Source organism: Cuculus canorus, chromosome 6 (assembly GCF_017976375.1).
Source record: "Cuculus canorus isolate bCucCan1 chromosome 6, bCucCan1.pri, whole genome shotgun sequence".
In the NCBI taxonomy this organism is placed as follows: domain Eukaryota; kingdom Metazoa; phylum Chordata; class Aves; order Cuculiformes; family Cuculidae; genus Cuculus; species Cuculus canorus.
The window spans coordinates 34,238,771-34,382,949 of NC_071406.1; the positions used below are offsets into that span (position 1 = coordinate 34,238,771).

Below are 144,179 nucleotides of genomic sequence, written 5' to 3' on the forward strand. Positions count from 1 at the left end.
AGGGAGACAGAGGGCATTTGCCCAAAATATTCTCTTTTGAGGCCACTGTGTTATCTCTGAAATATTCTCAGGCTATTTGCCTCACCTTTTATTTGTTAGCTTTTATGTATAACTTGTGGCTTACTCATTTATTAATCTATTCTTTTTTTTACTGATGTAATTTAATTTAATTTTTCCAATACTTTATCAAAACTGGAAATACTATTAAAACATCCTTGCAAATTTCTCTTCTGATTTCTATCTTACCATTCCTGTTCCCAAACAACTGTGTCAACTTTCTTTATCAATCAGTTCAAATCTAAGTGCCTCAAAATGATAAGCTCAAAGGTGACTACCATCTTGGGTTTCTTTGTTTGTTCTATTAAAATTCTCTTTTTTCTTCTGATTTTTTTTTTAAAACTCCTTCTTTGTTAATGAAAACATTCATAGTAAAGTTTTAAAAATGCATAGACATTTCCAGGTTCCAAGATAAAAATTATCCAGAAAAACTCCTAGCTTTTTAGTGCTTTACCCTCACTAAAAGCTTTGGAAGGGATTCATTACTTATTTATACTTAAAAACAGCACCTTGGGAACATTTGAATAAATTTTTAAAAGGTATTTTTCAGTAAAAGACATATTCCATCTTAACCATTTGTGAACAATGTATTTATTGGTGAATTTACATATTCTTTCATCACATGTTACAAGCAACAGCAAATTACTTTTTACCAGTTCTTATAATGGAACACAAATTTTAGGCAGCAAGGTATTGATCTGGTAAGAGATCCTATACAGACCTGTGCCTTCTACAACTACTTTCTTCTCAGCACGGTGATATTCTTATTATTTTACTTTTTCTGTGCATTGTGTGAAGACCACTGACCTTCAGAGAATAGTTCAGAAATCTCTCTGTGACTGCCCACTACACTCGGACAGGATCTCATTTCATGTTAATTGTTACTAGCACGTAATCATATACAATAGTCCCTTTTTTTTTTCGGGTTTTGAATGGATCTCAAGACAAACAGAAGATACAACACAGTTCTTGGTATCTGTTGTTTAGATTAGCTATGGCTAAACTTCAGAACTTCAGCTGAAAAAGAACCAAAGATTGGTTTCATAAATTTCTTTTGACTGTGATTATGAAGGAACTTAGTTAGAACAAAATGTGATTACTCGGTTTTGGCCATGCAGCCTTCAGGAGGCTTTTCCAGATCCGCTCCCACGGACCTGAATTCTGGTTTGGAAGCCAATTGTTCCTTGGCAACATTGCCATGGATCTCACTTGGAGCTTTAGCAACATCTTCTACACCAGCTTACAGCAAACACTGACATCTCCAGTACTTTCACAGCTTGCTTGTACCCTAATTTGTAAATTATCCAAGATCCTGCCCATTACCATAGCAGGAAATGTGAGATGCTGTGTCACCTGAGACTGAGATCTTCTAACCATATCTGATACTGTGTTTTCACAATGAAATGTTGAAGTTCCTTGTAGGGAGAATGTACAATGACAGAGTAGATAGACACATTAGCTAGGCATAATCTACTTGATGCAAAAACAATAGTCAAGATGCAGCAGCAGAAAGTTGGATGTATGCCTGCAGGTCAGCTGTTGAGTCCTGATCACTTGAGCTTCTCTTGCTGGAGCTGATGAGGTTGAATCAGCCTGGGCTGATCTAACACCTCTCCATAAGCCTTGCAATCATTCTTTCTACTAGTCCACAGAGAGAGAAAACTATCCTTGTTGTATAAGGTAAGGCAAGACAATATAGTTAGTGCTTCAGTAGCAAGGAAGGCAGGTCTCGAAAGCCAGCTTCGTGCCCAAGTGTGCCACCACATGCAGACAGGAACCTGACTTCCCTATTGACTGACATAGTTTCTGCATGGTTCTAAAAATGACATCAACCCATACATGGTTTATTTAAAAAAAAAAAAATAAAGTTTCATCTAAACAGTTAAAGACGATTGCATTTGTATGAGGCTTAAATAGCTCTCTTCTGACAGGGAGAAGCAGCCAGAGGGCTGTAAATGCCTCCTTTGCTATCACCAAGCCTCAGCAGCTGGCTGCAAGGTTGCTTGTAGGCAGAACTTTGGTTTCTGTGAAGACGGTCCTTATTTGAGGTTGAGCACTACTGGGAAGAGGTGAGATCTCTCTGACAAAGCAGCCAAAGGCATCTTTGCCATCAGGCTTGCAAAGTAATGAGCAGACTTTTAAACAGGTTATTTGAGGGGTGGAGTCCAAGCCCCTAGTGAGTGTGGGAATGGGGGAAGTATGCATGGATGGAGGGGTGGTACTATCCTCGAACAAGATGCAAAATCATCAGGTCCATCTCCAGTGCACTTACACAACATCATACATAGTGGAAAACATACAGGAGGGATTAAGATTCTCCGAGTATTTGCAGACCCATTGGGATCAAAGAGATGTCTTCTAACAGGGAGACAACATGGTTGTTGTCTGTTACAGAACATCTAGTCAAGAAATGAGGACGCCTCCTTTAAAGAGCTAGGTGAAACTTCACGGTCACAGCTTAATGTGGGGACTCTAACCACCCCAGCACCTGCTGGAAGGGCAACACAGCAATCCTAGAGATTTCTGGAAGATGGTGGAGATGGGTATGAGGTAGACTGCATGAGAGAGACTTTCCTCTGGCTCTGCTACTCACATCTGGATAGGAATGTGATGACTGGGGGCAACCTGTGAGACCCCACCTGGAATCTCCAACATAAGAGGGATGTGGAACTGTTGGAATGGGTGCAGAGGAGGGCTATGAAGATGATCAGAGGACTGGAGCACCTCTGCTATGAGGACAGGCTGAGAGGGTTGGGATTGTTCACAGATCAGCATCTTTGAACGTCTCCTGGCACTGATATTGTCTGTCTACTGTAAATTATGGTATATGCATACAGTGGATTATATCTTCCAAAAGATATCCCTGAAAATACCTTTTTCATCACAAACCATGACAACTTAACTACATTTAAAGAGTAAATTCAAAATAGATATTTTAGATAGTTAAGTCTAACACACAAGTGCCACTTACAAACATCTACCTCTCTGTGTCAGGATCCACAACTGCCTATGTCTCGTAATCCCTAACACCAAATCCATCCAATAAAGGTATAACTACACAACACAAAATTGTTTTGGTCCTTCTTCCCTTTTACCTAACTGTGTTGTGCTGATGGTTTGGGTTTTGTTTTAATGTTTGGTTGACTTTCTTTTGCGCGTGTTTGTGGGTTTGCAGGATTTTTTAAGCACAAGGGGAAGCCTTCTATATTGCGTATTTCTTTACTCCTGGATGAATACACGCTCAAGCTGTGGGGTAATTCTCCTGCTAAAGTACTACTACCTAATGTGGAATAAGTAATTACATATTACTTGGCGTAATGAGAGAATGGTATAACCTCATTCTCGAGATAGGAGTAGGAATATTATTTTCATCCTTCGTGCCAGTTAATTTTCAAGTCTTCTCTCACTATTTGTTGGTCATGAGCCTTACAATAAGCTCCCCACTCTGAGCTGCATGGCTTTCAGACAATAAAGAATGTTTTCTAATTTTTTTTTGAAAAACAAACAAACAAACAGAAACCCAAATCTGTTAAAACTCTCTTCCAGTGAAATTTTTGAAGTCAAATTATGTTTTTCTATGATTTTTTTTTTTTAAATTGAAAAAGTGTTTTCCAATAACACTTTGCCAGAATCAGTAGCTGGAAGAGTTATTGGTATTATTATTTTTTTAAAAAGTTATTAAAAAGAGGGGTTGTTTTTTTTTTTCCTCTGTCCATATGGTCATATTTAATTTAACAGCGAAAGAATGATCAAAACCCCCTTGGACCAATGACTTCCATTTGACTTTGGGTATATAAGTTTTAATCATTGTCAATGTCACCCAGATAGTGGCTGCTCAAAGTTAAATTATCAGTTTGATATTTTAACGTTTTGAGGTTTTTTATATATATCACATATTTGGGATTAAAGAGAAGTTGCACTGTGCGTAAATCTCTAGGTGAGGAAGTGGCTTTAACATGAAGCTTTGACTTCAGCATTATTCCATAGTCTCATTCCTACTTAAGAGTCCACAGAGCAGGCTATAATTTATGCTAAATTACCATTAGAGTACAAAATTCTTTTATTGGTTTACCAGGTTTTACCCTGGTGTTGCTTGATGCAGTAAAGTGAGTTTATTCTGAGACCATTGAACAAGCACCCTCGAGAAGTACAGCAGATTTTTCTCCACTAATGCATGTCCTCCCTCATTTGTGCATACCAGCAGAAAACCAAACCCGTGTTCCTGTTATATTAAGGAGTGCTACACAAATAAAGAAATGAGAAAGACACATCTTACCAATTGAAATACAAATTGCAAGCAAATGGTAGCTTATATTTGTAACTCACAACTCACATTTGCACTAGAGGTAGAATCATGTAGTAGAATGATTACTCCTAATCATAAACATAATTAGTTGCATATTTTTCATGAGATTGTGAGCATGAGTTCCCATTGCCACAAGTTGGATTACACATGCATTTTAACAAAGGAATACCCTGTTATCTCCTGTGCCACAAAATCCCAGACTGTTGTCAGATGCTAAAAGCACACTTTATCATTTGTGCTAACAGTAGTACACAACATAAGATAGAGCGACAAAATGAAAAAGTAATGTAATTTCAAAGAAGTCACAGATGATTTAACAATATTATTCCTTTTACCAGCAATTAATCTAATAATTTCCCTGTTGAGAATTAAAACCAATAGATATCCAGATACTGATTTATACCTAGAATTGCATCCTTTAAAAATGTGTCATGTAAATACAAATATATATCGCCATGACAAGATGGCAAGAATTAGCCTTAATGAAAAATTGAAGTGTAAAAGAGCTTTTGCTTCCAACTGAAGATTTCACAATGAAATTGTGATAATCCAATACCAATGGTATAGTCACTGAAATAATCTCATTGGAGACTTTCCATTCTACTTTTCAGGACACTCTGCCTGAAATGATGAGGTCTGGAAATGCACAGTTGGCTATGGTAGTTGTACTTGACCCTACCAGTAGCATTAAGAAATTAGAAGCAGAATCCTTTACATTGCTCTAATTCACACTTTTCTTCCCAGATAACTTTTAAAACAAAACTATAAAAAAGTCTACCTTCAAGAATAAATCATATAAACATTTGAAACTATCCTATCCATAGAACAGTGAAAGGTAGCTTAGAAGATAATACATGCTCCAGACTTCATCTTTTCAGGTCACTGTGACATTGGTGGAACAGAAACAGCCTCTTCCTATCCTGCAGTTTCTGGTGATACGCTCAATATGTTTCCTGGATTAACTGATCTCCTGTTGCCTTGCCACAGGCAACCAGTAATCACCCCTGAAACTGAAGAAAGTACTTATGTATACAAAAGATTTTATCCTAACTAACTGCATCCTACTACATGAGCCTGCATCATGCACTACATGAGCCAGCAGTGTGCCCAGGTGGCCAAGAAGGCCAACGGTATCTTGCTTGTATCAGAAATGGGGTCACCAGCAGGTCCAGGGAGGTTATTCTCCCTCTGTACTCAGCACTGTGAGACCGCACCTCGAGTACTGTGTTCAGTTCTGGGCCTCTCACCACAAGAAGGATGTTGAGGCTCTGGAGCGTATGTCCAGAGAAGCGCAACAAAGCTGGTGAGGGGGGATGGAGACAAGTCTTATGAAGAGCGGCTGAGAGAGCTGGGGTTCGTTTAGCCTGGAGAAGAGGAGGCTGAGGGAGACCTTATTACTCTCTACAACTACCTGAAAGGAGGTTGGGGAGAGGAGGGAGCTGGCCTCTTCTCCCGAGGTGACAGGGGACAGGACTAGAGGGAATGGCCTGAAGCTCCGTCAGGGGAGGTTCAGGTTGGATATCAGAAAAAAATCTTCACAGTAAGAGTCATTGGGTACTGGAACAGGCTGCCCAGGGAGGTGGTCGAGTCGCCTTCCCTGGAGGTGTTTAAGGAACGGGTGGATGAAGTACTTAGGGACATGGTTTAGGGAGTGTTAGGAATGGTTGGACTCGATGATCCAATGGGTCCTTTCCAACCTTGTGATTCTGTGATTCTGTGATTCTGTGATCCCAAAATATTCCTATTCCTGTTGGTACATGGTAAAATTAAGCAGTAATCCTCCCAGAATCCATTAAAATATTGGTAATAACACCCCCCTGCACCCATCAGGTAGTGCATACAAGTCTTAAAGCCTGTATGACAGTGGATGTATGTGCACACTGCAGAGCAAAGAAAGAAATACAAATGGGTTAGGAATATATCTGCAATACCAAAAGATACGTGATGCAACTTAGTACCACAAAATGTTGAAAACTCTAGAGAAATAAAAAAATTATTTTTCTAACTTCTAACATGTAGTTAGAGCATATTTAAGATTTGCAAGCTTTGGAAAGCACTATACTCCTTGACTAAATCAGGTTCCCTACTGAAGTAGGCATTGCTATAGCAGAAGGATCCTACATCAATGCCTTTGAGAAAAATAGAAAACCCCTATGATAGAACTGAATGAGAAAAACAGAATATCTTAAGCATTTCAGTCTGGGTGCACCAATAATAGAAACACAGTGTTTGCTTTTTGAAGTACTATTCCTGAAGGTCAACTGGCTTTAAGAGCAGGAGGAAACTGCAATACCTTATCTAAAACTTTTCCCTCTACCGAGTTTACAAGCGCATAGCTACCCTATAAGGGCAATGTAGTGTCATGCAATGAAGACCATGTCTGTGGAAGTCCAATTTCAAATCAAGTAACACAAACCAAATCGTGACAAGGGCAAGCCCAATCATTTACCTTAAAAAAGATACACCCACTTTGCACTACCAGAGCAAATATTCCCCCAGGATTTTCACTGTCTCTGAAGCTCCTTTGCAATTTCGATAAAGCCTGCCAGTCTAAGACTGCATAACTCCAAAGGAATTCTGTTGACTACTTAATTGCTCAGCATAGAGCTCCAAAGATTTTACTACTGCCCCCTTTTTCTGAAGCTCTTTGTCACCACATGATCGCTAACTTATGTTTAATTCGAAATTAGTGCTACTTGTCAAGACAGCAAATGACAAAAGCTCATTCAGGATAAACGTTACCGAAGGGCTAGTCCAGAAAAACCTCTGCAGATAGACCATTATGTTTTCAGAACAAAATGCACTTTGATTCTGGAAGAAACTACTCCTTTGACATGTGATGTAACAGAAGAAAGGAGAAAATACGTAGAAAATATGAATAATGTCTTGATGGGACAAGAATGGATACCATATCATCTTCATCATCCCCACGATCTACACAAAGAGGAGACATGCAATGCAAAGGGGTGTTTTCTTTGCACTGTTGCCAGCTTCTTGGCCTTCCTTTAGGACCTTAATACTGTGTTCGGTAATTCTTGCCTTTCCACAAAGATGCCCACAATGTGTTTTATGTTGAGCTGCAATGGACTATCTACAGTGGTATGCTGCTTTTGCTGCTTTTAGCTTTTCTTCATTTAGTACCTATCATGGTTGCTGTGGGAGAGCCATTATTCAAGGACCTCCCCTGTTCCAGGCATTGCAGGTTTGGGAAACTGAGAGATGTCTACAGTTTCCACCACCAGGGCACCACCATTACAATACCTCCCAGGCTTCATGAATGGGAAGGGTATAGGAATTACTTGAATATGGCTAACTTGGAAGAAATACGTGTGATTTTTATCACACCCTGTGCATTAATGAATAGGTGACTGTAAAAATAATAATTAATCTTTATCATCAAAAAGCTGGTGTAAATTACTACAGTCTCCCAAAACAAAATTATTTGAAAGAGACTGCAATTTCATCATGCAAGTACAGAATTCAAGTAAGGATGATTTTGCTCCATCTTGCCAAAAGGTTATTGAAAAAGGAGGTGGAGTAGCAGGAAGCAGAGATTTTTAGGATTCTGCAGGCATCCATGTGTTCCTTTGAATCCTGTTCCTGTAATGGAGAGCCTTCCTGGTGAAAGGAGACACCTGCTTTTCACAGTTGCTCTATGTGCCATGAATAATCTGATACACTTCAGCAGTGGTTTTCATCCCTCTGAATCCAGTCATAGTACAATTTAAAACACAGAATGGATTTTCCAAGGCCATAAATTTTATTTGTTATTGATATAAGATTTTGGGACAATTTTGTCAGTATTTACATTATACTATTCAAGCTGAAATACAACTCAGAAACAAGGCAACATAATATACTGTGTTAAAAACCTATGTTTACATTTGATATGTTCATGTCACTATATGTGAACAAAACATTTAGAAACAGCCAAGAAACTAAAAACATTGGTGGAAAGCTAAACTACAATATATATTTAGTACTGACATATTCATACATTTTCCAAGTTCGAAAATCCAAGGCTATGAGAAATACTTATTATTCAGGACTCTTTCTACATAGAGTTTTAAGCCAAGCCTTATTCAATTTTGTTCATATATGCTATACTGAATTAAAAATAATAACTACAATACGTTATCTAGTGATGGTTTTGCTCTGTTGCTCTCCTTCTAGCTTCAGGAATATTACAATCTCTACTGTGGAGATTTTTGTAAGACGTATAGATGTTAGATGCATAAAATTAGATACTCTGAATAAAAGGCAGTGACAGCAAGAAGGTAAATCAACACCACGACCACATGAAAAGTTAACACGTTTCCAGACACCTGTAGTGTGACCCTAGTGAATCCAAGAAACGAAGTTTGAAAACACATTACTCCTAATGTTTTAATTAGCACAAACCTCGCAACTGTCACTAACTGTCCTAGATCAGGAATTGCTGTTCTGGTGCAAGTTTATGCAGCTTCTACAACAGAGTCCTAATGCTCTAACAGCAATACCGGAAAAAATCTCGCGCTGATACTGGACTGGCCTAGAGAGTGGTCCCTTTTCAAACATCACCTGCCATATCACACAGCAGTAGTAGTAAAAAGTGCAAGGTAAGGCCTTTTATAGCTGTAGCTCAATACTTTAAGTGATATAGGTTCAAAAAAATTACTCATAAACCTCAATTAGAAGTCCAAATCTCTCACAAAGAGTTTCCACAGATGTAAACTCATTTACAAAAACACATTTTGGTAAATTTTTTTGCCAAGTTTATTTGATTAATTTATCTTAGTATAGTTTTATACATGTCTACACCCATTTCAGCAGCACTGAATGGATAATGAAAATCGTTCAATATCATTGCCTTTCCAGCTGTAGCTCTAGCTGAAATATTAAGCTATCGCATAACAGTGGTAGCTTTCCAGGCAGGAGAAAAAAAATGTTTTGCACCTGTTTTCAAGTATAGTTAATCTTTATTCATCATTACCTTGACTATGTATCTGATTGAGTACGTTTGCATCAGACTCGCTTTCCTTTACAGCTACTTTAATGACCTCTTACAGTCAAGCTTAAATCTTTACATTCTAAATTATAGGGAACTCCAAAGGTACTTGCTATTTTATTTTCCTGCATCAGTCCAATCTTCTATGATTTAAAGAAATCCTTACATGTATTCATTCAAAATGTCCTTGAAGATCTTTGAAGCCACTCATCTGCCAGCCTACATCAAACATACATAAACAACCTTCTCTTAATTGCCCCTTTCCAACAGAAACCTCATGACTGAAGATCATCATGTGCTACTGATCTGGCTCCTCAGCTTCGGTAACTTACACAATGATCCTTCCAAGTACAGGCACAAAACAAATGACATTTTTATTTACACAAACACTGACCAGTCCCTCTTCCCATCTTAGTATTTCAGTTGCTGTAAGAGTTTGAATCAGCTTGGATGATTTTGAAAGAGTTACTCATCTTGGGAATTGAAATCAAAAGCACAAACCAAACATGATGACAATATTTAGCCATTTTGGAGTCATAAGATGATATAAGGATCTACAGGGAAAACTTAAAACAAATATAATTCCTTTGCTGAAGTGTGTCCGAGATACTGACATAACTGCTAACACCAAAAAATATAGATCATTTGAGGAGCAAATAGGACCATCATGAAACTGTACGAATTTCACCATACCAAGACTCTGATTAATTCCAGTCACCACCTACCAGCTGCGGTCAATGTATTTTCCCTTAATTTGTCAAAGACAGGTCTCCTATTCTTCTAGAATATGATAATTACACTTATAGAGAGACAGACCTTGAAAATGTTTTACCCACACAGATCTGCATAAGCTGCATATTTGCTATATGCTTGCAATCAGATTTTCTTGGAATAAGTGTTCCTTTAGGTATTATTGTACTTTGTTTGCCCTCCTTATTGCTTTATAAGTGTAGCATAGACTTAAGTGCACTTCAGCAAGGCTTTTTGGTTTTGTTTTTCTTTTAAACTAGACTTTCAAATTTCAAATATATATTTCTCCAGGTAATTGGGATGGGGAGGATGGTGTGTCAGAATGAGGATCGTTGCAACTATACACAAATTTACTTTGCAAGTATACTTATATTTCATCATAAGTGAAATTTATTCTCCAAGTAATTGCCCACACAGACTCTCACCTACGAGTCTCAAATGTATTCTACATTGGCTTCAAGACAGAAAAGTGCTATTTGAAGAGTGAGGAGAGCAGACTACTAATCCTTTCTACAACTCTGCATCAACAGGTAAAGGAAATTAATGCATGAATCTGACTCTAAACAGCAATACCTGAAAAAAACCAAGGAACTGCTGTAGTTCCTAAGGAAGCAGCAGGGATCGTCTGAGCCTCAGAGGAACAGGGCTTTAATATGTTCCTTGTTATTTGACAGCTGGTCTTAAAATAGTCTGAAACAGGTGAAGGTTGGCTTTTTCAAGACAGGATTGATAAAACCTATTACTTTCATGGACCAGGCACAAAGACATGGTGGCTATGGAAAAAGTCTAGGAAATAATGAAAACAACTCATTTTTTCTCTACATGGAACAACAAACGCCTTTTAACATTGAAAGTGTGAAATTTAGTGTAGTTTGGAATGAAACAGTGGCTTGAGAGGAAAAACAGAAGATAGATAATTTGGTTACACTGAAAGTCTAAGTCTACCTTTTACAGAATCTTCTTGCAACACTGGATATGAGAGATTTTCCACAAGATCCTTTACATATCCTCTCTTTTAAATTCCTGGTATTGAGTAAGTGGTTTCTCAATGTGGGTCCAATAACACAACAGACATGAGGCTCCTCTTATGTTACCAGCCTCCAATGGAGCAGTGGCTTCCCAAAGGGCAGCCATTGGGAAAACAGGATAATGTGTTGCCAAAGTGGGTTGGAGGAGGAGTAGATGATGTGGTTGAAGCTACTTATCTTTAGTTCTTCAGTTACAAATGTGAAGAGGGCACTCAGAGAGCAGACGGTGGCAGGATTGTCTGAAATAAACAAACTCTACATCTGTAAGTCACACACAGAGTTATATTAGTACATATCCTAACACAAGAAATTCCTTATTTCTGGAATGAATTGTGCACTACTATACATTTATATACAGGTTCTCTGCATATTTTTTACTTATTTCAAATTACACCTTCAGCTTTTGGTGTCCAAGAGCACCACAACACACTCTTCATTAGTTGCAGAAACTTTCCGGATTGTCCTGGAGCCACATGTAAGCTGGAAGTCCATGCAGATGCAGGGAATAGAGTGCTTTTATATTTTAGGCAAAGACCTCAACAACAAACCACTGTTTGGAACAAAACAGAGAGCACTCAGAAAACCCTTCAGTAACTGAGTGATCTACCACACATCTACAAGCTAAGCTAAAGTAAAATGGACAATTGAGACATCTGAAAGAAGGAAGTGGAGGATAAATTCTGTTTTATTTCTGCCTTAAAAAAAAAAAAAGAAAAAAAAAAAAGCTAAATTTAGATCACTGAGTCATAAGTTAAGGTAAAAGATAAATACTCCAAAGGAGATAGTGGGCTAGAATAACTTTTTAACAAGATGATAAAACAGTAGGCAAACTTTATTCGATATCACCGGGTTTGTGACGAGTTCTGAAGAGTGTGACTTCTATCTAAGATAAGGCAAAGGGTCAGGCTTCTAAGGGAACCAACAAAAGCAGTTTTAGTAAGAGAATATCTTAATACAGTTCACCATCTTTATAAACTACTATAAGGAAGGAAACCCCTCCCAAATCTGACAGCGCTTCATAGTGTGGGAAGGTGATAGGAGAATAGTATGAGGTTACCCTGAAAAGTAACATCTCCAAATCAGCAATTCTCTTTAGATGCCTGTCTCAGTTCAGTAATTCTGCCAAGTCAAACAGGGAAGATGGTACAACATAAAAGAGTCCCAGGTGTTTGGTTTTGCTCCTGGGCACATGCATGCCATAGGCCTGCACCCCTTCCCCAGTCATATGCTTCATATAATGTCACAGATTGACTCCAGGTTGGCAAAGGGGGAAAAAAACCTTCCAAACTCATTCTTTGCTGTGTATCAATCAGCACAAGACCCAGAAGAGCCTTTGGGGCAGAGGTAAATTGTGGACTCGGCAGTGTCAGAAGCCCTGGCCAAGCTGCTGCTCTCACTTCTGCCAGCAAGGGCTCAGCTCATGGCCACTGCTTGCACTCGGTGGAAAGCTAAAACGACAGACTGGGAAGAAACAGGAAGGTTTTGCATTATGCTGTTATTTGCGGTGCCAGCGACAGCAAAAACAGATTAGTCAGTGTCCAAACTCACGAGCACGTGCTTCAGAGCCAGCTTCCCAGTTGTTCATCATTTATCTACCCCACATCTCCTCCTAAGTGAGAGTTAAGTGTTTCAAAACTTGAGTAAAGTCATCCTCAAATTATTTATCTCAATTTCAATTAAACTGAGTAGTCCTGATATGTCTGGTTTCCCCAAGAGCACAACGAAATTTTAGTGTAAATATCTCTACATTTAGTGTAAATGTCTCTACAACCAAGTTAACACAATAGTTACTAAAAAGGGTAATTTCAATCAGCCATTAAAGGCACATCCCGCAATAATGATAAATTTTTGGAGTATGTACAGATACTGCTACAGTTTCACTCCAAGGAATGGCAATAATAATCTACTCTTTTGGGAGGACTACAAGCTGTCCTTAATATGAGGAGTTTGGTCTTCTGAGCAGAATTGTTTTATTGTTTTTATTGAAATTTCTAAAGTATGTTTCTCACATATATTAGGAGAACTGTATTGAAAATTATATTTTAAAAAAAACCCAATCCACTGAACTGAATTCTGTACATATTTTAGAATATTTAATTATCAGACAGTGTCTTTAATTACATGCACCCACAGAAGGGAATTTTTGAGTTTGGATTGCTAAAGAGGCAGGTTGAGAAGAAAAGAAAAATGGTATCAATGAGGAAAGAAAGAAAAATAAATAAGTATGAAACTGTGGAACAGAAAAAAGACTTTCAGTCTCAGATACGAGAGCTTCTCCTGTGCTCTACAAAGTTGAATTTATAGTGTAACAAAAAGGTATTTGTAATTAAATTAAAGCTGTCCGTGACAGCAATGAGTGCTAAGGTAAAAAGAAGCTGCAGATGGAGATTAAAAAAAAGAAAAAAAAGACAGTTGTGGGTAACAAAAAAAAGAGACAAGTGAGAAAGTCATGCCTTGGTAGAGAAAAGAGCACATTCCTCCTTTCCAGAGGGAGAGGATGCAAGAAGCAGCAGCAGGAGAAAAAAATAAAACCAAAAACAATAACAACAACAACAAAAAACAGCAAAGGAGAGAATTAAAGGGAATTCAAAATATAGATAAATCTAATACATTGTTCTTTGATATTAGTTTCTGAAAAATTAAATTTTGTACTTTCATTAAAAACAGACTCTTAAAAGTTGCACCACAGTGTCAGATAATAAAAAGAGACACAAGCCAAGCAAAGCTAGAAAGATTACAGATGCACAAAATTATGGGGTGTAATAATACCTAACTATGAATCACCTGCCATTAGAATAAATCCTTTGCTGCCTTATTCTAACAGATTACTTTTACCTAAATATATTATTCAATAGAAGAAAAGTTCCTGTAGTATTAAAGTACATGAGTTTTTTTCTGCATGAAATTTTCCAGGAATTTGTGGCTCATCCTGGACACAGAAGCTAGTAAGAGGATGATGACTTGACGAAGTTCAAACAAATACAGTAAACAGTTTAAGATGCTTAGAAGATGCAAGTGTACATAAGAGTTGATGGCAAGAGAGAGTGCCTGTTAGGGGGCCATCAGTTTGAATAAGGCTGTTTATATTTACTTACACATAAACTAACAAAAAACCACACATTTTCTTTTGTAACATAATTAAAACTAAGTCAATTATCAAACTGCATTGGTAACATTAACTATAAATGAACTTGGAAGAAACGCTTAATACCACAGCTGTATTTTATGCAAATATTTACTATTATATATTGCAATTAAAAAAGCACATTCTTAAAGGTTGCAGTACTAAAATTATTCAAATAGCTCATTTCAATTCTACATGGAAAAATGTTTTTAAGTAAGAACATAACTGAATGGCTCACAGGCAAGCAAACTAAATTTCCTATTCCAAGTTAAAATCCATTAAAGCTGCACTGAGTGGGATTATAGCGGTACAACTCATTAACATCTAGCTATAGAACTGGTATAGGCTTCTTTCTAAGCAACAAGCAGTAGAGCATACTGAGCTAAATTCAGTGTCGAGTATTTAAGTAAATTTATTTCAGCTTCCAACACAGGTCAAAGATAAAGGTCTCTTTTGTTCACAATAATGTAGTTTTTCATTGAAACACAATGAAAGACCTCACAAGGACATTTTATGCTTCAAGTTTCAAAGTTATTGCATCATAGTACTCAGGTTTTTATTTTTTTTTTACGTGTTTTTTTTCAATTTGTTGTTTGGTTCATTTTGCTTTTTTTAACCTTCCTCGGAAGCACCAGAGAGACTGGTTGATGATGCAGGGATCAAGACGCTTGGAGTTCTGCACTGACTCAGAAACTAACCCTAAGAATCTCCTCAGGACCTCAAGTGTTGCATCAAACTCAGTTGTGTAGGGTCCTATATTGATTTTTGCCATCTGGGGCTGGAAATATATTTCTCATGCTATTGAACAGGGCACTTGCAAAATCTTCAGCTTTTCCCACAGCATGGTGAGTGACATATCTGCTTAGACCACTTTGAAAGGTCTCACTTCATTAGCGAGGACATCATGGCACAGATAAAGAGTGATTTCTTGTTTCTACCAGTAGCCTATGTTCTAGGACAGAAATATCTGACCCAATCAAATATTTAGGCAGGGCACTAATACCAAGTGAAATGCAGTGGCTTGGCATACACAACAGACCAGAGTGAATGATCTCATGAAATACAAGTTTAGGTCACTCAGGTTAGCAACTGTGCAAAGATTTAGTGTATAGTACAGGTCCACGAGTGAAGAGAGAAACCAGTGTTAAACTAAACACAAACATATCCCCCAGAATTATCATATTTGTCTTGCAGATACATGATAAGCAAATCCCATATTTAGAGAACACTGTATTCGCTATTTCTATATTTGGCATATACAGACATTCCCTTACTGTCTTCTTAACATCGAGTACTAACTCCGTATCTTTCCGCTAATAGGCAACCTTTAAATTTATATATAATTTGCCTTCTTCCAATTAGTATGCAACATCTTTAACAAAAGACATGGTGTTTTGGTAATAAAACCCACTTCTAGTATAAGTAGTAGTGGAAAAAAGAAGAGTAACTTCCAAAACAAGAGAGTTTAAAAGCCACTCTTACGGTTACAATGGAATATATAAGCAGCAGGAACTTATCAAATAAATGTGTATGTCTATGTATACTCCTTAATATGCGCTTCATTTGAGGTAAAAATTGCATTTGCCTTACTACATAGATCAGATTCTTCCTATTTTGTAATGAACCCTTAAGAAAACCCTTCCTATATTTTTAGTTTGGTCTGTTACTTCCTCCAGCTAAACCCCCTTGGGAAGAAGTTCCACAAGGGATGAGAACGGCTGCTGATGCTGTCTCAGTCCAGGTCTGTCACAAACAGTTCACACGCATTCAGGGCTCAGATTAAGCTAGTCTGTTTTAAAACTTTAAAAATTAAGCTAGTCTAGTTTTTAAAAAGCAGATAATTAAAAAAAGAAGCATCATAAATTACTTTTCATCCAAAAGGCTCTTGAAATGCTCTATGGTCTCTATACACAGACCACTCCATCAGTCACCAAAAGTACCTCTGGGATGAAATGCAACAACTGTTCCACTGGGCATGGCAGAGGAGAGGAAGTGAGGAATACCAGCACATCGAATTGCAATTGCAGGGAGAATTTAGGTAGGAAGAATGTAATTACCCTGTTTGGAGCCTGGCCAGACCATGGGGGTTAACATCATATAAAAGAGCCCTATGACAATTTTAACAAATCCCTGCTGCTCAGGACTTTTAATTTATATGAGCCCTCAGGAGCAAGGCGAACAGCTCTGCTCAACTGGTTTCACATGCCACCCCAGGAAGCTAGGAAAAATCAACGAGTCTGCATTATCTGATGAAGATGCAGCAGAAGGCAGCATGACTGAACGAGAGCAATTCTTACTGTTCTTTCAAAAACTGTGCAGGAAAAAGATGTCTCCTACTCTGATGAGTCCTAAGTCCTCATAAAGAAAGTGTTCAAGATGGTCTCAGTAAGTATAACAATAAATAAAATACTCTAAAGGTACACAGACAGGAAGATGGCCTCAGAAATACCTCTACAAGAGTAACCTCTGAGAAAGAGCAGGAACCTAAAGCATGCATACATATACTTTCAGATACAAACTAAACAGTTGTCACCAATTACACTTATTAATGTACCTTATGTTAGTAGGCATTTGTGTGTGCATTTTAAATCTCTCCTCTTAAGTAAGGCAACAATGAAAGTAAGAAAGATGAGCAGGTAGGAAGAAATATAAGCATGCAGCTCATCTCACTTTTTTCCGCTGTTACCTTTAAGCAATTTAAAAAAAATAAAAATAAAATGTAGAGCTGTTTCCAAGTTTCCTTCCTCCAGAACAAAATATTGAGTGATGCTATAGTGGAGCATAGCTTTCCAGTCCCATTGAACCAAAAGCATTTGGAGCAAATTCCAAGAGGCTGCCAAACACGCTTTGAAATTGTTTACATTATGGATCCATACCCCACGGAAGTCTCTTATTTCTTCAACTAGGTTACAAACAATTTAGAGCCATTTAACTTCTTTACCACAACCTAATGCAATGTATCACAGATATTTTTATTTCATTGTTTTTGAACTCGCTCATGTCCACAGCAGTGCATTTTATTTGCCTTTGGCTAATTTACTCTATTCACATCAAACATGCCTAATAATAAAATAACAATGGCATTCTATATGATTTTCTCTTAAATCTATATGATTTCTCTTTATTTATTTCATCATATAACCAGAATTACTTGTTAGGATGCAAAAAAAAAATTGAAAAAAGAAGCAATGAGAGGTTTCTCTAATCCAAGAAAAGCAGAGCATTTTGGGTTGTAAATATTCCTTCACCAGAGTGGAGATGCTGTATTTCACATGGACAACAGTACTGCTGCAGGACCTTGGTGATTTATGCTAATGAGAAAAGCCACCTTGATGAACAGAAAACAAAGAGCAGAGAATAGCTCAGTCCTGATGCAGATTTCTAACATTAGGTTCAAGTTTCACAGGAAACACCGAAGATCAGTGGTTACAGGAATCTCACAATACTGGCACATATCTGGGAGTCTTCACTGGAGACACATCAGTCAGAGGCACAAATCACTTACTAGTAGATTATACCATGCAGTTTTATCCCAGGTCTTCACAGCTCTCCCATGTACTCTGGGAAAGAGAGAACAGTCCTTGCTTTCTAAAGAGGATTCACAGAGCAGTACTTCAACCCTGAAAAAGCACATCACTGAGTCTCACATAAGATCATAATGCAAGAGTGCTCCATACTATTAGAGCTATAAGGGTGAACTTGCCTTGCTACAAGTTTATGTTGAAGTAGGTCTCAGCACTGGGTAGATGTGACCCTCTCCCCCTCCCTAGACAGTTCTGGTAAATTTTTCAAGGGCTAGGCAAATGTTTAGGAGGCTGATTTTTCACTGACTTCCAAGATTAAATGAGCTTTTCCAAGTCCCTAAGAGATAGATTTTGAAAAGCACGTGGGCACATACGAAGTTTTCACATGTGCTCATCCCTCATTGATTTCTAACACTTAGGAAAAGCCAGTGCTAGTTTAGGATCTGTATGTCCTTACTACATTCAAAGATGACGAAACCGAAAAGTGCAAGGTCTTTGAAAAGCTATGAAAGTCAGAAATTCATACTTCATGAACTTAGAATTGTCAGAGAAGACACAGACCTCCTCTACTTGACGGTCTGAGTTCACACCATGGAAACTGATCTGCATGGGTAGGTTCCTTTTAGGGAAAATGTGATGGTTTTGATCATATAAAATAATTGATATGCCCAAGAAATAAGTTTGTAACTTATATCTACTATGTGATGACCATGTCAGCTTATTGGCAAATGAGACCTAGCAGCAGGGACCTGAGAAGTGGATTATTCTTTCATAACAATCACATTGTGCAAATTATCATGTCCATAAGGTAATCCCATGCTTTCACTTTTTACTTTACTAAACAGTGTCACAGGCTATGGAGCAAATTCTGTTCATGATATCTGGAGGTGTTCTTCCCTACAACACTTGTTAGGAGACCCGTGCTTGCATGTACTGCTTTCAAGTCACTCATGCCTCACCTTGAATACAGAAAGATACACAAGTAAAGAAAATGCTATGCAGGCAAAGACAAAATACAATCCTCCCTACACACACAACTCCAGGTCAGATTTAGGAGGAATTCCAATCAGGTTCCCATGCAGAAGACAGCTAGTAAGTGTTCCTACGATCACAAAATGAATCATTAAAATAAAGCTGATTACAAAGAAACTCCGTCTGAAGAGGTTTAAACTACTGAAATATCTCTGCTATTGAAACATAAGTAAAATCTTTTTCAAACAAACAAACAAAAAGAGCATTTGTGTGATTTGGAGGGTCAGCACTGTTAATTTATAGCAAGATCATGGGACACTGAGGACTCTTTTTGTATTTCACTATATACATACCATCATACAAATGCAGCACACTGTCACATAAGCCCAATAATTAAAAACATGGACTTCATCTAGTTGTTTGCTATGACATATTAAAAAATAATAAAACCCAACAGTTTCTTGGTTTAATACAAGGTAGGGAAAAACAAGGACTGCATTTCGCTTCATCAGTTAAAGTGAACAAAAGTGGCCATGTATCTTAACACCTGGGAAAAGTCAGGGCATGCACAGCTGGCCACGAGCTGGTCACACATTCCTGAGGTTACAATTACAACCAGTGTTCTCAAACCAGGCTCACTGACAAGCAGTTGCAGATGGCCAAAAAGCTTATGTATGGAAACAGCTTTACTCAGCAAAATCTTAGAAAAATAACATATCAATAGGAACACTTGTAAATGTAGATATAGTACTTTCTCAGTGATGTTTTCTTCAGCTAGCCCACAGGTCATGTCATATAAACTGAAAACAGGAAATCTTTTGTGTTGCACATCATATATATCATTTGGTACCAGTATATCATTTTCTCCAACAAGTAGACTTCCAGTGTAGTTGAAGTGGGGAAACGCTGTCAGCCTGTTAGGTTCTGTTCCCTGATTTGCCAGTTATTTGGCCAGTCCTTTTTTCAATATGCCAGTTTAATGAGGGAACAAATGGGCATAATTGGACTCCAATTTGTGTATACAATTTCACCTTTCTGACACTTGGATGAACAGCAATAGACACCATAAAGTATCATTTTATAATCTCTGTTAAGTAACATGAGAAAACATGCTCATTTAAAAAAAAATACAGTTACATGAATACTTCTGATTTTCACTGAAACAACCAAAATTTAAACATGGTAAAACCTGGAAAATGTCCTGTTTAGGTATGATAATATAAAATGAAGTTTTTAGTTATTTGCAAAACAATATTTGCAAGCTACTTCTTTAATAAGCTGATGGGGCAATCACATGACTGGGTGACATTTTTTGGTGATGCTGAAAGCATGGACTCTTAATACAGAAGAAAGGAAAACCATTGTTAATATGTTAAAATACAAAAGGAAAAATATACTTAAATGTAGAATATAATATACTTCCAATCAATGTTTTCAAACTCCTGTTTGGCAAAATCTATATCAGAAATGATACGGTAAAACTTTTCAGACTTCACAGAAGCATTGCCAGAGCCAGCAGCAGGGGCAGAAATATCAATTAAAATTTAAAATAGGGTACTGATGTCTATTCACACTAAATGAACCTTATTCTCATAGGAAAATAACTATTTTTTCCAAAACCAACACACAAAAATTGCATAAAGCTGTGATTACAAACATTTTAATTTCAATTTTTTTTCAATAAAAAGTACAGTAGAAGAACAAATATACAAGAGTATTTCTCATGCCTGCTATGCCCTGAGCAAGAGCCCTGTTGCTGCACTTAGTACAAACCAACAGATGAACATATTTATGCACACAATCAGAAAGACCAAAAGGTCACTATAGCTTTAATTTACTATTTGCTACAAAATTCATGTCTTTAAAGCACATTTTGCTTAGGTTTTGCAGATATTATGCATACCTTGAAGTAAACAAATCACAAGTTAGACTACAAATTGCTCAATTTAAACTCCTATTAACATTTTGATCCAAATCAGCCCAAAGTAGAAAAGAACTCTTCAGAACTTCTGAATTTCCCTCTTACTGGGCCTTACACTGCACTCCTTGAGACAGAGAAATCCTCCTGAATGAAGACTGGGGAATTCTGCCACTGTAAAGTGTGCAAGGTCATACCTATTGCACAGCAATAATCATAGCATTCTCTTGAAACTATTGAAGCTTGCAACAACAATTAAACCCATGATTAAAAAGATTTGTGTTGTAGGTCAGTAACAGTGAATACATCAAAATCTCTTGAAAGAGAATTAGTTGTGAGGTGAATTTCAACTTGCATGTTCCCTTCTGTATATTCAGCTTTTCAAAGATTATTTTATTCATCTAGTAACTACCAGAACAAATGCTGATTCTAAATATATCTGCTGAACTCTAAATGACTTCTGTTTATAGAAATAGGACACAACAAGCCATTAAATCTTCCTTACAAACTGTGCTATGCCAAAATACTTGCTTCAGATTTTTGAGCTACAGTTAAAAAGACGTAGACTGGCAAGCAGAAGAAAACCAGTAAAACAGTTATTATGGCAACATATTTTATCATTTAAGTCCTTCCTTGGCTGTAATTGGTTTTAATCTTAATCATTCTGCATCCACACAGGTTTAAAAATAATAAAGGAAAAAGAAAAAAAAATCTAGTGGTGCTTAAAACCTTCACTACTTTACGTAGTTTAAGAAATCAACAGAACAGTCTGTTGCTATAGAGCATCCAAATAAACTCAGAAGAAACAGGACACAATAAAGGCCTGCATATCTTTCAATGACTCGAGTAGTAGAGTCAGAAATTACAGCCTCAAGGATTAGGCAAGAATTATCTATACCCACCCATTAATCATTGCTTTCATGCTTATTACAGTAACAGTGAAACAGTGGGAACTGAGTCACAGAGTTTGGGGGTTTGCCCCCTGTAATCTCTGCAGTCAGCTTAAGGCTGGCTGAGCTGTTTCTTCTGTTATAACCTACAAGCAGTTGGTGCACTATGAAGTGTTTTCAGATTCTACATAAAAGCTCACTAACAGTGTAAAACAGTGCAATTCTAAAAAAAAATCAATGTCCATTTTATTGCCGTTACAGTTGATCCATAATCATATTTACTTATTTGCAAACACAGACCAAAACTAAAAGTGTCAAATCCACTCTCCCAAAGGAGTTGGCAGCTCAAAGATTGTTGTAAAAAAGTTATGGCTGTCCCCCACGGCAATGGGATCTCAGGCAAGTAGTTCTGAAAGAGAGGATTTTGAAGCTGAATGTGAAGCTTTAAGTGCAACAATTAAGGAAACATTCTGTAATGGATGTGGCTAACTTGTGGGAGAAGTAACCACCTGAATTCCTCTGACCAGGGAACGTTTTTCCAGAACTACACATATGTAGTTTCATGTCTTAGCAACTATTAACAGGTTCTTGTTGTAAATGATACACACCTAAACTGCCAGGGAACATCAGGCATGTTAACTGACAAACTCTGCCTGGTTTAAGTGAAGAACAATAGAAATCCAACACCATGTTGCTTTAAAACAACCTATTTCTTACAAGTCATTTTGGGCCAACTTTGAGAACCTGCTCCTCACAGCTGAAACCATTTGCCTTTTAACAACTACTTTATAGGAAATCAACTGAAATTATCTCCAAAAGAAGCTTCCATTATCTTGAAGCGAGATGTCAGGACTCTTCCAAAGCTAGAGGGTTCCTCCCTTCACCCTTTTATTAACAGAGAAAGTAAACTCACCTTTCACCAGGAACACTCTCATTTCTCTGACATGAACAGTAGCAGGTTAAAGAGAACAAGGAATGACAAAACCTTTTTCTTTGTTTTATATCAACTTAGATATATCTATTTTACCTGACAAAGTATCTTTAAAGTTCTCCAAAGATAGGCTGTCCTGGCAGTAGAAACAGAACGTTAGTTCTACTAATGCAACTTTATTACTGCAACGACCTGACAAGTGGTCGTATCAACATTGATGACTCACGTATCAACGCTTCATACAGCATTGCTCTGTCAAAACATTTCCTTCTTGTGAATCCTTTAATTTAAACAGGCATTTTAAGTGCCGAAGCAAAAAATATTGGTGATCTAAAATATCTAAAAAATGTAATGATCCAATTAATGCTGAGTTACTCCATGCATGAATGAAAAATTTGACCTGGGCTTGAATGCAGTATTTTAATAATGCAGCTGCCATATTCACTGGTCCCTACATTTCCTGAAAACCAATCTGCCAAACCAGTTATACAGTATCAATCTTTTGTGCTTCCGTTCTTGGAGTGCCAAGTCAGTAATGCTCCACAATCACGTTATTTCATTGAAATACTACCTTTTTTTTTTTTGAACATTTATAGATTATCTAATTTGAAAATTAAGGCAGATAGATTTTCTAGTTGAAGAACTACTAATGCCATCCTTGAGCATCTCAGTGGCAGGCACTGCTTTCTAGGAAACTTCAGGTCAGTTTAGGCACTAATTTTGAAACATTTTGAATTTATTTTCTTTCCCCAGGCACACGTGGTATTGCATCTGCAGTTTCAAGGTATATTTTTTCCAAGAGACTACCAGAACCATAGCTGCTCTTTATTTGAAAGCTTTAGTAGCACAATACATTTGTCATAACATATAGACAAAATACATGAACTAAGATTAAAATTATTTTCACATAAACCAAAAAATTCCATGCCCCGAACCGGAATCTGTCCTGTACCACCTGACTGGTACTATCCTAATACACAGGGCTGGACCTAACAAAGCGTGCTCTAGTAAAGCTTTGCGTGTAATAGCAACCAGCTTCACCTGGAGTTCATAGAAAATGTGTGTGCAAGGCAGAGCTCTCGAGAGCAATTTTTTTTTCTTCCCTTACAAATATAGATTGCTTAATATCAAGGTGAAATTGCAACTACAGAATAACCTTTAAGCAAAACCAAAGCCAAGAGTGCTTCAGCTGAGTAATTCAGCCCAATGAAATCATCAGTAAAACTACTGATGTGCAAAAAGACTTATGATGGGTTGATGAAAGACTACAATAGCTTTGGATAAACATTAAAACTTCAGATGCAAAAGTCACAAATAAAAGAATTCTGTAAATGCAGATGACAGAACTACAGTTAATATTCAATCATAATATTGTGAGAATGTTCAGTAGTGGAAGACAGGATTAACATATTGCTTTAAAACATTCCATTTCTTTCTGCATCTGTTTACTGATAATAAAAGAAACAGCTGTTCTAAATGTAACATTAACAGGTGTAAACTGTTCATTTGAGATTTTGAAACAATAATTCTCCTCCATTTCCCCCTTAGCTGTTTTGAAATGACATTACAAACCCCCTTCCTATTAGCTTACACAATTAACTTGTAATTGTTTAACCTCTTTGCATGTCCGCAAAACATATACATGTGGAGTTAGCTTCCTTCTCATTTTGTGCAAAAGGCTCTGTTCTTCTGCAGTGCACATCCTGAACTAATACACCAGATGTGTCCCATAAAACGGTTGGTCACACCATTCAGCAGCTTTCCTTTAGCAACTGTTCTATATCAAATTTACTGTAAAAAAGCATCATAATTATGAAGTAACACTGTATCAGATTCACAGACCTTGTATCTCACTATGTTCAGTTAAACTATGAATGATAATTGAGCTTGAAATTGTATATTTACTTTAAATAAGTCCTCCAAATCATCTGCAACAATGTGTGCTTAATTCGAAGCCAATAACAAAAGAGTCAACATTTCCACATTTATACTCTCCGTAGTTTCAGATATGGTATCTCCACAGAGAGAGGGGGAGAAGGGCAAAAGAATCAAAAACCTGCGTCTAGTAGCTTTCCATTAGCAAAATTAAATAGATGTACCTTAAGTTTCTCACCATTGCTAACCTAGCCTGTTAAAATGCTGGGTAAAAAGAAATAAAATGTTCATGAATCCTTCAATATTGCTATTGCAGACAAAAAATTAATTCAAATTATGTTTCTTTAACAAAACAAATCAAAACTAAATCAATGCCCCTTACCAAGCCAAAACTAGACCTGCTTTACAGAAGATAAAACAAGCCCTGAAGACCAAATATTAAAACCCTTTCAAAACCCCCCAAAGTTGCTCTTTGATGCTTACTTTCATAAAAGTATTACTAACATGTATTGGGGGGGAATTCAACCACTTGCATAAATTGAGATTTTATAACTATAACAGTGTGATGCTTGGGAGTGCAGGTCCTATTACCAGATATTTTAAATATTCCATATTAGAATACAGAAATACAAACATCACCAGAAGCATCATAAGCAATAACACTTTGACCTACTGATGATGGAATGATAGTCATTCTGGTCAATCACCAACTTTCCTTGGAAACGCACAACTCTCTGCAGCAATCATCTCTCCACAGGGATGGTTAGGGTTTCAGTTAGGGATTTGGGCTCCCCACATAGCATTGTCTCTGCTGAAAGCTGGCCATGGGGAGTTGTCCTAGACCTGACCTGTGTACCCATAATTTTAAATGGTTAAAACTGCACAAAAATAAAATGCCAGCAGAGGGCAGTGCAAATACCGGGAGTCCCTTGAAATGCCTCAACCTGGCCACTCCTGGACACAGCTGCTTGAGACCATTCAGTAGGGTACAATGACGTGGCTGCCTGTTTGCATGCTGCTGGGACATGTGCCCACCAGATCCCACCCCGCTGCTTTTTCCACTAATGTAAGAGGTCAATCACAACAATAACCAAGTCTACTCATCCTTATGCATTTTAAGTTTTCCTCTGACTTCCAAACAGCTGGGGACTTAATCACTGACTGCAAGGACAGGCATGCTCCCCAGAGAGCCTCATGGAGTTCATTGCCTAATGAAACATCTGAGTGGTACCAGGTGCTGATGCAATGGCAACAAGTTGATGTGCCTTCCTTTGTGAACCATTACATCAAGCACACCATTTGACTTCTTTTAAACTTGTAAATCTAGCAGTGGGGTGTTGTTTTTTTTTTTTTTGTTTGAACAAGGAATGTGAAATAGAGGCATCAGAGAGCATATCTCTATAAAAATGAAAGAGCAGCTCTAGAAAGTTAACTTTCCTTCTGTCCACACTAGATAAAGTAAGGAGAGACCCACCCTATCTAAAAAGCCATCTCCATCAGCAGAGTATCAGCGCAATTCACCGTAATTCACCTTTTCAGCTTGCACCCCCAACCATGACTACCACAGTGGGTAGACACCCAGACTTAGAGCTCACACTACCATTAAAAAGAATTCACCTGATGCCCTTCAGCTGTTCCCAATCTGACCCCACACATGTGCATAGTAGAGGTGGGAAAACAGCAAGGGAAGAAAATGCACATGTTCTTGTGCTCCTCCTCCTTTGCAGCAGTGGAGGATGCACGTCCCAAGGCAGTAAAGGGAAGAGAGCACCTGATTCACTACTACGTCTTAGCTCAGGCCTCTGCACCATTCTGCCATGTACAGGAGGGATACTAAACAAAACTTTCCTATTTATTTGCATTCATTGTTCCCTAAGCCTTCCTCTGTGCTTCCTGGGCAAGCATCAGCAAGTGCCTCTGTGTGCCATGGTACAACCAGCTGCTGCTGCAAAGAGCAGCTGGCCAAGTTCAGCCTGCCCTTCACCTATGTGAGGGCACAAGGTGCTCCCAGCATGCTGTCCAGCAAGCATTGCCCCAGGCAGTTCACTCCAAATGCACCAACAGAACTCGACATTGTAGAAGAGCTAAATTATGGCAGACACTCAGCAATTAATATGGGTGGCTACTTAAAATGAGCATTGTTACTTAAAATGACTTCTACAGAGTGCAGTCATGTTTTCTGTACATGTATTTCTCTACTTTCCTTACTCCAGTTTGAAGTTATAAATATGTCCTCTGTTTGAAAAGGTCAAACTTACTTTAACTGCATAAAAACATAATCATGACCTTTCAGTTCATAATTTACAAGTTGCCATGTAGTGCTGTGATATCTTAACTTAGTCCACCAGCTCAGAATTGTCTGAAACAGAGCAACAGATCACTAATTTACATTTTCAGATTGTACATTTGCTAATTTGGTTCGATACTCCTGTCCACAAATGGGCCTGCACTCAGGCCTTTCAGCAACCTCCAGCCCTTCGCCTAGCAGCCACAGACCACTACGAAGCTCAGTCTAACCACCACATTTTCATAACACCAAGATTTGCTATGACAGAACAACTGGGGATAGGCAGGACTTTTCAGGTGGTCTTTCCTGAAACATTTAAAACATGTTCTTTCACAGATAACTGCACTGCTATGCACAGTAGTCATAATTGGGAAGCTTTACGGAAGAAGACTACTCCATGAAATAGATGAGTAAACATTACTCTCTGGTGAAAAGAGAATGAACAAATTAATGAGCATCAGTAGCTGTCTATATAGCAGACTTCGTCCTAGTTGTGCTACACCCTCCCCCAATGAGGCCTGTTTGCGATTCCCACCCCCAAACACTTCCTGTATAGTGGCTGCACCAACACACACACACTGACATCTGCTCTCAGCGCCAACCTGTACTCCTGTGACTCTGCCCCATTCACTTCTCAGGTCACGCTCAGTTTTGTTTGACCTAAGCTCTTAAGAGTGTACTACACTTCTAAGAATCTAGTTTTTTAAGCCAAGGTTAAAAATGTTGAATTACTTGCACAGTTTAGAGAAAAGCTTTTTGGAGACAGGGCATAAGGACTTCAGTACACATTTACAGGAGCTAACAATTTCCAAACAGAACACCATAAGAGTGTAACAATAATAACTGCATATGGCAATGGCACATTTAAATACCCATAGCTACCTGGAATTCCTTTGAAGCTTACCATTCCATGCCCTTAGTACAATAAACTTTGCCAGGCTCTGGTTAAATGAACTTCTAACTTCTTCACACCTAAAACATTTTGACATACTGATATTTTCTAAACCTTCAGCAATAAAGTATCAAATGAGTTGAGAACATGTCTTCAACCAATTCTTTTAAAAAAATAGCGATGAGTTGTTTCTCTACAGTATTTATTTCCAGCTTTCAAGTAGCATTTGAATTTAAATTAAAAAAAAAAAAAGCCTGAGAGATGAACATATGATAATGAAAAGTCATTACACAAAAGCTTTGCACAAAACATACTGCAATAACAGAGTAATGATCAAAATTAAGCAAGAGAAATGTGATCCCAGACAAAATGTTCGTTCCATTTACTGAATAATTTCCATGGAGCTGTGCTTGTCATCTTCTGGAATATCTGTTAAGTGATGAAAAAAAGGTCGACCATGAACACAGGCTTTATTTTCCTCTCCAAGCTGTTGCTTCATCCTGTAAACCGTGTTTTGTACATCATCTTTTGACAAATGTAAGGGCAGCTGCCGAGCTAAACGTACTGCTTCTCCCTGTGGAAAGGAAAAACAAAACCAAAACTTCAACAGTTTTAACGTACCACTTTTTAACACATTAACCTGGGGCGACCAGAAAGCAGGAATTAAGCATTCACTGTTTAAAGGTCACTCTTCTCTTTTCTGCTGATAAATATTTCAAATCCCAGAAAACTAAATGTAATGCTAAACGTATCTTATCGGTCATTTCATGACACTTCTATACCTGAGTCACACACAGTCAATCCCCTGTTCATGTTTACACTCTTTTTTTCTTTTAGTCTACTTCTGCAAGAACTTATGTGTTTCTGAACTTATGTGCTTCCTGTTGGCACCAGTGTCACGTGAAGATGTTTACCAGTTCACAAGACACATTCTACAGCACAAACTTTAGATCTATAAACATAAATGAAGTCAAAGTCGGCTAAATAGCTTTAAAATACTACAGTGAATTTTTAGATTCATGTTATATTGACTATTGCATCCAGTTATCTCACAGTACTAGAAAGCAGAAGTGACTGCTAAACACATTACTGAAACACCCATCCTCAAGGAATTAGGCAGCTTCAAAAAGAAGTTGTCAGTTTTTTTATTTCCTCTTCCAAGATGGGCCTTCTTGCCATTGACTTCTCTTCTGTACTTCAGTAGTGTTGCCTAGACAGGGATGGATGCGGCATACAATCTCCCTTCACTTTGTTCCAAACCTGGAGCAGTGTTCATGTTTATTCTGAATCTTCTCATTTTGTTTGTCTGGATTTTCTCCAACTCTTCCAAGTGGAAAAAAGATCACTGTATCCTATTCCCTGCCTAGGAGGACTGCTTCTTTAACCACTACCTTATTCTTTCTTCTGGGTCTACAAAAAGACTGTAAGGCAGATATGCTGCCTGCTCAAACATGAAATTTATGGTATAAGTTGCATTTCTGAACATAACAGTGAATGGCATTTCAAGTATTAACCCTCCATAATTGTCAAAATCTCAGTGCTTATTTTTAAAATATATTCTTTTTTCATGATGGCAAGCCACATACTTCCTACTTAATACATAGTTTCCAGCTCCCGCTACTGCTGCACATGCATCTTCTTTCTAACAGTTCTTCACAGCATCAATGTTACTCTTAATAAGCCTTCCTTTGATAAGCTCTTAATATTCATCTTTACACATGTGTGTGTATGTTTATCACTCTCTGTATAAACCAACTCCATGTCACTTGATCTGACTGAGCGGTATTTGTAAGCAGAGGAAATAAAGCTTCCACCTCCAAGCCAACTTACAAATAATTCCTGCTTCAACACTTCACTCATCCTTTCTTTAAACTTCTCTCATGAGTGCACTTGAATGGTTCAGCTGGTCCACAACAGAATCACTTGCTCTAAAAGCAGTTGTGAACTTAATGCCCCAAAGAAACATAGACAAAGATTTGTATAATAAACGTTTAAAAGATAACACACATTCTCTGTGTAAATGTCTAGGTCCCATTAGGAGTATCCCAATTCAGGAAACTACACTAGTAACTGCTTTAGTGAGAAGAGACTTAACACATGCTTTGGTAACCTTTTTAAACAGAGCTCTTAAGAACTGGGATTAAAGATAGCATTAGGGAAACATCTAAACGAGAACTGACAGAAAACTACTACTGGTAGTTATTCTAGCTTTAACTAGTACATCAGTACTAGATGTCTCTGAAACTTCATGCCTATTGTTTTCCCTCAACAGACAATTCTACCTATTTGCATATCAAATATTAACAAGAGTTATTCCAGTTCCAGTAACTATTGTAAGAAAATAGATTAAAGATACTGTTAGTCAAGTACCATATTTCTGGCAACTAATAACGCTGGCTGCTTGTGAAGAACACACTACAGAACTTAGTTACTACTGCTCTGAAGAGTACGCACTTACAAGACACTGTTGATTGTCAGTATGTGCTTCCTTTAACTGCAAAAGTTACGGGTGTTAACTAAATACAAGCACTGGCAGAATCATTTGAGTTTCACTGCAAGTGAGGCTTCATTTTTTTTTTCAGTGTCTTAATTCCAGTGATAGCTTGCTTTTTTTGGCAAAAATACTAGTTCCCATTTGTCTCCCTCTGCCCTTTCACATTGAATGAATCATAGGAATTTTTCTTCTTTAAGTGGAAATGGTGCACTTTCTGATTTTCATGGTCTACATCTCATTGGGGTTTACATGAGAAATAAGCTTCAGTTAATGCCTACTTTTCAAAAACTATTACCTTAAATAATTTTATAACTTCTTTATAGATTTCTTTACAACAGAGTTAAATCTCAATGACTGTTCTGGATTCAACTGCCTTCTAAATTTTGTAAGCGATCTAGTGATAGTTCCATGTTCTAACATGGAGAAATGCCATTCTAGTCTGAAAACTGCCTATATAGAAACACTCCGTGAACATCAGCTCTCAGCATGTATTATGTCACATTGGATGACCAGTTTTGGAAAACCTTTATGGGAGTATATTGGTAAGCAATGCAGAGCCCATACACCTCAGAGAGAATATGAAATTCTCCTTTTCAAAAGTAATTTCTGTTTAGAATTAAACAAATTAATTAAATAAATTAATTAAAACAGAAAGCTGAAGAAAGATTGCTCAAGCGGTCTAAGGATTTATTACAAGCTTACCTGGCCAATACTTAAACAAACTTTTATCTTACCTCCAAATAATTTATCACTTTGAGAGGCCTACATGCATATACTTCATTTGCATTTGCATGAACTACTGCAGTCAGAATTTCCTTCAAATCGGAAATACCATAATACGGCAGACAATTAGCTATTCCTTCTATTTCCAGATGACTTTCTGTGGCTGAAGCACCTGAAAATACAAAACCAAGACACTAATTCATACACTGTTTTGATTTCTATTCTGAAGCAATTCAGAGAAAATTAAACTGATGTAGAATCATTTAGTAAATTGGTCTCACAAGTTCAATATAATTAGGAAATGTTTTCTTAATCCTCCCTTGGAGCAAAATGCATCTATTTGTCCAATATTTCATTATGATGATGTGCCCATTCACATCACAAATATCTCAGCTTACTTTAACTCAAATCCTAGCTGGCACAGTTTAAATGCTTAAAACATTTTGCAGCATTCCCAGTCTTGACCATACGTTTAATTGAAGTTTTCTATGTCTTTAATTAAAACACATAAGAAATTGAAGTAGAAGCTAGTGATAAAATACAACTTAGAAAAAAAATAAACCAGAGTGTTGTCACTATTTCCTATATAAATGGTTGAAACATCTGTAGGGTTCAAGTGTTATCATAACAAATTCAGCTTCTACTGAAATAAAAAAGCATTTTTTTCTCCTACCACAGCACATGAAGAACTCAAGCTCATGTAACTGAAGGCTCTGTAACAGACATTGTACTATTATTCATAGGATATCACTGCTGCAGCAGGTACCACTCTGAATAGGAATGGTCACTAAAACATTTAACCTTCCCAACAAAATACCTATCCAGTCTTTGAGGTGTAAGATATTTAACTTCTTCACATTACTTGCAAAAGTTTTTAATGAAATTGCTACTGTACAGCTAACTTTTCTTCCACTGCCACTCAGAAACAAGATCTTTAGATGTCAGGCTCACGTACCCTCAAAGAGTCCTTCAGAGCTCCTCCTCTCATTAATGTTGAGTGCACAGAAATCTCAACCCAACCAACAGCGTTACCTTCCTTTTTCCTCACCTACACATCTAGGAGGTAAAGAGACAGCTTCACAGGGAGAGCATGGAAGAATACAATTCATAATGAAAATAAATCCACTCCTGTGTAACAGCCCTAGTTAGGATAAATTACATTCAGCATAGATCAGCAAATGGTTTTTGCCAACTGCAAAAAGGAGACAAATACCTTGCTACAAAGTGGATTAAACTAATGAAGTGTGATAAAGGATTATTCATGTTCCTAATCCAAACAACAATGTGAAAGATTTCAGAAGGAACAGAAATTTCTGTTCCTAATGAAATTTCATTAGCTGGCTGTTACCTGCAACTCGACACCGTTTATTTGACAGTCATTAAAGAAGAGCACAGGTGAACAACAGGAGGACTGTGCAGGTTGATAGTTTTTCTAAATATGGATGTGTTACTAAGTAAATAAGTCTGCTGAACGTTTTTAAGCTTCAAGGCAAGACATACGTTGCCCAGAGTGAGAATTTGATATCCAGAACAACCCTCCCCCCATCACATAATCCCCTTCCAGCAACTTATTTAACACTGCTTTAATTCTGAAACTTTACTTCCTCTTTCACCCAGCATTGCCTTCCAACTCTTTTTCAAGCTGTCCTTCTCTAACTATGGCCAGCAAAACCAGGCACATTCTTTATGCACTGCTGTAAACCTGTGATCAGATTCAGCTTAAAGCAAAATGTTAAGCTATCCAAAACCTTGCTTGTTATTAGAGGTGAGGAAAGATTATGTACTACACCAATATTTCCCCACAGGAAAGGCTCCCAGAGACAGGAGCAAAAGACAACGTCTGTTTTTAATCTTCCTTATCTCTTTTATTTTTGTTTTTATCCCAATTTTGATTTAATGGAAGATTAGATTTGAGTAACTGTTCCAGGACATTCGATTATGTTGCATTCTCTCTAGAATGAGAACTTAGTCAATTTGACAGCCTTTTAATAATTCAATATGCTAACAAAGACAGAAAAGAAAACTAAGTTTCAAGTGTTAAGATTTTTAAGTTTAAAAATCTGTATCTCCAGTGTTTTCTTTTAAAATTTCATGACAGTGGATTTGCTTCCTAACGAGACTCCTTCTTTGGTATTCGTGTGTTGTTCTTTTCTGCTCACATTCTTTAGACTGAAAAAAGCCCATTGCATGTTGATTAACATATATTTATCCAAGAGTCTTTGCAGGAATTCCAATATTGGCATAAGTCAATGATATAAGCAGACATCTGAGCCTCTGAGTACTTTTAAATTTTAGCCAATATATACGTTAAGATTTTTGAGTATTCAAATAGAAGTCTTCAAGCAGTATCCATGATAGTTTCCACTAAATGCTTTGCAACTTCCAAGGAAAATATTTCTGTGAACAAAGACGCTAGCTTTCATTTGACTAAAAATATCTATTTCTCATTGCCACAAACTTCCCCTTTCTCTTTCCAAACAAAGCATTCACAGTCATCTTTGGATAATTCTTTCTTGATGGTCAGGAAAAGCTGTTCTCTTCCAGCTGCCACCTAGATTAGGTGACTCTATATAAGACAACATATCTTCCAGTCTATGGTCAAAACCAGAGCAAAATTAAGTAGTAGCACAATTTTCCACTAGTTGGTGACAAGAGCTGATGCAGCTTATATTACCAAGGCAGATGGGTTATCTACCTATTACAGCTCTTTGAGGCCTTGCAAACTCATTCTCTGTACATACACATTGGGTACATATACTCTATCAGGCAGACATTTCTACCCTAAATGCCTACCCTTAAGGCCCAATCGTTACAAAACTAGGTAAGACTTGTTCTTTGCTCTTATTCAGCCAAGAATTTACGTGTCTCTCAAGACTCTCACAGAGGTAAAGAGACACGTGCTGTGAAGTTACATATGACAAACACATCTTAAGAAGAACTGGATGGAAAGCAATCCATCTTACTTCTGGAAATGCTTCTCTTTATGCAGGGGTCACTGCAAGCTCTACCCAGCACACAAATGCCTGGCAGATCCCAGAATACTGAGTTAAGTAAAAGCAAACAGATTGTTCTCCCAAAGGTAGCATCACTTGAAGCCTCAGTAAGGCCAGAACATGAGGGGGTGGGAGGGCAGTGAAAGACAGACTTGAGCTCAGCATCATAGCTTTGCAAATCACAACAACTGGCATGTTCCACAAAGAAACCATTGATTCTGCCTAACCACATACTTACAGTAAGAAGCTTTATCTGAGCTATTTCACAATATGTTTTTCACTGTCAGCTATCCAGAGAAAAATCCAGTTGAAAACTCCTTAGGCTGCTGAGCAGTCAATAAGAGGAGAAACAAGGAGACATTACAAAATATCTTAGTCTACAAAAACAAGAAGATAAGGCATGTCCAACATCTAGGATACTTAGAACAACTTTTGCTGCAATCATGCAGAGTCCTTGAACAATACAGAAAAAAAGGAAAATTACATTCCTCTCTCACAACAAGAGAGCATTCAAAGGACAGACAAACAACAGGCAGGTAAGGCCTAAAATTCTTGCACTCTTGTAAAAATAACTATCCAAAGGCTGCATTTGTGAAAAAGGAACAATTGCCAGAAGTTCAGTTTTCTCACCAAAATGACAGAAAAAAAATGAAACTCCATGTGGAACTGAGTGCTTGTTCAGAAGAAAAAGCCTAATCTGATCTTTCAAAAACCTACTAGGATAAAAATGTCTTGAAAATATAAGGCTGACAAATGAAAATTTAACCATTCGAGCAAATAATAAAAAATAGCTGATGGCTGTTATTAAAAAAGATGAAAAAAAAATCTCCCATTGAAACAAAACAGCCTAATTCTAATTCAAAGAGCAGTACAACACCCCAACTCTAAGATGGCAGGAGCTGCCCACGTGCAGTGGCAGGAGATCTGGCAATAAGGGAAGAGCTTGGGGTTTCCAAAGAGAAAGAGAAGACAAAATTCTGAAATTAAAACTGCCTTGACCACTGGTTAACTAACAGCATTGGCAATGCTCAAGCTTAGGTGAAATACATGTGTCCTGCTGTCTGTGGGATCAGAAATGCATCAGAATCAGCAGAACGGGTTCCTCAGTCAGAAAGAGAAGTGTCTGCAACTAAGTGGAGCACAAAGAGGGAGAAGCATGAGAAGGGGTAGAAAATGGCATTACTATACAGGTGTTGTTTAGCACCAGCCGCAGCAAAAAGAACAGAAGACGTGACTTAGGACAGATATCAATTTCCAATTGAATACTGGGAAGACAGTGCAGTCTTCCGCAAACAAGTCAGTTCCTTCCTGCTTGTGTACACAGCTCCATGGAGTTCAGAGTGAGGCATGTCCATGCTATGCCTGTGAGAAAGACTCCTCGTAGTTTATTAGAGTGGCTAAGTTTAGAACCACCTCACTAGCTAAAAGGTCTTGGTCATTTAAGAGTATAGTTATACTTCTGCAAATTCCAAGCATTGTGAGGGAATAAGATTTATCTGACAAGTACTAATGTTAAGACCTGCCAAATTTAGTGCAAAACTAATGATTTATTTTTTATACTATGACAGAAGTTGTCCCCAACAGACAAATAAGGAAAACAATACTACATGCGGTGTTTTTATTTTCCCAAGAAATTATCAGAATCAAAATCTTTACAAAAATTTCCTCAGTGCCAAAGTTTCAAGTTACCAAAAGGTAGGAAAATAAACTGAGAAGGCACACTTTTAACAAAGATCTGTTGAGATGCAAGCCCAATGCAACAAAGGAATTAACAAAGTCACCTTCTGAATTAAGGCAGCTGTTCAGATTTTTTTCAATATCAATATAGTCAGTCAGTCCTGAAACACTGTCACATTGAGAGGAAATAAGGAATCAATCTATGGCCCTACACTTAAGTCATTATATTCACCTAGGAAACAGTCCTAGCAAGTTGCTCGATACCAAAGCAACAAGTCTTGCATTCCAAATAAATGTCTGAGTATTATTAGACTTAATATATGGTAATGGGCAGCCATACTAGGAGTCCTTCTCTTCTCCTTTGGCAGAATGTATGGAGACTTCAACAAATAATCAATGCAACCTACTAAACTGCAAGTTCTCCTCATAGATCACCATGGGTCAAGGAAAGCTGCCTCTTTTGCAGCCAAAACTGCCAAACATCAGATTGGAGCAGTTAAGTTTCCATTGTTCTTTAAGTATCTCAGAACTACTGATAGTGTCACAAACTTATCCGCATGTATCAACACAAAGGTTTGTTATTTTGCAAGAAATTGCCAGAAATACCACTTTCAAAGCTAAATAAATTGAACCTTTGCTTGTAAAATAAGAGGACATTTCTGTCAGAAGAAGGATCTTTTCTACCATAGAAACAAAATCCTTAAGCCAGGATGAAAAAAGAAGCAATGCACTAGTGGCTATCAATAAGAATTCAACCAGCAGTCAGAAAGGGATGTGTAATATAACCATATCGGGTTTGAAATCCTAAACGAAAGTATAGACTTTCAAATAAACTACAGTGGATCTTGACAGCAAGAAAGAGTCAATAGTTCGGTTGAGAAACAGCAAATAAGGGGACTGATCCAATTTACACAAAAAGTTGGAAAAAAATGAGTTATAAAGGTAGGTGCACAAAGAATGGGGTTCTGGTGTGCTCCTATGGATACTGCCAAGATGAAACTACACCTACCATGGGTTAAGTGCTCATCTGCATTCTGTACACCTCTCCACAGCAAGCTGTGACTTTTATTATCTACCATGCAAAGCGGCAACTCCTACATCAGAAAAACTAACAATATATCCTGAAGAAACAAAACTTTTCTGAGGCAACCTCTAGTCCAACAACATCTGAATGCTTCCCTTTCAGGCTGTGTCTGAGTTTCAAACAATCACAAAACCAGACACAATCACAGAATCGTTTAGGTTGGAAAGACCTGAATTCAAAGAGCAAACAAAAAAGAGTGTTTCGGTAAGGATAGTGAAGTTCATTTTATAAAACAAACTTGGTCTCTCAAAGTTGAGAAATCCTGCAGAATACTCAGATACAAGTTGGAAAAATCTATTCTGGTCTGCAGGTCACTTTCTATAATGGTTATACAATACAAACCTATAAATTAAAGAACCTCAAACTGCATGGTGAAATTCCCAGAGAAGGGCACATAATGAGTGTTGATAATACCACTGTTTCTAAAAATCAGCACTAATAAGTATTTGTAGAAGACATTAGCATATTTGTAGAAGATGGCATACTTCACGGATGAGTTTTAGAAAAAAAAGAAAAATGATGAACTGATGAAATATTATGTGAAAATCGTTGCATCAGCTGGAAAAAAGACCAGGAGAAATTCCATTTGTTTGCTGGCACTTCATCTGCAATGGTGTGCTCTTCTAACAACAGAGGCTGTAACCACTATAAAGTCATCAGCAGAAGCTTATAAACATGACTGACAAGCCTCAGATGTTATTAACATTTCATTCAAGTAATTAAAATATAAGACTAGGACAAAGAACTGAATTGCATTCCCATTCTTTATAGGTACTAGTTAATGACCATGGTGCTTCAACACAGAGTGCATATAAAGCACTTTAACTTTAAACCAAATGACAAGTTTCCTCACAAGATTTCATTTCCTTAATTTTACATAATCAGGAATGTAGGATTGGAAGACAATTACTACTTCCCAGTTACTGTATCAAATCCTTTGCTGTTATATTGTACAATTTTGCTCTTAAACTAATCAAGCTATCTTAAAAGTAGCTTCCTATCTCCAGCACCACAAGACCAGCCAACCGAACTCCTCCGTTGCTGCCCAGAAGCTGTATTCAAAATATCACATTCAATTTATTCACATCCAGTTTACATTAATAAGGTTTTGAGCAAACTTAGGATATCAGGAAGTCGAAAAAAAAACCAACAATCTCTTTCTCCCATATTTGTCTAGAGAAGTATCATAGACCTGCTCAGCTTTTCATTTGCTACACTGAGTAGACCTGTTAAGAGCTGCCTTCAATATCTCTAGTTATTCAATCTAAGATTATCACCATGAACACCTCTTTTATAAAGTTTCTGCTGTTTATCTAGGGATTCAGCCAGTCACAAAGAAGCTTCCTTGGTTTTGCTGTGGATGATTCAGTAAAGAAAGCAGCTTAGGCTCCATTCTTTCCAAAAGTCAGTCTCTGAGCAAAGGAGTTGCTCTACATCCCTTTTTTGTACCTACCCTTAAAAGATTCCATATGTTACAGTAGATCTGTCATCACTCTACATATGTGGGGATCTGTAACATGTGAAGCTATAGCATTTCTAACAGCTCTTATAGTGAGTCTTTTTTATTGAGCTGTCAGTAGTTAGCTTTTTTTGGAATTCTGCTAGAGAAATCCTGGTCTGCAGAACCCACCCAGGGTGGGTTGCCCCTGGGTTTCCAACAGCATCCCTATAAATAATTCTTCAGAAAAATGTATAAGCATTTGATCTCTCTTGCTAAGGCAAAAGGATCTTACATGAAACAGATCTATTCAGTGATCAATCCTGAGGCATTGAGAAGTGGGCTGCCTCAAAAAAAATTCACATTGAGCTCTGTCAAAAGGTGTTATGGTCATCTCTTTACTGCTCCCCTTGGGCTCTGTGTTACAACCCTGATATGAAAGTAAATGAATAACCCGATCCAGCTCCCTAATGGAGCTCCTTAACTGCTCAAGACAGAGGAGTAGTCACTAAAGCATGTATTCACAGAAGCTTCTGCAAGTATCACCTAAGAACCTGCCTAGACTAAGAAAGCCTGATCAGTTCAATCTAGTTCTGTCAGAATGCCAATTAAGGATACTGACATCCAGTATTTTGAGAAAAGAAAAAGATAAGAGTCAGGAAAATGCAGACTTCAGAGCATTCTTTGACATTGCATTAAAGTTTTCTGTTCAGCTATCAGTTTCCATAGTTAGAGATTTATGTAGAAGATTACATTGTTAACCAAGTAATAAAATCTGTGTTGCGGAAAGCAGCATGTCAGTGCTTTAAATGATAAAGTTATCTAGAATAACATGATCCACGTTAAAAATCATTAAATCATAGAAAATAAGTTCCAATAAGATTGAAAGATTTTAAAACCATCATACCTTCTATCACTTTTATCTGGAATCCATTTGCCACAAGCCTTGGATCTGACAAATAACCTAATCCACTGAAACACTGGTAATCCTTCTGCATTTTATAAAGAGCAGACATATACAGAGATCCACCAAGAAGACTGGGGGGAAAAAAAAGCCAAAATCCTTAATTTGAAAACTAAAACTGTGAGAAAAATAATAAAAAATAGTTAAGTAATTGAAATAGATCAAGATCCTAAGAAGTACTATGACAAAATAACTTGTTTATAGAAACAAAATAGCAACTATTCATATTTCCTAAAGAGTGATCAAGTTTAGGCCTATAATAATAATTACATAATCCATGAAGTAAAGTTAGCTAAAGTTGCGAAAATGTGAAGATTTTAATTTCGCTTTGGAGGAAGAATTTTTTTCTCCCCACATTACCAAGGAAGCTGGTCAAATTCATACTTACAGAGTATGACCAGGCTGCTCATTACTAAAACATAAAAATCTGTTCTTATAAATGAATCACAGAATTAGCACACAGGGACTTACCAGAGTTTTCTGTAATTAACTAACTATCAAATGATACTTGAAGTAACGCACACCTGTTTGGTCAATTGTACTATACCTGTCTGTTAACACAATTGGCTTCTCCAGTCTCTCTACTGGAAGCTTATGATTCATCAGCAATCTTTTATGTAGCAGGGTTTCTTCCAATCTATATGGATTCAGTAACATCACCTGGTTTTCAGTAGCAAATATCCAGATATCAGGAAAACTGTGGCGACGAATCAGGAAAAGCTCATGTTCACCTGAATAATTTTTCTCATGTCTCTGAAGCTGACGTCTACAGGAACTCAGAGAAAAAGGCACTGTGACAATTTTTGTAGGCTGTTCAGGTTTCCGCTTCTTTTCAATTTGATCATGAAATATCTTCTCAAGCTTCTGCTGGTTGCATGGGGAAGTCCTCAGCTTGGGTTTTTGTTTTTCCACCTCCTTTGCTGGTCGGTGCACTGTCTGTCTCATAGCTTTCTTGACTTCTCTGTTGTACCGTTCCATGTCTTTTGCTGCTTTTATTTCATAACTTAAGAGATAAAACAAAAAAGTAGCATAATCAGATAAAAAGCCCCAAACCCTAGGTCCTAGCGTACTACTAACACAAAAGGCAAGGTAACTATTTGAAGAGACATGAACAAGTCCCACAGCCCACTCAAGTAGCCACATCAATACACTTTCCACTACGATGGAGGCAAAAGGTGATCAGGAACTGTCCTGCTATTACAATACCATGTGAAGATGGTAAGTTGGAAATTTTCCTTCATCATGACAACCAGCAAAAACTGAATGAAGGGGGAGGAGTAGACTGCATCATACAAGGAGCTACAGCAGGCTGGTTTTGACCTCGGTCCCAAAGTCTATGTTTAACCCTAATTCACAATCAGAGATAGTTTTGGAAGAAGTTGTCCCAGACACATCCAGCCCAATTCACAAAGTCATTTAAGCTTCTAGAACTCTACCGACTTCAAAGGAAGTTTGAAACCTAAATAAATCTATATTAAATAAGCCCAAGGGTTATGAAGAAGTACATTTGACTTCAACTGGCCTAAAATTAACCACAAAAAAAGCACATGAGAATACAGCGTAGATATGTTTATCACAGAATTCTGTAATTATAAAAATTAACAGATTCCTACAGAATAGTGAGCTACTGTAAGATGCTTTCTAAGTAGTTAAAAACATTACTACATACAATAGCTCTACAACTTGAATGGATTCTTAATGAGTTTTCAAATGTCAGGAAGATAACTAAAGTTTTATAGACGTCGGGTTTATGCTTGCCTACTACATACAAGTCTTACTTCTTTTGAAGGCAAAAGGAGCGATTTGCTGAATCCTCTCTTTTTCCCCCCTTACTCAATATCCTAAATTCTAGCAGGTAATTCAAAGCAGCCCATTCTTCAATAATAATAATAATAATAATAATAATAATAATAATAATAATAATAATAAAGTTGTACTATCATATGTAAGTATTGGAAATAAGTATTTTGGCTGGTCATATTTATTTATTGCTACTTGCTGGAACAGTTTGATTCAATTATGTGTATGCATGCTGGAAAATTAAGGTCAACAAAAGGGTCACCATTTGCAATTAATTATGATGTGCTAGCATTCACATATGGTACCAATAATTAGCTAACTAAAAAAGTCAGCTGAAGTAGTCTCTTGCAATAAATCATGTCCTAGAAAATACAGAGTAAATGTTAAGATAAAAAATATCTGCTTGTTTTAAAATGAACGGATGAAATCACTTGAACTATATTTTTTTTGTATCACAAATACATTTGTCACTGACCAGATCAATAAATTCTTTGTTTTGAATAGAGTCAACTGTAATGCTCGAGAATATTCAGCTATAATAGACCTGAGCTTTCAGTTATACACTGTTAATCCCAAAAAAAAAGCACTTCCAAAGGAAGCCAAACTTGCCCGCCACTGTAGGCTACCAGAAGAATTCTAGCCTTACAAGCTTCGATTGCGAGGGGTCTGCAAATTCACATGCATCACTATCAGAGACTTGTTCAGAACTGAAGAAAACAGCAGGTTTACAAACTATAAGGGAACACCTTTGCCTTTCCAAAATCCTTCCAGAGGCAAGTAACAACGACTACCAGAACAGTTCCTTCTCTGCTTTGTGAATCCAGGATCCTTTGCTCAAGCTACAAAACCTAAAGCCAAGGAAATTTGCAAAACCGCAAGGAGGGAAGTGGAAGACTAGAATGAAATCTAACTTCAAAGTCAGCTGTGGTTTAACTAGAAAAATGGATCCTATGACTTATCACTTTCCTCCTGCTTCTTAAACCCAAATGAAATACTTAACATATAAAAAAAACTTTCTCATATAAAGTCTCTCAAACCTAATAAGACAAATAATACTGTATGAATTTGACTATTTGGAGTAAAATCTGACTGGAGGTGGCCACTTGCGCGGATTTATAGATGTTCATAATAGAGAAGCAGCCCACTCTGAATGCAACACCTCTCATCATCAGCTTCTTCACATAATGAAACCCAAACAACTCATGAGTAAACATGACGTTCTACTTCTGTGATTCCTTTCTTTGTGAAGAGGAAAATAATAATAATAAAAAAGCTTAATTGTCCATATCAGCTTTTCATAGTAATCTTCTGATATGCATAGGGTTCAGGTATTACCAATGTTTCCTAGGAGTGGAGAATACAAAACTACTATTATAGCTGGACAAGTAACAGACAAATTATTAATACCATTATTCATGATTAGTATCTGGCAGTCCATAAATGGAGCTGATGGAGCTGGCCACAGACAATGAATGGCCAAAGACAAGATGGCACCACCAAATTATCCCCATCCAAAGGAAAGACAAGTTAAAATACAGCAAAAAACAATTTTTATAGGACTGCTAAGCAAGCACATTTGCTGCAATGTAAAAGAGTTGCAAATAATGCATACGTACACATACAAACCATGAGATGCAAGGAAAGTTTATCAGGTATTAAAATGCTATCACACACAAGCTGGTTACTGCCAGCCACTACTAACTGCCTACACACACACTCTTACCTGTCAACAGAGAGCAAAGGCCACACCTGAAGTGACGTTTCTCCAAAGGTACAAATATACTCATGAAGAATTACCGTAGAGCACTGACAACAAGACTGGTCAATCCCATAATAGTGCATGTGTGGCTCTGAACCTTTCCTACATCGTCAGGATAATTTCTGCTGCCAACTTGCAGGAATTCCTCCTGCTCCTATCTGAGCCTGATAGATGAGAAACATTAAGGCCAGAAACACACACAAGCTGAGAGTAGAGGGAGTGCAAGAAATTAAATACTGGCTTTGCAAAACAGGGGGATATACAATATTGCCAACACAGACATGCATGGAAGCTTTCCTCTTCTATTATAACGTAAAGACCGTAACATTTTACATTCCGGTTGAGCAATAAATGCTGAAGGCTTATCCCATGTCACGATGAGACATCTGCTGGCTGTACTGTTCCCAAAGGGGATTTCAACTCATTTAGCTTTGCTGGAGTTGTGTGTGTGTGTGTGTGTGTGAGAGAGAGAGAGAGAGAGAGAGAGAGAGAGAGTGAGATATGCTGATGCCAAGCATATCCATAGTACCAAATACATGACTTTATCACTAAAGGATGGAAGACTAGAGCCCAGGAAAAGTGGTGTCTTCCAGAAAGCCTGGATGAAGTTGGAGGTATAGCACGCTCAGCAGAAATGAGGCACTTTGGTTGCCCCGTTGTATATACATCTGTTGTTACCTCTAGGTGGCCCAATTTATCCAGAGTATCTGGTAGGCAAGACTACATGTTCTCTGCCAGACATACAACAGTTCTTCTGGATTGGTGCCTTGGTGGAAAAGATCTCTTCCCATTTGTCATTTTCTGAGGCAATTTTAAAAGATTCAAAACAGAAAGAGGTACACCAAAGCTGAAACGTATGGATACAGCTATAGGTAAATTTTTCATCCACTTCAACATCCATTGAACCATACTGCATTTGTTCCTACATATAAGGAAAACTTCATTGCCAGAGGGATCTCCTTCCTTAACCAATACAAAGATAATCTGTAGGCACACTCTTAAACATAACAGTTGTACCAGGAAAACAACCATGAAATCTCAAAAGCTAAAGCAGAGCAAATTAAAATTTTCTGAAACAGCTGGCAGAAACTTTTGTTTTGTTTCATTAAAAGCAGAAATATAATTGGAGTAGGTTTCTACTATTACCTTAATATTTCTGCTAGCGCAGAGATGGACAAAACACTTTCTCACATACATAGTTTTGTGATCATGATACTATTTGCTTAGGGAGCTTTAAATTAGGTAAATCAGAAGCACATAAAAAGATAACACTGGTATAGCTGGTATTCAGAACAATGCAGATGTTTTCAAACACAAAAAGTCTAGAAGGGAAAACTAGATATATTATCAGTACTTCAACAGGAATAACCTCTCTTTCTTACCATCCTCCTAAACAAATCTCTAATTAGTGTTAAAATTACACTGTTTGGCTAGTATAATTTCCTTTTCAATAGTATTTCTTAATTCCTTCTCATTTCCATAACATGGATAAAATACATTTTCACAACACTTCCAATGAGTTCAGAACCAAAATTGCTCAAACTTTCTGCTATATATCACAATATACATTCAAATCATTACACATTTAAGAACTACTTCTATTTTCCTCATTTCTGTGATGCCCTACAATTTTACATTTTCTAAAATGACAAACAATGTGGAAGGTTTGGTGTTTCTTTATTTTTAAACTTATGTCTCAAAATCTGACTGGGTTTTCTAAACACAACTCTGAGGCAGCCTGGGTTGGGTTACATACCAAATTTAGAGGAAAGGAGTTTACCAAATCTTTGAGTACTCAGATCCTGAAAATGAATTCTTACTTCGCAGCAATAAAAAAGAACTGTTGACAGGAAAAACCTTTGGAGGAACTATGGTTCCTTATCCATCACCATGCTGTCTTCCTTTGACAGTGCATCAGGAGTGACATTATACAGGCAGTCCATGGAAAACAGCAGTTTGTAGGATTCAAACAGTACATTTTCTTGCCTGTTACCTCTAAATAACAATTCAGCATCACTTTTCCTATCTGACTGCTTACAGCACAGTGGCAAAACGAGTAACTCAAATCAGCACTACACTTATGCGCACACAGCAAAAGATGAAAACTCACAATATTGATGCAGACCTTGAAAAGCCAAAAATAATTTTCTGCTATTTTTTTTTCATAAGTAACTAGGAAATTACAATTTTCAAAATTCATTACAGATTACTTATTAGTGGCTACCAGACTTAGAAGCAAGACAGCCTGAGAACTTACTTCTTTTTTTCCTCTTCATTCAAATTCTTCCACTGTTCTTCAATTTTCAGCAAGATGTCCTCCATGCTGGCCTTCGGATTATCAGTTATCAATTTTGGACGCAATTCTTGAGTGAAAAACCCAATTGCAGACTTTGGTTTCCTTATTATTCTACTACTAATTAAGTCATAAGCCATTACATGTCCAAATTTATCAGTTATCACATTTCTTTTCTTTCTACTTTGATCTGAGATTCGTGGACCACTGCTTTGTTCATCAGTATGTTCATTTTGCATATTAATTGTTCCTTCATCTTCAGGAATCAAAATCTTAACAGGCTCCAGGTTGTCTCCTAGATGGTTTTTAAATCCTCTTCCCACACTCCAACTATCAGCAGAGATTTCAGGTAAGTCTTTAGGGACTAAAGTGTCCTCGTTTTTTTCTATTTTGTCAATATTATCAGAACTCAGAAAATGTTCATTGGCTTTTTTAAACTCAGGGTCCACAGGAATAGTGTTACTTTGAATATTAAGTAACACTATATTCTGTCCATTCCATTCCTCCTCACACGATAAATCTAAGGAACTGTCAGGAAAGGCATCACTCTTGGAAACCTCTTTTTTGTCCAGGTGACTATGTACATTTTCACCACAAAGTGTCTGATGATTTAAGCAGATCTCTGTGTTTTTTCCTGCTTGACAGTTTTGCACATTGCTGCTGAATGAAAGGAATGAAGTATGAGCCTGCAGATCATCACTTCCAGATGGTCCCATTTCATTAACAACCACATCTGTTTGTTCTGTTCTATGAACAAACATGTCTTCTGAGGTAACATCTGTTTTACTACTTTCACCAGGCACTGTAGCAGGTAGTGGCCCATACAGTGATTTCAACACATTTTCAACAGCAAGTAAGACAGATTCCTGGGAAAAACAAAACAAAACAGAAGAGCCATACACACAAGCACACCTGAAAATGTAACAGACAGATACTGAGAATATAGAACAACAAGCAAAGTGATCTTGTTCAGAATATTTTTCAGACAAATCTCAACAGATTATTGCATTTTAGTTGTTCACACATGCTCCAAAAGACTTTGGGACTGGACAGCTTTAGCCTTAAATATTTTGTTTCACTCGTTTACTCTAATACCATAAAACCAATTAACTGATTGCTTTACAACACGGTACTAACTGCTTAAACCAGCATCAGGCAAAGCTATACCCACCTAATATGGAGTTAGAAGCTTATAGTCAAGACAGATTCTCCAACAACATCCCATTTCATCTAAGCATGTTTGTATAGGTACTTTTATGGTACATGCTTCCAGGACAGCTTTGTACCAAATGAGGGAGATAAAAAAGAAACAAAGAAAAAATACCCACAAAATGAAAATAAAGCCAAAAAAGAACCGTTTTTCTCATGTGCCCTTTTTCTAATGCCAAAGGGAGGCTTTAAACTACATCAAATGTAAGAATGCTGTGTTAATTTTCCTCCAAGTGACACTCATCAGGCAGTATGTTTACAAGATTAACACAGACATATACAAAAACTTTCAGTGAAGAGGATTAACATACAGGTGTGACTACCTATGATCACTTGGAACAACTATCTTACCTAGGCAGCCTACTTAACAGAAAAATAGTGCCACAGAAATCAAGTGCTAGCAAGTGAAAGTGAGTTTATAGAAATTTACCACTATAAAGCCTCTAAAACACAGGCATATATGCTCATATATTTCAGGTCTTGATAGTATGAACAGGATAGCTTGAAAATAAGTGATGTCGACAATAATCTATACAAAGAATGGCAAAACATTGCTTTGACCAGAAATTAACTGACCCCTCGTACCTCCACTTTAATTTACATGGCATTTAAAAAGTGATTATTTAAGTGTAATTAGGAAGTTAAGCATGAGATTTATGTAGGGACACACACCATAATTCTATCTAGCTTCTCTCACTATAAAGGTATCAGAAAACAAGCCAATACACATACATACAACAGGATAAATACAATCTTTGAAATAAACTGTGAAATTAATTTTGAACAATCCTCCACTCATTAGTGGCACTCTTTACCTTCAAACATTTCAGTAGTTCCAGAAGCCCTTATTATGCCTACATAACTAAAAGGTTGACAACTCAAAAACAGATAAAGCCTTAGTTACCTTATAATGCAGTAAAACTTGAGTTTTATCAGGTGTTAAATTCACATCCACAGCAGAGGCAGGTAAAGTAATATTCAAAAAGAAAACAGGATATAAACGAGTACAGTCCTTGTGTGTCATCAGACTGTAGTACTGTCGAATTACCTACAGATTGATTTAAGAAAGAGATGTCAGTAAAGGCAATAAAATAGACACAAAGGCACAGAAACAGAATGTAACATTATAAAAGCATAACTGGTTTGTTGTGGTTTTTTTTTTTAAACTCAAAGGAATTCCAAAAATGTCCTCATAGGTATATATGTACACTGGAATAATTACCAAAAGGGCAGGTATCAGTGGTTTCCATATTTTCACAGCTAAAGTGGAAAAAAAAAAAAAAAAAAAAAAAAAGGAATCAATTCCAAGACACTAATGGAATAATGGTAGCTACTTTGACCTTCTCAATGAATGTATGAATGTACTGATCACACTTGGAAGATAGATATGTTCAAATTGCACCGCAAGCCCAAAGTCAACATACTTCCTCAGTCAACTCTTACGTAGCATGCAACTACACTGCTGTCTCTTTCAGCCAAACTGAATTCTGTTTGAGAAAGTAGCACTTGCCCCACAGATCTACTCTTTTCCCAGAAAAGTATTAATCTGAGCTTTCCTCAAACTCTGCTCACCCTTATTATTTTCTCTACAATGCTCCTCAAAACTCCTCCAAAAGACTACAAAATTATTTAGTTGTTTCACAATTTTGGTCTTATTAACTAGAAGGAACAAATTGAAAAGATGCTTGCATTTCCCTCTAATACTATGGATCTTTCAGACATACTCGCCAGAGAAAAGAATACATTAACATGACAAAACAAAATCAAAAGCATAAAAAATTAAGAGCTGCTGCAGATTAATTTTTAATTATTTTTTGATTCTTAAATATGGTTTAAATAACCTTAAACTTATTTAAATATTTCCAAGATATTTTAACCTTAATGTTCCCCCAGTCTGGCACTGAACAGCAGTAATAAGAGGTCCACCAGCACTTCTTTCCCATATGTAGCATGGAGATAAATGTAAGTGATCCATAGCTTGTTTTCCAAACCCATTAGTATGTATTCTTACAGATGTATCACCATCCTCACCTGGCCAAAAAAAAACGCCATTAAAAACTGTATGGAAGGGGGAAAAATAACCAAATGAAAAGGCCCTGGAAGACTAACTTTCACTACCATAAAAACAGTCCTAAACGAAGGGCAACATATTTTTACTGTGTACAATAGTACTCCGAATTCTACCTTGAACCTAGGCCTTCATGCTCTGTCATGGGATTTATGTTTAGCTCTGAACTCCCAGAAGAATTAGGCACAACACTACACGGGCATGGATTAGCCTCATTTGTCACTTAATATACCAACACAAGTTCAGAGTTTACATCTACAAAGCTTTGCTTGCCAACCGAAATCTACTTCATTGTCTCCACTTTAAAAGCCACACATACGTGTTGACCTGAACATTATTCTCTTTCCTGGGGAGGGCAAGGATTAGGACAGCAAGGCTGCTCCAAGTGAGGTGCTGCAAGGTTCAGTAGTGTGAAACACCCCAGAACATCATATTCTGCCTACACAATGCCTAGCTGCAGCCAATGCCGCTGCATTATCAATTTCATTCTTACCCAATGCACACACAAGTTTAAAGGAAAAGTATGTGTATTTGCTTTATAAGGCCACAGTAAGAAGTGGCCAAAATCAGAACTTTATTTTCAGAAGAATTCTCTTACAAGAAGCCACATGAAATTCCCTCATGGAAAACTTCACATGTATATTACTTCAGGCTAATACAAAGAAAGAACTGACTATTCTGATCTCTCACATAGAATTGCTGAAACTGCATTTTGTAAACAGCCATAAAAATCATCTCTGGCTCTGTGGTCGTAAGTGACTGCAAAAAATGAAACAGAACTGAGGCAGCACCAGGAGCATGAGAGTCATGGAAAAGGTTTCTGTCGTAAATACTAGTATCCTCACCTGTAATAATCTAGTTATTTTATGGGGGGAAGAAGCTGTAGATTGCATAGGCATCTTTGTCCTCAAAGATGTCATGTTTCTATTGTTTGAATAAAAAGCTAGAGAACTTTACCTTCAGTATTTCCTTTTGATGAACTGGGCGATTATTTATAAAAATGAAACTCCTTTCTGAACTTGAAAGGCTTGTCAAAGAACTGTCTGACTCAGCTTTAGGAAGAAATCCAGAAAGATTTATCTGCAATGATAAAATAAATACAATACCAAAGTCTTTTAAAAAGAACCCCAAAAAGGTTTTTTTAGAGGTGAGGTATTAAAATGAAATCATACAAGACTCCTAGTCACTCAAACATATGCATTGCTTCTTGACATTTACAATTAAAAAGATAAAAACATTTAAAGAGAAAAAAGACTTGAGAAGGATGGGTTTGTATCTATTCGCCTTGATCAATTTATTGAGACCTCTACCATTAGGGCTGCCAGTTGTACCAGGTTGTTGATTGCAGCTGAGGGCTGTGGAGAACATCAACCAGAGTTAGGCTTGTTGACCGTAGGGTTACCAATTTAACCCCTGCACTAACTAAATGCATGCACTGCTGCACAAGCTGGTGAAGGCAGTAGTGAATTACCCCCACGGGGAAAGCCCCAAAGAAAGTCCCTTTCTACATGCGGGGACCTTAAATAGCCCGTCACAGAGCATTTATTCAGGGCACCTAAATTGACCTACGTCATCTGTATCCAAATCATCCGACTCTCAAGAGTGCTGAGCACCCACAATTCACAGACTGCATCAGAACCTGTGAACACACAGCACTGCCAAGGAGCCTCAGAAAATCACACGATTTGAGTATTTAACATTAACACCAAGTTTTAAGATTTTATGTTGAGATTCTTTAGCTTAGGGTTTTTTAGGTCAAAAGGAGGCTGATGACTTGCTCTGTCCCACCACCCCCCTCTCACCTCCACCAAGTAACTTTGAAACTGTTGGATCAATTTCAATTCAATCCGATGAAGAGGCAGAAATCCCAAAGATATGACATTTCCACAATTTCTGTGATAACCAACAGCTGTTTGCTGGAGAGAGCCTGAAGATAATGACCTTACGGAGCAAAAGGCAACTGCAACTTTTCAAAAGACAGGATCCATCAGCATGTAAGCATGGTCGTGCCAACTAGCCCACATACAGACCCACACATCGCCCCACTGCCACTTGCCCAAACTAATAGGTGAAGGAACACTGGGGCATCATGAAGCTGGAAACTTTGAAAACATGGGAAAGTCTGGAGAATATTCTGGTAGCAGGGTGGGTCAGAGGAAACAGACATCAGACCTCATTAGCTTGGCTTTTGGCAGAACCACTTGTATTTAGTAAAACCCAAATTATCATGCATTTGAAATGGAACTTAAAATCCCAGGGATTTGGCCTATCCTTCCCATTCATCTACGTCATGCCAGCTATCTGCTCATGTGATCCCTTATTCCCTCTTGACCTTGTAATAAGCATTCTGTGCTAAAGCTGGAGTGTTCTGGTCAGCAACATCGCTCATAACCAAACACCACTGGTCAAGTTAAAGAGGTGTCAAGTATCTGTTGGATGATTATTAGAAAACAACATGCAGCTAGATTTTACTCTGCAACTTTAGCACATCCTCCCTGAATGGCCCTCTTCTACGCTTCAACCTCCTTTTCCAATTCTCAAATATTTGTACAAGTCTTTCACTTTAAACAGTATTTTTATATACAGACAAAATTAAAGCAAAACTGAAAGTCTCTAAGAAGTTGCCAAATTTAGAAATGGCTGACTGCTGTCACTATTTAAAGCCACGCAGAATATCAGTATGCACACTAAAAGTTGCAATAATTTCCAAAGCTAGTCTTAATAATTAGAATTTTCATATATGAAAGTATATGAAGTACAAAGACAAAATCAGAGAGACTGGAAAATATTACAGATTTTTTTTGCTTTTAAATTAGATCAACTGTTTTCAAAGTTAATACTTTAATAAAAACCAACTTCTAAATGTATTAAAATATCTCTGTGTGGAGTGGAAAGCAGAATGTCTTTTTTAGGTACTTGTCTTTTTCCCAGTGGCATGTCTAAACTTAACCTCCACATAAAAAGAAGAGACTAAGAAAATTTCCTGTGTGAAGGTTTTCAGCAAAAATAGATCCATCCATTTCCAAGACTAGTGATGTGAAAAGCATAGACACTGTACATGTCCAGAAGTTATGTCAATTCTTTTTTTCTTAGTTTTCTTTATATTTTACAAGCGGCTCCTGAGTTTGCATGCTCTGGAGTCAGCTTGAAATGTGTCCTGGCTGCATTCAGTGCTCATAAGGGATATGTTTTGAAGGCAGACAGTCTTTAAAGCCTCTGGATCACTTGTTACAGAAGTTTTAACTCTGGAGCTAGTAAGGTCCTGCTTACAAGAAGCTGTTGCTATAAGCAACACTAGCTTTGTCTTCAGAGCAGACTTTGCAGCAAACGAATATGAAGTCACACAATGAACAAGTAGGAAGGAAAAGAATTAAAGAGTTGCTCTCTGGTCTGTGTACTGAATGAAGCACAGACCCAATGGGAAGGAAAAAGGCAGCACGTGCCTTGTCATTAAATACCTATTCCAATACCTACACACAAAAGAGAAAGGGTTACACAGGCAACCTTAATTCTGTCATTTCATAGTGTTTGGCTGCTTAGTTTAGAAATATCCATAGTTTCTGAATGTAGATTTGTGCATGAGCAATATGTATGGATCACTTATACACCTATAAATGATGCACATGGCATTTTACACACTATTTAGAGACAGAGAGAGAGATGGAATGTTCCCCAACTTCTATTCAAGGAATATGGATGCCTCATGATATAGCAGATAGGTAATGTGAGAACCTGAGTGCCTCCTTCAAGCTAGTCCCTTCTAAATACTCCCATGTCTTCTCTTTGGAGCCCCCTGCACTTGCCATGAGGGCCACATCTAGCCTGCATTCAGGTAGGAATGACTCCGGATGTTCTTGTACAGACATAAGCAACCAAAACTTTGTAAACTACAAGAAGCAACTTTGCTTTCTTCCCTTCATTGCCCTGCATATGTATACTACAAACATTCTAACAAGCTCAAAATCTAAGTTTGAATAATGTTACTAAACTTCAATATATATATCTAAATAAAGTCTGAATAATGCTATTAAACACAACTTATTGTGCTAATGCAGCCACTGTGACTTTAGAGATAGCGATCCATCTCATCTTTGGGACAGGTCAAGTTTTATCATAAGAAAATACAGGACAAGGCAACTTTGAAGCAGTAGCAAGACTGCCCTTTATAAGAATGTCTCCAACAAAATGGGAGCAGAGTAAAACATTTTTTGAAAATGTTAGACAAAGAAGAATATCATGGGAAATTCCCTCAATTTCAATAGGGGCAAAGAAGGTCAAGTACACTAAATTTTTTGAAAACTAGCTGGTTTTCCTTGAAATACATGTTTAGTCAAATTTGGCATAACTTGCCTTATAATAATGTGTTTCTTTTGCTGCTCAGGCGTCCCTCAGTGAAATTGAGAGGATATTCTTTAAAGTATAAGGCTAAAAGGCCACAAAGACAAGAATGATATAAACACTTAGATATTAATCAGAGCACAACCTGCCCGTGGGCCAGGAATCTCAACTTAGACAGCTCTGAGTGATCAGCAATTCTGCATTTGTCATCACAACTGTTTTTACTGCCATTTGATCAGTGCCACATGAGTCCTGACTAAATGATTCTTGGAGTGGATTTTCAATCACCAAACCAATTAATTTTACAGAGAGGACAGTAATAGAATCAAATGTGCTAATCAGATGTCAGTCTGGAGATAACATTCTCTTTTTCAAAGTCACCTTCTTTTTGAATATTGATTCACCTCTCTTCATTGACAGGCTTTAAGTGGATTTGGGAAAAGGAAGTTTAAACCCACCTCAGGGTCTTCACAGCAGTGTTGAAAAGGTACCATACTGCCCATAACGGCTGTTCCCAGAACTGACATACAGGCCATTTTGTGATCTGACACCCTGGTCTTCTGCCAAATAACTGCCTGAAACAAATGGCACAGAGTCAAATTTTTGACATTATATTTGTATTTGTTGGAACTCAAGTCAAGTCTATGAACATGCATATGCAACTGCACACATACTGTATATGTAACATTCTGTACTTTGACCCTCTTACATTCACAACTTTCAGCATTAACACATACAACATGGCATTTGTTGGCATGTCTTCTCATATTTAAACACAATGATCAGAAAATGAAGCAAAGTTTGTATTTATGGATGTTAGATGGACAATCTGGACTTCCGCACTTGAAACAATTGGTAAAAAAAAACCCAAAAAAACCCCAAACCCAAACAAACAATAAAAATACTACTTCTCCTCTTAGACACCTAGCAGTAGATGCTGGTTTTTTTACCAAGCATCTAAAGTAAGGGCTTATGACATGTCTCTGGCAGGATGTTCAACATTTGAGGGTGGGTACTGCAATGTTTATTCTATTTATACTCAAGAGAGAGTCTATTTCAGTAGAAATTAGGTTATTAGATGTCCATTCATAGCTCTCAACTGGAAACTATAGGTCCATGACAAGCCTGCTATTTCGAAGGGAAAGCAATTTATAAGGAAGCATTTATAAGCAAAGCAGTTGTTTGTCTAATCAAAATTGTAGAAGTTAAAAGCATAAAAGGACACCTGCCTTATTAGCTATCTATCTTGCAATAGTATTGCAAAGAGTTAATACAGAAAGGCAGTATGAACTGCAATATGCATCAGAAGTTTCCTGTCAAGTCCACTTACATATACAGAAAGTATTAGCTACTTTGGGAGGTAAAATTTAGTCTCTTGTTAATGATTAGCCCCATACTAAACAGCCATCAATTTAACTTCAAATCTGCTGTACTTTATTGCTGTGTATCAACAACAAAAAATTTACTCAGCTGGCTTTCTGCTTCTAGACAACTGAGACTGCTAGATTCAAATCCGCTTTATATTTATTTCTGTCACCATTAGCTGACTGAGTGTATTTCAATGTGCAACATTCAAACAAAAGGAAAAAAAAAATGCAGCAAGTTGCACTTTAAAATTGATGTTTTAAATAGGTGCTAGATTTCAAATAAATTCAAAGTGAGTTCACAGTATTCTGGTACAGGATCCACTCATCTCAAGAAATGCAATACATAGCCTTAAAATTCCACCTGTCCTGTTGGATGTTTGCTGGCCTTGAGGGGTGAATTCTATGGAAGAACATGGTGCTCATGTAAAATGATATTCCCTTCCTACAGGACAGGTGGAATTGCAGAGCTTAGAGCCTGTTGAGCTTAAAATTATTCCCCAAATCTTTAATTTTCCATTTCCATGCAGAGTCTGTAGTATTTGTGAAGTTGGGACTTGTAGTCCTGCCCTGAATCTAACTTACCTGCCACACAACAGCCTGACAACCCTTTGCATATGCTGCATTGCAGCTCAGTCATATTACGCGAGCATAAACCACTTAACAATTTATGTCAGGGAGGGCAAGGAATACAAAAAAGGGAGAAGGAGAAATGAGCAACCAGAGCCAGAGGCTGGATACCCACAGCTCTGTCAGGGAGAGTCCCTACCGTGCTTGGGCAGGAAGCAGCAGCAAAGGACAGGCCTCTCAGCCTCTCTCCTCCACACCTGCTGTAAATCTCCTCAAAGACATTTTGGAGTGATGAAATAATTTGTCCTCTTCTTTAGAGCTCCTCTTATAAAACATATCCTGTACTGCTTCTATTTTAAAATGGATTACTTAAAATGGAAACACAAAGTGCCAAGCAATTTTTTTCTTTACTGGATATATTTTAAATTAAATGCATGTGACCAAACTGAGAAAGACACTTGTTACTTGACTGATATAAACACCATGCTGTTTATTTTAGCTTATACTAGCACGATGCCGCAGGTACAAATATAAATCTTAGCTGCTGATTAACACAAGGTTATTACACAGCTTGACCTTGTGAATGGCTGATACTCAGGACTGTGAAAAGATTGCTTCAGTAAGGTGATTTTAAGAAAGATGTGGAACATGAGAATCATTAAATGCGAACTTGCTAAAGTAGACACTGTTACTAAGTTCCAGGGGTATTTTTTAACTAGTCATATTTATCAGATATTAACACACAGAACTACAGACAAAACTTTAGGAACTATCTACTGCTGTAGGTAAAACTAAAGCCTACATACTAAAGAGGTCAGGCAAGCCCCAAACCTCTGTACTGCACAAACACAGAATACATTGTGTGTTCTTTCTTAGCCCTGGATGCATATTGTGAAGCAACAACACAGAAATAGCTGGTAATGTAAAGAAAATTACTTTTCTAGACTCTCCAGATACATCAATGGGCATTAAAAAATCCAGTAAGAAACAATGCCTGTTGCACTTAATTTAGAAAGTGCCTGTTTCCATAGGGTTCCTGCAATACCCTATTTCTTTAACCTTGATTATACCCTTTAGTTCAGCTAAAAATACACCTCCACACATCCCCCATATTTTTTTTCTAGGTCATATAAAGCGTGTGTCCAGGATGAGCCAAGGAAGAATCTGACTCTCATCAGTATGATGACACTGCAGAAACAGCCTACTCAAAGATATATTATTACATACTGCCCATCTTAGGTTTTGCTAAAGCTAGCCAAATATATCCCACCTCCCTCCTTGGTTCATTGAAAGGGATTACACGATATACACCTTACAAAATGTCATAATGTATATATATAAAATCTATTGCACGTATACAGAAGATTAGCACATGCGTGTGCATATTTCTCCACCCCCATCCCTCCATAGGACACATGCATATGCATACTTTGGTGGATGATGACAACATATATGCACACATGGAGTAAGCGTCTCTGTTATTTCCGGATGCATACGCATAACGCAGAAGGATTCCTTGAAAAATGTGTAAAGGGTGAAAAAAGAGTGCGCAGCTTCTTCCCACTGGGGTCCCTGGTACATGGCACTAAGAAGAGTAAGAGCTGCTCATTATTTGTCTCCTCAAAGACACTAAGGAAGGACAGAGAAAAAAAGCACAGCCACTCCTCATCCCTAACTATCCTTCATGTTTTAGAACTTCTACCAGCAGCCATAATGATTTGCAATCATAGACAAAAGAAAAATCTCAATGAGAGCCAGGAACTGGATGATACTGCTGTTGCTACTTCAGTGCAGCTAAAATGGTATGAGTTAAACAGATTCATCCCATTTACCTTAGTACCATATAATGGAGGTAACTTAACCAAGTGCGATTTCACTACCCAGAAACCATCTCTTTATTTATTTTGATAATTGTGTTATTTATCCTGTAATGAAATGTCACAGTTTAGCCCTGACGTGGCCAATTTCGGCAGTTAGTGCCTATAAGTCTAGCAGAGCAAGCACTGTACATGAACTGTAGATTGGTAATGTAACATGAGTGAGCTTTGTAACAGAACTGTATTTCACAGTCTCTCTAATTTTGTTTTACATGCTTCAAAACTCCTGCCACTTTGGCACCTGAGATCTCACACAGTTAAGTCCTTGGGGCATGTTCTTTAACTTTCCTGCTGTAAAACATAATTGTTTATTAGGCTGCAGCAAGACTGTAAACAAAGCCAGACAGCAATACCCAAATATTGAATTCAGCCAAAGGGAAACAAAAAGACATCACCTTGTACAATGTTTATAACCTCTTCTGCTTATGACGTGCACACACACAGCTGCAAGGGCTGGCAGTTCTCTGCAGTCAAAAAAAGAACCCCTACCAGCTACCATCAAGAAGAAGGCAAGATAAAGTCACATTCTTTAAAACCCCAGCCTTGAAAAGTGCTGATGTTGTCAATCAACTCTGCACCATTATTAGCGTCTTGCTTTAACAGCAACAGTAAGTTATCTTACTAAAACAGGGCTCTTGCATAAAATTCCCTTAAAAACGGAAAACACAGCAGTTTTTCCACTTAGCATAAAGTAAAACAGTGCAACTCTACATAATCATAACTATTCCCCCATATATTTTATACTTGCTCCTGAGGAATCAGTTGTCCCATCCACTCCATAAGTGATGGTGGGACAACTATCAGCGGAGTTATGCAACAGAGAAGCTCAAAGCACCGTTTTGCCCCTCATCAGCTACCGATGATATACCAATTGACCCCATGGCCATCAGCCATTGCAGCCATCACAAGGAACTAAGGACTTTTATCTGGTAAAACATCTTCAAAGCTTTTCAAGAATTACAAAGACTATAACCACATATGTTGAACTGTGGGTGCTTGAGGAAATCCCATTTCCATAGCAGGAGTAAAAAAATAAAATAAACGCCCCAATTAAACTATTGTCAAAAAAACCAGCTTCTAATGCTAAACTGCCATTCAGAGGATGTACATCATTAGAGTGAATCTCACTTAAATAATTGAGGTTTTAAAGCATTTTGTAAAGCAATGGTTAACGAAAATAACAGAGAACATACCTAGCCGTGACAAAGTCTATTGGTAAGGAAGAGGGAAAACTCCAAGGCTCTGGAAACATCCTTCTGCCAACCTTTTTTTAAGTGTACAAAATGAGTGTGGAAGCTTTGCAAGAGCTAAACATTCTCAGATTCTGCAACACATACTACATATGTGAAACAGTAATTGTTTTGAGATTTCAGACATATACTGTGCTGTCATTTGAAAAAAAGTGATGGATGAGAAACTGGAAACCTCAAGGAATTAGTAATAGGATATAAAGCATTTCACCTCTAGGTCAACAGTTCAAATTCAACCAGGTTGGTAGTGACCAAAAGTAGTTACCATCTGGCAGCTGTTCTTTGGCTGATGTAAATTGAGTTGAGGGTCTCAGTGCATTTCCTAGTGGACAGGTGTCCCCATCACAAAAAACACCAGAATAAACTCTCTGTTTTACTTTCTCAGTAAAGCCACTGAGCAACGACTGTAAGTAAAGACTGAGCTATATTCTAGGTTGGCACGAAAGCCACAGAGCACTTCTGATTCAAAATCATAATTCCTCTTTATATTTTAAGACACATAGATTAGGGAGGCACTTAATTTTTCATCATTAAACTGAGCAGCCTTTCCAGCTCCAGAAAGAGCTTATGCACTCCTGATTCTGCTCAAGGCAGAACAAACAGCTACAGCAGAGTCTGAAGACACAATGAATGAATGTGAAGTAGAATCTTATTATTAAAAGTAGGAAATTTACAATCCTGATCTTAACAATGGTAAATTGGACACTTACTCCGTCTCAAACGCACCCCCCCCCCCCCCCCCACACACACACACACACTTATTACAAAGGATTCGGACACAGAAAACAAACTGGTTTAGACTACTGGGTACAGACTGTAGATTGAGATTATCCAACTTCGGAAATAAGAGGAAATTTACAGTAAAGGAAAACAATGAAGATGGCATCCAACAAACAGAACCATAAAGGAGGTTTGGGGAAGAATACTACCCATAGTTATAATAATAGCTTTAAAACGGACCTCTGGCATTCAGAAGTTCTGATCTATGTTTCTCTTGAGAAACAAACAAGACACAGTTCTAGGAAGAACTGTGTGTGATTAAGGGTTCAAAATACTACGCACAAAAAAAACCTGAAAAAAAAATCCTCCATTATGCAATTTTTTCCTCATCAGGAACTGGGAAATTTAAAGTCTACTTATGGCCCATGTGTGCTTTGCACAAGACATGGAACCAGTTGTGTTTCATGAGACCTACTGACAGGTATCACCTAAACTACCTCTTGCCAATATTTGTTCAGCCCTCTTGTACCTGAAAAACAGAGTTACTGGGAGTCCTCTCTCATTTTGGTGTTTGTGGAATAAAAGCAACTAAAACAGAATTAAAGTATTCCATATTATCAGCATCAGCCTTTCAACACATGAAGGGATTTCTTGAATATCAGTGGCTTATAAGACTGAGTCAAGGGCTATTGGTGTTAAGCAGAGAAGACTGAAAACTGTTGATCCGGCTAAAATACAGCCAGAGCTCACAGGTGGCTAGAACGCAGCATTTCGGGCTGAAGTTTGACATGGTTTAAGCGATAGCTGACTTTGGTATGTTCTTAGCATGCCTCCAGGTAATCTTAACTTTAAATAAACTCGCTGAATACTCATGTAAGATATTTCCATTCGGCTGTCTCATTATTCAATATGCTTTCAAGGAACATGGTGATGAAAGAAGAAAAATACCTCTTTCTAACATAACCATACTGGCACGAGGATCAACATTATCAGTATTCAAAGAATGTCTTGGCAGGATAAACCTTCATAAAAAGAAGCAGCACTAGCTAATCCAAGTGGTCAAAATAGCAATAGTACTTCAAGGGCTGATCTGTAAAGTGATTCATTATTTATTGCTAATGCAAACAAAACATTCTGAGCAGAAAGAGCAATTGAGCATTTCCTTTCTCAGAAATCCACTGACGGAGAGCAGACAATAAATGGACTCAGGGATTACTAATAAAAGGATATCTATTGTCTTACTTATTAGAAAACAACCCACAGTGATGTTTCAAAGTAAGTTTCTGCTAGAACCAGTTAGGCAATCATTTGCCAATACCCAGCCTCAGACACTTTCAAGAAAGTTGCAGCTGCCTTATATTCTTCCTCGTTAAAGCCAGAGTTATGCTTTCTTCCATTCTCCTTTCATTTCTCATAAAATACAGGACTTTAAAGAATGATTTGTTTAAGAACTACTGGTTTTTGCCACTTATTCTCAAGATTTCTTTTAAATACGTTGTACTGAACTACCTTTTGACTCTTTCTTCGTCTCCTTCTGCACTACCTCATCACTACTACCTTCTTGCACCTTTAAGTCTCTGAACTTGATCTTACTCCTGACATGTATCTTCTTCCATTGCAACAGAAAGCATTGGCTCAGCCTCAAGAATTTGGGATTCTAGAAACTCCTCTGAATAATTGCACTTTCTAATATATAATTTATAAGCTGTAATATACAAAAAATAAAGCCATTTTAAGAAGTTGATTATTTCTTCTAGCATATTTCAAACAGAAATGCAACAGCCACCACAAAAAAAAAAAAATCGCAGACAACCCTATGGAGAAGAGTATTATTCTAGCACACATATATTGTAGTACCACTGTAGGAAAAACACCTTCTGATCTGAATTAAAAACTTTAATTACAATAATATCTGGCACCTGAAGGAAAAAGAACTAATGAATATTCATGTTTTGTGCTATTATGGTAAAATGAGTGCACGTAGACCTGTTGAAAGTTGCTATACATACGAACTTCAGAATCCCACATTTCTTAAAAGGTAATTTCTATTTTGTCAGGCACAACAGCAGCAGTAGAAACACAAGAATCTGTAGTCAAAAGGGGTTTTAACATTTTCACACTATTTTAAAACATTTACACATGCACAGAGACAGATCAACTTACTGCAGAATTTCTTTGGCCTTTGATTTTCCCAGCTCAGCAACAGCTACTGAGCGACCTCTTGTGTTAAAATATGTCTGAGCAGTTCCTGTCTTTTTTTTTTCTTTTTACCTCTAAATAAATGAAATTAATGTAAGGTCACCAGTGCAAAATGAAGAGACTGCCTCTGTCATTACAATGAATACATACCACCTGCAGATAGCATTCGTACCGATTTATATTACCTACTCAAATTGCATATTGAGGAATTTATCTGTGAAACTAATAGGATAGGTAGTGAAAATCAACGTGCAGTGGCTACTACCACGCTATCCTCCACACCATTTCAGCACTAAATATTGTGAAAAAGACACATGATCAAATTCCTGCACGTTATTGGCATTGTATTAAATAAGGATGCATAAAGAAGAAAAAAGAAATAAGTAACATTCTACTCAAAGGAGATGAAATAAAAATATTATAAAAGTTATTTGCAGCTTGTCAGTAGCACTCTCACTGCTTCCCAAATTCCCTTCTCCCAATTCCTTTTATCCCAAATCACTGTTTTACTCAGAAGTTGCACTTCCTTGCCTCTCTGCCAGCACCCTGAGGCATCAACAGTAATTTCCAAACAGACTAGAAAGGCTCACACAAACTCTGTAAGCAACCATGCAATAGCTATCTAGTTTAGAGAGGTCAACAGAGCAACCATCGCCCACAATAAATATTTCCCAACACAGTGTGTAAAACTTATCTGTATCAGAAAATAACAAGCTACAGTTGCCCCAGAGGGGAAAAACAGCTCCACAGAAGGTACAGGAAATGAACTGCACTAAGTCCTTACAGCAGCCAAGAATGATAAATAAAAGTCCTGGCTTAACCACATGAAAATTACGCTACATCTATCAGAGGGCAAAACCGAACCACAAATGAAAGACAAAATTAGCTTTATTAACCAATATTTAAGACTAATACTGCAGAAGTACTGTTAGACACATCAGGGAGCTTAACACAAACTAAAAAGTGCACAACCCTCAGATCTCTGGTTTCAAACCTTCTGTATTCCCAATTAAATAAGATGAAAGTACTTGTGCTTACTTAGCTTTGGAACACTAACTCTCTAGCCACAAGGCAGGCTTTTGTTTCTCACAAGATCTACACTTCAATATTCAGAAGAACATACGCAAACATAATCAGAGCATTAGTTAATCAGGTAAAGCAGAACTGTTCAGTGTCTCATTTCTGTAGCTGTGCTGCAAAATTACTGTTCAATATGCTGCAAAGTCAAAGTCTCCTCTAAGCAGCCTCTGAATCCATTTCCCCAAGTCAAAACAAAGAACGACTAGCTCAACTAAAGCCTGTTGTTATAACATAGGTTACTCTTACTGACACCCACATAGTAAATTGTTCTGAATCTTTTAGGCTTTTAAAATAAAGCCATCATTATGTATCGAGCTCTTGCAACTCGGTGCACCTGCATGTGCTACAGATAGACAGCCTAACCACAAAAGCCTGGAGAAAGTTGGCTTAGGTTAAGACTTGCTCAGGTCCCATGGCCTAGTAAGGTCTTGCTGCTTTGTTCTACAGAACATCACTGCTATCTTTGCTACTAGTGTGCAAAATCATTCTTATACCACTAGCATGTAAAATAATTTTTATACTTCATACATCTAACCAGTCATCTGTTGGAGCAGACTGAAAGGCAGATGTGAGCCTGCAATTCAGAAGTTTAGAATCAAAACTTGTAACTATTATAAATAACACGTCTATGAAGGGAAGAAAGAAGGAGAAAAACATGATATAAGAAAACTCCTAGGAATTAATGATTTTATACAAATATTAGATGAACTCTTAAATTCATCAGGAACTGATCCTGAAGACAGTGGACAGAGAAAAATTCATTATTACCTTATTATGTGTTAAGGTTATCCTCAGGTCTGGTTTTATGATACCATATGCTATCAGTAGATCTTGGACTTTTTTCAGTTCTTCCTTACATTTTCTATTTGTTGAGTAAAACTGCTTTCTTACAGGAAGATTCTTAAACAACTTCAGTACTGTTACCGTAGTACCTGCAAGCAGGTGACAAAAAGCAAGTAGAAGTTACACTGAAAGCATAGTACTGACTTGGTATTGAGGAATTTCATTTTCACTTGGAGAGACAGACCCATCTGTGTGCTGCTGCATACAGAATAAATCCTGATAACACTGAATTAAATCATATTAGCATGAGGAGAAATATACAAACTTAGCAGTCATCCTCCCTCAAAAAACTACCTATCACTCACAAAAGCTGTGATACTCCTCTTTTAATTAGTTAGGATTGCAGCACTAAGCTTTCTTCCGCATGCACTGACAACAGTGAGAATCAGCACTAAATAAAACCAAATGCTCAGTGCATATTAAGTTAACTTCCACCAGTAAAATGTTTAACAAATCTCAGACATCTGGAGGCAAGGGAACACCGAGTTCTGTTATGGCCCCTCACAAGCATTTGCTTTAGGGTACCCAAGGAGCCCAATACCTCTGTTCAAGCTACAGTACATAGTAAGAGGAGGAATGTTCACCTCTAACACAATCACATCAATTCCTAGCCCAAAACGATATTGCAAAGTATTAAACACATTTCAGAATTCAGTCATTCATTCATCAGTTTTGACAAAAAATAAAGGCTTTCCAACCATGGAAAATACTACAGTCTAAATCCTAAGAAGGGTCTCTGGTTAAAATCAAATAAAACTAGAGTTCTCAGCCTTCAGTATTTGCCCATTGATTAGTCCTCAGCATCTTCTTCTGGCTTAATGGCTCCCTGCAGCCAATTAGCACCAAGGATGGAGGGAGTCAGGTCATCAGTCAGCTCCCCATCAGATTTATGAGCAATGCAGCAACTGAAGGGCAGCTTGTGGGAACAGTATTGAAGCAGCCACCGCAGCTCAGCTGGGAAAAGATGAACTTTATGAAGAGCTGCAACTGCGTCCTCAAGAGCACATATCTGTCACAAGAAAGGAGAACACTACTTGTCTTCTGGGAATTCACACTGGCTGGAGCACAAATGCGAGGACACAGCATGGTCTCTTGCTGAGCAACACAAAGCAAACCCACACCACACCTGAACCACCAAGGCCTGCCTCCGAGGCGAGTGCAACCTTTAATCTTCCACACAAACATGCAGAAGGATTTCCAGCAACACATCCTTCCTGCAGGTCAAAAAGAATTATGACTCTGCCTGGTCCCAGAGCTATGGCACTTCCAGCAACTCTTTCATATAGGAGCAGGGCAATTTTCCTTCTTAAAGTAAGAACTTTGCTACATAAAAAAACATTATTTCAGTCCTGAATAAATCTTTCATACACTTACACAGTTTGTCCACCTGGACCTGGGGCAACGAATTTTTATAGTGCTTATTTCCACCATCAGGTTGAAGAAGTAAGTCAGAGAAGGAGAAACTAGTTTATAATTACTATCTAAAACACCTTCCAAGACACATTATTTCTTATGACAACAACACATTCTCAGTTGACAGACAAGGCATGAAATATTTAGAGCTGGAAAGATTCCATGCTAAGCCTTCAAGTACAGAGCAGGTATTTCAACACCAAGTAATGCCTGAGAGGAACAAAATACTTCTGTTACAGTACAATACCAGAACAATGATATCCTACCTTGTCCAAGATGGGAAGGCTTTTTAGAAGTTATATGCCCATTGCTATCCAAAGCATACTGAGTGCTGATTTCATCATCAGCTGTCTTTGTTGTGATCAAAACCTAAAAGAGTGATTTTAAAAAATTATGTTAATGAAGGATTCAAAGTTCAAAATGAGCTTAGATAAGCTTCACTATCACACTTACTGTTGCATTGTTTTAGTCACCAATCAATTACATTTAATTACTTTGTAAAATTTTTCTTCTACAGGTGTTTCTTACAGTCACAGAAATAATCCGCATTATTACTCTTTTTCCGTCTATTTAAGTAGAAGCCATGCATTTCCATCACACTAATACACAAAGCATAGCAATTCTTACTACCTACAACACATTATTGTATCTTTTATTCTAACACAGGTTAAATAAAGTTTGTTATTTAAATCAACTGATAATTCTGCATTTTCATCCTTCCCGAGAGAAGGCATACTATGACAACTTATTAAATTCATGTAAGATTCCACAAACATAACCACTACTATCAAACTAACAGTATATTATCTTTCCACAACCAAACATCTCTAGCAATCAGTAGTAGCATGTTTTGTAAGCTACTAAGGTAACAATTGGATTCGCTTTAGCAAGATCAGTCATAAACCAGTTAAATAACAGTTCCCTGAGTTCAGGTATCAACATTTGGAACAGCAGAGCCACTACACTTTAACCACCTGAAAGACAAAGGTTATCACATGTACAGAGCTTCAGGCTACTTTGGTTTCTTTTAGTCTCTCACACGAATCATTCAGATGAGTTCAGACATTCTTCTTGAGAGAAAAAAAAAAAACAACCAGTAACTGATTAATTGGAAATAACAATATTACAGACCTACTTGCAGGCCAATAGGAAACTACCTCTTAACTGAAACATCAGGGGGCAGTTTGGGTAGCAGAATGCAATTAATGCCAGGAATGTTTAATGAACATAATTATTGATCCAAGGACTAAAGTAATAACTATTAAGGCACTTAGTACACTCAGGCCACCTCCCATCTCTTATGAAACATACTGTAGAGCTGACTAATAGCTCAGAACAGATGACATCCTGCTCTGACCACTCATTAGCAGAAACCAGTGACTGAGGTCTGTCATCATCTGTCAAAACACCAACACTTTTCAAAACATCTTTGGAAATCTCCATCCAAACACACAACCCACTCCTGCTTCATGCAATGTGAACGTAGCCCAAGCTAGCCCAAGTTAGAGTCAAGCTCTAACATCTCTCCTGACCTCAACAGTTGATGGTTCCATCAGATACACATATCGGTATCTTCTGGCAGGATCTAATCGTTGGCAGACTTAGAAAGAAGAATCCAAACCTTGACTTTGATGCAGCATGAACACAGAAAGACAGAGCACAATGGAAGAGTTAGATGCTGTGCCCTTAGCAGCCTGAACACTTTTCAGATTATTTTGAACCAACTTACTTAACACAGACATATGGATCAGGCTTGGATAGGCCAAAGAGTAGTTTCCTGTTTTATCATATGGTCAACAAAGTTTGTGCAACCGCACTCATACACATGTCTAGGAGCAACATGGAACCCAGCAAGATCCTGTGACTGCTGATCACCTAGATAACATCAAGGCAGAAATAGTTACTGGAACTGTAGCTATGTGGGACATCAATTCCCTGAAATTATTTCTCCTGGCCACCATGTGCTGTTCCTCTTTCTGATTTACCCTAATTCAAGTAGGAAACTCAGCCACACTCTTTGACATTATATTTGCTGATAACACTAAGGAGTTAAGCCAGCGTTCTAAGGAATCGTTTATCTATGCACCTATATATAAAGGAACCATGTCTCTATACCCTAATACAAAATAAAAGGAAACACCAAGCACTCTTTCTTTGACCTCTACTGTCTCTGACCCCTACTGACGAAATACACAGAGCACTGCTGTGACCAGTGACAGACAGGCAGGCCTAACACTAAAAAGAAATCCATACTGCTTCCTAACCATATGACGTGGCTTCTGGGGAGGAGGTGAAAGGCAGCATACACAAGCTAAACTGTTCGGGACACGTAATCCTGTTGAAGCAATTTGAAGTCCATGCACTGACATTTTATTAAAACTTTCACAAACACACAAAAAAACTACAAAGCAAACACTAGAGGTTTATAGCAACTGTTCACCTCTGATACGCAGCAAATTGATCCCAAAGCCTCTCCGCGGAAACCATATGTTGTCAGCCTCTCCAGGTCCTCAGAAGAGCTTATTTTTGATGTGTAATATTTAATCGCCATAAATGGAACATCAGCAACCTTGATTCCACTGCCATTGTCTCTTATTTCTATTTTGTTAAATCCATAATTCTCCTAAAAAAGAACAAAACATTAAGGAGCACTAAAACAGCTGAATGAATCAAGACACAAGTTTCAAGCAGCTAAAGTTACAGCTTCTAGTCATCCAGACAGAAGTGGGAGGTTTGCTTATTTGGAGAAACTGGGCAAACATTAAATGTCTGTTAAAGAAAAAGAAAAAAGAGAAAAATACAACATGTTAGGATAGTAGTGAAGGCTTCTTGAAATAATGTAATTCATACTCTGTGGTTTGGAAATAGCACATGAATATAAACACAGTAAATTGAAACAGAAATTGAGGGGGTGTTTTTTGGTTTTTTTTTTTGTTTTTTTTTTAACTATCATGAAATTTGAAAAACCTAAGCTCAGAAAAAGATCTATAGCTGGAAAGCTAAACACTTTCCATCTCTCTTAGCTGTTTGGTATCAATTTTTTCAAATCACCACAAATGTAGCCCAGCCTTCATTCTGGTCAGAGAGTCCTCACCAGGAACTGTTTTCAATTTCATTCTTTATTTATGTGATTTCACTACTGCAGAGATTTTCCAGTCTCTGTATTGTCTCTCAACATACAGCATCTGCAATGTTAATGGAGGCAAAGAAGACAGAAATACAAAAGCTTATAAAAAGGTACAACACTTTACAGAAAGTAAGGGTTCTTAGAGGCTCTTTTAAAAACAGCTTTCAAGGAAGAACAGTTCAATCTTTGTGATTTACCTTTATGTATATGTACTAAATAAATATTCTACTGAATTCTGATTTAGAGATGTCATTTCAGTAAACGCCAGCATAAATAGGGGAAAATGCTCAAAACCAGGATAATTAGGACAGCAAAATGAAATACACAATTTGGGCTCTATAATATCTCAAACGGGTACAGCAAATAAATGCTTCCTTCCAGCTACACTATAATCTGCACATGTAAAACACACCCAAAAAGAACCACAAGCCAGGAGGAGAAAGTAATTAGAGCTGCAGGATCACTAACTACGCCTCTTTTTCAGAAGCAAGCCTGGGTCTTTGAAAAGATGATGATGTAAAATACAGAAAATGTGCTGTAGTGTGTAATAGATCTATAAGACCTTAGAAGTGGTTTTGCTTAGAAAGAATATCTTGAATGGGTGGCTCCACTGACGCTGTACAGAGCACATGATGCTTGCACACAGAAAACTGACTGATTAAACAGAACTAACTTTGTTGTCCCATCTGGGCATATACTGAAGACACTTATGAAAAAATACAGTGTACTCTACCCCCAGCGTTATTTCTCAAAGTAAAAAATACTAATGCAATTAAAAACCAAAGGAAGGTATCTAGAGATATTATCTGTATTCACACAATCTGCATTAAGAAACATTAAAAGCCTCTGAGGTAGGCACAGAACTATACATATTTAATTAACTGGTTAATAGAAATGTGGGTACGTTTCACTTTCCGTATTAATGAATGGTACTAAAGCTATCTTCAGGTGGAAAACAAAGCTTTTGCTAATCATAGAATAATTTACGTTAGAAAAGACCTCTTAGACCTACTCTTAACCTAACACTGCCAACTCCACCGCTAAACTACATCCGTAAGCACCACATCCACACATCTTTTAAAAATACCTCCACAGATAGTGACTCTGCTGCTAACTTGTGCAGCCTCCCCCTTTGGGGAATTTTTCCTAATATCCAGTCTAAATCTCCTCCAGTGCAACTTAAGGCCATTTCCTCTCATCCTATCATTTGTTACTATGGAGAAGAGATCAACACCTACCCCACTACAACCTCCTTTCAGGTAGCTGTAAAGAGCAACAAGGTCTTCCCTCAGACTCTTTCTCTCGCAGATGAACAGACCCTGCTCCCTCATCCACTCCTCCAGACCTTGTGCTCCAGCCTCTTCACCATCTTCATTGCTCTTTTCTGAACACGCTCCAGCACCTCAACGTCCTCCTTCAGGCCCAAAACCAAACACAGGATTCAAGTTGTAGCCTACCAGTGCCAAGTACAGAGGGACAATCACTTCCCTAGTCCTGCTGGCCACACTATTTCTGATTCAAGCCAGGATGGCTGTTGGCTTTCTTGGCCACCTGGGCACACAGCTCATCCATATTCAGCCAGCTATCGAGCAACAGCCCCAGGTCCTTTTCTGCCAGGCAGCTTTCCAGCCACTCTTCCCCAAGCCTGTAGCATTGCATGGGATTGTTGTGACTGAAGTGCAGGACTCAACGCTCAGCCTTGTGCAGCCTCATACAATTAGCCTTGGCCCACTGATCCAGCCTGTCCAGATCCCTCTACAGAGCCTTCCTGCCCTCAAGGAGATCAACACTCCTGCCTAACTTGCTGTCCTCTGCAAACTTATCAAGGGTGCACTCAATCTCCTCAACCAGATAATTAATAAAGATATTGAACAGAACCAGCCCCAACATTCATCAGCCCTGGGGAATGTCATTTGTGACCGGTCACTAGTTGGCTTTAACTCTATTCCCTACAACTCTTTGGGCCTTCCCATCCAGCCAAATTTTTACCCAGTGAAGAGTGCACCCTGTCCAACCCATGAGCCACTTTCTTCAGGAGAATGCTATGGGAAACAGTGTCAAAGGCTTTACTAAATTCTAGGTAGACACACCCACAGGCCTTCATCCACTAAGTGGTTTACCTTGTCATATTCGAGTCAATCCTGCTGGGGAGCAAACCAGAACCTAAATAATACATCTCAACTGAACATAAAAAAACTTAACAAGATAGAAAGAGAAAACCTTCCACCCCACTGCTGTATGCACTAATGAAGGGTTTGAGCATTTTACAATGAACCCCTGCTTTCTATTCTAATTTTTACATCCAGACCACTTAACTGCTTAGGAAAAGCAAGATTTATCCTCTGCAACTTGAATCAAAATATTAAATAAAAAAATTGAGAATCATTAATGCAATATAATCTTTCATTTTTACTCACACACATTTTACTTAAAATGTTACAGTGCTTAGACTATATATCCTGTAGCGCCTTCCAGCATGCTACATGACATATATCCTCCTGAGGTCACAATCCCATGAGATGTTTAAGTTGCTCTACCAGATCACTAATGCCAAACCATATGGTTCAACTCCCTCCTCTTTCACTCGCTTGCATGGGAACATCTTTGTTTCAGCTACAACTCTGTTACTCATGAGAACACTAAGGTAAATTCAGCTTATTAAACTGCTGCAAATAATCCACTTTTCTTGCTGCACTACTTTTCTTTTGCATTAGCAAGATGAATGGATGATGAGAGGCAGACATGTCTAGCAATGCCATGCAGATGGATGTAGGCTTTCCAGGTGATGAGATGGATCAGGTGTACAGTAGAAATTCACCCTGAGCTAACATCTTCTGAGAAGGTTCTAAGCATTAAAGCTCCCACTATCATGCACTAGGAAAAAAGGTTCAGAAATGAGTGTCTGCCTTTTACAACATTTTGTATAATAGTAGCAAATCTGCAGCTAAGATTCATCCCTCTGAATCCCTACTCTGCTCCACCTATTAACAGAGTATGCTGCTCACCTTTTCTAATACTTAAAATACGCAGGTCTCCAACCGTGAAGATGATTCCCATAAATTCCTCTTGTTGAAGGTCATTGGAGAAACTGACAGACTAATGCTCCTGCAGTCTATCCATACACAAGCAATTACATTGTTGCATCAATGGTCTTTAGCACACTTAAACCCAAAGCTAGGACATTGTGTGGAGAATAAAACCACCATTCTATATATGCTTAGTGCACAACCACGCCACAGAGGCTGTTGACTGCGTTGCTAACAAGGCAAGCTCCACCATATTTGTATTTCTAAAAGCAACAAAGTATGAACAAAGGTTCAAATTAATAAATAGATACCACTCAATGCCCTGTAGAAAGGCCACAGTTCAGTTTCTAATCAACTGTCTGGCTTTTAATTGTAATTAAAGTAATATCACATTATCTAAAACTACAACATAAGCTGATGTTTTTGCCAGTGTTGCCAGTTTGCGTAAGAGCTAGTTGATACACAGTGCAAAGACGCTCAATAACATCACTTGTTGGAGTTCAGTCAACCAAGAACTTCACAAGCCAAAGCTTTCCAATACAATTGACCACTGCCATGGTTTCTACCCAGGAACTATTCCATCTGCTTAACTCCTGTTTGTCTGTCTCACGAAAAGCCATTCCTGTTTTGTTCAAGCAAACTGGGTAACAAGGCTGAACAAATCAGCTAGCCTTCCTAAGGCATCTCAAAAAGGCTAAATACAATGCAAATGCTGCAAGTTTCAGGCAAAAATCAGTAAGCTGTAAAATGAAATTTCAAAGTTTCTGTTCCCCATTATGCTTTTGAAACAATCCAGAGTTGATGTGGTCATTGAGCTATATTTTGTGGTCAACTTCATTTAAATGTCATGTGATAACAACAGTATTCTGATATAGAAACATAACCCAAAAGTCTCAGAAGAAGAATCCTCAGTTTTACAGTATTATGTACAGCCATGCAAGTTTTCTCCTCTCACCTAGTACCCACAAAATAACAATCAGCAAAACTTGTTTACTCACTGTCAACCTATGTAAAGCCAGGTTGGTTGGTTTGTTTTCGAAATACAGAAATTTGGAGTTGGACTGATAAAGAATGTAACAGTAGAGAAGATGACTCAGACTGGAAATGCTTGAAAATTACCTTTTAAATTGATTTGGGACCTCTCAGTATGGAAACAGCTGGTTCTTGCACTGTGAACCCCATGCTGATTAGAGGGCTTTCTCCTCCAGCTATCTGCATGGCCCTGTATCAGTACTCCAGTAAAAGAGAAAAGGTTTGTTCTAACAATTTTTGAAGGCTCCAAAACCTTTAGCTGACTTCTTGCAGTTACTAACTGGCTTACAGGATTCAATTCTGGTACCCTTACCCTCAGAACTGCGCACACACCATTCACTTTGGAGTTACTCATGAAGTGAGACACTGTGCAATCTAAATACTGAGAATCATAGAATCACTAGGTTGGAAAGGACCCACTGGGTCATTGAGTCCAACCATTCCTAACAATCCCTAAACCATGTCCCTAAGCACTTCATCCACCCGTTCCTTAAACACCTCCAGGGAAGGTGACTCAACCACCTCCCTGGGCAGCCTGTTCCAGTGCCCGATGACTCTTTCTGTGAAGAATTTTTTTCTGATATCCAGCCTGAACCTCCCCTGGTGGAGCTTAAGGCCATTCCCCCTTGTCCTGTACCCTGTCACTTGACAGAAGAAGCCAGCTCCCTCCTCTCCACAACCTCCTTTCAGGTAGTTGTAGAGAGTAATAAGGTCTCCCCTCAGCCTCCTCTTCTCCAGGCTAAACAACCCCAGCTCTCTCAGCCGCTCCTCACAAGACTTGTTCTCCAGCCCCCTCAACAGCTTCGTTGCTCTTCTCTGGACACACTCCAGAGACTCAACATCCTTCTTGTGGTGAGGGGCCCAGAACTGAACACAGTATTCAAGGTGCGGTCTCACCAGTGCTAAGTACAGAGGGAGAATAACCTCCCTGGACCTGCTGGTCACACCGTTTCTGATACAAGCCAAGATGCCATTGGCCTTCTTGGTCACCTGGGCACACTGCTGGCTCATGTTCCGTTGGCTGCCAACCATTACCCCCAGGTCCTTCTCTTCCGTGCAGCTTTCAGAAGACAGAAGTTAGCACAGACCACAGTAAAGACAGAGTATTTTCAGCTCACTTAAAGCACACAACAAATAAGCATTTTCCTTTGCATCTGCAGGAAACCATACTCAGATGGAAAACACTTGAGACTCACTGAGAAAAGATAGCAGTGATAGGGACAAAGAAACAAGTAGAAATTGAACTGTCCTCATAATTAAGAGCATTTGCCTAACACTTAATTGGAAAATAGCTTAGACATTCACTGATATTTACAGGAAAGAAAATTGGATGCAATTCTGGATAAATCCATTCATACAGACTGTAACAGCATACTTTCTTCCTACATAGGAGATACTGCTACTAAGCAGCTGTTGAGAAAATACTGCAAAACCAGAAGTACTCATAGGAGCAAGAGAAGGTGATCAGTTACCCAGCTGGGGGGGAACACAAGTTTCTTATTATAAATGATGCTATTTTTTTCCAAAACTACCTTTAAGTGATATGCCAACTTTTTTTAGGATGTTATAAAAATAAAGCATTAGCAGTAGCCAGAGCTTATCACACTATTGTGGACCATGCAGTAATTTGTATTAACAAAACATCTAACATTGCCATCTGCAACCTCTTCCATTGCTTGCATTTTTGCCTTCCTGATAATATTTTCTGAGAGAACTGAATATGTCAGTCTAGCAGTGAGATGGAAGTCCAACATATTTTAAAACACGCTATTAGTCAGAAAAAGTCAATTCGTAAGTAGGAAAAGAAATATTAAACAAACTAATATTTTCTTCAAGATACACTCAGGAGCACAAGCACAACTTACTGTTTCAGTGTGGGCTCAAAAACATTAAGGGAAACTGTTTTTGGACCATTTTTATTTGAGGTTAAAATACGTACGTATAAACACTATAAATACCTTTCCATCATCAAAACCATGAGAGCCTAAAAAATATATTTGCAGCAAAACAATTTTTCTTGTATCTTATTTTGCATCCAATTCTTTATAAAAGAAAGAGGATTTACCAATTTAGTATCAATATTCGTGGCACCAGCATCCAAGGAGTTTTCTATCAGCTCCTTCACCACACTGACAACTGATGTAATCACTTGAGAACTTGAAAGGAGACGAATAGTTTCTGCTGACAGCTGTTTCATAGTGGAATAAGATTCAGAGAAGCTGCATAAGAAGATAACAGGAAAAGAAGGCAAAAGGTTGATTACAAATACAAGTTCCCAAATACCTGTTTTACAGCAACTTTTAAATGTAGGCAAAACATAACATTATGGTTAAAGAGTAAAATTTTCAAGATACAGTAAGACCCAGCTTCTTCAGCAGTCAATCCAGTTTTGACTTCTGGAAAGAACAGAACACAGGTCTAGACAAGAGAATATTATTTTAAGTAGATTAAACTTCAAATGAAAAACTAAGAATTCCAAGATACACTGAGCAAAGCAGTATTACCTCACATGTGTAGAGTCAACACCTCTAAACTCCTATAATGTGGTTGTGATCTTGCAATCACAACAGAGTAGACAGACCACAAGGTAACCCAGGAAGCCAGTCAGAAATGTCTTCAGATAGGGTATTTACCCAGTATACTAATTCCAGCATTGATGAAAATAAAGTAGAACTTTATAATCTTTCATTAATTTTTTATTATTATTTAGTTAGTTATTTTACAAACTCCTTGCATCACTTCCCACCCCTACCTTTAAAATTTCTGAGTTCAGCACTGCTGTGTTGTGTGCATGATTCCCAGTACCTAAACATTCATTGAATAAACATGACCTGGAGGTAACTGTTGGGAGTTGGGAAAGTGGGGAGGAAGCATAGTGGTACTGAGGCAAAACTCGTATTCCATGGCAATGTAATCTGCTGCCAATAACGAAAAACAAAACTAAACATCTGAATTATACCCTTGCCTTTCTAATCTGACTTACAGGTCAGTTTACTTCTATGTTCCTGTATCTTCCACTGGTAAACGGAGATGCCTCCCTCAATGGATAATTTTTTTAATCACTGAAAACACTTACAAAGAGTTATAAAGTTCCTGTTGCATTACAGAAACACTCCACCATGAAGAGATCCTAAGCGGATCTGGAAATTTTTGGATTCATTTCTGTTTAAGTACTCAAGCAGACAATTAAGGAAGCTCCACAAAAAAATCTTTGTTGATCCTTGACACAAAGAACCCAAGCATAGTTTCTCATGCATAGAGAAAGGTGGGGAAAAGAGCATTGCTAGACAGCTCTTTGCACCTCAAGACTGGTTCAGACTTGCGTTGTTCTCTGTGCTACATGGAATGCTTCTTCTCTCCACAGCAGCACTCTACTAGGTTATGTTACTTAACATTGAGAAGCAAACAATCCCAGCAGTCCTGGCTTCATCATTGATTCTGCTCAAGCCATCTGCTGGAGATCAAAGATCATACGCTCAGCACCCATCCCAAGGATACGAGCACATGTGGAGGAACGGAGCTAACACAGACTTTCTCCTGACACAGTTGGGACACAGCAAGGGACTGCAGCCAACACCCCAAAGCATCCCTATCCCGCAGAGTATGTGCAGCTGATAGAGCAATTACAGGACACTTCTCTGCCTTCTTTTCCTTTTAAAGGCTGCCACTCTTTAAACATAAAAGACAAAGAAAAAACACAGTACAGCGTTTTGAAGAGGAAGCAGAATTAAAACTTCTCTTGGAATAGTAACAGAGAGGTTTCCTCTCTTTATTTGTTATTTACATCCCAAAACGAGTTTGCCTTTCTGATGTGGTTAAAAGATCTGACAAATCAGTTTGCAACACACTGGAAAAGGAGCACAGGAAGACACGTGGTGTTGAAGACAGACCAATACTAATCATGCACACACATTCAGAAGGCACAATTCCTCTTGTGTTATATAGGACTCCCAAGTACTTCATGATTAACTAATGACATGTGCCAGATTGGAGCTGGACAACTTTATCAAAAGACACTGGACAACACAGAATCATAGAAGAGTTTGGGTTGGAAGGGACCTCAAAGACCACCTAACTCCAACCCTCTGCCATGGGCAGGGACACGTCCTACTAGATCAGGCCACCCAAGGCCCCATCCAACCCGGCCTTGAACACCTCCAGTGATGAGGCATCCACAACTTCCCTGGGCAATCTGCTCCAGCACCTCACCACTCTCTTCATGAAGAGATTCTTCCTTATCTCTAGTCAAAATCTGCCCCTCTCCAGTTTATACCCATTGCCCGTAGTCCTGTCACTACAAGCCTTTGTAAACAGTCCCTCCCCAGCTTCCCCGTAGGCCCTTCAGGTACTGGAAGGTTATTCCTTCCATATTACATGTATTGGAATCACGTATTTCATGCACTGAACCCGTATTTCGTGTATTGGAAATACAAGTTAAAGTATTTCACCACCCTCGTTGTAAAATATTTCTTCCTTATATCTACTCCAAACCCCCTCTCTTTTAGCTAAAACCACTGGTCGCAGCAGTACAGGCCTCGAGCTCGTCCCCATCTCTCCCACCAGCCAGTCGGCACGAAAGGCTGCAACAAGGTCCCTGGGGCCCCCTCTCCTCCAGGCTAAACAATCGTGAACGTACCGCCCAGGGGAGCGCATCCCACCCCGCTTACTTTTAGCCAAAAGGCACAGATTTCAGCTGCAGCCACAGCTGGGCACGGCCCCGCCCCGGGAAACGCACGCGCGGCGGCGCCTCTGCGTTTTATCGGCGGGAAAAAAAGGGAAAGGCGCCCGCAGAACTCCCGCGCGGCACCGCCCCCTCCCGCCCCGCACCACCTGCCCCCGCGCCAATCCCCGCCCCAGCGCTAACACCGCCCCGCGGCCCCAGTGCCCCACCTGGGGCGGCCCCGCTAGCTCTGGCTCCTGGGCGGTGCGGGGTCCCGGAAAGGCGGGCGCGGGAAGGGGGGAGGAGGAGCGGGAGCAGGGGCGGCTGCGCCGGCGCCGCGTCCCGGGACCGGCCCCGGCCCCGCCTCCGCCTGGGCCCGGCGCGGCTGTACTTTGGGCCCTCCCGCATCCCGGCGCCCATCGCCGCCGGGTGATGGCTGGAGGCGCGCGGTCTTACCCAAACCAAGCTGGCGTTGCTGGTTATGTGTTGCTTTTGGGGATGGATGTAGAAGGAAATTAAAAACTTTCCATCTCAGACCCGTAAATGCTTATAAATAGCTTCGGTGATCACGTGAGTATGAAGATGCAATGATTTTTCTGTAATTATGATCACAAATTTGACTGTCACAGGACAAGAGTGTCACAAGTGTAAGTTCTGTAAATGTCCTGGAGAGATCAGTGTTACAAAATTGTTTGTGTGTGTCTGCCTGCGAGAACCTTTGAACTCATTGGCTCATTTCAGACATTTTTGAAAGATGGAAATATCTGTCCAAAAACTAGGAGATGAGGAGAGCCTGGAATCTGGGCTTTGCTGCAAAAAAAGGAGACAAAAGTTACTCCTTGTTGGTTCTAGCAGCAGGTGGCTGGGCAACTAGTATATGTGGAATCTTTCGCTAGCTGTTACATGAGCAAGAAACAGGAGGAAAATTGTCAGATAAGGGAAGTGGAAAAGAACTGGATATTGGCATGGGTGGTCAAAAGAGTTTCGAAGACAAATGACGTAGGTTGGTTTCTTACAGGTTTGCAACTTTAGCTTCTAACAGCACAGCTTGCTATTGTTTTCTTTTTTAATGTCTCTTCTTTAGCAGGCTTGTAGGTTTTGTTTGGGCTTTTTTTAAGTAATAAATTCCTAACAGCCTCCTGGTACTGTCTTCTCTATAAAATATACTTTGAAGATCTTGACGTCCAGCTTGGTTTATGCACTGTGTTCCTTCCAGACCTGCTTATTTAAAACAGCCTTTTCCCAAATTCAAGAATGGCATATGTTAAGTACCTTTGTGTAATAGTAGTCTCAATCTTCAAACAGTTCTGTTTTATAGGGTAAAAATGAACGTAGGAGTTGCCCATAGCGAGGTAAATCCAAACACACGGGTGATGAACAGTCGTGGAATGTGGCTGACCTATGCGCTTGGAGTTGGCATGCTGCACATTGTCTTGCTCAGCATTCCTTTCTTTAGTGTCTCTGTGGCCTGGACTTTAACAAACGTGATTCACAACCTGGTAAGTACCCTCTCTTGCAACATTTGAGAAGTTGTTTATATATTTAGTAGCAGGAGAAGAGAAAAATAGCAAGGCTTTATGGATAATGAAATTTAGCTAGCAAAATTACCATCTCTGTTTGGTTTATTGACTCCTTAATTGAGTTAGTTGGCTGTTTTGGGGAGGAGAAGTGATACATGATCACTTTGGGTTTAAGGACAGAAAACGTGAAATACTCCTTAGATATGTTTCTTTCAAAAGGCATGTAAATAAGCTAGAATCTTGCAAACATAAAATCACGCCAAACAACTTTTACAGTGGTCTGTACATTGTTAAAGAGCTGTGCTGAATCAATAAAATATATTGCATTTTCAGTTCTTGAATATTATCTACTAATGTTTTTATATAAATCCGTTAGTGTCCCAAAATATTTAATTTCAGCGCTTGACCTGTTCCTTGGCCAGAAAGGTTTGTGTTCTTATTCTTCTTGCTTTGATTTCTGGCCAAGCTAGTTAAATATTAGCTCAGAATGACTTCAGCAGACAACTTTGTTACTATGCATGACATAAGAAAAATCTTACTTGAAAGCAGTGGGAAAAACTAGACTGCCTTGACCCAAGCCCTGAAACCATTTGCTATTCAGTAGGTTGTGATTTGCATGATGACTTTTGTATGCAAAAGGCTTTGGAAGTTAAAGATCGTAAGAATCTTTCTGCCTCCTCTCTTCAGGATGCTATAATTTTGGTGTGATCCTTTAAAGTAATGCAAGTACATATATTGGTCCAGCCAAGAAAAGAGGGCCGTAATCCAGCAATTTACATCATACGTGAGGTTTACTAACTCAGCTTTCTAACATAAACGGCAAAGAAGTCTTGACAAAAAGATAGCTTCTTCCTTATTTAGGAAAATGATAGTTCACTTTAAAGACTGAAGATGGATAATATCCTCTTGAATCCTGTTAAAAATAATATTTTTTTTTATTTGAGCTTATTATTATTATAGATAGGTTTAAAACTAGTAGTGGGATTGTAAACATCATTAGAGCATTTTGTATGTTACCTTTCACGGCATCAGACATTTCCTAAATGCCTTACCAAATTTATTGCAAGTAGCTACCATGACAGCAGGGACGAGAGCATGCACTGGCAAGTAGTTTTCTAGTAGAACACTAGAAGCCGAGTATAAACTGCAGTTTTCGTTATCTCAGCATTTAAATGGCACTTCTTTGGAAACAAATCCTTTAATGGCTTGACAAACAAAAAAATCTTGGATTTCCACTAATGGAAAACTGTTACCTGCCCTTGAAAGCATTTTTGGTGATCCTTTCTGCAAGTACCACTGTGAAATAAAATGTGTAGTAAGCATTTGGATCTGTCCTAAAAGTGCCTTTCTGGTTAAGCTCTTCAAACTGAGGTGCTGCAAATGTTATGAATTGAAGATTTAATTAAGCAAATTCATTCTCTTAGGTTAATTGGCTTCCAGTCAGGGGATATTCCACAACAAAAATGGAAGATGATGTGAAATGACTTGCTCAATTCTTACCTCCTTTGTAAGAAGTCGAAAGAAATGTGATTTTTCTATATAAAGCATTCAATAACAATTTCTGTATGTGCATAACACCTGGGAGAAAGAAAGTGGAAGTCTGATGTTTTCTGATAGAGACTCTTGCCTGGAGCTGGTGTGCTCTCTTTGATAGAAAACAAATATTATTTGAAACTGGAGGAGGGTAGACTCCTATGTTGGATTGATCTTTAGGCCAAAATTGATCTTTCAGAACAGACTAGACATGGCATGCTCCCTTAAAACAGCAAAGAACAGTCCAGCATGGTTAAGGAGAAGCAGCAAAGAGATGGACAGATGGTATTCAACAGATTGCTGGTAGTCAGCTTCTATGTATCTGAAGTTGGAGGGGGGCTGAGAAAGCTATCAGAAGTTGTTGTAATATTGCCAGTATTCGTAGATAGACTTTTTGCATTGTGCATACTCTGCCTCCTAACTGCTTAGGAAAACGTTAATATAAATTGGCAGCCCTAAACTTTTTATTTTGCTTGTTAAAATTCTGTTCATTTCATGCATTTTTTATTATGTAATGTAGAAGGCAGTGGATTGGATGTCACACAACTTTGGCTTTAGTTCTGACTGTGCCACTGGCTGTACAGACTTGGGGAAAATCACTTCTTGTCTCTTCTTTCCTCTTCTATAATTTGTCGTTACAGGATAGCAGCTCTTCTGGGTGAGAATTCATTAACTTTTTTTTTTTCAATGCATTGAACAACGTTACAATTATAAAAAAATACAGAAATGCAGCTAAAAGTGCCACTGTATTCATTTTTTGTTTTCCCCAGGGCATGTATGTGTTTTTGCATGCAGTAAAGGGAACTCCTTTTGAAACACCAGATCAGGGGAAAGCTAGGCTACTAACACACTGGGAACAACTGGATTATGGAGTGCAATTTACATCTTCAAGAAAATTCTTCACAATTTCTCCTATAATTCTGTGAGTTCAAAACTGTGTTGTGGATTAATTGAATCACAAAACCGTGATCTCAAAAACTGCAACCAAATGAGTTCCAATTTACATTCTAAAAGCATTTTCTGGTGGATTTTTTTTTTTTGCTTGTTTGTTTCTACATCACAGAGGTAAGGGAGTACATATATGCAGGCCATACAATCAGCAATCCTTCCTGCAGCTTTCAACACTTAATTCACATACTGAATTCAAAGTTTGTAAACAGTTATTAATGGAGCAGGTTTTAAAGATTAGACATGTTATAAGGAAAACTTACTGCTAACTCTTGAAGTTCTTTAAGAGATGGTAAAGATCGAAAAACTGAACTAATTGCCTTCAGCACATGAACGTGGCAGCGTTTATTAACTATTTTGTGTGTTAGGAGGAGTGGGGCAGTCCTCACTGAATATGGTCTGAGATTTCGCATGTCGGTTTTGCTTTATACCAACTGTCTTCTGCTTACACCAATTATATAATAGGATAAGAAATTCTGCACCACCTGTCTCTGTTGACAAAAGCATGGTTGCATAACTAAAGGAAATCAGACGGGTATTTCATGTCCAACTCTGAAAAGTCTTTCTCTTTTTCCCTTAAGGAAGTTGTCCAATTGTGTGACAGAGTTGGTGGGGAGAGGGAAGATCGTGCATCATGTTTAGAAAGCTGGTTCACAAGGATAGAAACCGAAAAAAATATATCTAATTCCTAAAAAAAATCACAGATGCGCTCGGCATAAATGATTTTTGCACTGAAAAATGTTAAATGCTTTATCTCTCAGCTTGCTAGGGTAGCAGAACTGTCAGTATTTTGCTAATAAACCTTTCACTGTTCCACAAATCAGGCTTGTGGCTGTAGGTCAGACTCCACCTTGTGGGGAGAACTGCTGGAGGATAACACTACCTGAGAGTTGCTTTTTAGCACCTTGAGCAGTATGGGAAGAAGAGACTTAGTCCATAATTTTGCTGTAGATATTCTAGAACCTTAGCTGAGATATTTAATACAGGAATAGATCAGTTGTTAACCAGTAAAATATTACTGATTACTAAATCACTTTTTTCAACTCTGCTTTGTTTGCTTATTTTTTAGGCAAGGGTGTTATCAGCTAAGCTTGCTCCCTTTTCTCCTGCAGGTACTTCCTGGCAAGTTTTTACACAAAGTATGATCTCACACACTTCATCCTCAACACAACGTCTCTCCTAACAGTGCTTATCCCCAAGCTGCCCCAGTTGCATGGCGTTCGAATTTTTGGCATCAACAAATATTAAGCAGAAGGTTTGACACTGACTGCCCTGACATGGCTGCTGCTGCTCCCCAGGTGAAGGAAACAGTAGACTGCTGTGCTGTATATCTAATCGTATTCAGTGGGACACTTTTACATCTGAGTTACCATTCCTACTTCCGGTAGCATTATCTGGGATGAAAGCTGAGTTTATAAGAAGATGCATCTGAATACTTAAATGTGAATCGGAAACCTGTAGAAGATTTCCAGAAGCTGGGCAGGCCCAGCTCTGAAGTGTAATCATCATCTAGACTGTGTGCATAAAGAAGGTAGAAGTACCAGTTCAAATGGAGAGCAGTAATTTAAAACTACCCAGTCAACCACAGTGTAAGTGGTAACTTCACATGTAAATCCAGGATCATTGTTGCCAAGGACTGGTGAGGCAGTATTCTTAGATTAAGTGAAAGTAGCTAGTTACTGCCATATGGGTCGTAGGTAGTTGTGCTTGTTATTGCATTGTGGAAATTTGTCTTGCGGTAAATACTGTGACAGCTGGCATAAACTGATGGTGTAATTCATGCCTTACCTGTTCTTGTGATTCTGTAGACCCAAGAAAGTCCTTCACTGTTAGTTCGGGATTTCTACAACTTGATAGCTTGGTTTATGCACATTTTTACAAGTCACCACTGTTGTGTTTATTTCATTTTGCTTACCAGGATTCTGACTTTTCTGTGTGTAAATGGCACATCCTGAGAAACTGTAAATTTTTGACTGTTTTCTCCGATACTTGGCTAACAGGTTATTTTTCAGTAGCTGGGAGGCCTGTAATGGTGGTGGAAAGGGTTGCTGCTGTCATTGAAGAAGCAGGTCCATTACAGAGCAACAATGTTGGAACACATAACAGAAACTCTGTGTAGGTTGCGAGTCAGAATAGAAGCTGAACTAGAAGTAGGTGAATCGGCAAATCACATGGACTAACTATGCTTTTGCAGAAAAAGGTATAAATAATTTGCATGTCTTGGAAACGGGGACGAATGCGGTGTTTTAGGGGTATTGTGTAATTCTGAGTAATCCTGTACATAGTCAGCTCTGGCACTGGAGTGAAGGAGGTACGTCTTGAGCTTTGAGCACTTATTTCTCTGTCTTGGAGAAAGGATGAATTTTGAAGTCTGCCACATACCTGCCAGCCCAAACCAGCTCGGATGGAACTGAAGACTGTTTAAGACCTGATGTTCATTTTGATTGCAGTGAAAGCTGGTGAGCTGGGAAAAAAGAAAAAGAAGGAAAAGCCCATGGTGGTGCTGCTTTCCCTGCTAGGGGAGGGTTCTGGCTGTTTACTGTATTTATGAAGATGGTGTTTAAAAAATAAAAAGATAATGAGTTGAGAATTTCTTCTAGCAATGGGAAGCAATTGATTCTTTGTGTTATCTTTGTGTTATTTGTATGGAAAGTGGTACCTGGTAAGTTTTTTTCATAGTCAAAGAATCATAGAATGGTTTGGGTTGGAAGGGGTGTCAAAGCCCATCCAGTTCCACCCCTGCTGCTATGGGCAGGGAGACCTCCCACCAGACCAGGCTGCTCACAGCCCCATCCAGCCTGGCCTTGAACACCTCCAGGGAGAAGGCATCCAAAGCTTCCCTGGCCAACCTGTGCCACTGCCTCACCACCCTCAGCGTGAAGGATTTCTTCCTAATGTCCAGTCTAAATCTTCCCTCCTCCAATTTATAGGCATTCCCTCTCGTCCTATGACCACATACCCTTCTAAAAAGTCCCTCCCCAGCTTTCCTGGAGCCCCTTCAGGTACTGGAAGCTGCTCTAAGGTCTCCCCGGAGCCTTCTCTTCTCCAGGCTGGACAACGCCAACTCTTTCAGCCTCTCCCCATAGCAGAGGGGATGCAGTCCTCGGATCGTCTCCGTGGCCTCCCCGGGACTGATTCCGACAGCTCCATGGGCTTCGCACAGTCTCACGCACACAGTCTCACCCCGCCCCGTCCCGGGCCTCGCGCATCCCCAGGGGGCGGAGCGAGCCGTCGGCCGCAGGCCCCACCGCCCCGTGACGTTGGGGGGGGAGGGAGATCGTGGGGCGGGGCTGTGGGACCGGGGGCGGTGGCTTTCCCTCCCCACCCCAGCTTTCCGGCTGGCGCAAGGGTGACTGCGCCCTCTGCCTCGCCTTCCTACCGCGGCCTGAGGACTGGGCGGGAGCGTTGGGGGTGTTCTGGAGAAGAGGAGGTACCTGGAAGACCTTAGGGCGACTCTCCAGTACCTGAAGGGGCTACGGGAAAGCTGGGGAGGGACTGTTTACAGGAGCATGAATTGATTGGACGAGGGGGAATGGCTATAAACTGGAGAGGCAAAGATTTAGATTAGAAGTTAGGGAGAAATTCTTCATGCTAAAGGTGGTGAGGTGTTGGCACAGGTTGCCCAGGGAAGTTCTGGCTGCCCCATCCCTGGAAGTGTTCAAGGCCAGGTTGGCTGGAGCCTTGGGCAGCCTGATCTGGTGGGAGGTGTCCCTGCCCATGGTGGGAGGGGGGTGGGGGGTGGGGGGGAACAGGGTGGGCTTTGAGGTGCCTTCCAACCCAAGCTATTCTATGATTCTGTTTTCTTTCCTTAGGATCTTAAGTATCCTGCGTGGTCACCAGTAATTCGAAGTGTCTTCCTACCACTGTGGAAAACCAAATCGGAGCATGTGCCCCAGACCCCTCCAGTAATGACAAAGTACAGCTCCTTCCAAGACATAACTAACAGGCAGATGTCTAATGATGAACAGCATTGCCAAAAGCCTCCTGAGATCGGTCAAACATGGCAGAGCTGTGTGGCTGAGAAGCAGCTCTGCTCACTCTGGCAAACAGCATCTTCAGAAATTAGTTCTGGGAATTGAAACAAGCTGTGATGACACTGGTGCGGCTGTGGTGGATGATGCCGGCAATGTTCTAGGAGAAGCTCTGCACTGTCAGAAGGAAGTCCACTTACAGTAAGAACATAATTCTCTGTGTCTTTCGTCTTGTTAATGACTATATTGTAGTTCTTACTTGTAATGTCATCCCTCTAAAAGTCTTCTCTCCTCCAGAAGACTCAATAGGAAATGGAGAGGTGTAAAGACCTCTCTCAGGCCACACCACCTTCTGCTTAAGTTATTACTAAGGGTGAGGAAAGAAATGCTGTGCATTTGATGTATTTCCTCCAGCATTCTCGTTGAAAAAGAGATAGAGTACTTACCTAGCTTGAATGAAAGATAAAATAATATTATTACTGTTAAAAACACCAAATGTCTCATTTTTTCTTGGGGAAAAATTAATCAAATATAGTCATTGGTGGCTATGCGTAGATGAAGGGACAAGTGAGAAGGTGTGAATTTTGAGTTACTTTGTTTTGCAACGTCATTGAGATACATTTCAGAGGTATGTGTACGAAAAAACAGCAAATTATGTCCATTTCTGACCTGCCAGTGATAATTATGCTGTCTTCAATGTATAGATGCCCTTTACAGGGCATTTGAGAATGTACTAATGAAACAGGCAGGATATGGCAAGGTAAAGTGGTGTCTGCAATCGATTTTTATGCCATTCTGCCTGCTAAGAAATACAGATGTATTGTAATTCATTGTTTTTACCAGATCAGGTGGAATAATTCCTGTAGTGGCGCAACAGCTTCACAGAGAAAACATCGAGCAAGTAGTAAAAGAGGCTCTCCGTGTCAGTGGAGTTTCTATACGTGAACTTGCAGCAGTTGCAACTACAGTAAAGCCAGGACTTGCACTAAGCCTTGAGGTGGGACTACACTACAGCCTGAACTTGGTGAACAGATACCAGAAGCCATTCATACCCATTCATCACATGGAGGCTCATGCACTGACCGTCAGGCTGATGCACCAGGTGGAATTTCCGTTCTTAGTTCTTTTGCTCTCTGGAGGCCACTGTCTCTTGGCAGTGGCACAAGGAGTTTCAGATTTCCTTCTGCTCGGACAGTCAATAGATATTGCACCAGGGGACATGCTGGATAAGGTAATACTTCCTTAGGTATTCTAGGTGAATCTAGGTGGTTTTCCTTTTTATTGCAGTTATACTACATAATGGCATAAGTATTGGCATCAGCCCAAGGACAGCCATACAGTGCAATATGAGCTTTACTGAACATTTCCTTTGTTTATTTTGAAATGCCATGGATTTAAGATATAAGTGGTTGTTAATCTATGTGCAGCATGAGTCGTAACATACGTAAATTAATTCTATTTCTAGCAAATAGACAACCAAAACTAGTGTTGAAAGTTCCGCTGATACCCATCATACAAACAAGCTGTATGAATTTGAGCAGATTGATAGTGATATTTTAAAGGATACTCTCACGTTTCAAACAATATATATTAAAATATTTCTTACCAGTATTTTTGTACTTTGAAAGGCTTGGTTTGGCTTTCAGAATCTAGGTTTTCTGGGTTACCGAGTACAGTCTGTAAAATTGGTCACTTACAGTTTTGGTCTCAAACACAATCAGAGTTTTTAAACAGCTCTTTATTTCAAGTCTGTTGTTTATTGTCTTCTTAGGTGGCAAGACGACTCTCATTAAGAAAGCACCCAGAGTGCCACAGCATGGCTGGGGGAAAGGCGATAGAGCATTTGGCTCAAGCTGGAAACCGGCAACAGCACGCATTCAGACTGCCCATGCAACAGTATCGTAACTGTGACTTTTCTTTTTCTGGACTGCAGAATCTGGTCAATAAAGCCATTATAGAAAAAGAAGAAGAAGAAGGTATTTTTAAACAAAGTCAGATGTAAACCATGGTTTTGGTGATGTAAACTCAGGAAAACTCATTTGATCATATGCTTTTATAGGTATTCAAGAAGGTGAGATCCTGTCCTCTGTGAAGGATATTGCTGCTGCTGTACAGCACGCAGTGGCTGTTCATGTTATCCAGCGGACGTATCGAGCCATGCTGTTCTGTGTAAAAAATAGCATATTATCACAAAAAAATGCAACTTTGGTGGGTATATTTTTTTTTTTTACTTTTTATATTTGGCTGTATAAGATCATTTGAAGATACTTTCTCCCTTGACATGCGACGAAGATGTCAGTATTACATAGTTAAAATGCCAGGATTGAAGTAATAGTCATATAAATATTTACCAGAAAGTCTTTCATAGTTTGGTTTTAAGCTAGAAAGATTACCATCTAATCTGACCTTCCATAACAATTTAGGCCACAAAATTTAACCTAGTGCTCCCCAATACTTGACAGCTGTTCTAGTAATAACATACTTTTATTCAGGAATCTCACTTTCCATACTCTTTTCTGAAATGTTTTCATCTTCAAAGATACGATTTAATCTTCAAGTCCATTGTTTATTGCTGTCTTCAGAACTTAATCTGATAACTTCTTTTTAAATAGGATGCCAGTTGAGTGTGGCCCATCAGTACTTTTGAGTTAATGCTTTTTTTCTTTATGTAACTGCTGTCAGGTTGTATCAGGAGGAGTTGCGAGTAATCAGTACATCCGAAAAGGTCTACAGGCTTTGGCAGATGCAAATGATTTTGCTTTTCTGTGTCCTCCTCCAAGTCTGTGCACTGATAATGGTGTTATGGTCGCATGGTAAGACTTGTTTCTTTTCACATGTGTTTCTGTAATGTTCTTCAAAAGCTGACATAAGAGTCAAGAACCTGTGGTTTTGGTGACTGAACCACGTACACATACTCGGATTGTCATACCATATATTTTTACAGAATTCCTTTCTTGTTTAGGAATGGCATTGAACGGTTACGTGCAGGACTTGGTGTTTTGCACAGTACTGATGGCATCCGCTATGAACCGAAGTAAGTGACTCCATTCATTCAGCATCTATTTCTTTACTTACTTACTATGGTCGACAAAAGTGGAAGGAGGTGTAAACTAAAAAGAGTAGCAGTAGATAATGAGGAGTGTCTTTGCAGTGCAGATAAGCTTTTAAAGTTACCAGCACTTCCTTTTCAATGTAGTTGTGAAATACAAATGATCATGCCTGGCATTTATGCTGGTTTTGGCTTAGAAACTTAAATTACCATCCATCATAACATTTCTATATATTTTCCTGTGGTATAGGAAAACTGGAGCAAGTTAAGCAATATGCTCACCCTCACTTCTCAGTCACTGTAGACATAAATCAGAATGTTCCAAGTCAAACTGTGTGTTCATAGTGAGCACTCAATTTGAAAAAAAGAATTTGACATACACAGCTGATAATACTAGTTTTTTTTTAAACGGCTTATTAGATAAGACTTGTTCTAAGGATTTAAGTAGATCCTAGGCTTAGGGCTAAACAAAATTCTAGTATTTTAAAAGTGGTCTTAAACATGATTTTTTTTCCAGTTTCTTCCCTATTCTACTTCCAGGAAAAACAGACATGGAAGGTCTTGGGAGAAAAAAAGATTGTTTTATAATTTTCACATGAAAAATGATAAAATACTCTTCTTGAAAAAATAAATTGCTTTATATATCTCAGTGAATAAAGTACTGTTTTATTTATTGTTGTTCTTTAAGATTGTCATTGAAGGACATACCTTTGGATCTCTAGTGTGTCTGGCATTCATCAGTAATATGTAAACTGAATTATCAGCTAAAATCGGAATCAAAATAAAATAACATCCCCAAAAGATGGCTTGGAAATTACAGCTGTGCTTTCTAAGTTTGGAGTGGCTCCAAATGCAAACATTTCCTCAATATAAAGATGTTTCTAGGTACAGCTTCATGCAGATGGATCACTCTAGTGGTCACATGGTCTTAAAGCACAGGTAATCTGTAAAAATATAGTGACTTCCACGCTCATTGTTAAAAGGTCTGTGAATCTGTGCATCTGTGTGATACAGCAATGATATTATGTATTTTTAACAGATACAGAATTTTATTATTTTCTAGAGCTCCCCTTGGAATTGATATTTCAAAAAGAGTTGAAGAAGATTCCATTAAGGTGCCAAAACTGAAAAAGAAGATACGATGGTTGGCCTCTTAATAACTTAGTGAAGTCAATGCAACTATAAATGGTTCAATAAAAACTGTTTCAGTGCTGTCACACTGATGGTGTTTGCTTTACAGGTGTTGAAAATCACCTGTCAAAGAAATAAATGCTGTGTGGTATCACCGAAATGATTCCAGTTATTGTTCCACAAATGTCTGATTTCTATAACAAATAACAAAAAAAATTAAAAATGCACTTTCTAACAAATTTACACAACTGAAAATAACTTCATTGTTTACAATTTATAACTTACTATGAGGTTTATTATTTATTATTATATTTATTAGAATTCAACAATATAAGATACAGTTTATGTTACATTTATAAGCTACACTGCATGTTAAAAAAATTCATAACTTCCATAACTGAAAAGTTACAGAAAGTGAACAAGAGGGAGCACAGATTTTCAGGAATATCTCTGTGCATTAGCTATGCTGGTACACTACCCAATTTTCTGTTGCTGGTGCAAGAAACCTGTTCTTACACAAGACTGAAATTTTTGGAATAGGGCCAGTGCCTTTTAATTTTCTGGGTTTTTTTATGAACAGCTCAGTAAAGCTGATCCCAGTGAAAGTGGGCTGTTAAGGTGAAAATTCTGAGTTTTGATGTGAAGAATGGGTTATTTGGCCTTACCTTTTGATCAGTATCGTGCACTCTTACTTTACTATTCATTGCAATTCAAACTTTTGTAGTATACTTGGCGATTCCAGTTAAGTAAATGCCAATTTGAAATCAGAAAGGACTGGTATTATTTTAAAGAGTGCACTATCTCTACTACTGTGCACATTCTTACCCTTTACCATCAAATTCCAACACTGGAATGAATAACATTCTTTACCTGCCATATCCACATCAACAACTGAGCCCTGTAGCCTGATGCATGACACACAGAAAACAATTGCTACATCAGCTTTCAGGATTCTTAACACAATTGCTTATATCAATAAAACAATCAACAGAATTGCAGCTTTACAGGCCTTACTGACACTCATCAAATATGGAAGCTGACGTAAATTCTCATTTTGCTTCATATTAAAACTTGCTTTGCCTCTTTATACAAAGCATCAGCACATGTCATGGCAAATGAAACCCGCATCCAGTAAGAAGCGTCCCTCAGAGAACAGTTTATACCTTCTCAGGTGAATCTGTTTTGATCATTCTACTGACTGCTATTGTGCCATCCAGAAACACCACCTAAAGCTATGCTGCTTTTAGGGGAACACTGTCCTTACAAATAAGGCATCTTGTGCTGTAGTGTATTAACAAGCATGGACTCAGCCTTTGTTTCGAGCTAAGACCTAGTTTGTTGTTACAAGCTTATATTTATACCTTACTAAAAATGTCAACACCACTTCCACAAGTCCTTCATAAAAATTTCCACAGTATGTTTTTCTCATTCCAGCCTCCTTGTGACCACTGTTATTGTTTTCATGCCTGCTTGTTTCTACCATCAATGTTTATTCTTCTCAGGCCAATGGCTTGCTGGGTATTAAATGTTCTGTATTCCTGCTCCAGTCTTGACAACACTTATGGTCATTTCTTGCTCAACATCTCTTCCTACATTATGCCAGCTTTACAGTTTAGTATTGGCAGCAAATATTCTTGCAGCACATTCCTTTGAGAAATGCATACTGAACTCTGCATTAGCAAGGAAGGATTTTCTATGTATATGTGTTTCTATGAATACAAAATTCTACAAAGTAAAATGAAACCTTTATAATAGTATCATTGCCTGACATAAAAATGTGTTTCTACCACATAAGTTCTTCAGTTTTAAAAATGTATTTGTCCGATGCACTTTGCTTTTGCATATATAATTTGACAGCATTCTTTTAATACACTGGGAATTATTAGCTATATGTTAGTTACAAAGTTAGAAGTGAAACATTTCCTTGACTTTGTGATTAAAACAGGACATGCTTTTTGGCCCTCACTAAGAATAAACTGTGCTGATGGCAAAGCAGGATTTCTATTTTTCTGGTAGAGTAACAAAGAGGAATTTGGTGAAGTCTTAACAGTAGCAGTGCCAAGAGAGAAATAATGCATTTAGCCTTTCTTATGTATTATTATGGTTTTATTTCTTATGGACTTTTACACTGGACTTATCCCTTACTTATTAACAGGTAGTCTGATGGAAACCTGCATTAGAATTGGGTAGATATATGCATGATTATGGCTGAAACCATTTAGAAATTTAGAAATAAAAGTTAATCAAACCTTCCTGCTCATATTCTTACAATCTTTGTATTTTTCACTGAGAGCAAATCAGAGGTTTAGAGAAAGAAAACTCACAGCGGAGAAATGGTTCTGAGACAGACTACTGAACAAAAGCTGTGTTAACCAAGGAGGAAAGACGACCCTTATAAAAAGCTGTAGTTTTCCTGATGTAAGTAAAAGTATTTTTGTTATTGGTGCTTCAATATCTAGCCCAAACAAAGAGAAAGGATTGTTGGAAGAAAGAGTTGCTTTTTCAAAGTAACAACAGAATCTACTGCCCACGTCATTGTGCCTGCTGTGGGTGTAGTTGCTAGGTGGGCAGCCTCAGGGTGCAACTGGCAGTCATGCTCCAGCATACTTACTAATCAGAAGTAAAAGTGTGAGCCCTAATCTGACTCTAGACTGCTCCTACCAATATGTTCTAGTGAAATTATGTACTGTCCTGTACTCTTTCATCAAAGAAACGTAGCCATAGTAAATGTCAACATCATTTCTTTGTGGCACCAAATTATGTCTCTGTGATTTAAAAAATAAAAAGGAAACAATAATGTAAAAATGCACTTAACTGATCAGTGGTGTTCAGGTGGAGGCAATGACAGGCAAGTGCTTACATGGATTGCTCAAGGTTAGGTTTGTAAGGAAAATAGTGTACAGTGCACACATATGAAGGAAGTAAGAATGTACCATCAGAGGTACATTTTCTGAAAATGTTAATAGTAATTTTTAAAAATAATTGAAGTGTCTAGAAATGAAGGAGGAAGCTGAGGAGTTTTTGGAAACACCTGTACAACCCAGGTCTTATGTGCCTAAACTCTTTCAGTTGGAATGTAAACCAGGTATTTTTGTGTTTGGTTTTGGTTTTGTGGTTTGGAGGGGTTTGGGCTGAGGTTTTTTGTTTTGTTTTCTTTCTTTTTTTTTTTTTCTATATGAGGATGGTTTAGCAGGAGTATTGTTTAATATCCACTAAGATCCACAATTACTATCCTGTTCTTCTAGTTAGCATTGGCGGGCTTGATTTTTGTTTTCCTTTGAGATTTACGTTTTTAAGTGTAAAGTCTTTTTTAAGTTACTTTCAAAAAAATATTTAAGGCCTCATACAAATTCTGTAATAAGCTGTGATATTGTCTGATTTGTCCTTCAATAATATTCTACCAAGGACAGTAAAAATACTAAAACAAATATTCAGCTCTCCTGCATTACTGCAATAATGAAGCCCAGTAAAATGACTCCTAAGAATGCCTTACTTATGCCAGAGGCCTTTTTTGTTCCCTTACAATGACTGGTCTATCTCAACAGCCTGCTTTTGGCATTATAGAGTGTATATTGCACAAGCTGCCTTATTTTCAAGAGGAGTCACATCTCTGGAGAGGGCATGCCAGAGGCAGAACTCTGTCCTTTTTTGAAAGGGCTATTGAAGGCTACTGGCTGAGTAGATGAAAAAATGAATGAGAATTTCAGAACCTAGCCTAATGGAACAGTCTGTGTAACAATTACTCTTATGACAACGTTTTTGGGAACAAGAGCTTCAGAAGGAGTCTAACGCAAAAGGATTCCATCAGAAAATCCTACCTTGAAACAGCACTTCTTATCATGAGTAGTGAAGGATTTCTCACTTTAGAGATATTTATTTTGAGACCAAAAATAGTTGGTTCTTCTTTTTTCCTTTCACGTACAAATTTCCACTTAGTCCAGTTGTTCCTTTAACCAACACTTTTATTTCTTTATTCTTCAGAAAAGACCCCATATGTCTTCTGCAAAGCTTCTGATGGCAGAGGCTCCATCTGAAACCCATGAAAAAGTGAAATTGAGCCAAACAGGGCCAAGTCAGTAGACGTTTTCTACTTGTCCTCAAGAAGAATATCAAAGCTTGGTTCAAATTAACCATGAAGAGAAAAATAGCTTATAGTCACCTGTTCCTGTTTTGCTTTCACACAAAAATAAAATCTTGAGAAGTTGTTGCTCACTGGTAGTCAGTCATACCCTAAACTACATATTCTGATTCATCTATTGCTTTCGGAAGATAATTACTTGGAACCCCTACAGGGGCATGAAAAGAAGAGACAGAACGGAAACAAAGGGGGGAAAAAAGTTAAAACAGTACATGCCTTAGCTATGTGAGCTATTGACATGCGGAAACACACAGGTTTCTACTATCGAAGTTCTTCGATTTAAAAAATGTATTTTTCAGATGCACTTTGCTTTTGCATATATAATTCGGCAGCATTCTTTTAATACACTGGGAATTATTAGCTATACGTTAGTTACAAAGTTAGAAGTTTTTTTGTCTCTGACACCATATATATTATGTAGTGAGGCAACAAAATCAAAATATTAATTATACAGACAATGCAAATAATTTAAATAATGCAGGCAAATAAATAAAACTATATAAAATGTTAGAAAAAATATATGCATACATCTTTAGAGATGTCTTTTTGAAGAATTCAGAAGTCTGGAGCTCTTTTTAATTCTCAGAGAGTGCTTCAAAGTACTGAGGACTTTTGAAAATCTGACCTATCACTTAAATAATACAGTGGAAGCTGAGCTATTTTGGAAAAGTGTTACTTTACAGTATCTCATATCATTTTATGATTTTGCATGAGATTCAACAATCTGTATTTTATTGAGTAAGAATAACAGCTTTTAGGGATTCCCATGCATACACTACATGCAATATTAGGTATTTTTTTAATAGGAGTGGTTTTGTGCTTGATTCCTGAACAAAAACTCAAGAAGTATTTCCATTTGTTTTGGTTTTCCCATCTGTATCAATGTTCATTTCAGAGTGCCAGAGCTGAAAGAACCAAACGCATCTCTCTTTGCATATCCATGACCCAAACTTCTGCCACGTAGACAACACTGATCAAACTTTGTCCTATTTTTGCATCAGTGTAAGCTGGAGGAAGTTGACAAGAAGTGCTGTGACAATAATTTGCATCTGAGCTAATGAAAGGTTTAAACAGCAAATTCCAACAGCCAATTCTCTCAAAATCTGATGGACTGCTAACTTTGTAAAAATACTTCTAACTTTGTAACTAATGTATAGCTAATAATTCCCAGTGTATTAAAAGAATGCTAAGGCATGTACTGTTTTGACTTTTTTTCCCCCCTTTGTTTCTGTTCTGTCATTCACTTGGATGTGTACTTCAAGGACGATTTCTTGTCTTGTGTTGAATAGTCAGCAACAAGCAGCAGCATTTGGTCCTTGCAGCTTCTCTATAGCAGAGATGCTTCAACCTTTACAGTTGGACAGACTGGCTTTCCTGTGCGCATCTGAGTCTCAAATCGCAAGTCTGTAATAAAAATTTACCTATTCATGCGTTACAGTGTGCAGTTAAACTGCTACCAGAGAAGGGAGTAACAAGCACTGCCATTTGGTGCTAGCAGCTTCTATATAGCAGATATGCTTTGACGTTTCTAATTTTGCTGACAGGCTTTCCTGTGCACATGTGAGTCACAAATCACCAAGCTATAATAAAATGTGTTTGTTCAAGCACTTTGCAATTTGCAGTGAAAACGTTTTAGGAGTAGACACAGCATTCAGTGCTAGCAACTTCTCTGTAGCAGTTATGCTTCGCATGTTACCGATTTTCCAGAATCGCTTTCCTGGGCACATTCGAGTCACAGATCACCAATCTATACAAAAAGGTAATCAAACAAGTGCTTTACAGATCACAGTAAAAGTGTTTCTGAAGTAGTAAGCAACAAGGAGCAGCATTCGGTGGTAACTGCTTCTCTGTAGCATGTATGGTTTGACATTTCCAGTTCTGCAGAGACCAATGACTGCTTGTGCTCCCTGCTGATATCATAGGTATGCCAACACAGCGGCCACCTGCGCCAGCATACGCACGACAGTTGAATATTTTAGGCCTATACTGAATCAGGGGCACAGTCTTTTCTCATCAAGTTCAAACCCATACATGCTTACTCCCATATCTCCCCCTTTTCTGTTCACAACCATCACAGACTTCAAAGAATTGTCAATTGCTTGTTGTACAACTGGCAGAAAACAAGGCAAACATGTGACTATGCATAGAAATATACCAATTCTATGAGAAGCTATTTTAACTAAAGATTTCAGCCATCCCATTAATCCCAACTATTTAGTAAGTTTTCTAACCCAAAGAAACCCTCATCTATTTCTAAATTTTTCCTTCTATCCATGAGTATTGATATAGACTTACGAATCGACTGAGAATGATCAGTTAAGTTCATACAACACATTCCCTCAGAGTCCTCACATCCATGTCCATGCGCTAGCAACAGAAAGTCAATTCATGCACAATTCTGTAACATTGTCTGTCTGGCCGAATCGATGTCATTTGCCAGTTGTGTCAAAATCTCCAATGTTGTGTTCACCTGTTTAGCCAACCAACATGCCATTCTGTTCAGCTGAGTTAGTGCCTTTGCTGCTGCTGCATGTGGGAGAAGTAGGCTTGCTGCAAACATATCTCTGCGATTCCACAGCTGGATGTTGTCATTGCAGTTACTGGCAAATGCATGTAAAGATCACCTTTCTCAAAACAGAATGATTAAATATCATGGATGTATTAGGCGTAAGCATGGCTGATCATGCTAGAGCACATGGACCTCCCATGATGCTTGATGGTAAACCTGACACACAGAAATTTGTCTGAGTCTGCTCAGATTTTGTCTGCTAAAGACACTCAAATATTGTTACTGTGGAAGGGAGGAATCAAACCTTTACTTATCCCCAACATTACTGCTGTCCATGTTAGTATTGCCATCATCCTCATCATGATTGCCACTTCTGTTAAAATATGGATGGACACACCGCACTGACACCCACCTTATTCCAGAATCTGTTAAAAAACAAGCATAGCCTCTTCCCCAAGTGAGTCAAGTGGACCTTCCCATTGGCCAGACTGTAGTGATTTCACAAAGAACTTGGCTTTGTGCAGCATTAAGGTCAGATCTTTTCACCGTAAAGAAGCAAAATGAAAAAATTAGAGGAGTGTCTGCATCTATAAGAGAAAAAAGTTAAGGATATACCATGCTTTATTTAACCTGTTCTGTGGGGATTCTCCTCCTTTTTGTTTTTCAAGAATATCTGTTCAAGTGTGATGGGCACGTTCTACAATAGCCTGTCCTTGTGATGAATGGGGGATAACTGTGATGTGAATGGTTCCCCATTGCTGGAGGAAATGTTGTGTTTTGTGAGCTACATAACCAGGGCCATTGTCTTTTTTAATTTTATTTGTTATTCCTAGAGCTGCAAATGCCGAGAACCAATGTTTAATAACATCACGACTCTTTTCTCCTGAATGTGAGGTGGCCCAAATAGTGCCTGAAAAGGTATCCACAGAATCATGAACGTATTTTTGTTGACCAGAAGTGGGGATATAAGTAACCTCTCTTTGCCAAAGCTGCAATGCCTGAAGTCCTCTGGGGCTGACACCACTATGAGGTATAGGAACAAATTGTGGACAGACAGAACAACACCACACGATTTCTTTAGCATCTGTCCAGGAAAGGCCAAATTGTTTATGCAGTGCTCTGGCATTTTGGTGAAAAAAAGTCATGAGACAAATGAGCTTGTTGCATAATATTAGGAAACAGAACAACATCTACAGATAACGTAAGCTGATCTGCATGGGCATTACCTTCAGTTAAAAATCCTGGAAGACTGGTGTGACTTCCAATATGAAGCACATAAAAGGGATGGTTTCTATAAGTGAGTAAGAACCGCAGTTGTTTAAAAAGCTGAAAAAAAGGTTCGGGGGTTCTATGTTTCAGCCATTTTTTCTCTAACCTTTGCACTACATTAGCAGCATAATGTGAACCTGTTAGGAAATTAAGAGGTCTGTCATTCCACAATGTAAAAACTCGAACAGCAGCAAATAACTCAATGATTTGTGGTGAACCTACAGAATGAAAAATACGATTCTGCCATTGCATGCCATCATGCCATGTGAGCACAGCCTTTCCTGTTTTTCCTGACCCATCTCTGTACACTGTAGGCCCTGAAACAGGAACAGGACGACACAAAGGAAAAGAAACGACAGATAAGTCTTTACAAAGATGTAAAAGGTTATGTGAGGGAAAATGAACTTTAACTTCTCCTGAAAGTCCTTGAAGGGCAATCTGCAATGAAAAACTGTTAGCTAAACACCGGTCTAAATATTCTGTTGTAATACGGACAAAAATGTTAGATGGGCTCATTTCCAGTTATTCGTACTATTCTTTTCCTGCCTTTAGTGATGACACCTGCAATCATTTGGATCTAAGTAGATCTGATTTTCTTAGGTTGATATGGCAAAAAAAATCCATTCTAATATCACAAGAGGATCTGAAAGCACAGGTATCCATTGAGCTATTAGACCAAAGTTTTGACAAAGAGTGACAAAACCAAACAAACCTGTTGGGTGACTTTCAAGTCGTCTATGGGCTTTTCTCTGAAAATTTACTTTATCAGCCTTGCGCAGAGCTTGCTGTGCTTCACTTGTAAGGGTATGAGGTGCTGTTAAAGTCATGTCTCCTTTAAGAAGATCAAATAATGGACTTTGTTCTGCATTAGTAATACTCAAATGAGGCCTAATCCAACTGATTGTTCCTTGAAGCTTTTGCAAATCATTTAAAGTTTTACCTAGTGTCTGTAATTTAATTTGCTGAGGCTCAATTGTGGCATCTAAAAGTTTCCACCCAAGATATTTCCATGGTGGACAGTTTTGAATCTTTTCAGGTGCGACTTGAAGGCCAGCTTTTTTCAAGACAATTCTTGCCTCTTGTACAATCAGATGGAGCTGTTTGGTCCGTTTTCCTGCAAAAAGAATGTAATCCATATAATGATAACAAAAAATGTCAGAATATTTTTGCCTTATACTAGACAAGATCTGTGCAACAAATTGCTGACAAATAGATGGACTATTTTTTATTCCTTGGGGCAGTACCATCCAATGAAATCTCTTAAAGGTTCTGACTAATTTGTGGAAGGCACAGAAAATGCAAATCTAGGAGCGTCACCAGAATGTAAGGGAATTGTAAGAAAACAGTCTTTTAGATCTAGAATTACAATGTCCCAATCTTGTGGAATCATGGTCGGGGATGGCGTTCTGTAAGGGTCGGTCAAAGGATTGATTTCTGTCGCAAATTGTCCCATCAGGAGCTAAACCATAGGTGCAAGCCGTGTGATAACGGCCAAAGCTGGTATGCTTTGTACCTCTAGAAGCTGATACAGGATGGATGCTTTGTACATGTCTCTAAGCCCCTACTCTTGTGAAAGATCCATGAAGTAAGACCACTATTGTGAAGCGAGACAGGAAAATTAATGATGGGACTTACCACAGACCTATACCCCAACAGAGCATGTGCAAGGACAAGTCATCCAAAGTTCAAGGTGAGGATGACTAACTAGCCTTTATCAGGGACCCCAAGTTGACCGCCGCCACCAGGAGGAGCACATGCGCAAAGGGGACGAGACCTGCCTCCAAAGCCACCCGCACCTCAGACACTCTTCTCTTGGCATGTGTGGTCTGCCAGGTGGAGTTTGGCATATCTCTACAGGACAGAGGTGGGACAAAGGCGGGTCACAAGGAGGAACCAGGTGCATGGAGTAGCATAAAAGACAGCTCTGGCGCAGCTGAATTTTGAAGATCTTCCCCACCGTGAGATCACATTGATCGAAGACAGAAACAGAGGAATGCCTTCTGGACCGGGACCCCCAGAGGTGCTGGATGTCTGTGGACCCGTGGTGATATATAACCGCCCTTTCCTTCCCTTTTCTCCCCGTCCTTTTCCTTATTCTCTCTGTTTCTATCACAAGCCAATTTACAAGCACGATTAATAAAGTTCCAAAAGTTACTGTGATTTAACTCCCTTGACTCATTGAATTATTGATTTCCTTTCTTTTTGCACGCTGAGATAGTAGCAGAAAAGAACCATCACATGTCCACTTATGAGTGGATCGTGACACATTCCTGGTTGAATTGCTCCCGTGACTTTTATAACTTCATTGACTTTTCTGAGGTCATGTAACATTTGCCAGGCACCATTCTTTTTTCTGATTACAAAAACTGGAGTGTTTCACAGGCTATTGGTAGGAACAAGGTGTCCTTGCTGTAATTGTTCCTGTACTAATGCTAGTAAAGCACGGCTTTTCTCTTCTGGTAGGGGCCACTGGTCTGCCTAGACAGGTGTATCGCTCAGCCACTTAAGTTAGGTGCAGTTCAAGAGGGAGGCCATGCTTCAGTGGTCCCTGGATAAAAGGAGATTTCACAGAGATAGTAACTCCCCAAGCACGCAGAACATCTCTTCCCCGTAAATTGATAAGGGCTATTAAAATAAAAGCTCTAGTAGTTGTAGTTTGTCCCTCTGGCCCAACAATTTGGACATAATGACAGCTTTGTTTTGCTGCCACAGCACCTCCAACTTCTGCTAAAGCTCCTTGTGCTTCTATTGTTGGCCACTGTGCAGGCCAATAACAGGAAGACAAAACTGACATCAACCACACCCCATAGCGTGATTGAATCTGGCTTGCCTCCTTGCAGAAATAATTGACAAATCAATAGAGGGAGAGTGTCATTTAACATTTGTGTCCATTAGATTTCTGGCGATCCTGTAGAACCAAAGCCTAAGTTCCCTCTTGGTCTACTTTGTAATGCAGGATCAATACAGGCTCGAAATGGTATTAATTGAGCAATGCCACTGCCTTGGGGGATATACACAGGTGAAGAAGGAGTGTAAACCATGGCTTGTATCTGTCCCATAAAATCCAAATCAATAATACCAGACCACACAAAAAGACCTTGCAAGGTAGCACTCGAATGACTCACTAACGAAGCACTTAAACCATTACTGATAGGACCAAAAGCTTGGGGTGGCACCTTGTGGGGTAATCCCAGGTGCTGCAAGCTCTGAGCCAAGTGATTAAACAAATTTAAGTTAATCCTGATACTGCTTTCAGAGGGATCAGGAGCAGCAACATGCAGTAACATTATTTTTCTTGGCTTTGGGGCATGGCAAGATCAAGTCTTCTATGGTACCGAAGAGGTGAATGTATGACATCTGTGTACAACTGGTAGAGGTAAATGACGAAGTCATTTTCTTGATTGGCTCTTACAATGCAATTGTACTGAGTCGCTTTCTTCTCAATGTTGAGAGAAGACTCGACTTCCTGACAATAGGGATGGCTTTGTTATCTTCTTTTTTCATCCCATCTTTTTCTTAGCCCCTATGTGATTTTCTTCCACTACCTGAAAAAGAGAAACTCTAAACTGAAACCTTTCATTTGAATGAAAATCTAGATTCAGACAGTACAAATTTCTTTACATTTTGCAGAATTTAGTTTGATGACTAAAAATATTAGGAACCATAAAAAATTTCCATGGTTGTGAGGATAAGGAGGTATTTTCAATGCTTTTTAAAACCTATAATGAAACATTGCACAATAGAAAACACTAAAATGCAATTCTTTTTTACTGCTAATAATTAGAAAACTAGTAATATTTAAAGTTGGATGGAGAAGGGATAACCCTTATCATAATAGAAAATTACTGTGTCTATGGTGGATCCCTTTTTCTAAGTACTCATGTGTTTCTAAATTCAGCTGAGTTTCTGAACTCTGTCTTTCATAATGGCTTTTTGTAAGCTACTTACATGAATAAATTTTAGATTTATTTTTATTCAGTCTTTACTGAGTTTGGTTTTCTAAATGAAAATTGTTGAGTTGGCCTGGCTCTGTTTTCTTTGACAGTCATTTAATGCCTTTAATCTTCCCAGATGTCTCTAAATGGAGTTAGGATACAGTGACCCTTCTAATTAATTTCATTTCTAAATTATTCTTTACCTACTTCTGGAGGTAATTCCAAATCCACCTGTAGCCCTCCAGACTTCAGCAGTATTTGACTTTGGGTTGGAGTATAGAGTATCTGGGATGCAAGAGTTAATATTCCTCCAGAAAAAGTTTTTTTATCCACCTCTTTACCCACCATACCATTTTGATGATATTTCAGTTATTGCTATTTCAGCACTATTAACGGTTTCAATGTGCTCGCTCGCAGTGACATGTCAAGACTTTTGCCTGAGTAGACACAGTTCATTTAGAACTCAACAATGTACATGACACATGCAAATTTTCACAGTGTGAAAATGCCATTGAACCTGCAAATTCAATATAATTGCATTATATTGTTTCATTCCTCTGGACTTCACTAATTGGAAAGACTGGTGTCGTTATCATATTTTGCAACATTGCTGTATATCCTGCTGCCCAGAGTGTAAGCAAATATATTCAACTGCCCATTAAAAACTATGAAATTTTTCTGTAATGCAAATTGCAAATAATTCCATTTATTATTTATCTTAGAATATTTTAACACCTAGATAGAGTCTCAGGAATGTTGATTCCCTATTTGTCACCATATTCTTCTGTCTGATATTCAGATGTAATACTTCTCAGATACAGCCTGTAGGATCTACTTCTCCTTCCTCACAGTCATGCATTTGGTACAGTACAGCTGTTTAGACTCAGTCCCTCCATCCTTTTCAGTTCAACTAAACCAGTGTTAAAACATTGGGGGTTTTGAAGGCTATTATTATGTATAGAATACAATAGACTATATGATATGGGTAATCATTGTTGACTGCATTATACCAGTGGAAAAGAGTAGTTAGTAGGAGAATGGTAAGTAACTACATTTCTTCAGCTTATAGATATCAACAATGACTGAATAAAAAGAAACAGAACTTTGGTTTGGGGTTAATATTAGCACTTTGGATGTTTTTAGCTATTGATGTTGTGATTTTTAAGAACGTATTTGTTTCCTGACTTCAATGATATTTGACAGTGAGAGTTTCCAAAGAACATAGTAGAAGAGTATTTTCCTCCATTAGTAAAAATTTTGTGAACCCTTCTCTTTTCATCCAGTATCCCATTCTTTGGTATTATAATGTTGTCTGAACAAAAGTATCATATTAAAATTCACTACACTTCTTATGAAAATGGTAAATTGTGAAAAATTCTGTTAAAAAAATAATTCTATTAAAAGATGATGGGACAACAATGCTATGAAATTAATGTGAGTAGGAAGAAAACCCAATTTGATATTTATTGAGTTTCCCCAACTAATTCATGTTTTGAAACGTGCACATTAGATTTTAAGCATTTGAATTACAATAGATTCTTTGATTGGAAACTATTTCCCTTGCCAAGGAAAATATTAAGTATCTTAGCTCCCTTTCTTTGACAATTTATAAAGTTGTATGAACTGAGAGAAATTGGTAACCTAAAGAATAACAAAAGGTTGATACGACAAACAACATCTGTCTCTTCTCTGTTACAGGGCTTGTAGAGATAAGATTTTAATAATCACCTGAAGTTAAGGCTTTCTATTTTATTTTCAAAAATCCAACAACTATAACAACAGCACTTGCATAGTAATTTTTTGATCAGTGGGTGGTTGAATAGAGGTTTTATGCTCCATCTGCGTTCTACTTTTTAATTTGATTACACTTTTGACATTAGCTTCCTAAATAAAATAGATAAATTTCTCCTTTGGCCAGTTGTGGATTTCTATTCACTGAACGTAGAAGGAGAAATAGGTAGCCTTGTTTGATTCATTTTCAGGGTAAATTTTTGTGAAAAAAATCTGCATCTGGATGGTGAATGAGAATGTATTTAGAGTGTCGTAAGCCTGTTATGCCAAGAAACTGTGTCTGCAAATTCATCTAAAGAGATTGTTAGAACCATATTCTGTTGCTGATTTATTATCTGAAATTCATATCTCACCCAGTAAGAGTTCTATTTAAAAAAACATGGCATAGCATGCACTATTCTGTCAGTGAAAAATCTCAAAAGATCAGAAAATACAAAGTATTTTTACTGTTAATCCAGTTGTACCCAAAGCCTGTCATGGAATAAAATGACAAGATTGTAGCCCTACTGCCCTGGGATAAGTTCTACTTTTGAACAGAACACACAAATGAGACCTATTTTCAGTTTACAGTCCTGTAAGAACTTTAAAATTAAATGAAGGGAGATACTGGAACGAAAAGTTGAGATTTAAAATACCAATGACCTCTTGTGGGATTATAAATGGCCAACTTTCAATTCCAAATGATTCACCTTAAATCTCAAAACATAATTCAGAATTTAATGTAATGCTACTACAACAATTGAAATGAACTGTTTTAAAGCTTTGTTACATATATATTTTAAATTAAAATACCATCACGGGAGCTACTTAATTTGTGCTTTGCTAACCAAGATTGGACTCCAGTCTAGGATTTTTCAAAGCTCTGGGATGAAAAAGTCTTAAAGGAGGCTCAGATAATATTTCTTCCTGAAATTAATTTTTGTTGGATCCAATATATGAATGTTTGAAGGTTTATATTATAGGCAAACCGCAAAATTGCTTACTTGCATCATACTGGGAGATACATTATAAAAGGAATGATGCAGTCCAGTGACCAAATTTTTGTCCTTATATCGTCAGAAAATTTTAAATTGACATTCTTATTGTCCTGTGTCCACTGCATTGTCACCTTGAATAAACAACTGAACAAAATTTTATATTACTTCTCATTTTCAGCAGAAGAATGAATGCCAAATTGCTTGTCTTTCTGTCTTCAGCCTTGCAGCCTATAAAATGGCAAACATAGGATTCAAAAAAAAATGGAGTAAGGAGGCACTGTCATTTCCTGCTGTAATTATATTTGTATCTTTTAAATATTTTTCTTTTGAGGAGCACCAATCTTCTAATATGGGACTTCACAGCCATTAAAGTTTTTGGTTGTTCTGTTTTTCTTTAGTTATTCCGTGGATCAGTGTGTCTGGATGAACCTCTTTATCTATGCTGGCCAACAGCAATGTCTCTTTAATAAAGGCTTAACCATGTAAAGTGACCTAGAGTTTAAGCAAGTGGATATTTTGTGTGTGTGTGTGTGTGTGTTAAATTGCTGATGCACCTTTTAATTACTTCTATTCCCAATATGAATGTTATAAATTGTGTTCAAAAGAGGATAAAAATGAATATAAGTCACATTAGCAAGGTAAAGTGAGCATTAAGTTGCATTTCAGACTAACGGTAGGAATATCTATTATGTTTTCGTTTGGTAGTTCCCTCAGATCACTATGAGATTCTTTCGTTTTCTCTTCTCAGAAGCAGCTTATAGCTTATAGCTCAATAATTACATCCTTGTAAGAAGTAAGTGGAATTCAGAGGATTCCCACCCTCTATTTTAGTTTATTTTTACACTTTGTCATAAGAGACATATTTTCTATTTCCATTTAGTAACCTGAAAAATACTCCATATGTAGGCAGACAGGATGTAGGGAATGAACTGTCTTCAGCCTCTGGAATTGCTGTTTTACTTGACACAAGGATTAAAAATTTCTATTAGAGAAAATGCAGGGTCATAAACCAGAGCATCTGTGATTACAGCAGCCAAAAGAAGTGTCTCTAGTACAAATGCATTCTGTAAAAGACCTGTCTTCTGAAGTGTAATGTCTTTGCTCTAAAGCTAAATACTAATAAACAAGTCTTGTCATTATACCGAGAATTCATGTTTTCATGAATTCCGTTCAGCAGAGCAAACCTTGCTTATTATTTGAAACTTAGAAAGATCTTTGTCTGTGAAAATGTTAGTACAAAATAAGATTTAAATTAAATCTTAGAAGCAGTTAGAATGGGTGAGGGCAATGTGCATGAGAAAAATAAAAAGCCACAGGTAGAAAGCAGTCTTTTATGGTTTTTTGCATGACAGTTTAATAATTAATATATATTCTCTATATTTCAAGAAAGAGAATGAGAGAGAAAGACTACAGATAGATATTACTCTGTATGGTGCAAGTTTTCAAAGTAGCCATATGGTACTATTACTTTATTGGGAAACTCAAATCCTTCAGTATGTCATTCTTCCAGCATGATATTACCCAAAGAAGTCTTAGTTCAGCATACAGTTCTCACTGAAGTCTTATAGTGCAAACACCATTCCCTTGTTCAGAATTTTAGGTCTCATTTCTACCAGTGTATTTTTTTTCTTGTGATACAAATTGTCAGCATTTCAAACAAGTGGATCAGATTGCAGCAAACACGATGCATGACCATGTATCTGTATATTAAGTAACACTTGGAAAGAAAGTCCTTTGCAAGTAAAGTGTATGAGCATGTAAGACTAGGAGACATTCCTGATAGAATCCTATGGCTTTGGATGTTTTTAAGTCTGTAGTTTTCATAAGGATGATACCAGCTTGCATTTAAATATTTAGAAATTAAATGTTTGAGATGTACATCAGGATAGTTGGCAGTATATTATAACTCAGTGGCAATATCAGATTCTCTTTTTCTTCTGAAAAATGCAGATTTTAGCCAAATTATGATAGCATTTTATCTTGATTAATTTGTCATAAAGTAGTGTGCTGGAAGAGTGTTGGTGCAATGTGGAAGTTGCAAATATGGATGCCAATTTGTTTAACCTGTAGAGAATTAATGATGTCACCACAATAAGACAGAGTAATAGTACTAGATTGGTAATTTATATAGTTTAGTCAGAGCAGCCTCTAGACTTTAAATCAGTAGAATTAGCATATTGTCTGCTTTTATAAGTGGAAGGTTCTATAAATGTACAGAGCACGTTAGTTGTACAAGAATAGCATAAATTAGTTTTTGCAAATTTTCAAAAATTACCCTCTAAAAAGACTATGTGCTTAATTATAAGTGCCTATTAACACATCTTTTACGTAGAACTTTTCCCATTTTTTCTCAGCAAAGAAGGAAATAAGGTTACGTGTAACTATTGCATAAAAAAGAACAACAACAACAAAATAAGCAGTTAATGGGTTTTTACAACACAGATAATTCTGAAAATGTTGTCTACTAGGTGGCGAACTGAAGTATTTCTTTGGGTTATAACTTGCACAACAGTCCTGGTTTCGGCTGGGGTAGTTAACTTTCTTCTCAGTAACTGTTTTGCTTTGGTTTATTGTGGGAAGAATGCTGATAACACATTGTTTTTGATAATTTCCCAAGTTTTGCAAGTAAATGTGTGTAGTAAGCTAGAGGCAGGAGATGCTAGACAGCTGAACCAAACTGTCAAAGAAAATATTCCATACTGGAAATGTCATGCTCAATAGAAAATCGGAAATTTTCTGAACATAAGCTCTCTCACCCTTAAGCTTCTTCTCTGGCTCCTTCTGCCCTGCTCTCAGTGATCTCTTTTTCCTGGGTTCCTGCTTCCAGTGCCTGATGATCTCTGGCTTTAGCTTCTGTGCATGCCAAAACCGCTGTGTGCACTGTGTCCACCATATGACAGCCACTGTTTGGAGCACGAGTTCTGCAATGTTTGTCCAGGATGGCTAAATACTGCTTGGTATATTTGCTTATTATTAACATTAACACTAATATTATTATTTTTTGTTTAATTAAAACTTTTATTTCAACTCACAAGGTTTCTCTTCCCCTGGCAGGGGGCGAGTGAAAGAATGGCTGTCTACTGTTTAGCTGCCAGCTAAGAACTACACTAGGACAATGAATAAAGTGCTTACACAATCTTTTTTTCTGTGCACTGACCTACAAGGCTAAACTCAAGTTCTAAGACTGGTTTTAATGCCTTGTATTAAAAGTCGAACTTTCTAAAGTGCAACTTTTCTTGTATTTTTTTCTTCCTCAAGGATCTATGAAATAAAACAACTGGACTTAGAAGTTCACTTGCTCAGGTTCTATGAGGAATGTAATGTATATACTTCTACCTTTAAAATTTCATTTTGGAAAAAAATTTATCTTTCACAACTGAATTAATTTTTCTGGGGCTATTATCTGACATTGGACTGTGAATTTGGCACTTATGAAAAAGCAGTCTGGGAAATTTTATTACTGTCAGTGTTCTCAAACACTCCAGAGGCTTTATGAGGTGTTTTTTTACTTTTTTTTCCTCTACCAGCAAAGCACAAAAATTGCTTTAATCAGAGTATGTTGTTACTGAAATACCTGCAGGTCCAAAGCTGGCTGTCTAGTCATTATAAAAGTGATCAGCCAAAAAAAAAGGAAAAACAACCAGGTGCAAAGTAGTTGAATCAAGTTATTCTGGCAATCTCTCTCCCATAAAATTGATTATTTTTATTTCTTTTTTGATACTTCACTGAGACTGCACAACTTTTATAGCAGATGAGGTGTGAGATATTTTTAAAAACTCAATAGCCCCAAATATGGTGAAATTAAATCTTCATTTTATTTCACAGGTTAAGTACTGCATCTGCTTCCAAAGTCCTGAATTATCTCTTTAATGTCTGTTTCTTATTCAAGGGACATCACTTTAATGCTTTTTGCAAAATGGCCTTTTCTCCCATCCACCTTTTTAAAAGTGTTATGACTTGTTGAAGAAGTAACTTTTTAGAGAGGGCCAGAGAGACCTAGCAAAATAGAAATGGCAGTACTTTGCCAAATGCAAATTTAAGATATTCTCAAATCTGTTATATATGTTTGTGTATATGTGACTGTGTACTATGTATGTACAACAATTTTAGGATAAAATACTGGCTCCAAAGTTAGTGGTAGGCTTCTCTCAATTTTGTCTGTAATTGCTGTATTATAGAATTATCCCTGTGGAAGCGAAGGGGGCAATGATGAAAGTTTTGAAGGCCATTAGTCAAGGAGGTCTTGTTGATTGATCAAAAGTCTCTATTTTCTCTTGATACACTAACCTGCACATAGAAAACAGGAGAAAGCCTACTGATAGGGACACACAGGTTTTAGTAGGAAATCCATTTGAAAAGTTCCCACATGAATCATTTATGGTTCATGATAAAACCACTTATCTGTTTAAAGGTTCACAATATTTTTACGGTATATATTTGTGTTCTGCTCAGTTCAGCTTTATATAAAATACTTCAAACTCCTGCTGGCCTTCATTGTTCAACAGTGACACTGTAGCCAGAGATCAAATTAAGCTGCTTGTCTCTGGTAGAAAGTGAGAGTGCGGAAGGATTTTGTCTGTGTGTTACACAAGATAGAAAGGTTCTGCTTTTTTTTAAAGCAGGGTTTTAAAAAGAGTTTTTGATAACTAGCATATTCATCCCATCCACATGTTCACATTTATGATATGTATTAATTACATATTTAATTTAGATCTATAGATGACTGGGCATTTTGATGTAGAAATATCAAAACATGGTAGGTAAGTTTCTAACAAAAGTTTCTAAGATAGTTCTGATTTCAAGGGCAGGTATTTTCCTCAGGAAAGGGAGAGGTCACTGTAAGAATTACTTCCTCTTGTTATTTGTCTTGGATACCATGCTTTAGGCATGAGCATTTGTTTTTTTATCTTTTTCCTGAAGACAACTGATTGGTGTATAATCTATAAGGACTGAACATGGGCTGTGTACCATGCCCATTTATATTACACTTTGTATATTTGAATTGCTGTTTTGCATAATAGAAACTAACTTAATCACACAACCGGGAAAGTAGTAGGTACAACAGGCATGACTACCTGGTTACTATAAAAAGATGAAATAATTTTGAATTTAAGCTGCTCATCTGAATGGGAGAGAAAGTGGATTAAGGTCATTGTGTAGTTATAGTTTTATCCTAGGTACCACAGTGTGGAAAACATAAAGTTTCTCACGAAACTGAAGAAATCCACAACAGAAACTTTTCAACTATTGACTGAGGCTTACAGTGAAGAGATCCAATAGATATCATTGATCCCATCAATGCTCAAAGGAACTCATGTTTTGTGGATAGAAGACGTGAAAGCAAAAACAATGGAGATGCTCAACATTCTGTCAGAAAATTATCTGTGGAATTGCTTTGAACGTTGATGGCATTACATGCAGCTGTGTGTCAACTCAGAAGGGGACTGGTTTGAAGGTGATGGTTGTTGATTTTCCTACTTTGTTAAATTAAAAGGGTTACAAACACACTTTCATTTTCTTGTGTGTTAGACCTTGTACTTGTTCAGTATCTTCTGAATCATAACAGTCCATGTTTTAGTGTGCCAATTAATAGCCCCATCCCCAGCTAGTGGAGATTTCTGGTTTACATCCTTCTTTAAGGTAAAACATGAACCTGCGCATCCTATTGGCAATAGTTACTTGAGTTTTCTGTTTTTAAGCAACATAACTCCCAAAGGAGAATGTGAGCAGTTCAGATATTGCCATGGAACAGGGCTTTAAATTCACAGTATGAAACCTTAGTCGACCTTAATATAGTCATAGTATTTTATATCAGGTGACATAGGTATGTAAGTCATTTGATATAGGACATTTTGGTAACAGTGTATAAGTTAAGCAGGTGACACATGGTAGTGATGTGTGGAGAATGGATTGAACATTTTATTGTCTTTCCAGGCTGAATGAATCTACCAAAACAGAAATGAGAGATAGCTTCCTGTTGTCATGACATGACAACACCCACAGGCTTTCCCTAATCTAACAAGCAGGTCCAATTATTTAAAAGCAGATTGGGTTGGTTAAGCAGGATCCATCTTTCTTAAACCAATATTTTATGATATAGGTTTGCCCAGTGTAGTGGTAGAAGCCTCATCTCTGGAAACATTCAAGGTCAAACCAGGCAGGGCTCTGAGCAATCTAATCTACCTGAAGGTATCTCTGTTCAATGCAGGGGACGACCTAGATGACCTTTAAAGGTCCCTTCCAACACAAACCATCCTATGATTCTATAAACCTATGCATCTCAGCACAGAATGTTTGGAATGGAGGTTCACCATTCTGTGCATTTGTTTAGGAATGCAGTTTATTGTTAAAGGTGTAATTTTCTGAAGGAACACAATAAAAGCAAGACTATTCTCAGCAGTGAAACTGGGAGTTTGCTGACAGTGTAAGGAATGTTGGAGTGCTTTATGTCAATTTATAGTACAAAGAAATTTAAAACCAATCCAAGTGATACCAGATTTCTGTTTATGTCCATTGTAGATGCCTATATATACCTGTGACATTGTGAACTATTACCTACAACTTAATTGAATGTATGTTGACAAAAGAAAAAATTATCCTCAACCAAAGGTTGAAAACTAAATTGAGCATTTTCCTCAAATATGCTTAGGCAAAGATGGCACCAAATTTTCTGTACTGCATATGATAACAGTTTTTACTTTTTACTCCTGCATTCTCACAGCGTATTCTGTAACAGAATAACCCTTCTTTAGTTCACTGCCTGCTGAGTGACTCTACCTCTCATTCTGGCAAAAAAACATGGGTTAGTTAGAACCCATTCAGGAGAATGGAAGCTTTTACAGCAGATAATGAAACCTCTTTGGGAGAGATGACAAACAGAAAAGACCAAAGAGGGCATGTAAGATGGGTCACTGTCGGAGTGGGAGGCGGACCCGGAGTAACGATGGAGTCTCAATATGAGTATGATCGTTCTCATTTATTCATGCACCTTACACTTCTTATATACTTATCCCAGTAGTGCACGCGCTAACAAAACAAATCCTAATTGGTTATGTGCCGCTGTTCACGTGCCTTATGCTGTTACGCAACTGGCCAGATGCTCTTGAGCACGCGAAAGGGGCAGATACAAAGTTCACATCACGACTCTTCGGGACTTTCCCACCCTGGATTCCACATTCTTGTATTCTGCTCCCTTTTATCTTATCTCAAGGTCAGGCCTAGTTACAGACAGCAAACCCTGGATTGTTCACTGCTATTAAATCATGAGCCATTCTTCCACAGGTCACATCCTTGTCTTTGTTTTTCAGTAATCCAACGTGACACTACCATAGTCATTAGGTAATGATTTCTAGGAAAAATGTCTATAAACTCCAAAACATGAGCTCAGTAGAGATCTTGATAGATATTCATTACGCATTACAGCAAGATGCGTTGGTCAGTAATATCAGCAGCTAATAATTCTTTGATTTTATAATAATTGCTTTTGTATTATGCAAATAAATGTAGTAACTACAATTGGATTGCTTCTATCCACAACCTTTTGCTTTAATCATAAACCTTGATTTTAGGCTTTGTTTTTCACAGAAATCCAGCTGCCTCTTCAAACTCTTACTGAAAATTTTACTTCAGTTATCATCCACTTTTGGGTGGTGTTTGTATAAAATTCCATGACTTACAGGGCATTTTGCAAATGTGATCATAAAAAATATTTCAGGACTTTGAAGATTTTAGCTAAGACTGTTTCCAGAAGGAATGTGGCATGTAAGCAATAACCATTAAGGACAACATCTTAAAAAAACCCCAAATAATTAAATTGAATTGATGCAGTGAAATTCTGTCCCTGGTAAATTTGCCATAAAATCTCAACTTTTCTCTCAGTTAGGTCATGATTTTATTTAAATTTTTCTTTTTTTTTCTGTATCCTTTCTCCACTACTGAGAATGATAACTAATTTGCAGCATTGATTTCTAGATAGATCCGAAAATAGAAGTATGTAAGGAATCATCATTCATCCAGAGAATCCTGGCAGATTATTCGGAAATCCATTTTCAACATGTTATTTTTGTTGTTAGTATTGATGTATAAATAAAATAACTGCCAAGTAAAATTACAGATGATAGATATTGGTAAGATTCTAAATCTGCAGAAAAATCCTGCTTAAAAAAAGCAGCTCACTTTTATCTTCATAAATTCCAGATGTTTTTCAGACTTTACGGAAAAACAGTGATAAAGTGCATGCTGTTGCTGTCATACCCAGGAAAAGGACTAGAGGGTGAAAGAGAGAAAAACTGTAGGTTTAAAAGGGATGTGCTGTCCTTTAGTATACTATATCTAACAAGATAATTTGTTAGAAAATGCAGGAATGGGATCCTTAATCTGAACACAAAGCAGAAGGGAACAAGACTATTGCAACTTCAGTGATACTGTTATTACAACTTCAGCGCCGGCTCATATCAGAAATAATGGGGCCAGTAGGACTAGGGAAAGGATCGTGGCCATGTCCTCAGTACTGATAAGGTCACACCTCAAATACTGCATTCAGTTTTGATCTGATAAGGAACAGAGGTAAGACTGGTATTTGCATAGCAGAATTAAGATTCACAGAGGGTAGTTCATTCCTTTAACGGCACAATTTTTTGCTGGTTACTTCTTACATCAATTTATAAGGTCCACGGCTGGGGAATCATTGGGATGATAGACTTCATAAACATAGCTGTAAAAAAATTAAATTGTCTTGTTTCAACCATTCTACTCTTGACCTGTGTTTTTATGGCTAAAATTGTAAAACAATATGAAAGTTTACTGCTCCCATTTTTAAATATGCAGCACAATGAACATTTTTTTTCTGGAGGAAAATTTTTCCATGTAGGTGCTTAACTTTCCTTTGTGGATACCATAGTCAGTGAAGGATTTCTTATAATCTTGTCAGATTTATTTGTGTCACTGTTTCTTGGTGATCTCAGCTCAAGAGATAGTCATAATTTACATTTCCACTTCCTGAATGTGCATAATATGCTGCACCAGATCAAAGGCTCATCCAGCACTGTAACCTCTCCCCATCAGCTTCTGTGCTCACAGGCAGATGCTGGAGAAAAGGGTACAAGATAGTGAACAAACAGAGCATTTTAGGAATTATTAATGAGCAAAGAGAAAACAAAATGGAAAACAGCCCTCTTCGCTCACATTGTGACTATTGTTGGTAATTCCAATTTCTCCTCTCTCTGAAAAAATAAAAAACTTACAATCCAAAAACCTCTTACCAAAAAAAAAACAAACCCTAAACCAACCAAAACCCCAAACAAAAACAAAAGCATATCATACTGGAAGATTCAGAATTCTGATAAGGTATTAAGGTATATTAAAGTATTATATTCCTAATGAGACATAACAAAGTAGGCTAAGACACATTAGTCTGTGTTTCATAGGTTTACAGAGAAGCCATGTGGTAGATAACTGAATAAAAGTGTTAATGTGATGGTAAGCAGTGTTAGTTTGTTTGTTTTACTGTCTTTTCTAGTACAATGACCTAAGTGACATCAATTGAAGTCATCAGAGGAAAGTCAAAACAAACACCATCTCCTACGTACTGTCTCGTGGGCATTCATGATTTACAGTTACTTAGAGTCAGTTTTGATAACAGATGACATAAAATTGTGCAAAAGAGATTTTGCCATTTACTTTTCAACCATTTTTCTATATCCTTTATGAAATCATTGAACAAGTTGCATCCTACTACTCTTTCTTTCTTTGTGAAAATTATATGGGGTTTTTTTGTTGCTTTCTTTCTGACCATGTATTAATTAATAAAATACATATATGAATGCGTACTTTGTACATATTGTGTATGCAGGTGTTGGCATAAAATAGTTTATTCAATTAACATCCTCGATTTGCAAAAATAGCAAATAAATAAAGGAGAAAGTAAGTTTCTGGGCAGTTTCTGCCTATGTTTTGAGATTACAAGTGTTTGACCAAAATGCAGCTCAAATTTATGGTTATTTTTATCCAGCAGATGTCTGAGAGTTGCTAGAGAAGTTAAAGACCTCTGTACAATCAAAACATCTGAGAAATTCTTCTGGGTTATTGTTGATTACTGCACTAAATCACTTAGGGTGTTTTTTTTTTTAAGATATTGCCTTTGGCTCCACTTTTGCTTATCCTTTTGAGTTGGGCATCCGTAAGAGAGAATGCTTTCTCTTGACTTTGTCTAGCTTTCCTGTGCAGCTCTGATGACAAAACAAGTAGAATATATATTTACAATTACATTCTCTTTTTATAAATGTATCCCCCCCTCTGTCACTGGGTGAAGTTTTGAGATATTTCTCATCTTCTGCTTCCACTAGCTGGTCGGTTATATTAATGCTAAGAGAATCTGTTTGTCAATCAAATTTTTTAAGCCTTTAAAGCATATCATGAATGATATTCTGATTAAGCCCTAAATTTGATGTAATACTCTGTGAATTCAAACATATGTGATACAACTAAGTTTAACTATAAAGGATGGCATGTAATTTACTCAATGGTTATTTATACCTGCTATGTTTTAAAATCTTTGAGAGACTGACAAATTAATGTAAATAATATATTTGACAAAGTCCAACACTTGCTGACTGAAATGACTGCATTAATCAAAAGAGAGAAATGTATAGAAAAAGGGTTTTTTTCCTCCTCTGTAAATGGTTCTAAATTTAGATATGTTGAATTAGTTTTCTTAAAACTGGCAGCAATCCCCAGAATTGTTTAAGAACTAGAAACGAACTGAATAATTTTAGTCAGAACAAGTGTTTCTGCAGAACATTTCAGATAGAAAGATATAGAAGAAGATTTTTGGTAACTATTTTCCCATACAAATGAAAATAACTGTACCTATTGCAGAAAAAAATTGCAAAGCAAATTAAAAAGTTAAACAGTAAATTCTGAACAAATTTAGTTTGCTCATTTGTTCTGAAGATTATAAGTAACAGGAAAATAAATATTACTTGAAATAAAATCTGAAATTTAGTCTGAACTGCAGTTTGTAATTCATGTGCCTGTGAAATACTACAGAACGGGTAGTACCAGAATTGTGTGAGTGTATTCCAATGGAATACAGGCAACGAGCCAACAAAGATGATTTTTTTTTATTTGTGCCAAAATGGTTTAGAGATTATGAAGAGGGCTCTGCTGTCTATAATGAGTCACCTGTGGAAGCCAGGAACAGGCAAAAGGGAATTATTTGCCTTGATATTAGAAAGGGAGCCTCATTAAACTGGCTTGTTTAGGGCCAGCTAATAGAGGTAGCACAGCACAAATTAGTCAAAGAGGGGGAAAGTATATGACTACCCATATTGATACTACTATTAGATGATATTGCTACTATGTGCATTGTAATGATTGTGTAAGGAATATATTAAGAAGGAAATGAACTATGAATTATTTGCTATTAGAGACACACTGAAAATATATACGAATTTTGCAAAGCTATTATGTGTGAAGTTTGCTCCTTTTCTAACGGTACTTATTTTATTCAGAAGCACAAAAAAAAAAAGAAGATGGACATTTAACGACATTTTTAACTGTGTATTTTTAACTGTGCAAACTGTAATCTCCACTGCATAGTAATTGAAAGTCATCTTGAACAGCTAGGAGATACTGACTTTCAGTAGCTTTTATTTGCAGTAATAAATGAAAAAGTGATATCTTAAACTTAATGCTTGGCTCTTGATGCCTATACCAGAGTAGTCAAGTAGCTGCTTTTTAAAATTTGGAAAACTGAAAGTAAATTGCTTTGAGAACACTGAAGGAAAATAAAAACAACTGTGAGATTCTGCTTTTCTTATGAACCAAAATACAAGTTTATGGCTGTTGCCAGTTGTGTCTGAAGTAATGATGTCAGCAGAAAAAGAGGTAATGTATAGCTAAGAATAAGTGTTATTAATAGAAAGTACACTGATGATAAAGCTAATTAATCATCAAACTAACCAGGACTGACTTGTCCTTCAAATGAGTTAATAAAAGGAAAATAAGAAAGATGAGAATGGCTCTGCTTCTTCATGAAGACTTATGAGTAATGATGAAGTCTTTCTTGCCTACCTCAGATAAAGAATGAACGGCCTGTCCTTAGAAACAGAAAGGTATGTTGGAAAATTATCATGTCCCAGATGGAGACTAATGAAAAAAATAGAAACCTGAGGACTGCCTTGGCATCCTAAAAGAAAACTTTTCCGTTCCAGTCCTGCAAATCCATTTCCTCTTATTCTCACATTTATGAGAATTAGAAATACCATTTTGGCTTGGCAGGTATGCTTTCATCATTAATAGTATTGTTGTGTACTTTTCATTTATGAACTATTTGGTTAATTCTAAATATTTTGCTGCAGAAATACTTTTAAGGTTTTTACTTCATTCTCTATTTCAAAACAGGCCCTTGTAAAGCTTTCCTCCAGCTGTTCTAAACAGTTGGTTCTAAGTAGATAACAATTAGACTCATTTTTTTAGTTTCTTTTCATTTTGGTTTTTAATTTCATTCTCAACTAAACAAGCATTAAAGTACAATTGTGCTTAGGTAAAATTATTAGTATTACAGGTAGCTAATTCTAGTGCAGCTTTTCAGAGTTTAAAGCCATTGCTCAGCAAAATATCGGTAGTAAATCTGTATCTATAGTAAATCTATATTGGGGTAGATTGAGATGAATTATTTTCACTTTCTTTGACAGTAATTCAATTCCCCGGTGCAAAAGAATACTAAAATAATAATTCTAGACAATGAACAGCAGTCTTCTCTGTGGTGTGAACTTTGCAGTGAAAGCGCTACCAGAGAAGTGAACGAAAAGCAGCAGCTTCCTTATTGCAGATGGACAGACAAATGATGAATCTACATTTGGAGACAGCAGTTTCCCGTGGCAAATACGCTTTAACTTCTGTTGGTGAACCATTCCAAATTTGCAGCAGAGCTTTCCTGAGTTTGTTCAAAGCATAGATGACCAATCTATACTGAAGTAGTCTTCTATTGGCACTCTACACTTTGCAGTGAAAGGGTAACCAGACAAGTGACTAATGAGCAGCAGCATTCAGTGCTACCAGCTTCCCTCTAGCTGCTCTTGGTGAAGTTTTCCAATTTTACAGCAGAGCTTTCCTGAGTATATTGTAACAGCAGATGACATTTGTAAACTAAGGCAGTCTCAAATCCTTGCTGTGCATTTTGCATTTAAAGCACTACAAGAGAAGTGACTAAAAAGCAGCAGCATTCAGAGCAAATAGCTTCCTTAAGGCAGATGAACTGATTCATTTTGGTGGGCACTGGAGATCCACAAAGGGAGAAGCTCTACGACAGCGTTCTTCTAATTGCGATTTGCAGTTCCAATAAAAGCGCTATGAATAGAAGGAACTAACAGGCAGCAGCATTCAGTGCTAGCAGCTTCCCTGTAGCTTCTGTTAGTGGATGATTCCAAATTTTCTAATGGTACTTACTTTATTCAGAAGGGCCAAAAACCAGGATGGAGTTTTTAATGACAGCTATGAGACACTAACATTTATTGAAAGTTATTACTTGATCACTTTAGAAAGCTTTCTGGTCTGTCAGAGAACAGACCCTTCTTTTGAACAACAATTTCAGCAGTGATTTCATGTATACATTATGTCTTTATGTATATCTATATATGGCATCTCTTAGAAGGCAGTTATTCTCAGTAATTTTACAGTTGTGGGGGTTATTTTCCTACAGCTGATATTCATTCAGTGCCATTATAATTACTCTGCTTTTGATTCCAATTTTCTAATTTCTATTAATTGAGATGGAATAGGCCAGAGAAACTTCTAACAGCTAGTTAGCTCTCCAGATCAAGTTTTTCTGTTCTCAAGCATTATGCAGACAAGAAGCTCTACTCTCTGCACGCCAGTCTGGGCACCAACACAGGAACTTTGTGGCTATCCACTCTCTTTGGCTCAGTGTCAGAATGCTATGGTAAGGCAGCGCAGTGGGAATGTCATCATCTCACAATCAAATGGACATCCGTCTTCTTTTCTTTTCTGCTACTAAGACTTATGTCATTCTTATGGAGTCATGACTCACTAGCTTCAAGTTAAGCCATAGAACTAATCCATATTTTAAAGAGCTCTTTTAAAAATCCAACACTTTTGTACAAGCGATGAACACAGAAAAATTACATGATAGTAAGTCTGCAATAAAATGGAAAGAAAAAAATTAGAGCAACCAACATTGATGTAAGAAGACAACTTCACGCCAGGTGAACTGCTGGAAGAAACTGAGAAGAAAATGCTGTTGTTCCATCCTTTATTTCTCTGTACATGACCTCTAAGAAGGGAAAGCTTTTATCTTAAAAGTAAATACTCTCACTCTGAGCAAGGCTAGAGAACAGGTAGCTACTCAAATGAAAAACATTCTCTGGGGAAAAGGAGAAAAGGGTTTTGGTTCCTTGTGGTTTTTATACCCTCACTCATTTCACTTCCAGACTGACACCTCCTTCCACTCTGCCCCTCATAAAAAAAAGAGAAGCACACTATTGGCACTAAATAAATTACTTCAAATTAACTTTGAAAATACAGACTAAATTCTCACTTCAGTAAAATAAACAAAGTAGATCTTCTTCCAAAACCCTGTTTCTCTTTAAGAATATTTATTTATGGAGTAGCAATTCCTGGTTTAAAATATATGCTTCTTAACCTAAAAAAGAATAAAATTTCTCTAAAGGTTTATTATAGTTTCATACAATCTATGGTCAAATTCTCTCCTAGTGTCAATGACCTGAAGTATTATCATCATTATTAATTATATTATAGTGAATTGAATTATGCAGGTGCAAGTACTCAGGCTAAGTTGTAGTTTTTCACCCAGTTGTACAGCTCTGTTTCAGCCTTGCATCTGTCATGACTCTTCAAGTGAAACAGGAAAGTTCGTTCCCTTGAAAGATAAACCTCAGTTTAGAGCACAGAACAGAGCAATTCTGGCTTAATTTAAACAACAGAGAATATAGGAGATAATCTCCATGTTTGGGAAATAAAATCAGAAAAAAAATACCATCATAATTTTCTAGTAATTATTTTGTTGTGCTTTTAATGTTACAGCTCTTTCAATGATCATTTCTGTACTCCCCTCTCCAGGCTTTTCACATGAATAAATAAAAAAAAGGAGCTTGCACTTTAATGTCTTGGCAATACGCTTGTCACAGAGCAAAAGAAAGATCTAAGTGAATGGTTTCCTTTGATATCTCTCTCACCGTATTGTGCCACATCTAGCAGTGTGAAAAATAAAATAAAAACCTGTATGTTCAGGAAAGAAAAAGTTTTTTGTCTGTTTTCTATTTTCCATTTTTTTTTCTATTTTCTTTGTTCTTTTTTTAAATTTTTCTAATTTATCTTTTTCCATTTCCTTTTCTGTTTTCTCTCTGAATTTTCTATTTCCTTTTTTTTTCTGGTTTTTTTAGGTATTTTAAACATTTTGTCCTCTGCAGCCTTTCACTCCAAAGGTCCCAGGTAAATCTACCTGTTTGCCGACTTAGTGGACGTTTGAGATTGAAAGGTCCCAGAGTTGCATTTTTAAGATTAATCAAAACAAAGGCTAGAACTCCTATAACTAAAACCCAATTTGCAAATCTTACAAATGTTTTAGGCGCTTTAAACACACACACACACAGAACAACTCTTTTGAAAGCTAGCTTAATATACCCATAAAATATTGTTTATGATCAGCCTATAAGAACAGCATGATAAGATAAACCTCAGTTTAGCAAAAGAAAGATCTAAGTGAATGGTTTCCTTTGGTAGCTCTCTCTCACCGTATTATGCCACATCTAGCACAAAATGAAATAAAATAAATTAAAAACTGTATGTTAAGGAAGGAAAAAAACACAAAAGAAGGTTTATAGTACAGAACACAAGAAAAGGTGACATTTATACATATTTATTTGGGAAAAAAAAAATTGCAGGTTTAGATTCCAAATGGACTTCCACAGAAAAATTAATCCTGTTTGATAAGGAAAATATTTTACTTTTTTAGGAAATCTAAAACAGTATTAGGAATGAAACTTTCAACAATCAAAACAAAAAGCACTGTCATACTGTTGTATGTCAACAATCAAAACAAAAAGCACTGTTCAAGAGACTTCATATTCCGCAGTGCTTTGCCATGAATATGTCCAGAGTGCCTGGTTTGAATCTCCTGATACAAGAAACAAGTTGGTTATTTAAAAATATTTTTGCTTTAAAGTTGCAGGCATTGCAAGATCATGCAGAAGAGACTTTTCTTTCTCTTTTTCTTTCAAAAAGCTGGCTTGAAATTTGGACAAATTAATCTGGATAGAAACATAGCTTTAACACTTGGTCAACTCTTGAATGTTGGAGTTTAGGATTAAACATCTTGAACTGAATCACTTTCTTCCTAAGAGAAGAGCCCCATCAAGAAAACAAAACAACCTCAAACACCCTGCATCCCCCCATTAATCCCAACTTCCTTAGAAGTACAAAAAATTGTGTCAGGAATTACTGCAGGGTTAATGTTGCACCTATTCAGATACAGCCTGTGGGATCTCCTTCTCCTTCTTCACAGTCATGAGTTTGGTACACTACAGCTGTCAAGGCGCAGTTCCTCCATCCCTTTCAGTTCAACTAAACCAGTGTTAAAGCACTGTGGTTCTTGAGGACTATTATTATGCATAGAATGCAATAGACTACATAATATGGGTAACATTGTTGACTGTATTATACCTGTGGAAAAGAGGAGTCAACAGGAGAATGATAACCTTAAGTAACAACATTTCTTCAGCATATAGATATAAACAACAAATGAATAAAAAGAAACAGAACTTTGGTTCAGAGTTAATCTTAGAACTTTGGATATTTTTAGCTAGAGGTGTTGTGGTTATTATGAATGTATTTGTTTCCTGACTTCAATGATATTTGACAGTGAAAGTTTGCAAAGAATATAGTAGAAGAGTATTTTCCTCCACTAGGAAAAAAATTGTGAATCCTTTCCTTTCCATTCAGTATCCCATACTTTGATGTTATAATGTTGCCTGAAGAGAGGCATATTAAAATTCACTACAGTCCTTATGATAACAGTAAATTGGGAAAAACTCTATTAAAAAAAATTCTATTAAAAAATGATAGGAATACTACGCTATGAAATTAATGTGAGTGCGAAAACTTAGCCTGAGTGCTTGTACCTGCATAATTTGCTAGTAGCACAACCCTGCTTTGGTGAAGTTTTCCAGTTTTACAGCAGAGCTTTCCTGAGCATGTTCAAATGGCAGATGACTAATCTATACTATAGCTTCTTCCTATTTGTGCTGCGTACTTTGCAGTAGAAGTTCTACCAGAGGAGCGTCAAACAAGAAGCAGCATTCGGTGCAAGCAGCTTCCCTTTAGTTTTTATTAGTGAACATTTCCAAATTAGCATCAGCTTTTGTGAACATGTTTAAAAATAGATGACCAATATATAGTAAAACAGTTCCTTATTCACACTCTGTACTCTTCATTGAAAGCACTACCAGAGAAGTGAGAAACAAGCAGCAGCTTTCAGAGGCACAGATTCCCTGTGGCAAAAAACCACAGACACATTTGGACGTGCAACAGAGAGACTCAGATGAAGAAGCTGTACTACAGAGTTGTTCTCATCGTGATTTGAAGTTTGAAATGAAAGCGCTGCTGAGAAAAGGAACTACAAACAGCAGCATTCAGTGCTAGCAGTGTCCCCTGACCTGCTCTTGGTAATATTTTCCAGTTACAAGGCAGAGTTTTCCTGAGCATGTTCAAATGGCAGATGAGTAATCTATACTATAGCTGTTTCTTATTCGCACTGCATACTTTGCAGTAAAAGTGTTACCAGAGGATTGAGACAAAAGAAGTATTCAGAGCCAGCAGCTTCCCCTTGGCAAATGCAAATATATTATAGCTGAGAAACAGAGAGACTCAAATGAAGAACTATATTACACGGTTGATCTCTTAGCGATTAGCAGATTGCAATGAAAGAGCTACCAAGAGAAGGAACTAACAAGCATCGTCATTCAGGACTAGCAACCTCCCTTTAGCTGCTCTTGCTGAAGTTTTCCAATTTTACAGGAGAGCTTATTCTTATTGCAGATCATTATGCAATACTTATACACTTTCCTGTTCACACCTTTCACTTTCCTATTCACACCTTTCACTTCGCAATGAAAACACTACCAGAGAAGTGACTATCAAGCAGAAGTATTTGGTGCCTCCAGCTTCCCTATGAGAAAAACACAGACAGGATTTGCTGTGCAACTGAGAGACACAGAAGAAGAATTTATACAACCACAGCGTCGTTCTATAAGCAATTTACAGATTGCATTGAAAACACCATAGAGAGAAGGCACTAACAAGCAGCAACACTCGGTGCTAGCAGCCACACCTTAGCTGCTTTGGTGAAGTTTTCCAGTTTTACAGCAGAGCTTTGCTGAGCATGTTCAAAAGGCAGATGACCAATATATTCCATAGCTGTTTCTTATTTGCACTGAGTACTTTGCTGTCAAAGTGCTACCAGAGGAGTGACAAACAAGAAGCAGCATTCAGAGCCAGCAGCTTCCCTGTGGCAAATGCAAAGACAGGTTAGCTGAGCAACGGAGAGACTCTAATGAAGAAATATATTACAGCATCGTTCTATTAGTGATTTGCAGATTGCAATGAGAGCGCTACCGAGTGAAGGAACTAACAAGCAGCAACATTCGGTGCTACGAATCACCCTTTAGTTGCTCTTGTTGAAGTTTTCCAATTTTACAGCAGAGCTTTCAGGAAAATATTCCAATCACAAATTCTATACAAATGCACGTTCTTATTCACACTTTTCACTTTGCAATGAAAACGCTACAGGAGAAGTGACTATTAAGAAGGAGCAATCGGTGCCACCAGCTTCCCTTTGGCAAAAAAGCACACATTTTTACTATGCAAATGAGAGACACAGAAGAACTTATACAGTAAGGTTGTTCTATTCAGGATTTACATTTCGCAATGATAGCGCTGCTGAGAAAAGGAACTGACTAGCAACAGCATTCGGTGCTGGCAGCCTCCCCTGGGCTGCTTTGGGGAAGTTTTCCAGCTACAGAGTGCAGTTTTCCTGAGCATGTTCAAAAGGCAGATGACCAAGGTATACTGTAGCTGTTTCATATTCACACTGCCTACTATGCAGTCAAAGTGCTACCAGAGGAGTGACAAACAAGAAGCAGCATTCAGAGCCAGCAGCTTCCCTGTGACAAAGAAAAGACAGGTTATTTGAGCAATGGAGAGTCTCAAATGAAGAAAAATATTACAGCATTGTTCTATTCGCGATTGGCAGTTTGCAATGAAAGCATTCTGGGACAAAGAGGTAACTAGCAGCAGCATTCTGAGCTAGCAGGTTCCACTTAGCTGTTATTGGTGAAAGTTTCCAATTCACTAGCATAGCTTTCCTGACCACATTTCTGCCACAGATGACCAATCTATACTTAAGCAGAATCCTACAGGTATTGTGCATTTTACGGTGACAGTACTGCTAGACACGTGATTCACAAGCAGATTTTTAAGGAACAAGCAACTCCTCATTGTTAGTTAGGCAGACAGGTTTTGCGGTGATGAGGAGAGTAACAGCTGAATAATCTATACAACAGTGTTCTTCTATTCGCGAGTTGCAGTATGCAATGAAAGCACTCCAGGGACAAAGAGCAAACGAGCAGCAGCATTCTGGGATAGCATGTTCCCCTTAGCCATTATTGGTGAGTGTTTCCAATTCACAGCAGCATTTTCAAAAGCATATTCCTGTCGCAGATCACCAACATATACATAAGAAGACTCCTACACATATCGTGATTTTACAGTGAAAATTCTGCAAGAGATAAAGACTGTAAAATTTTACTATAGATTCTTCATTTGTGACTTTCCTGTTCACAGCAAAGTTGCTAGTTTCCTAAAAAGCTGCATGAGAATCAGAATGCATGCAGAACTGTCACTGTAAAATGCACAATGTATTTAGGAGTCTGCATAACTATAGATTGGTAAGCAGCGACAGGAATGTGCTCAGAAAGCTCGCTGGCGATTTAGAAACATTCACCAATAACAGCTAAGGGGAACGAGCTAGCCCAGAATGCTGCTGCTCTTTAGCTCTTTGTCCTGGGGGCTTTTTCATTGCAATCTGAAATCGCAACTAGAAGAACACAGTATTATAGATTTTTCATCTGTGACTTTCCTGTTCACAGCAAAACCTGTCTGTCTAAATAACTATAACAAGTGATAGTTTCCTAAAAACTGCATGTAAAATCGCAATCTCTTGCAGTACTGTCACTGTAAAAAGCACAACATATACAGGAGTCTGCATAAGTATAGATTGGTAAACTGCGAGAGCAATTTGCTAAGCAAAACTCGCTTGAGAATTGAAAACATTCATCAATAAGAGCTATAGGGAACGTGATAGCCCAGAATGGTGCTGTTCGTTAACTCTTTGTCCCTTGAACGCTTTCATTGCAAACTGGAAATTGCCAATAGAAGAACGCTGTATATATTTTTCATCTGTGACTTTCCTGTACTTGTTTCTCCACATTACTATGAGAAGTTGCTGGCTTCCCAAAATACTTTATGAGAATCGCAATTGCTTGTAAAACTGTCACTGTAAAATGCACACTCTTTGGCCCGGGGGCGGTTTCATTGCAAATTGAAATCTTCAATATAAGAACACTGTGCCATATATTTTTCATCCGTGACTTTCCTGTTCACTTTTCCTGTCTGTCTAAACAAATATGAGAACTTGTTAGTTGCCTTAAAGGCTGCAAGGGAATTACAATGTCTTGCAGAACTGTCAATGTAAAATGCACAATATATATGAGTCTGCTTAAGTATAGATTGGTAAACTGCAACAGCAATTTGCTCAGCAAAACTGACTTCAGAATTGAAAACATTCACCAATAAGAGCTAAGGGGAAAGTGATAGCCCAGAATGCTGCTGTTCGTTAGCTCTTTGTCCCGGGAGAGCTTGTATTGCAAAATGCAAATCGCCAATAGAGGAACACAGTAATCTACTATACTCATGTATTTTTCATGTGTGACATTCCTGTTCACAGCAAAACATGACTGTCTAAGTGACTATGAGAAGTTGCTAGTTTCCTAAAAAGCTCTACGAGAATCGAAATGCCTTGTAGAACTGTCAATGCAAAATGCACAATATATTTAGGAGTATGCTTAAGTATAGGTTGGTAAGCTGCGACTAGAATGTGCTCAGGAAACCTCTACTGGTGAATTGGAACATTCACCAATAACAGCTACGGGGAACGGACTAGGCCAGAATGCTGCTGCTCATTAGTTCTTTGTCCCGGGAGCGCATTCATCGCCAACTGCAAATCGCGACTAGAAGAACACTGTACCATAGACTCTTCATCTGCCATTCCCCTGTTGACTGCAAAACCTTTCAGCCTAAGCAACCATGGGAAGTTGGTTGTTTCCTAGAAAGCTACATGAGTATCAGATCTCTTGCTGAACTGTCACTGCATTCTATGTTTAGAAGTCTGCTTAAAGATAGATTGGGCAGCTGCGATAACAATGTGCTCAGGAAAGCTCGCTGGTGAATTTGAAACATTCACCAATAAAGCTAAAGGGAACGGGCTAGAGCAGAATGCTGCTGTCCATTAGCTCTTTGTCCCGAGAGCGCCTTCATAACGAAACGCAAATCGTGATTAGAAGAAGACTGTACTAGAGATTCTTTATCAGTGATTCCTTACTTGACTGCAAAACCTTTCTGCGTATGCAACCGTGGGAAGTTGCTTGTTTCCTATAAGGCTGCATGAGAACCAGATCTCTTGCTGAACAGTCACTGCACTCTATGTTTAGCATTCTGCTTAAGGATAGATTGGGCAGATGCGACAGGAATGGGCTCAGGAAAGCCCGCTGGTGAATTAGAAACATTCACCAATAAGAGCCAAAACGAACGTACTATCCCAGAATGCTGCTGCTCGTTAGCTCTTTGTCCCGGGAGCGCTTTCATTCGCGAACCTACAAATCGCGAATAGAAGAATAATCTGTACTATAGGCTTCTTCATCTGTGAATTCCCCTGTTCACTGCAAAACCTTTATGCCTAAGCAACCGTGGAAGTTGCTTGTTTCCTAGAAAGCCTGCATGAAGAAGCCAGATCTCTTGATGAACTGTCACTGCACTCTATGTTTAGGAGTCTGGTTAATGATAGCATTGGGCATCTGCGACAGGAATGTGCTCAGGAAAGCTCGCTGTGAATTGGAAAGATTCACCAATAATAGCTAAAGGGAACGGCTAGCCCAGAATGCTGCTATGGTTAGACTTCTGTCTCAGGAGCTCTTTATTGCCGAAACTCAAATCGCGACTACGAAGAACACTGTACTATAGATTCTTCCATCTGTAGTCCCCTCTTCACTGCAAAACCTTCTGCCTAAGCAACAGTGGGAAGTTGCTTGTTTCCTAGAAAGCTGCATGAGAACCAGATCTTCTTGCTGAACTGTCACTGCACTCTATGTTTTGGAGGAAGACTGCTTAAGCATAGATTTGGCCACTGCGACAGTAATGTGCTAAGGAAAGCTTAGCTGGTGAATTGGAAACATCACCAATAATAGCTAAGGGAGAACGGGGCTAGCCAGGAATGCTGCTGCTTCGTTAGCTCTTTGGTCCCGAGAAGGAGGTACCCGCTTTATTGCAAAGTACATATCGTGACTAGAAAAATACTGTACTATAGATTCTTCATCTATGGCTCCCCTCTTCACTGCAAAACCTTTCTGCCTAAGCAACCGTGGGAAGTTGGTTGTTTCCTAGAAAGCTACATGAGAACCAGATCTCTTGCTGAACTGTCACTGCACTCTATGTTTAGGATTCTGCTTAAGGATAGATTGGGCAGCTGCGACAGAAATGTGCTCAGGAAAGTTCGCTGGTGAATTGGAAACATTCACCAATAAGAGCCAAAAGGAATGTACTAGCCCAGAATGCTGCTGCCTGTTAGCTCTTTGTCCTGGGTAGCTTTCATTGCCACTTGAAAATCGCGACAAGAAGAACACTCTACTATGAACCCTTTATCTGTGATCCCCTGTTCAGTGCAAAACTTTACTGCCTAAGCTCCGTGAGAAGTTGCTTGTATCCTAGAAAGCTGCGTGAGAATCAGATCTCATGCTGAGCTGTCACTGCACTCTATGTTTAGGAGTCAGCTTAAGGATAGATTGGGCATCTGCGACAGGAATGTGCTCAGGAAAGCTCACTATTGAATTGAAAACATTCACCAATAACAGCTAAGGGGAACGGGCTAGCCCAGAATGTTGCTGCTCGTTAGGTCTTTGTCCTGGGAGTGCTTTCTATGCCACCTCCAAATCGAGCCTAGAAGAATACTCTACTATAGAGTCTCCATCAGTTTTTCCCCTCTTCACTGTAAAACCTTTCTGCCTAAGCAACCGTTGGAAGTTGCGTGTTTCCTAGAAAGCTACATGAGAACCAGATCTCTCGCTGAACTGTCACTGCGCTCTATGTTTAGGATTCTGCTTGAGGATAAATTGGGCAGCTGCGACAGGAATGTGCTCAGGAAACTCGCTGGTGAATTGGAAAGTTTCAACAATAATAGCTAAAGGGAACGGGCTAGCCCAGAATGCTGCTATGGTTAGACTTGTGTCCCAGGAGCACTTTATACCGAACTACAAATCGCGACTCGAAGAACACTGTACTATAGATTCTTCCGCGGTAATTCCCCTCTTCACTGCAAAACATTTCTGCCTAAGCAGCAGTGGCAAGTTGCTTGTTTCCTAGAAAGCTGCCTGAGAACCAGATCTCTTGCTGAACTGTCACTGCGCTCTATGTTTTGGAGACTGCTTAAGCATAGATTGGGCAGCTGCGACAGGGATGTGCTAAGGAAAGCTCACTATTGAATTGGAAAGATTCACCAATAACAGCTAAAGGGAACAGGCTAGCTCAGAATGCTACTATGGTTAGACTTGTGTCTCAGGAGCTCTTTATTGCGAAATGCAAATCGCGACTAGAAGAACACTGTACTATAGATTATTCATCTGTGGCTCTCCTCCTCACTGCAAAACAATTCAGCCTAAGCAACCGTTGGAAGTTGCTTGTTTCCTAGAAAGCTGCATGAGAACCAGATCTCTTGCTGAACTGTCACTGCACTCTATGTTTAGGATTCTACTTGAGGATAAATTGGGCATCTGCGACAGGAATGTGCTCAGGAAAGCTCGCTGGTGAATTGGAAAGATTCACCAATAACAGCTAAAGGGAACGTGCTAGCCCAGAATGCTGCTATGGTTAGACTTGTGTCCCAGGAGCTCTTTATTCCGAACTACAAATCACGAATCGAAGAACACTGCACTATAGATTCTTCCTCTGTAATTCCCCTCTTCACTGCAAAACCTTTCTGCCAAAGCAACAGTGGGAAGTTGCTTGTTTCCTTAAAAGCTGCATAAGAAGCAGATTTCTTGCTGAACTGTCACGCACTCTATGTTTAGTATTCTGCTTAAGAATAGATTGGGCAGCTGCTACAGGATTGTGCTCAGGGAAGCTCACTATTGAATTGGAAACATTCACCAATAACAGGTAAGGGGAATGGGCTAGCCCAGAATGCTGCTGCTCGTTAGCTCATTGTCCCGGGAGCATTTCATTGCAACCTGCAAATCGCGAATAGAAGAATAATCTGCTATAGGCTTTTCATCTGTGATTCCCCTGTTCACTGCAAAACCTTTATGCCTAAGCAACCGTTGGAAGTTGCTTGTTTCCTAGAAAGCTGCATGAGAACCAGATCTCTTGATGAACTGTCACTGCACTCTATGTTTAGGAGTCTGGTTAATGATACATTGGGCAGCTGCGACAGGAATGTGCTCAGGAAACTCGCTGGTGAATTGGAAAGTTTCACCAATAATAGCTAAAGGGAACCGGCTAGCCCAGAATGCTGCTATGGTTAGACTTCTGTCCCAGGAGCTCTTTATTCCGAACTACAAATCGCGACTCGAAGAACACTGTACTATAGATTCTTCCTCTGTAATTCCCCTCTTCACTGCAAAACCTTTCTGCCTAAGCAACAGTGGGAAGTTGCTTGTTTCCTAGAAAGCTGCATAAGAAGCAGATTTCTTGCTGAACTGTCACTGCACTCTATGTTTAGGAGTCAGCTTAAGAATAGATTGGGCATCTGCGACAGGATTGTGCTCAGGAAAGCTCGCTGTTGAATTGGAAGCATTCACCAATAACAGCTAAAGGGAACGGGCTAGCCCAGAATGCTGCTGCTCGTTAGGTCCTTGTATTGTGAGCGCTTTCTATGCCACCTCCAAATCGAGCCTAGAAGAATACTCTACTATAGACTCTCCATCAGTTTTTCCCCTCTTCACTGTAAAAACTTTCTGCCTAAGCAAAAGTGGGAAGTTGCTTGTTTCCTAGAAAGCTGCATGAGAACCAGATCTCTTGCTGAACTGTCACTGCGCTCTATGTTTTGGAGACTGCTTAAGCATAGATTTGGCAGCTGCGACAGTAATGTGCTAAGGAAAGCTAGCTGGTGAATTGGAAACATTCACCAATAATAGCTAAGGGGAACGGGCTAGCCCAGAATGCTGCTGCTCGTTAGCTCTTTGTCCCGAGAGCGCTTTATTGCAAAGTACATATCGCGACTAGAATAATACTGTACTATAGACTCTTCATCTGTGGCTTCCCTCTTCCCTGCAAAACCTTTCTGCCTAAGCAACCGTGGGAAGTTGGTTGTTTGCTAGAAAGCTACATGAGAACCAGATCTCTTGCTGAACTGTCACTGCACTCTATGTTTAGGATTCTGCTTAAGGATAGATTGGGCAGCTGCGACAGAAATGTGCTCAGGAAAGTTCGCTGGTGAATTGGAAACATTCACCAATAACAGCCAAAAGGAATGTACTAGCCCAGAATGCTGCTGCCTGTTAGCTCTTTGTCCCGGGAGTGCTTTCATTGCCACTTGAAAATCGCGACAAGAAGAACACTCTACTATGAACCCTTTATCTGTGATCCCCTGTTCAGTGCAAAACTTTACTGATTAAGCTCCGTGAGAAGTTGCTTGTATCCTAGAAAGCTGTGTGAGAATCAGATCTCATGCTGAGCTGTCATTGCACTCTGTGTTTAGGAGTCAGCTTAAGGATAGATTGGGCATCTGCGACAGGAATGTGCTCAGGAAAGCTCACTATTGAATTGGAAACATTCACCAATAACAGCTAAGAGGAACGGGCTAGCCCAGAATGTTGCTGCTCGTTAGGTCTTTGTCCCCGGAGCGCTTTCTATGCCACCTCCAAATCGAGCCTAGAAGAATACTCTACTATAGAGTCTCCATCAGTTTTTCCCCTCTTCACTGGAAAACCTTTCTACCTAAGCAGCAGTGGGAAGTTGCTTGTTTCCTAGAAAGCTGCATGAGAACCAGATCTCTTGATGAACTGTCACTGCACTCTATGATTAGGAGTCTGGTTAATGATACATTGGGCAGCTGCGACAGGAATGTGCTCAGGAAAGCTCGCTGGTGAATTGGAAGCATTCACCAATAACAGCTAAGGGGAACGGGCTAACCCAGAATGCTGCTTCTCCTTAGCCCTTTGTCCCGGGAGAGCTTTCATCACGAACTGCAAATCGTGACTAGAAGAACAATGTACTATAGATTCTTCCTCTGTAATTCCCCTCTTCACTGCAAAACCTTTCTGCCTAAGCAACCGTGGGAAGTTGCTTGTTTCCTAGAAAGCTGCATGAGAACCAGATCTCTTGCTGAACTGTCACTGCGCTCTATGTTTTGGAGACTGCTTAAGCATAGATTGGGCAGCTGCGACAGGGATGTGCTAAGGAAAGCTCGCTGGTGAATTGGAAGCACTAACCAATAACAGCTAAGGGGAACGGGCTAGCCCAGAATGCTGCTGGTCTTTAGCTCTTTGTCCCGGGAGCACTTTCATTGCCACCTGCAAATCGCGAATAGAATAATACTCTACTATAGGCTCTTCATCTGTGATTCCCCTGTTCACTGCAAAACCTTTCTGCCTAAGCAACCGTTGGAAGTTGCTTGTTTCCTAGAAAGCTGCGTGAGAACCAGATCTCTTGGTGAATTGTCACTGCACTCTATGTTTAGGAGGCTGCTTAAAGATAAATTGGGCATCTGCGACAGGATTGTGCTCAGGAAAGCTCGCTATTGAATTGGAAACATTCACCAATAACAGCTAAGGGGAACGGGCTAGCCCAGAATGCTACTATGGTTAGACTTGTGTCCCAGGAGCTCTTTATTCCGAACTACAAATCGCGACTCGAAGAACACTGTACTATAGATTCTTCCTCTGTAATTCCCCTCTTCACTGCAAAACCTTTCTGCCTAAGCAACAGTGGGAAGTTGCTTGTTTCCTAGAAAGCTGCATAAGAAGCAGATTTCTTGCTGAACTGTCACTGCAGACTATGTTTAGGAGTCAGCTTAAGAATAGATTGGGCATCTGCGACAGGATTGTGCTCAGGAAAGCTCGCTGTTGAATTGGAAGCATTCACCAATAACAGCTAAAGGGAACGGGCTAGCCCAGAATGCTGCTGCTCGTTAGGTCCTTGTATTGTGAGCGCTTTCTATGCCACCTCCAAATCGAGCCTAGAAGAATACTCTACTATAGACTCTCCATCAGTTTTTCTCCTCTTCACTGTAAAAACTTTCTGCCTAAGCAAAAGTGGGAAGTTGGTTGTTTCCTAGAAAGCTGCATGAGAACCAGATCTCTTGCTGAACTGTCACTGCGCTCTATGTTTAGGATTCTGCTTAAGGATAGATTGGGCAGCTGCGACAGAAATGTGCTCAGGAAAGTTCGCTGGTGAATTGGAAACATTCACCAATAAGAGCCAAAAGGAATGTACTAGCCCAGAATGCTGCTGCCTGTTAGCTCTTTGTCCTGGGTAGCTTTCATTGCCACTTGAAAATCGCGACAAGAAGAACACTCTACTATGAACCCTTTATCTGTGATCCCCTGTTCAGTGCAAAACTTTACTGCCTAAGCTCCGTGAGAAGTTGCTTGTATCCTAGAAAGCTGCGTGAGAATCAGATCTCATGCTGAGCTGTCACTGCACTCTATGTTTAGGAGTCAGCTTAAGGATAGATTGGGCATCTGCGACAGGAATGTGCTCAGGAAAGCTCACTATTGAATTGAAAACATTCACCAATAACAGCTAAGGGGAACGGGCTAGCCCAGAATGTTGCTGCTCGTTAGGTCTTTGTCCTGGGAGTGCTTTCTATGCCACCTCCAAATCGAGCCTAGAAGAATACTCTACTATAGAGTCTCCATCAGTTTTTCCCCTCTTCACTGTAAAACCTTTCTGCCTAAGCAACCGTTGGAAGTTGCGTGTTTCCTAGAAAGCTACATGAGAACCAGATCTCTCGCTGAACTGTCACTGCGCTCTATGTTTAGGATTCTGCTTGAGGATAAATTGGGCAGCTGCGACAGGAATGTGCTCAGGAAACTCGCTGGTGAATTGGAAAGTTTCAACAATAATAGCTAAAGGGAACGGGCTAGCCCAGAATGCTGCTATGGTTAGACTTGTGTCCCAGGAGCACTTTATACCGAACTACAAATCGCGACTCGAAGAACACTGTACTATAGATTCTTCCGCGGTAATTCCCCTCTTCACTGCAAAACATTTCTGCCTAAGCAGCAGTGGCAAGTTGCTTGTTTCCTAGAAAGCTGCCTGAGAACCAGATCTCTTGCTGAACTGTCACTGCGCTCTATGTTTTGGAGACTGCTTAAGCATAGATTGGGCAGCTGCGACAGGGATGTGCTAAGGAAAGCTCGCTGGTGAATTGGAAGCACTAACCAATAACAGCTAAGGGGTACGGGCTAGCCCAGAATGCTGCTGGTCTTTAGCTCTTTGTCCCGGGAGCACTTTCATTGCCACCTGCAAATCGCGAATAGAAGAATACTCTACTATAGGCTCTTCATCTGTGATTCCCCTGTTCACTGCAAAACCTTTCTGCCTAAGCAACCGTTGGAAGTTGCTTGTTTCCTAGAAAGCTGCATGAGAACCAGATCTCTTGGTGAATTGTCACTGCACTCCATGTTTAGGAGGCTGCTTAAAGATAAATTGGGCATCTGCGACAGGATTGTGCTCAGGAAAGCTCGCTATTGAATTGGAAACATTCACCAATAACAGCTAAGGGGAACGGGCTAGCCCAGAATGCTACTATGGTTAGACTTGTGTCCCAGGAGCTCTTTATTGCGAAATGCAAATCGCGACTAGAAGAACACTGTACTATAGATATTTCATCTGTGGCTCTCCTCTTCACTGCAAAACAATTCAGCCTAAGCAACAGTGGGATGTTGCTAGTTTCCTAGAAAGCTGCATAAGAAGCAGATTTCTTGCTGAACTGTCACTGCACTCTATGTTTTGGATTCTACTTAAGTATATATTGGGCAGCTGCGAGGAGAATGTGCTCAGGAAAGCTCGCTGGTGAATTGGAAACATTCACCAATAAGAGCCAAAAGGAATGTACTAGCCCAGAATGCTGCTGCCTGTTAGCTCTTTGTCCCGGGAGTGCTTTCATTGCCACTTGAAAATCGCGACAAGAACACTCTACTATGAACCCTTTATCTGTGATCCCCTGTTCACTGCAAAACTTTACTGATTAAGCTCCGTGAGAAGTTGCTTGTATCCTAGAAAGCTGCGTGAGAATCAGATCTCATGCTGAGCTGTCACTGCACTCTATGTTTAGGAGTCAGCTTAAGGATAGCTTGGGCATCTGAGACAGGATGGTTCTCAGGAAAGCTCACTATTGAATTGGAAACATTCACCAATAACAGGTAAGGGGAACGGGCTAGCCCAGAATATTGCTGCTCTTTAGGTCTTTGTACTGTAAGCGCTTTCTATGCCACCTCCAACTCGAGCCTAGTAGAATACTCTACTATAGACTCTCCATCAGTTTTTCCCCTCTTCACTGCAAAACCTTTCTGCCTAAGCAACAGTGGGAAGTTGCTTGTTTCCCAAAAAGCTGCATGAGAACCATATCTCTCGCTGAACTGTCACTGCACTCTATGTTTAGGATTCTGCTTAAGGATAGATTGGGCATCTGCGACAGGAATGTGCTCAGGAAACTCGCTGGTGAATTGGAAAGTTTCACCAATAACAGCTAAAGGGAACGGGCTAGCCCAGAATGCTGCTATGGTTAGACTTGTGTCCCAGGAGCTCTTTATTCCGAACTACAAATCGCGACTCGAAGAACACTGTACTATAGATTCTTCCTCTGTAATTCCCCTCTTCACTGCAAAACCTTTCTGCCTAAGCAACAGTGGGAAGTTGCTTGTTTCCTAGAAAGCTGCATAAGAAGCAGATTTCTTGCTGAACTGTCACTGCACTCTATGTTTAGGAGTCAGTTTAAGAACAGATTGGGCATCTGCGACAGGATTGTGCTAAGGAAAGCTCGCTGTTGAATTGGAAGCATTCACCAATAACAGCTAAAGGGAACGGGCTAGCCCAGAATGCTGCTGCTCGTTAGGTCCTTGTATTGTGAGCGCTTTCTATGCCACCTCCAAATCGAGCCTAGAAGAATACTCTACTATAGACTCTCCATCAGTTTTTCCCCTCTTCACTGTAAAAACTTTCTGCCTAAGCAAAAGTGGGAAGTTGCTTGTTTCCTAGAAAGCTGCATGAGAACCAGATCTCTTGCTGAACTGTCACTGCGCTCCATATTTTGGAGACTGCTTAAGCATAGATTGGGCAGCTGCGACAGCAATGTGCTAAGGAAAGCTCGCTGGTGAATTGGAAGCATTAACCAATAACAGCTAAGGGGAAAGGGCTAGCCCAGAATGCTTCTGCTCGTTAGCTCTTTGTCCCGGGAGCACTTTCATTGCCACCTGCAAATCGCGAATAGAAGAATACTCTACTATAGGCTCTTCATCTGTGATTCCCCTGTTCACTGCAAAACCATTCTGCCTAAGCAACCGTTGGAAGTTGCTTGTTTCCTAGAAAGCTGCATGAGAACCAGATCTCTTGCTGAACTGTCACTGCACTCTATGTTTGCGAGGCTGCTTAAGGATAAATTGGGCATCTGCGACAGGAACGTGCTCAGGAAAGCTCACTATTGATTTGGAAAGATTCACCAATAAGAGCCAAAAGGAATGTACTAGCCCAGAATGCTGCTGCCTGTTAGCTCTTTGTCCCGGCAGCGCTTTCATTGCCAACTGCAAATAGCGACTAGAAGAACACTCTATTATAAGCTCTTCTTCTGTGATTCCCCTGTTCACTGCAAAATCTTTCTGCCTAAGCAACCGTTGGAAGTTGCTTGTTTCCTAGAAAGCTGTGTGAGAATCAGATCTCTTGCTGATCTGTCACTGCACTCTATGTTTAGGAGTCTGCTTAAGGATAGATTGGGCAGCTGTGACAGGATTGTGCTCAGGAAAGCTCACTATTGAATTGGAAACATTCACCAATAACAGCTAAGGGGAACGGGCTACCCCAGAATGCTGCTGGTCGTTAGCTCTTTGTCCCCGGAGCACTTTCATTGCCAACTGCATATCGCGACTAGAAGATCACTCTACTATAGTCTCCTCATCTGTATTCACCTATTCATTGCAAAACCTTTCTGCCTAAGCAACCGTTGGAAGCTGCTTGTTTCCTAGTAAGCTACATGAGAAACAGATCTCTTGCTGAACTGTCACTGCACTCTATGTTTAGGATTCTGCTTAAGAATAGATTGGACAGCTGCGACAAGAATGTGCTCAGGAAAGCTCGCTGGTGAATTCGAAACATTCACCAATAAGAGCCAAAACGAACGTACTAACCCAGAATGCTGCTGCTCGTTAGCTCTTTGTTCCAGGAACACTTTTACTGACCATTTGGACCTATGTTTATATGACAAGGAACAAGCTTTACCGCCCTGCTTATCCACTACTCGACTGGCTTTATTATGGTGAGTGTGATGGAAAGGAGTTATCAAAGATGCCATAGTGCAAGGCCAGTGGATGTCACTTAACTATAGTGAGGGGCTAATGCCCTTAGCCTTTCCTGCCGTCCAAGAAAATGGACGGGGTAAGTGGGAACCGCACGATTGGAAGATTTTACAATAGGCACGTGCCACCGTGACCACATATGGGCCGAAATCCGAAGCTGCGCAACAGATTGTGACCTGGATTTTCTCAGCAGATTTGATGTGTCCGTATGATTGTCAAAATTTAATGAGACTACTTTTGACCATGACTAAACTTTTTCTATGGCAATCCTCATGGCAGCAGCATTCAGTTACAGCAGGCAGCACGTCGCCAGGATCCACAGGATCCCCTTAAGGGGGTAACACCAGATATGCTCACCAGTCAAGGTCAATATGCTGATACCAGAGTGCAAACCACCTTTCCTGAGGATATGCTGCGCTTATTCTCCCAATTATCTTTAGAAGCTTTTTTGAGCCTACCAGGACCTAGTGCCCCATCGTTTGGTAACCTGGTGCAGGGTGCAACAGAGAAATATACCCACTTTGTTGTTTGACTTTGGGATAACGTCATGAACCACCCTGATCTCTCTCCTGAAAGTAAAGAGCAAATGTTTCGAGTATTGGCCTTCGATAATGCCAACAAGGCTACCAAACAGATTCTAGCCGGGCTCCCAAAGGGAGCCGAAGTGGAGGAGATGGTTTTAAGAGTAGAAAGAGCTGACTCTTATAAACAAAGTAGCTCTGTTGCTGCCGCAGTGCAGGGAGCTGTACGTGAACTTGTGCAATCACTTGCTACTGCAGCCCAGAAAGGAAGGGGCTGTGTGCTAAAGGGAGGAAAGTCACCAACCAACCAACCCTTCCACGGGAATTGTTATCGATGTGGGAATGAAGGGCATTATTAATTATAATACCTGGATTGATCGACGCAGATTATACAGGGACGATACAACTCATGGTGTATATACTTTGTCCACCTATCTTTATACTGGCAGGTAGTGAAATAGCACAGATTGTGGCCATTAAAAGTATCTTACCTTCACAGTCCCGAGTAGAATTCTATAGGGGCGACCGAGGTTTTGGATCTACAGGCCCTGCTGTTTGTTTTACCACTAAACTACATCAACGGCCTGTATTAACAATTGGACTGTTCCATGACAATGAGAATTGACAGATTCGAGCCATGTTAGACACTGGTGCAGATTTCACGATAATCAACTGTGAAACATGGCCTCGACATTGGCTGGTGGAGCAACCTTTATCAGCTATAGCCAGAGTAGGAGGACACTCTCTCCCACAGATCAGTCGGGAACCGATTCAACTAGAGTTCCCTGAAGGACAAAAGGCTGTATTAAAGGTATATGACAACCAAGGACTGTTACCTGTTAAATAATTGATACAAACCTTATTTTATAATATATGTGTATATTGTAAGTGTTGTATGTGTTCGGTACCGTGTATAGTTTAAATATCCATACCATTGTGTTATTCTTATTGACTGGTCGTAAACAATATTGTATAGGTATATTAAGCCAGGTCTCAAATAGTGGTTCTGTGTGTGTATGCGTGTGTGTTTTTAAAGCGCTTTAAACGTTTGTAAGATTTGCAAATTGGGTTTTGGTTATAAGAGCTTGAGCCTCTGTTTGTTTCGATTAATCTTAAAAATGCAACTCTGAGACCTTTCAATCTCAAATATCCACTAAGCCGGCAAACAGGTAGATTTACCTGGGACCTTTGAAGTGAAAGGCTGCAGAGGACACAATTTCAAACTGAAAAAAAAAAAAAAAACCCAAAAAACCAAAAAAACCAAGCAAACAAACCCAAAAAGAACGTAGACAATAGAAAAAGAAAATGAAAAAAAAAAACCCAAAACCCAGCCCTGTGGCTGTGTGTGAGGTTTTTTTCCCCCATCCCACTCTTCCCCACCCTTACTCCTGATATGTGAAGGTTTTTTGGTTTTTTTCAGGTTGGCAGTCCTTATCTTTCTCTAGGGGAGTAACAATTTATGAAGAACACTCTGCATTCCAGTGTCCGTTATAAGAACCATTTGCTGAACTGGCACTGCAGACATTGAGCGATATGCTGAGAGATAAAGGACTTGTGGTTGCACCTGAAAAAGTACAAAGGTCAGCTCTGTGGAAGTATTTGGGCTGGTGCATTTCTGATGCCTAAATCCCACCACAGAAATTTGAACTGACGACCAGTTTATGAACTGTTAAAGATGTTCAAACATTGTTAGGGAATATTCAATGGGTCCACCCGTTGTGTGGACATTTCCAACTCTGATATTTTTCCCTTGACTGTGTTGTTGCACAATGCCGACACAGCCTCCAAAATTGACCTTACCGCAGATCAAAGGACTCTTTTACAAAAATCAGTTGTCGCTTACAAAGTATCTTGGTCATCTTGGAAGATACTGAATTTACCGATATCGCTTTTGGTATGTAACAATAGCAAATCCCCATATGCAGTCATCTGTCAATGGCAAAACAAAAGAGGGGAATCTGGGAAGGACAGAGAACTGAATGACCCTGCCATTGCCAGTACCAAGAGAACTGATAAAGCTGAATCATTTTGGGTATTGGAATGGGTGTTTCTGGGTGTGCAGCCAAAAATGAGCATTCAAACTAGACCCAAAGCTGTGGCAGAGTTAGTACGAAAAGGCAGATCTCTAATTATTGAGATCAGCGGTCAAGAACCTGCAGACATTAGCATTCCAGTTAATGCTGTAGACCTAGAGTGGTGGTTACGAAATGTAATACCACTTCAGGAAGCCTTATTAGGTTTTGAAGGCCAAATACATTCGCAGCAGCCGCAAGGGAAAAAGTGGCAGATATTGTCAAGAAAGCAGTGGCTGGAAAGAACGAAAGTCAGTATGCAACCACTGGTGGATGGCCTTACTGTATATACTGAGGTTGGAAAAAAACTGCCTTGTGCTGTTTGTGTATGGCACGAGCGTGCTGAATGGCACAAGCATATTTTGGAGGGACAGCCCCAAGATTCTTTACAGACCTTAGAGTTAACTGCTGTTGGTTGGGCCCTGTTGAATTGGCTAACCACCCCTCATAATGTTGTAACGGACTCACTATATGTAGCAGGAGTAGTCCCACGACTAGAGGATGCTCTTCTAAGACAGACAACTAACCCAAGATTAGGAGCATTGTTTGTGCAATTAAGCTTCACGATTCAACAACGCACAGAGTTTTGTTGTGTTATTCATGTGCGAAGTCATCAACTTGACGTAGGACTAGGAAGGGGTAATCAGATAGCAGATATCTTCGTTAGTCCAGCTCAGCATATGCCCCTATGGATAAATTTTGTCTAGCAAGACAGAGTCATGACCAATTTCACCAGAATGCCAAAGGATTATAATGACAGTATGGCTTAACAGAGAATGAAGCCCATAGTATTTTACAAGCCTGTCCAAGATGTGGAAATCACGATTCAGGAATAGGGATCGGAGTTAACCCTAAAGGACTAAAGTCCTTAGAGCTTTGGCAAACGGATGTCACTCACATTGGGGAATTTGGAAGACTAAAATATGTTCACGTGACAATCGATACCTTTTCAAAATTTTTATGGGCAACCGCATTACTTGGTGAGAAAGCACAACATGCGTGTAAACACCTGTTGTCCTGCTTTGCTGTAATGGGGGTGCCTGAGACCATAAAAACAGATAATGGTCCTGCCTATACTAGTCAAAAGATGAGGGTCTTTTTGTCCAAGTGGGGAGTACAACATATCACAGGAATCCCGCACTCTCCCACTGGGCAGGCTTTGGTGGAGCGAACTCAACAAGTGTTGAAAAATTATTTACAAAGACAAAAAGACACTGAAAGGGACGTGCAAATGAGATTGAATAAGGAGTGATAAAGAAGAGCCACTGGTGATAATACATCATCAAAGTATAAGGTTGAATGAAAAGACAATTATTCCCAGCTTTCGAGTATTATATAGAGATCCAGTAACGGGAATATGGAAAGGACCTGTTGCTGTAATATTTAATGGTCGAGGATATATGTGTGTTTCCACAGAAGGTGGTCCTAGGTGGATACCAGCAAAAAGCATTCGACCCTATCTACAGACGTCATCAGAATGTGATCAATGGCCTACACAAGAAGATCCTGCACAGGAATGAATGAAGAAAGCTGTAATTGTGGGAATTGTGATCCCTGGGTGTTCCATAACTGTGGTGACTGTGATAATAATCAGTGACCCTGTAATATGGACTATTAAGGAACAAAATTGGAAGAAAGTAAAAGAAAACTGTAGGCATTCTTGTAAATGGAAACAGTATCGAAAAATGTATGGATTACTCTTGCACAAGTCTTGAACATTACTAGTTTTGCAACCATTTGTGACTTGTCTTATAGGACTTCCCATTAAAAAAAAAAAAAAAAGAAAAAAAATTTTTTTTTTAACTTTAATCAAACAATGCAAGAGTTGAAGTTACAGTTTAACATCACTAGTAACTCACCCTTTCGATGGGAAAACCAGAGCAAAGCATTCGATGAATACGATAATTGGGATAACAAACTTCCAATTGGATCCGAACCACAAGAACTTGAACTTGTGGATTCACTGAATGCTACATATTGTTTTTTGGTTTTTTTTTGTTTTTATAGGTTTAGCATCGTGGTCTGAGGTATAGAAGGAAACAAGACTAGCAGACCAAGCAGCACCAACAATAATTAATCCCATGGGGAACAGCAGTGATTGGGAGCGGAAATGGTGCAACATTACAATGCGAAATAAAACTCACTCCTCTCCTGGCACTGTATTACCAAGACGAGTACCACCAGGATACCTTTTGATCTGTGGTAATCGAGCGCAGGCAGGCATGCCCTCTAACCCAAAGGGTGCACCATGTATCATTGGTACATCATCATCATCCAAATCAAACTCATCCCACAAGGTGGAAAAAGAGACCTGAATTATGGAATTCTTGGGAAAGATTTTTGCATTTCTTTTGCTATCAAGAGTAGCAGCCATAAAAGCGCATAAAAACTTAGAAGAATTATTTTGTTGGGTAGTGAAGCAAGCCAACATGACAAGTCGAATTTTGTCTGAACTGGCTGCAGCAATAAAATTTTTCTTCTTTTTTTGTTTATTATTGGTGCATGGTCATGGCTGTGGCGATTTTGACCTAGGTCTCTCCTTTTTTTTCTTTCTCTTTTCTTTGATTTGGATGGATTATCCAACTGGTTAGGATTGACTGGTTGGCTTAGGAGCATATTAAAAACGGGATTAATGTTGTTGATAGTTATACTTGTAGAAATAGTTCTTTTCAGTTGTGTAAGGTTATGTCTAAGAAAAATGCTATCGCGAACAAGAAATGAACCCTGGCTTGTTCAAAACAAAAATGGGGAATTTCAGAAGGATGGCTCATGATTTAATAGCAGTGAACAATCCAGGGTTTGCTGTCTGTAGCTAGGCCTGACCTTGAGATAAGATAAAAGGGAGTAGAATACAGGAATGTGGAATCCAGCGCGGGAAAGTCCCGAAGAGTTGTGATGAGAACCTTGTATCTGCCCTTTTCGCGTGCTCAAGAGCGTCCGGCCAGTTGCGTGACAGCATAAGGCGCGTGAACAGCAGGACATAACCAATTAGGATTTGTTTGTTAGCGAGTGCACTATTGGGATAAGTATATAAGAAGTGTAAGGTGTATGAATAAAGGAGAACGATCATACTCATATTGAGATTCCATCCTTACTCCAGGTCCGCCTCCCACTCCGACAGTATGTCACTGTAGTTGATCCAATATGAAAATAAAAAAGAAATATTCTTTTTTTTTACTTCATTTGAAGTTACATCATTGATCCCGAGATACTGTTCTCTCTCTGGCCTTGTGAAGCCCATATCACATTTCTGACAGCAGCCAGAACTATTTCATTGTTTAATTACAGAATTAGATATTTACTGACAGAGTCCGGCACAGAACACGGTTTAATGCTTCCCCTGCACAGAAGAAACTAGTAAAATGAAAAAGTGAAGGGATACTTTCAAAACTAAGTAACAATTTCAGGAATCTCAGTATCAGTTGCCGGATTGCTATATCTTGAAGGAACTTGAACATCCAGACCAAATCTAGCAAATACTACCTGAAACAAATAGCTTTTGCCTGGTACAGAGTGAGTATCCAAACCAAATCTGAAGAAAAAACTTTTAAGCACCAACTGATAGTATTAATTTCTGTAATGAAAAATACCAGCTGAGTTCAGGGTAACTAAATGCAGCTGACAATTATTGCTTTGCTAGGTAAAATAATTCTACAATTCATAGGAGTGGGACCGATGGTTTTTATCACTCAAGCTGAAAAATAACTGCACAAAATTCCATTTCAAACACTGGAACAGTTTGAGGAGGAGGATACTCATCTTTCAGAACAAATAGAAAGCAGGCTGTGCTCCAACAGACTGAAGAGGCTACAGATTAAATAATAATCAGAGAGGACTGAAAGGGCTTAAAATTTTCTCTGAATTGTTTTAGGTGAAAAAAAAATCACGGTGGTGCTAGTTACTCTTTGTCCTCGGTAGCTGGGTAGTCCAAGAGCTGTTTTTGAAACTAAGACCTGTCCAGAACTCGTCCCTTAGTCCCAGAGAATCAGAGCTGCATTCTTCCATTTTATAGTACTGTCCGAAACAGAAACTTAGAGGACTCCACTTAAAGCGAGTCTCCCAATTCTCAGTGTTGATGGTTTTCCATTTCTTGTTGCATATGTGAGACCAAAAAGGAAAATCGATCCGCCTGCACCCTAGAGAGACAAGCTCAAGAGATGAAATCCCTGACTTATGGGGAATCCTTCAGCAAGAGAATTCATATAAGCAACCAGAAAGCTGTCATGCCACATTGAAATATTACTAGTGGGGACAACATCCACGTTATTATGTAGTGCTAAAATATTAATTCAATACCCCATTATGAATCCTTGGAGCCATTCATGCTTTATCCATTTTGACATGCAAAGACTCAAAGCTTTAAGAGAAGATTCTGGTTTTGCATAAAAATGGTAGCGATTTCTGGGAGAAAATATGAGTATGCTGTTGATCAAACATATTCAAGCAACACATTTAAAATTCTTCATTTAAGAGTGTATTACACTATAGTTCCTTGTTGATTTTCAGAAGAATTACAGTGACTCAGTAAGAACGATAAAAATATGCAGACATACATAAAAGACTGACTAATGTAAAGCACTGAATATATTTACTACCACTGAGCATTTGGTACACTAGGGTAATTTAATCTGCATAGAATATTGATACAGGCTTCCACAAAACTGATATTTCAAATAATTTCCTTGTTCTATCAGTACCTTTCTGCATTTTTCAGTCTTCTGCATTTAATATTCTGCTCGTATTAGTCTGAAGGGAATTCAGTAAATTTGCCTAGTGGCCTTAATCAATGAAACAAATTCTTCTGTTTCCTTGAGCAGCTTTCTGATTCAACAGACATTTTCTTGGCACAGCAATTTCAATGCAGTTCCAGTGCACAGAAATATTTTCAGTCAACATTTATTCATTCTCAAGAATGTTATTAAATACTGTTACTCATATACCAGCCATATGTATCTTACAGCTTTCCCTTCAATCTTGTACTAATAAATTAATATGTTATGGGGAAAGACAGGAAAGAAAAAGCAGAAAAAAATTACCAAAAATTTAAGAGTCTCTAAACTGAATAAGATCCCATAGGGTTAGCTTTGCTGTATGTTCTTTAGTATTAATATTTGAGATCTGAGTGTTTTCTACAGTGACGTAGAGAAAACATTCTGTCATTCAAATCTTACAAGTACAAAACAAGATAAAAAGAAGGAATGAATAAAAAAAACATAAGGTATCTCTTAATTTATACTCACAAGAGCAGAAATACTATTGATAGGTTGGAAGTAATCTATAGAGCAACACATTTCTGACTGTATAATCCCATTAAAGGTGGAATTTAAGGCTGACTGCTGCTTTCTTTGAAAGTTAAACCTCATCACAAAAATAGTTTGTACTAAATAATAAGTATGATAAAAAGCACTGTTTGTACACTACAAGTTTTTCCTATACCAAACTAGATTTCTCATATTGTTAGAAACCTCTCTTGGAATTCATTATTTGAGTACTCCCTCAGTGGTTAAGTGTAATCTTAAAAAAAATAAGAATAACTTATAATTTGGACATTAAATTTATACTTTAAAAAAATTCTCTTTCATGAGGTGGTGGTTTGTTTCTTTAAAACCTTCACATATTGCCACATAAAACCATGTTACAGTTTTAATACACAGAGGTTTTTATCCCAAATGTCTTGGTTTTAAACAAATAACTTAAAGTAGAAGTAAATATAGCTTAAATTGTATTTAAAATTCATCTATGCTTAGACTGAAATAAAATTATCCCTACCTTTAGTAAAAATGGAATTCATGTGCAAATAAAGTAACACGTAAGCAGTGTATATGAAAATGGTAAGAATCTTTTTCCAATAAGTCACCTACTACTGCTAAAATACAACTTGGTATCTGAACAATAAAATGTCTTTATCACAGTCTATGCTCCTGCACCGCTCAGTCCTGCCACTCCATATCCTTCAGGCTGTATATAGGAATGCCACCCTAATTCAGAAAGATGACAGATTTTAAAACCAAAAAGTCCTTCTGATTCACACAACTAGAAAGTTTGTGACTTTAATCATATCTGTCATCAAAATCTAGTCCCAACTTATATGTTGAACATGTGTTTGAAGAGCTGAAAATTACTTTTGTGGGGTGTGGAAATACTAGCAGTAAATAAAGGTGAATTTCCAGTTTCATCTACCTCTAAATGACAGGTAATTTGCAAGGTTGACCTTGAGGATACCTTCATATTTTTTTAGACATTCTAACTTGCATCACTGTCAGTATTTGTTATTGTAGTTTCTGCCTCATCGTTGTTTTGCAGTTAAGACAGTGGTTTTACAGATGGCTTCAAATTTAAGCTTTTGAGGAATTGCTTATGTAATCTATGCAGCTGGATGCCAGAGAAGTAGTGTACAGGTATAAAAAATTTTCCCTCAGATGCCTCAAAGCTTTAGTATTAATTTCATACATTCTTGATATTAATAATTATTTTTTATTAAAATAGCTATAGCATTTGTTCTAAAAGCACCTGCACATGTAATAATGCACATTAAAGTGTATTATTACTTAACTGCAGTTTGGTCCTGTGAATTCCTAATCAAATGAATAACCTGCAACTAAAGAAATGAAACTTTTCAGTAGTTTGCATTATAGTTTCCCTCAATTAGGCTGTAAAATATAGAACATGCTGAATTATGGTTCACAAAGAAATTTTATACATTTTGCAAGCTAGTGCAGACCCAAGACAAAGGCACATCCACCTTACCAACAGCACAGTGCAAGCTTATGCTGCCTGCTATGTAAAGACACCTGACTGCGTCCTGTTGCAATTTCTTTCAATTCTGATGTTTCTGACAATGGTAACAAGGCAAAGGGATGCAAATCGATCAGACTATCCTTACTTGTGTTAGATGACTATTTCAGGGAAATCGCTCACATTGTAGAAAAGGGTCAGAATATGCACCTAACATTATTAATTTAAACTTTTGATGCAAGAGACATGAAACAAAAATATAGAGAGATATAAACATCCTTACAGAGCTGTCACACTCTTGAATCTTTGAAGGAACGTGAAAAGAGCATTGATTCTAAGTGGTTAGAAGAAACTGGTTAATGAGTTGAAACAACTTCAATTATCTGTGATTAGATGGACTAAAAGCTACATTAAACATATGCTCAGTAGAACAAGCAGAATTCTAAAATGCAGGTCTTTAAGTGTCAGTGTAATAGAGGACAAATAAATCCCACTCGGAATGCCTGCCATTCACAGAGAATCCTAAACAGAGTCTTCACCTTCTAACATCTGAAATGTATCTGTCTCTAGTTCTGCAATTCAATGGGGTAACCTCAGTGGTTTTAGGCCTTTTACAGTTCCTTCAGTGTTCACCAACTGTCTTTGGCACTTTATATTTCCCTAG

At 38.5% G+C, this 144,179-nt stretch overlaps 3 protein-coding genes across 11 annotated transcripts; 2 read left to right on the top strand and 1 right to left on the bottom strand.

Moving 5' to 3' along the window:
- Positions 1-17,134: 17,134 nt before the first annotated feature.
- Positions 17,135-75,887, bottom strand: PMS1 (PMS1 homolog 1, mismatch repair system component). Of its 4 annotated transcripts, none has more exons than XM_054070524.1 (13): positions 75,550-75,683; positions 72,948-73,101; positions 66,138-66,320; positions 63,964-64,066; positions 62,210-62,373; positions 52,840-52,956; positions 49,001-49,123; positions 46,880-47,023; positions 44,731-45,632; positions 39,462-39,917; positions 38,858-38,988; positions 30,770-30,930; positions 17,136-28,115 (listed from the first exon to the last, which is right to left on the bottom strand). In XM_054070524.1, exons 2-13 carry the CDS (start codon positions 73,077-73,079, stop codon positions 27,924-27,926), a joined length of 2,808 nt encoding a protein of 935 aa, XP_053926499.1. In that variant the 5' UTR covers positions 73,080-73,101; positions 75,550-75,683; the 3' UTR covers positions 17,136-27,923. The 4 variants fall into 4 exon arrangements, 3 of the variants coding, with proteins under 3 accessions (XP_053926500.1, XP_053926499.1, XP_053926498.1); XM_054070523.1 differs by lacking the exon at positions 75,550-75,683 and adding an exon at positions 75,773-75,887 and having other exon boundaries at positions 17,137-28,115; XR_008450514.1 differs by lacking the exons at positions 17,136-28,115; positions 75,550-75,683 and adding exons at positions 31,714-31,814; positions 75,773-75,887 and having other exon boundaries at positions 30,797-30,930.
- A 17-nt stretch (positions 75,888-75,904) lies between these two features.
- ORMDL1 (ORMDL sphingolipid biosynthesis regulator 1) lies at positions 75,905-82,236 on the top strand. Of its 2 annotated transcripts, none has more exons than XM_054070531.1 (4): positions 75,905-76,112; positions 76,848-77,041; positions 79,366-79,517; positions 80,656-82,236. In XM_054070531.1, exons 2-4 carry the CDS (start codon positions 76,868-76,870, stop codon positions 80,789-80,791), a joined length of 462 nt encoding a protein of 153 aa, XP_053926506.1. In that variant the 5' UTR covers positions 75,905-76,112; positions 76,848-76,867; the 3' UTR covers positions 80,792-82,236. The 2 variants fall into 2 exon arrangements, with proteins under 2 accessions (XP_053926506.1, XP_009558125.1); XM_009559830.2 differs by having other exon boundaries at positions 75,908-76,112; positions 76,861-77,041; positions 80,656-82,232.
- A 580-nt stretch (positions 82,237-82,816) lies between these two features.
- On the top strand, positions 82,817-91,836 carry OSGEPL1 (O-sialoglycoprotein endopeptidase like 1). Of its 5 annotated transcripts, none has more exons than XM_009559831.2 (9): positions 82,817-82,973; positions 83,356-83,715; positions 84,358-84,745; positions 85,286-85,490; positions 85,574-85,722; positions 86,197-86,327; positions 86,477-86,548; positions 87,627-90,112; positions 91,676-91,836. In XM_009559831.2, the coding sequence occupies exons 2-8, from the start codon at positions 83,501-83,503 to the stop codon at positions 87,718-87,720; spliced, it is 1,254 nt and encodes a 417-aa protein (XP_009558126.2). In that variant the 5' UTR covers positions 82,817-82,973; positions 83,356-83,500; the 3' UTR covers positions 87,721-90,112; positions 91,676-91,836. The 5 variants fall into 5 exon arrangements, with proteins under 5 accessions (XP_009558126.2, XP_053926505.1, XP_053926503.1 ...); XM_054070530.1 differs by having other exon boundaries at positions 84,358-84,616; XM_054070528.1 differs by lacking the exons at positions 87,627-90,112; positions 91,676-91,836 and adding an exon at positions 87,081-87,611.
- Positions 91,837-144,179: the final 52,343 nt, after the last annotated feature.

What these genes read in the sequence shown, in the direction of transcription:
- PMS1 (XM_054070524.1), bottom strand. Translation starts at nt 73,079, where the DNA reads ATGAAACAGCTGTCAGCAGAAACTATTCGTCTCCTTTCAAGTTCTCAA. An exon ending in CAATTTGCTGCGTATCAGAG is followed by an intron (nt 64,067 to 66,137) that starts GTGAACAGTTGC and finishes TCACTCTTTTAG; the next exon opens with GTTTTGATCACAACAAAGAC. An exon ending in TAACCTTAACACATAATAAG is followed by an intron (nt 52,957 to 62,209) that starts GTAATAATGAAT and finishes CATTTGTTTCAG; the next exon opens with GCAGTTATTTGGCAGAAGAC.
- ORMDL1 (XM_054070531.1), top strand. Translation starts at nt 76,868, where the DNA reads ATGAACGTAGGAGTTGCCCATAGCGAGGTAAATCCAAACACACGGGTG. An exon ending in CAAACGTGATTCACAACCTG is followed by an intron (nt 77,042 to 79,365) that starts GTAAGTACCCTC and finishes TGTTTTCCCCAG; the next exon opens with GGCATGTATGTGTTTTTGCA. An exon ending in ACAATTTCTCCTATAATTCT is followed by an intron (nt 79,518 to 80,655) that starts GTGAGTTCAAAA and finishes TTTCTCCTGCAG; the next exon opens with GTACTTCCTGGCAAGTTTTT.
- OSGEPL1 (XM_009559831.2), top strand. Translation starts at nt 83,501, where the DNA reads ATGATGAACAGCATTGCCAAAAGCCTCCTGAGATCGGTCAAACATGGC. An exon ending in CACAAAAAAATGCAACTTTG is followed by an intron (nt 85,723 to 86,196) that starts GTGGGTATATTT and finishes AACTGCTGTCAG; the next exon opens with GTTGTATCAGGAGGAGTTGC. An exon ending in GGCATCCGCTATGAACCGAA is followed by an intron (nt 86,549 to 87,626) that starts GTAAGTGACTCC and finishes ATTATTTTCTAG; the next exon opens with AGCTCCCCTTGGAATTGATA.